Here is a 143,449-nt window from a genome sequence, read left to right on the forward strand (position 1 = left end):
TATATAAAATACAAGCAGTACGGTCTGACACAACCAGGATGGGCAGCTTATGTATTGCGTGGCCATTGAACAAGGCAAGACTTTATATGTTCAGTCTCTTGTGTCTGTCTGCTGTATATTCTATGTGCAGACAGGGTGGGGTCCTTTTGCCATGTAGCATACGGCTACTTAAAATGTAATAGAATTATATGACGGAAATTGTTAGTGTTACCTTTTAAAAGAGCAGTGTACAAAGAGCGGGGTTATAAAACACACCCAGAACAGCATATGGTATTCGGATGCATAAGCACGGCCCCATAAAATGAAACAATATAGCAAAGCATGATGGGAATATTTTTCAGTTTGCACATGAAGACACTAACATTTGTTAAAAGGCAAAGCTTTCTTTTTGCATATAATGATTGTTTCCCTTTCCCATTCTGAACTGGGAGAGAAATAACAACTAAAATGATTTCCCATCCCCATGGCCTTTGTTTCTCCATCAGTCTCTCTGCTTTTTCATCTAATTATAGCTACAGGTGAGCGGACCTGTGTAACAATGAAGGCTGCCGAGGCAATCTGTACAAATCAGCCAGCGCTGCCTTGGCATTCTCACATCTGTTTTACAGTCTCCTGCTTTCACACAAATGTCACCCGGAGATTGATGCGTACCTCGCTCTTGGAAACACACGCTGGAGTAGTTCATTGTTAAGCTGCGCATGCACCTTGGAGAGTGGAGAGGGATATAGGGCGACTGCAGCAGGTAGGGCAGAGTGGCAGGTCATTAACTGAACCAGTGAAACATGCGTCCAGGCTCTGCCGCGCTGACCTGTCTTGGCAGAGGAGCAGACCGTAGTGTTATCACATACTCTATCGCCCAACCTCACGAGGGCCATCTGGGGACCATCAGCAAGTGTGTTTCTGTCTGCTGGTGTGAGTGCCAGAAAGCCGGCCTTGACGTAGGCACACACATGCACACGCACTTGGAATAACTCTCTATTGGACCTTCCTGCTGATATGCAATACATGCCCTCTTTTCTCTAACCTTAACCTCATTTACGAAGATAAAGCGTGCTAAATTGCACCTTCAAGCTAATATATTGTGCTTTCACTTTGGATGCATTTTAAAGGTGATTTACTAAGGTTAATACCAAGTGCATCATGGTTAATCTGCTTTTTTTTTTTTTACCGTGGAGTGATTTAATGTAGCACAGAGTACCCACAAGTAAAATACTGTGGAGTTGGACATGTTGGGGGACAAGCAAATTAATTTGAATTTAAAAAGGAATGGGGGGGGGGGGGGGTCAAAAAGGTCCAATTTGTGGTCCATCACAACATCTAATAAAGTCGAGGTGAGCCAGCTGTGGGAAAGCCTCTCACCACAATAACAGCAGCATGTCTGCTGAAAGTTGAGCTCCAAACCATCAGATCCATTAGCATATACTCATTCCAGTATCTTGGACAATAGCAAACACATGCCTAATACTCCATTTAATTTTTATTTGTTTCACTACTTTGTTTTACATTTTTTAATTATTTTTTATTTCTGAGCATTCCACCGAATTCATTTATATATTTTACAACTAAATGATTATTTTTCCATGGAGGATGTGAAAGAAAAATGCTATTCTAATTATACGTATGCCACGTGTACATTAAAAGGGTTATATTATCCAGCTTTTCAACACCTCCACATGGGTTTTGTTGGTCCATCACTGTGCTATTCAAAGTTTATTGCCCCAAATGCAGCTTTTGCTTGATTTTAAGCCATTTGAATATTGGATGTTATGAGCTGCATTCAGAATCTGCTGTGTCTCGGTGAGCTGGGCTGTCTCCGCCCACGCATGCCATCTTGGGAAGAGAAGGAAGTAATTCCACTCATGGTGCCCTGTGCCAGAGCAAAGCTGCCTAATTGTGGGAGGGCCTCTAAACCTTGTCCTAACTTTCAAATAAATGGAAAAAAAAAAAAGATGTTTGGCTTCTTACTTTGGTACTTGAGGTAATTGCGGCACACACAGACTACAAAGAGGAAATAGCCGAGTGTTCTTTAGACCTCTGTGGTCCTGGTTTGAGATTCATTATTAACAGAATCTTGGCGTTCATACAGTGTTGATGTCTCTCTTCCTCCACACTGTCACCTTAAAGTCAAACATGTTGCACATGAAAAACATCACCATGGAGAATCGGTTCATGTGATCACATTTGCGTTAACACACTGGTCATACAGATGTGGCATGGGAAGCTATGCTATTAGTTTTGAGAATGATGGCTTGTATTTGTCCTTTGAAGACCAGTGATGTTTGTGTGCTTCACTCTGTTGCTTCCTACAATGTGTTTCAGCAAAATGGGACACAAATCATTGGATGCCGGACTTGAAAGCAAAGCATTAAGTCGTGTCACCCTCCAAAGGGAGACTCCTTTAAATGCACATTTCAGTATTTTTTCCCCATGTCTCATGTTCTATATGCCTGCCTTTCCGTCCTTCTGCTTTAAATACATTCCCAGCTCCATATATCTATATAGCCAGCATCATAAAGAACTATCTCTGCAACAGATGGTGTAGCCCCAGCAGAGCCCGGTCCTAATGTTGTTCTGTCAGTCTGGGATTACATGAAAAGACGGAAGACAAGTTTTTTAAAAAAGATTTGTATGGATGCAAGTGCTGCTGGTTTGGAGGCACAGAGCTGTCACACCAAATGCTGGTATGATTTATTGTTTGCAGTTGTTGATTTCTTTCAGTTACTGCCCTTTAAAAAATGTTAACTGGTAAATAATTACTACAAATCATTTAATGACTCCATTCTTTTTCCCAGTCAAGCATTACCCAAGGACTCTTTTTGTGCACAATGAGACCATCCAACATTATTGTGGTTTATGGCACTGAACTAGCCCCGACATAACCCAGACAAATGAGTATCCTGTTCTATAATTTTTTTGCATAATCACATAATTCATTCATGAGCGCTTTTATAAATTCAGGTGAATAATCTCTCCAGGTCTTTCCAGATCACCGTTTCATACATGCGAGTCATCATGTGTGCAACAAATAGTGTAAATGTGTTGGAGTAGCCCACTCATAGTCTTCTAAAATGACTGTATCCGAATCTCTTTAGAGGCTTCATTACAATTTATCAAAGAATGAGTGAATGATAGAGGACAGAGGAGAAAATAAAAAAGGAAATTGTGAAGAGATGATTCATGTGAGAGGATAAAAGCTGTTAAACTCATATTTTACTTCTGTTTAGTTTTGCTCGGCTTTGAAGATGAGAGAGCCGGCCTCATGCACAGAATGAAATAGTCTCTGTACTGCTCAAGAGGACTTTGAAATAAACATGATTTTGGTTATTGCTGGGAAAATAAAACAGTGGAATTTGGGACTTTGTAGTTACAAGAATGGGTCAGAAGAAGTATGGCTGGGTGTTTATCTTAGGATATATTAAAAAAATAATGAGCGATACCGTTTATTCTTCAAAAGGTCAAACGTTCAATTTCTAAGAATAAAATTAATAAACTAGCAATTTTAGAAGGGTTTACTTAAACATCTCGAGAACTTCTGCCAGAGACTTGATTCATATATATTTTCGTAACTTAATCCATATATAGTTTTATAGCTTTCCAATTGCATTATTTTGTATATATTATTGCCTGAAATCCTTTCCATTTTCATTTCCTGTGACTTCAAACCTTTATTTTTTTCGATGCCCCAAACTAAAACCTAAATCTCATCTTCTCTTTAAAATTAACTATTAATGGGGGTTTTTTCTCTATAACTCAATAATAAAAATATTCAGGGTATGTAACTGAAGAATACAAAATAATTTGCAAAGAGGATTCTTACAGAATATTGTATCATTTATAGTATTTATATTCTAACCCTGAGGTGAAAGTACTTCGCCTGTGAAGCAATTTTCTTTGCAGGTTCGCTCCTGCATCTGATAGGGTGGAATGGAACAAATAGAGCTTGCTGTATAAAAATGGTTTCAGATGCGAAACTAAATCATCAATTACAATATAATTGCATTTTCAGGCCGTTCCGATCAAAATGGAATAATGCGTATCGCGGTGTGCATACATTAAGGCTGGATCACCACGAGAGCTGCGGTGGCTCATCACCAGGTAAAGTGTTAATTACAGAGGGATGAAAGAAATGCTCTCAGGGGCACTGGCTGAATGAAGTTTCATGGAGAGAATTAGTGGGATAGCTGGGTAATTCATTTTCTCCTCCAAACACTCTCATACAGATTCGCTTAGACACACATGGTCGGTGTCCTTGTGCCTTGTGTGCACGTGTGTCTCCGTGAGTGTGTTTGTGCCGTCACAAAGCTTCGGTTTCACCCCGGTTGACCCTCTGCTTTTGGGCCATTGTCCGCTTCCTTTCAATTTCAGTCTAACCCCACGGTGGATAACAGCCATTTTGGAAATTGCAGAGTGACGTTTTCTGCATGGCTACTGGGGAAGAAAGATCAGCTCATCAAAAAGAAAAAGAGAGAAATCTTTTAGACAGGCTGAGACAAAGATTGTTCACTTTACACCTTCAAAAGGTGCTGCACATATTTGTATAGGAATTTATTTATTTATTTTTTTTTGTTTTGCAGCATGACTTGACAGTTCACTGGTGCTACATTATCTTTAGTGGCAAAAGAAAACAAATGCTTTATGCAGACACCAGAGACACATTTCCACCATCTGAAAGCGTTTATCCTGTCTGATTTGGTCACATTGTCCCAACGACAACGGCTTAAACACTAATACCAATATGCTGCTGCACATTATTTCGCAAATTTACTTTCAACATCAGCATGTGCAACCGGAATAGAATTTTTGTGTGAACTGTGAATCCATGCTCTGCATGCCAACATAACAAATGAATCAATAAGATGGCGCCCTATTGCCCTTGATGCCCCTTATGAAGTTGCTAGTGCCTAAGGTCATAAAGTGTGTGAGCCGACTTTGATGAGGGGGCGTAATGTAGCAGAAGAACTCATTTCAGACTTCAGAAGTCTTTGTGCTTGTTTATTTAGTCCTCGTGATGTCAGTCATTGCATCAGTCAAAAACAGTATTGGACACTGTAAGCTTTCCTCATATCTTTCCAACTCTAATGCTGAAATGTCAGGACTTGTTGAGTTCAGTAATTACTCAAATGACATATATGTATAAACCCAAGTACCTTCTGTTGGACCAACTCTTCAGCTAACTATGAGTAATTTGACTGCTGGAGAAAAAAAAAACATCCAGAGGGAAACCTTCAGATTTCTTCTTTCCTCCTCTTGGCATAACCTGAAACCTTTAATATATAATAAACTGATGTACACATCTTGGCTATATTTGCTCTTTTCCTTTATAAGCAGCAATTCTGAGCGATGATCAAAGCCCCCAGAGGGTAACCCTGTCAACTTTGGAGATTTACAAATGTTCACGATGAGATGAGCAGGTTTAATGGTGTGCTTGTTGATGTAATGGTATTGTCATTTTGGAAGACGCTTGTGGTGCTTTTGAGTTGTATCACATTATCCCTCCAGCTGCTCATATCATTATGCTCTTTTTGTTCATATAAGCGATGGCCCAACAATAGATGCCAGTCCCTGTGCAATGCAGCACAATTCAACATCAGCACATCCTCCAAAAATGATTCTGCAGTGAAATCAATACATTTTTAAACAACCTGAATGGATTGAACCTCATAACCTCTGTGGATGTTGGATACATTACAGGGCTTTTAGCAAGATGTCTCTGGAAGCTGAAAAGCCTGAGAGAGGATTTTTAATATTTATACTTACATGCACCGCATAAAATGTTCCAGTTGTTTTTAAATGATTTCTTTGTTAATCCAACACGCCCTGTAATAAAGTTCTCTGAGCAGTGGGTGTTTGCAAAGCAAAGACTAGTCTGATTCATTTTTTTCCCCCATTTTAATCAGTTCGGCTGCTGAAACTATTACCACATATTTACTCTTTCTTCAGTGTTTGCTCGAGTCTCTTCCTCATACCACTATTCCCTGTCTGATTCTATCTGCCTCTGTAGATCATCAATTTCTACCCGGGCTGCTTCGTGATTATATTTTCCCTCCTGACCTTCCCACATCCCCTCACCCCGGCCACATACGCACACATGTATATATCTCCCTTTCTGTATCCTGTCTTAGATTTTGATTTCAGTTTGGCCGGGGCTTGTTTGCCTTCCCTCATATAGTCAGTACAAAAAGGGGGCAGGATGGCTGATTATTGTTTGCAAGATGTTGCAGGAAGAGTAAGTAAAGAGAGAAATGAGACCAGGGATGCAGAGATTTATTTCGTAGAAAGAACCTCCTGGTGGGAGATGTGGCGTTCAGCTTTTCTGTGTCTGGCAGGAGGGTTCATGAGCCCACTGTGCTGCTGAAGACTGAAGAGAGGTACATCACTCATCCATTCATCAACCTTTCACTTGCATCACATCTCACTAGTACACCTACTGCGGCATCAGACAGAACACATATGCTGTTTTTCTCTCTCTGGGGTGTGTGTGTGTGTGTGTGTGTACAATGAGATGTAGGTATCATCCCACAGCAAGGTCTCAAAGCATTTTGGAATAACAATGTAAAATCCCCCTGGTTCGAAACGAGAGCTCAGTGTGCTATAAACAGCCAGTATCGCCACCAAAAAACAACAGAAGGTACCTGAGGCAGGTCAGTGAATTTTGTTTTAGTATTTCCAAAGAGTGAAGGAAGAAAGATAAAGTTTGGTGTTGGGTTTTGCAAGCTGTTCATACAAGTTCTGTCCCCTTACGTCCTCAATTACTAATATGTAAACATGCGACCGTGTCCTGGAAGAATTACATTCCTACACAAGTGAACTGCGTTCCCAGCAGTACAGGTTACCGAATCGAGAAAATAAGTTGTATGTTGGTTCGATGAGCATCAGAGCCACTAAAGCTATGTGATGTCTGTTTGTGGTAATGTTTTATGTTGTTCCAAGGCAAGTTGAGATGACCCCTGCAGCAATGTTGCCATACCGACCTTTAAAAAAAAAGTAATTTTGATCTCGACAATCTTTTTTATGTCATGAAACTTCATTACTGCCATCAAGGGTAAGGATGTAGCTGGGCCAGTGAAGAGAGGGTTGCCTCATGGCGCAGCTCCTTGATAGTCTGGTACAAACAGTGACTGCATTACTCTGACTGCTTGTCATTTACTGGATCACAGCTTTGTTGGAGTGGAAGGGCTTACATGGTCTACAGAGCCCCAGAGGTATTGTGTTAAGAGCAGTACGATCCCAGTTAAGCCAAGTGAAGCTCAAAGATCTGAAGTGAAAACCAAGTCGCCCCCCCCTTGAAAAAAAAAAGAAATAAAAAATCAGGACAGCAAAATAAAGAAAAACACCCATGGTATAAACTTGCTAGGAGCAAAGCTCATCCTGCACGGAGTGCTATATGCCCACCACCTGCAGAGTGCATCATGAGGGAGTTGTGCAATGCAGCTCAGGGTCGAGAGAGAAGAGAACCCAGTGGCATTTTTGGCCCTGCTCAGAAACTGGCAGGCATGTCAGTAAATACCAACCGAACTCTCATACTGACACAAAAACAAAAGATGCTTTAATACAACTTGGTGGGTCACAGAAAATGTCTGGCTTTTTTTTTATTTATTTTTTTGGACATTTAATTCGGTATTTAAAGAAAATCTAAATCGTGGAAGCCAGTTGTTGGTGGGCTTCAACTTTGAAATCATTCGAGTTTAGAGCACTCTTTAGAAATATTGATACAAGAGTTCAGCAGATAATCTTGCTCATGTTTGTCTCTTTAGCAACAAGGTAACATTGGCTAATTATCCCTAAATGTAAAGCCGAGGCTGATGGAAATGCAAATCATCAATCATAGATTAGTCTTGGAATTTTGCATCGACTGCTACACGATGAATCAATGCCAGAACAATGTTATTGCAGGTCAACCTAAAAGGGGAACCAGGAATGCACCAACCTGTAGGTCAGTTCATCAGATGAATATTGAGTAGTTTTACTGAAAATCAAAGCTGTCAGCCGTGTAGGAGAAACATTGGTGGATTGCCATCACAGGGATTAATTGTCTAGGCGCCATAAATCCTTGAACAAATTACACTGCAATCCCAAAAGCTGTTGCAGCAGCATACTTTCAACCCTGCTGCTAAAGTGTTTTGGAAACATGACATTAGTGTATTAGTGTACAAGACTATTGTTTATCATTACATTATAAATTATATACTTTATAACTCTGCTGTCTCAAATTGACATTGTCATTTTAGGATTCGGATTTTTAAGATATCATTCATCAGAGATGTATGAAGAAATCTTTATGCTGAAACTTTATTGCACTATCTTCTGTAATTGATATAATTCCTCACTCCTCAGACAGCTTTGTGTCCACCCTGCCCAATCTGGCACCGATCAGGCAGAGGGGCTTCCAGTTTCTGTGTGTCTGCTGGCATGCCGTTGCCCTTTTCGCCTACAAATTGCACTTCCATTTGAAGCGACCGGTTGTTGTGGCCCTGCCCAGAGGTCCTGTGCAACAGAAATTTAAAGCTGCGTCCCTCTGCTTATTTTACGGCCCACAGACCATGGCACCATTGGGTAGACTCCGGCGCCAAATGCAGTTGGATGCCACAGCGCCACAAATCAAACACCACCTCGTTTGGACTCCAAAAGGAGAAGGAAGCACGGGCTCCACTTTTTTCCTTTGTTTCGAATTGCAGAACAAGTGATAGGGATTTAGAAACATCACCTGGCTGAACTTCTTGTGTGCTCATCATGCTAATTTTGTGGAATATTGGAAAGCAACTGTGAAAATATACACTGTAACGTGTATCAAACATGATGCTTGTTTCTATTTAACTTAAACACCAGGATCCACTGAAAGTGACCCAGAGTTTTTGTGGTTTGAAGGCACGACGATGGGAAAACAGACATTAAAAAAAAGAACGAACAAACTAAAAGATTCAACAACTGCTCCACTGTGGGAACTCTGTGGACTTTATATTTCTCTGAGCAATCTTTGTGACTTCAGAAGTCTTTGGGACATGCTAGATTTGAAAGTGATCTGGTGCTTCTTCGTACTCCCTTGTGGTAAAGGACTTGATGTCCTAAAACACGCCGCAGCAAGACAGAAAGGCTTGAAACAGAGGAAGATAAAACAAGGAGGAACATGCTAAAGATTAGAGGACCACGGAGAAAATCTGCGAGGAGGAGGAAACATGACTGAAAGAAAAAGTTGAAAGAGACAGATAACAACTCAATAGAATATTCATGAGCATCACTTCATATTCATTCATGCTCCGCTACTGGTGATGATGGGACCTTGACACCAGAGCCTCGGCTTTCTGATAAGCATGGATCATGCGCTCTCGGCCCTCCACCGCCCCACCATAGCACACCCCTAGCCCCACTTCACCGCTCTAATCCTTAACCTCCGTTTGGATTCCCAGCAAGGGACCAAACCGACTTTTCCACCGAAGCCTTGGAGGCTCCTGAGCTCTCGTGCTTACTGTGTGTAATATGATCAGGCTGGAGCAGAGTCTTCCACCGCTGTGGACAGCTTGCTGTGGAGATAATTTTGACTGAAGGAAAGTCCCATTTCTTGCCGTAACATAGCCAGTTGGATCAGAGGACGCATGCAAAGAGAATTAAAAGAAAACACACTGAAACCAGCTGAAGCCCTCACCAGAGGAAATGTTTGAAACACAGGAATGCTTACTACACTGATGGAGGATGTTTTCGATCATGCATATTGCATGTGTTGTATTTCTCTAGCAGTAAAAAAAAATAAATAAAAGAAATGTGTGTTTTAATGTGTGAAATTGTGAACGCGCTTTGGTCCTCTTACATCATGCGATATTTGTAACCTTTTGCAATTCCAAGTTCTCACGTTGGCATCACATGAAACCAGAAGCCATGAAAATATCTCCTGCAAATTGCCGGTCCACTTCTCTCGCACCAAGACTCCAGTGTGGACGGGAGCAGAAAATACGCTTATATGCAGGAAGCTAAAGGTCACAAGTGTCTCAACAGCCTCACCCACCGCATCTTGCAACTCGGTAGAATCAGGGCTGTGGGGTCATTGATCATGTAATCTATATCATAGCATCACGACAATAAAGACACAATGACTGTGTAATCAAAAATGGTATACAAGTGCATGTGAAACATTCTAAAAGAGTTGGGGAAAAAAAGGGTGAAATACCTGATAACATAAAATATTTCAATACTTTTAGATGCTGTACATAAAAAAAATGTTATTTAAAAATATTTTTGTTATTGTATATGTGGAAGTTTCAGTGTTGAAATTTCACTGGGAAAAAATGAACGTTTTCAATATATCCAAATGTTTTGACCCAAACCACTTGTATTAATGTTATCAGGGTATAGCGTAGCTATTTATCCGTCTTTCATGCCTGTTTGATTTGGTTACAAGTTGCAGGGGGCTGTAAAGGATCCCAGCAGACAATGGACGAAAAGGTAGAGCGCGCTGAACAGGTTTGACAGTCTATTACAGTACTAAAACAATCGTCCGTACGCACTTCACCATCACATCTTTTGAGTCACCAAATAACCTATCCTGACTGCAGGTTTGTGGGAATTTAGTTTATTAGAACTGACCAAGACGCTTCTCCCTGTGAGGTGAGACAGCCAACCGCCACATTACTTCAATAAACACTTAGATCCTGGCATCTTTGTTTGTAAGTAGGAGCAATGAAATATACACTGACAAAGGCAAACATCTACTATGTGTTTTTACAACTACAGATAGATGAAGAGACCTTGTTCAGCACGTGGCCACAATGCAAGAAACGCTTGAAGACATTCCTCCCATTGCTGTAACTGCAGTTGAATACCAGTACAAGAAGGACAGGAACTGCCCCCAGCATCAACATTGTATTCATGGAATGTATAATATTATTGGAAGAGTAAAACACATCCTATAGGTGTAGCATGTCAAGTGCAATTCATGTAATTTTATCACAAATGTGAAAAGTATTCTGTAATACTTTCACTACTTGATTGACTGAACTTATTTGGTGTCTCTGCCCCTTCTTCCAAGATAACATCAACTCTTAAATATCTGGCATCACTAGCAAATGTGTGACAGTCAAACTGAGGAAGTCCCAGTGTGAACTGTAATGAGGTTTTTGTGGTAGTGTTTGACTTCCCCATACACCATAAACTGTCTAGAAGTATGGTTACAAGAAAAGCACATGCCAAATCCTGTCAGCAGTGGTAGGACAGAAGTTGAAGGATTAAATTCTTCAGATCAGACTCCCTGCAGGATTTTTCTCTCCCGACTGCAGTTTTCCCATCATTTTCTTTCTCCACTTCGACTTTAGACAAGTTCAGAAATGTTTGATGCACTCTGACAATGCGAGGCCCGAGTTCTCTTTTGACGAGATTTCGGGTTACATTTGAGATGTAGGTCTTCACGCGGAGCTACAGTCCTGCTGTCGTTTTGCCCTCTGGGGCTTTTTAGTCTTTCTGTAATGTCTGAATGGAAAATGATGAAAGAAAAGTTAAATGAAGGGGAACCTTGTGTACAACCAGCTTTACCTTCGTAACTAAGCCCTGAATTGAAGTGTTGCAGGTGCAGTGTGTCAACGGCCCCTCGGTGAACGCCGCTCCCATCAATGGCACCCGCCTCATGTTTGCTCCTGATTGTAACACACTATCTTTTCACCTTCGCTCTTGTGTTCATTTCCATTTTATGGGTTTTCTGACGTCTGCATTCACAGTCGACTCGGTTATCTCGTGTCTCTCCGCTTCCAGCACCATTCCCGCTGCTTCATGTACACGCGTAACCATGGTGACAGGCAAATAAAGCCACGCAGCGTCATTCAACTCTTGTGGTAAATATGTTATTTTCAAAATGTGACTGTGAACAGGCGCCATGCACTTTCAACAAAAACAAAAAAAGCCACACCTGCGAAAATGTCATCTTCACAAAACCTGTTCTTATCTACCTGATCTGTTTTAGCCAAGTGCTCCAAAATGTCACCTTAAAATTCAATCAAATGTTCTCAGTCCTTTAGTTTACAGTTAGAGTCATACAACATATTTAATCTTCAGAGTTAAATAACACATAACAAAAGAAGGAATTTAACTCACTAGTTTCTTTCTTTTCTTGCATTATCCTTGATTGATTTAGGCAGGGCTGAGACTAAAAACTGAACAATTAGTACCTATAGTGAAAGGTGTTGAGCAGGTGACATAGTAGGACGTGATGCAGAGGTAAGTTAATACAGAAACATGATTTTATTAAAAAGCCACTTCAAACTGCAAGAAAATAATCTATCTGAAAGGTTATCTGCTGTGCAAAACATAAAAGAACAGTGTATTTACATATATCGTAACTTTGTGCCCCAGAACTTCAGGTTGTAGACTGCAGCATTAAACCAAATGTCAGCATTTAAACAAATACACCAAATACAGCTATAACGCCGTGACCACTGGCGAAGTGAGAAATGGCGATCATCTCTTTTTTTTTTTTTAATGTGGAAACTGAACATTTTGCCCCTCAGTGTTGATGTGTTTGAAGCAGAAAAAATGGGCAAGTGTGATGATTTGGATGAGTTGATGAGGGCCAATTTCATTTGATTCAATGACTGGTTCACACAGCGGCTCTGAACCTGCAGTTTCTCTGGATGTTCCTGGTCTGCAGTGGTCAGTATGTATCAGAAGTCATCCCAGGAAGGAAAAGCAATGAACTGGTACATGGGGCCTATGAAGCCCTGCTTCATAACTTGTAATAAGTGGATTCGCTGCAAACATCTTGGTGCCACATAACACAGTCCATAAAACAGTACCGGAGTCCAAAATGCAAAAAAAACACGGAAAAGTATCAAATATTAGGGAGATATTTAACTGTTTGCTGACGAGCCACTCGCAGTATCTCGGTTCTGTGCAGATAATCGTCCCATGATTTCATTCAGAATTTCAGATCTGAAACTGGATGAGCATGGCTCAGCCAGATAATTTCAAAGTCTTATTCACAAAGTTTTATATCTTATGCCTTTATTAAAGGGCACTGCTTGTGTATGATAAATATCACTTAACTGAGCATGCAGAAGCACTTTTGGATAAGTTATATTATGGAAACCAGCGACGTTTCCAAACTCTTTCATGGCCCAAGCCAAGAGATGCCAATGGAGCCCATCCTTAGTAATGATTTATTAACATGTTAATTTCTCACCATATTATTAAAGACAAATACAAACATAAGCTGTATAATAAAAATATCAAAACCTAACTTTCCCTCTATATCTTCTGATATATTGTTGTCATTGCAGATAGTGTTCAAGTATTTGAACACTGTCATTGAAATTGCCCAACGCCCCTGCTCTCCGGGGGGCTCCAGGCAATTTCCTACTTTGGCTACCCCGTTTCAACACCTCTGATGGAAATAAATCACCAGCCTTCACAATATGCAGTAAACGTGGAGCTTGTTTCGATTTTCTTTTAAATCGAACACAAATTTCACTGAATAATTTCCCAACTAGAAGAACAATTTGAAGTGTGAAATGACCCACTGCACCTGAATATACACTTTTGCTGGGTTTTTCCGTTTCAGCACATTTTGCACTAAATATGTAGGCTCACAGTAAATCTGTGAGGTCACAGTCAGCTCAGTACTGACATGACATCTCTGATTTGAAAACAATACAACCGAAACATGCAACCATTAAAAAAAATAAATAAATAAAAAATGATGACAACTGCCATATTTGTATGATCATTTCGATCATCTGTATGCCCACGACTCTGGAGTGGCTGGAGCTCAGTTAGGAAAGGAGGTGGTTCTCCAATCACACGGTTGCTGGTTGCGTTTCCCCATCTTGCCCAGTTAGTATGTTGAAGTGTCCTTGTACAAGACGCGGCGCTCTGAGTTGCTCCCTATGGACGCCGAGTGCCTCGCATGGCAGCTGCCGTCATTTACGAACGTGACGAAAAGCATGAAGAGCTCTGAGACTGCCGCAGCAGAAAAGAAATACACAACTCTCTCTCTCTCTTTTTTTTTTTTAAATCTAAAGAAAGGTCGAATGTGATAATTTGACCATTGTGGTTGTAATCAGCTTGCTGCAGTCGGCCGGACAGTTCTTTTGTGAATACCGAAGGCATCTGTACCCATGTGACGTGTTTGTTTCCAGCCGATTGCGTTTTGTTTAGCATGAGATATGAGTGAGTGTGATTGGCTGAACGGTCAGCTGCGCCTGCCCCGCGGGACGCTCCGTCAGGACAGATGGGAGACACATTAAAGTAACGCAACAGTGAGTTGATGCTGCTGATGATGTGCAGTGAATGCACCCAGCAACAAAGCTGTGTGTGGCTGTAGGACCCGATTAAACACACAGTGACGAGCAACAGTGGGCTTGTTATTTGGTTATGCCGGGCGGGCAACAATTTCCCCAAAATACGTTAATATCGAGTCTCTGCTATGATCGTCCCACATTCCCTTTGTTTGGGTTAAATATAGCATCATTTCAGTCAGCTCGGTAACTCCCCTCAGTGTGTGAAACACTGTTTAACCTCACACCGAAGCCTCTCGGTCAGAAAATGTGTCTGTAGCAATAACAATTCATTTACTTTAAATGGAATCAGTACGTGCCATATATGTCCACCCACCATTTGGTTTCCCTGTGCAAAGTGAACCTTTCATTTGCTCCCTGTGTGTGATAAAGGCATGACTGCTGCTAAAGCCAGCCACCGCTCAAACACGATAAACACGAAATGAAACATACCAACAATGGCTTTCGCAATCTATGGACGTATAGGTTCATGATATTTTACAGTAAAACTCATCTGGCCTGGATAACGGCAGAATCAATATCCTATTAACTGTGTTCATTACAAATTTTATTTTTTTCCCATTAACATATGCACACATTCATTTCACTATAAAGAACATTATACATAGAGCTACTATTTGTGTAATACAAACCTTAATTAAAGGCACAATATTGAAGCAGACAAACATAAAATGCACACCATCTCCAGCCACTCAATACATTTTGTAGTCTCTGTATTGAACAATTTAATCCTCAATTCAGTCATAAAGCATCAACAGCAGCGAGGGATCCCATAGGAAAAAAATATATAATTGCAGGTTTTATACCCTGTTGACATATTGCTGATGGCAAATGGCTCAACTGAGATTACAGTTTGTGGCACAACAAATTGATTTGCAAGGCACCCATGGACATCATCAACCAGGAAGTTCCAGCTTGGTCATCGATATATCAACTTGTCAAATTTAGACGACGTCACCGTTTAGAAATTCTTCATGTGGCTCATCTATGTGTCCATATGCCTGAAACGTAGGGCGTGCGCCTTCATTTAAAGCTGCAGGACGGGTAGGAGGTCTCCGCTGTCTCCCTCAGTGAAACTCAGTGAAACTCGTGCAAGCCATGGAAAAGTGCTCCGTCGCTGCGGATGCTGATTAAAGTAGCATCAAAGTCTCAGCCCCTGGTCTGCAACGCTTCACATGTCAGTTCATGTGAAAGTTGCACTCAATATTAACTCCATGTTAAGCATTCCTCCTCGATCTAAGATATAAAGTGCATCATTACCACCAACATTAGGTCGTTTTTTTGTTTTTTTTGGGGGTAGGGGGTTTAAATCTTCCATCTCAGTTAATTCCTCCTTTAAAACTTTGCAGAAAGTTTTTCGCTGGTTTGTATTCCAAATTCATTCATTAAATGGGATCGAGTGGTTTAAAAAGGCTTCGCTTTTAATTGTTTCTCTTTGATTCCTTCCCAATCAGGGGCTGTAATTAAACGAGAAAAAGACAGAGGGGAGATAAATTGAGAGCTAAATGGCCAAAGTGATCTTCAAAGTGCCCAAATAAATAGAGGAAGTAAAAGGTCAGAAGTGACTTCTAGGCCCCTCTGCTGATACTAATTTTGTTCAAAAGTGCACAGTTATGATTTGCATCCCAACAGTGGAGATAAAATGATGTATTTAAATTCCTATTTATTCTTAGATGGGGTTTTATGAGGTGGGAGTTTGGCACAGACTGAGTCAACAGGGCAACAAAACAACTTCAGAAATGTTTCTCTCTCTTCCCTTCAGCCTGAAATAATCCATCATCAAAACCTCTCCACGGGGAAAGCCAAATTGTGAAGCTTCCTGTGATCCTCAACTGCTGACAACACACTGGTGTTGTACATGAACAGTTGCAGCCGCACTCGGAAATGCAAATAAGTTCTAACAGGGGGATTTTAGGCCTCCCTTTTATCTCCACATGTTGCTGCCGCAACTTCACATAAACCTGACATTGCTGTCGTTGGGCAAGCGTGTCTCCAACAAGAGCTCCATTTCCCGTGTTACATAGATAACCGCGTTTAAATACTGACAATATCCGGTTACACGTATATTTTGCATACCGCCATCAAAGCAGCATTATCTCTGGGGTGACCCGCAGACTGACCTGCTCTGTTAACGGGTTATGTTGAAAAGTGCTGAGTGGGCCGTTTCCTACAAATGGGATTTCCTTATCTCCACTCGGAGAGTATTCTGTCACGGCAATAGATGACTCTCTCCATTTTCCTCTGTAATTCATTTCCTGGCTCTCTCTTTGCCTTGTGTTCTTGCTCTCTGACAGGTGAGATAGATAAAACAGCACAGGTCGGTTATTTGCTGAGGGCTGCCGAGGATGTAAATTCAAAAAGCTTTGTTTGGTAGCCTAAAAACGCAGCGAGAAACAGAACAGAGATAATGGACGTCATCCAAATTTGATTTTATAATTAAAAATTAATCTACACATTGAATTATTTAACATTCAAATGAGTAAGAGAAATTCTAATTTCTGAATTCAAAACGAGACTCTGTGGCGTTATCAGCTCGGCTGATTTATGCTCGTATGCTAATGTGCCACATTTATTAGCCGACATTTGCATTGTGAAAAATACTCCAATGAAGCGTCACACACGTATACACACACACTGTTGTTGTCGAGGCCTGCGGGCGCCGTGCCAGCTGAGCACTATCGTCTAATTATCTGCAGCAACAGAAATACTCTGGAACTGGTGGGTAATTTGTAATTCATTGCAACAGTTGTAAACGACGGGTGAAGTCAGGGCGGAAACACGAAGCAGCCATAAAGCGGGTGGATGACGAGGCGAGATGCCTCGAAGGTCCATTTTTCGAAAGTTTGCATATTCTGACAACTTCGGCGTGTTTCTGTTAAAAAAAAAAAGAAAAAATTTGATCTGCTTCGGGAAAAATATCCATCTGCAAATGAGCGAGGCGAAGGCTGCTGATTTCAGATGTAAACAGCGAGGCTGGAAACCTTCAGAATGAATGGCAGATATGAAAAAAAAAAAAAACCCCAAACAAAACAAGTCAACATGACGATTTCTGACTTCTGAGTTTCGCGTCGACAAGAAGGAGTTCCGGATGAACACGGGGTGTTTTGATACTCGGTATACTTCATTCTTTTTGTTGTACTCGCCCGTGTTTCTGGCAGTATGGAAGTCAATTGTGTTGACAGTGTTCCCGCTGCACAGGTAGCTCGACAAGGACCCTTGTTTCTAAAGCCGGCGGTCAAGGTCATTAGCGAGTCATTACAACCTCCTCCCACATTTTTCAATTCTTTAATGACGCGTGCATACACCTGCCAACAGGCAGAGGGAGACGGATGAAAAATCATCCGTCTCTTATCCTGACCTCCTCCCAAGTTCTCCTGCTTTTAACTGCACGTCTCCACCCATCCATTATCGTCACCCCCGCCTCTCTGCACTTTGTAATGTCGACGAGGTGCAATACCTTCACTCCTCTCCTTGACATTGATTCCAGTGATTTAAATCTTCCAGCGTTTGACACAAATTACCTGTAATTTACAGCCAACCCTCCATTTCACTCATAATATGCTCTGGTGAGAATTCAATGTTCCTTCATTCTCTTCCTTTTTGTCCCCTCCACTCTCTTCCTCGCTCTTTGTTCTCTTCAAAACCTCCTTTTTTCTCCATCCCGCTCTCCTTGTACTCACATCTTTTACTGCATCACAATTTATGGCCCTCACTATTCCTTGTAGCATAAGGAAAGCCGAGGCAAGCACTGGGTGAACTCTGATAAAGACTAAAGATCCTCCTTTTAAACGAGTGCCGGGGTGTAAAAGCTGGAGATGCAGTGTCAGACATGCCACTTTAAATAGACAAAGGCCGTATCCATCAATACTCTGTGAAAGAAGTGGTCAGGATGCAACAAAAAGCCGGTTTTACTGTAACGCTCAGTGGAATGTTTTCAGGGCTGGACAAAAGGTCAACATTTTCCTATAATGTTTTTTTTCTTCCTAATCAATGTTGTCAAGTTTCAGTTATTTACTGATGAAGTGATAATTACTGAATACCACTGATGATATCACACGTTATGATAGGAATAGATATAGTATGGAAATGTATATTTTTATGATAATAGAACCACAGTTACAATTAACACATTGCCGGAAAGTTTGGTAATCATTACCAAAGGTCATACATTAAGGTTCCATTTACACAACAGTGTTTTCAAGTGAAAAACCTTTGTTACGCTTTGTGCGTCTGTTTACACGGCAACAGTATTCTGAGCTTTATAAAAAAACTTTTTTTTTTTTTTAAATTCCTCCCACTCGGTCTCCATGGAAACAGGGGTGAATAGTTTTTCTGCACATGTGCAAGTAGATGGACAATAACAACAACAATGGCGGCCTCTGGATTGGCACGACTCCCGGTCCATATTCTCCTGGGAGTTGGTAGTTTTATAGTTGAGAGTCACCAATAATAGCATGTGTGTGGTTTTATTACCAAAACATATAATATGAAAACTACATAATTTCAGCGTTTCTGCCATTTCTGAGGAAACGGACATTGTTTAAAACGCTGGATAAAATGCTCATTCATCCATCAAGCAGCAAAAAAAAGATGTCCGACATTAACATTGGCTCTTATCCGCAGTACCGGTGATGTAGTATTTACTTCATTGTATGAACACAAGCTCACCTTTATCCATCCGTTAGCATTGTGGTGAAGAAGGGACAATAAATACATGTAAAATCCCATCTATTATCTGGTTACAGACAGGGGGTAACAAAAGACAACAGTAACACAGTACTCAACTTTTCTGAAAAACTTGCTTTTTTGTTTCGAAACTAGAAAAGTAACCCCAACTATATCAACACCTTTGACTACGCACACACTCCCACCTTAAAAGCAAAAATGAAACCCCTTCATTTTGTTCTCCTCCCAGGAGAAACTTGAAAAGTACACCCAAAAGCATTATATCAGTGGCATTTTTCTCAAACTTGAGGCTCACTCAGAAAAGGGAAAAAAAAAAAAAGAAGGGGGGGTTGGACTGTGTCACAAACCAGTGAGTGGAAAATGTCCTTTGTCACTTTAGTGGCTGCAGGTAGAAGCCTTGCAGATATGGCACTTCAAGAATAGAAGTTCCAATCACCTCTGAAATGGAATTATGGAGCTCTTCACAGTTCAGTGGCATTTACTTTCAGCAATATGCTGTGAAGAGGAGGAGGCTTAGACAGCGAGAAAATGATACAGACACTCCAACAATAAACACAGTGGGACAGAAAAATGCACATTAAGCGTCTGTCTTCCTTTTGTTTGTATCCATCCAACTTTTCATTGTTGTTCTTTCTCCAGTTGCTTTTTCACTTCCCCCCCCCCCCCCCCCCCCGCCCCCTCACTTTTCTCCCCCCAAATTTGAGCATCTACACCAGGATTGTGATCGAGACCTCATGAACTTCAAAGTTGTGAATCTGATAGTGTGAGGACGGAGGTGAATACCGATATCAGGGTAAGAACTGCAGAGAACACCTTCTACTATTTTTCCACAGGAGAGTACGGGCTTATCTGTCTTAGCTGTTCTTGGAGAAGACACTTTTCTTGTCAGAAAATATTTTGGCAACGAAATCTTCAAAATCCCTTCAGTGGTTTCTTTGACGGATGCGAGCAGAACCATAAATATTCTCAAGGCAGCGGTCGTCTGTTGACCTTCAATTGCTGATTCAAAGGAAATTTGTCTGCGTGTAGAGCAAAAACAAACCTGGAGACAGCAAAGACAGTGGGATTTGAGCAGAAAAATCCAGCAGAGGATGAGAGGAAATGACGCAGGTAACTTATTTATATGATAATGTGGTCACAATAACAATCACAAGAGAACGTGAGACACATTTTTTAATGTTGCTCAGAGCAAACAGAATGTTTGACATTTCTGTTTTCAGTCTGTGTTGACCTGTAATTTCCTGTCAAACAATATAATGAAGACAAAAAGACCAAACAGGTTGCATTATGTCTGTACTCCGTCAATGCTGACCTTAATAAAGTCGTTAAACTGCAAAAAAAAAACAACACATTTATCTCATTAACATTTCATTATTTGATATGATTTGATTATTCCCCTCAAAAGTTTTCAGCATACTGAGCCTTATTTTGATATATTTTTCTGTATCAAACACCCTGGAGTGATGAAACTTGTTTGGTCAGTGGCCGCCAGAGCTGCACTTTCATAGCACTCAAAATAAGAGTGGGACGGGACGGATCATCTCGGTGCAGAGCGTGATTGAAATGTGGACGCGTTTTTGTGCGCGTGTGCTCACACAAGTGGAAAGGAGCAAGGAGAGGACATTCTTTATTATCATCGGGAGACTTCACACAAACACAAGCACACACAACTTTAATCTCCTCCAGCAGTTTGCCCTGCTTGATATTGTTATTCTTTTACGGCTAACAATCAATCTGTGGAGTGCCAGAGCCACTTTTAGGGCCGAAGGGATTACAGTGACCGTCCAATTTAAGTTTTAGTATACTGGTCGCACGACAAAAGGTAACAGTTCAATACTAATGTAATTTTTATTTGACATTTAAACTATATATGTTTCCTTCACACTTTCTGTTTAACCCATTGGTCAGAGCATTCCCTGGTAAATCAGCTCGCATTTGTTGTGGATCTAGAAGTTTCCACTGAACCTATTTATTCGGTCCGTCGTGCTTTTCGCTCCCAGACATCTTCTACAGGCCACCTGCCCTTTTGAAAACCATGTTTATCCCCCTCCAGTGCAGCATAGGTGTGACGGAGGAGGCGCCGAGTCTCCTCCGAGGTGACTCATTCAAACTTCATCTCAGCCATGTGCTCCTATCGGTCTTCATTTTGCCCCTGACTGAGTTCACCGGAGGATCTTAATTGCTTAGTGTCATTGATTTGCTCCGGAAAGACATTTGGTGTTCCAAAAGAACGACTTAATGAGTGATGAGTGGGGTGCAAGGGGGTTTGGGATTAAGCTGCTCTAAAAGTGCAGTCGGAGGGGGAAATGTGGCTGGGTGAAACTTCACTGTGGATGCAGATAAATGTGCTGAAGCTTCGCAAGGAAGCCTCGCAAATGCATCTTGCAGAGGTGACATGAGTTGGGAGTGGCGGTCTTTAGATTTTTGTGCAAGGCAGTGGTAGATTCCTCAAACGTGACTGTTTATTGATGGTGTGTTTTATGATTATTTATTAAACCTGTCAAGCTGTTTTAGGCAACTATGCACTGCTTTTTGCACAACAATCTGCTCTGTTCATAGAAAAAAGGACATAAGAGAATGTCACTCTATAGGTTTAATCATGGAGATGCTTGACTGAGATACTGCAGTATAAATAAAACCCTTAACCAGCACCGTTTTCTCATCATTAATTAAAAAAATGAACTGAAATCTTGTGCGAAGGTATTCATAAATACCGTGATTTCTGGACAAGTGGCTGCACCTGAATATAAACGCCACCCATCACATTTAAAAAGGAAAAAAAGAAAGGTCAGAGTTACACGATGCACCTGAACACATCACCTGTGTATTGACGGCATGAAGCTCTTTAACACGTAATAATCCATCAATTAGCTGGGTCATTGTTGAACCTGCAGGGTTCAAAGAATGTGGAAAAGTATCGGCTTATAGTCTGGAAATTACGGTAAACTTATAAAGTAAGAAATAGTCACTCAGTTCAAAATCATTTACCCGATGAGATACAATATAATACAATAGATTTAAACTTTAAAATTGTGGAGCAGGGTATACGTGTTGAAAATGTTTATATTTCACAAAACCAAACCATTACTTTTGAAAATTATGTCAATCTCAACATAAAGCCATTTATAATTAAACCGTCTGCTGTAAAATACAGTGAAATGGTCAAAAAAGTATAATCACTGTATGAGGCATATTTTTACAAACTCACTATGGCAGCATTGCTTTGAGGCTCGTTTTCAAGTAATGAGGTAGTTATCTTTCATGGCAGCATCGCCAATGTCTCAGCTCAGGATGAAGTGAATAAAAAATTTAAAAAAAAAAAAGTATTTGCTTTGCAGGCCAGATTAGAGTCATTGGACCTTATGTTTGATACCCCTGGCCTAGAACTACATTTTGACTGAAGAAGTTGTACCTATTGAAATAAGAAATAAATTGATTTGGGGGTTGTTGGGTTTCTCTAAGTTCTAGCAAAAGGTCAACATATCTGAAGCTTTGCCACCTTACAGCAAAACTTAATACTGCTCAGAATGTGGAAAAAACAAACCTCTAACAGGAGAGCCTCCATCCTCACGGCCAACTCAATAGCATGTAGCATTAGATAATGCAGTAATTTAGTCCTTTCGGGCAATTAAGTCGACAAAGATAAAATCTCTGTATGAGTCATTGTGCGTCGTCAAGAACCAAGGTATTCTTCTTTGCATTGCTGCAGAGAGGTTGAGTGATATATTCTGTTAAAATGTTGGACAAAGTAATCTTTGCAAATGGATTGTGCGTGGTTTGATTTAACTGAGGCAAAGGCCAACAATGAGTACAAGTACCAGTGATGATATACGTCTTCAGAAAGGCTTTGGTAAAAAGTGTGCTGATTCAAAAGGAGCAGCTGAATGCCCGTGTTATAACTTTATGCAAAGCTGCCAGACATATCTATTTTTGAGAAAGTGTAAAATGTCGAGCCAGGCTTTCACTTGTCAGAATGGTGAATGCCTCTGCCAGGCAATAGAATTCCATTATCATTGTAATATCGAGTCATGATGTCAAACTCAGAAAGGTAAGGAGCCCCTGGCATTACCCAAGATGCATCTCACTTCATTTCCTCCTCGGAAACACCAAAGGGGGCATTTTTCTCCACACAGGAACAAAAAGGAATGCACAGCGGGGCAGAAACGACTTCAACTTGTGATGACATTTAACTCAAAACCCGTCTGGAGTCTGGGAACAGTAGATGTCAGAACAAAAGTATTGCTTCTTTCAGGTTTTCTGGGGGTTTTCGTTCAGTTTTCATAATAGCCGTGATGAAATTTTTTTTAAATAGGGAAAATGTATGTTAAATTTTTAATCACTTGTAGCTTCTTAGGATTCTCAATCTTTGAGAAAAAATACTTGTAGTGTTCTATCTCTATGAGTCTTTTCAGCCGAAGCCATGTTGATGGTTTGGTGCGACAGTGTTGGTCATGTCCGACAGTCCATCTATTGCTTTCGTCCAGAGTATAATACCTTCACAAACATTCAATAGTCTGCCGTGAAACTTGTGCAGACAGCCGTGGCCCACAGGAGATAAACCATATTGACTTATTGATTGCTCTTCTCTCACTTTCCTGTTTGCGCCTCCAGGTGTCAGTTGTCACTTTTTTTTGTGAAATGTTCTTGATAATGAATGTTTTTCATAATAACCAAGCTTCTCACTGCGGTGATCTACCACAATGATCCTCCATCTTCACCACGAGGTGGAGATTTGTTGGTTTTAAATTGTGTGTTGAAAATCCCAGCTTGGATTGAGGTTTAATAAACTAGCCGACAGGTGGAATTGTACCCAGCGCCGCCTTTTGAATTAGGTTGCATGCCTTCATGTTACACTATGGGTACAATGCAACAGGGACACGCTGTAACAAAAAGCTTACAATTAGCTTGTTGCCTTAGAAAAATGTCCAAATTCATGCTTGTAATTCACAGGCCTCAGGAGGCCCACTCCCTGTTATGTCTGGCTTGTAGAACAATGTACTTCCCGGTACAGAATGAAGCTTTTAGCCTATTTGCGTTTGTAGGAATGCTATGTACATGACGCAATTATCCATGCATAATTACCTCCTGCAATATGATGGATTTCACAGCTTGCATCTTGCAGCATGTGGGTTAATGCAAGTCGACAGGAACAATTCCTCTTCATTAGACCATTCCAGCAAATTCCCTGACAGAAATTTCCCATGTGCAGACGAACGGAGCGACTATAAACAACATCTATTCACTTTCCTTCCGTCTGTGGTCTTAATTAAGGGAAAGATATTTAGGTGTAGAAACCCCTTTTTGTCCAAACCAGCCTCCTCTAAAACGCAGTAGCCGAGACTTTCATCAGAGGGACAAACATTGGCAGGTGGCTTCTTTAATCCAATCACAGTGAAGCATATTTGCCAAAGGGTTTCATCTGTGTTACACGTTGGCAACAGTCACAACAAACCTCACGGTCACAGGAGATACATCTGTGAAGCAGCATATGCACAGCTCTCTGGCGATAAGGGATAGTCGCAGTCCGCTTAGAGACAGAAACCCAGCCTTTTGGAGGTGCTGTGTACACGATGGGGAAAAACAACACTAAACAGACACCCAAACGATAATTTGCAATGTTTTTGGGAGACTGAAAAATTTTAAGACATCGCTGGTTGGTAATAGTAGAGCATCGGCATGGTGTCAAATCCTTTTTTCCCGTAGATCATCTTTGCACTGTGAATTCCATCAAACAGCATGTTGGTGGGTCGGTAATTGAGGATATGGGGTTTAGAGGCAAACCCCCTTTGGAATTTCTCCTGCAGATCGGCCATTATCCAGCGCTGAGGATTGGGTAGCTGCTCCACTGCTGACATTTCCATTTATATCTGTCACATTTAGAGTCGCAAGGAAACAGAGAGCGATGAAGAGGGGGAGGAGGCAGAGGAGGAGAAGGGATTTGCCGTGAGGGTTTGTTTATGGTTGTGGACAAAAGTTTGAACTATCTCTGCCTTTGCTCCAACAATATATTAGAGCTGTAGTATAACTGACCACCGCTGAAGTGAGCTGGAGGCTCACCAATAACCTCAAGTGAAGCAAGGTGGTTGGAAGGAGTTTGAAGCAGCCAACTGAGTCAAGATGTTTGCATTAAAAGTAATGTGCTGGAAGTGTAGAGATTTAAAATGAAGCCAATAAAAATACCCTATAGTGTTTATCATGAACTCATAGCAACCTCCATGATTAAAGATTACTTGTCTCGGAGTCAAGGCCATCGTGTGCTCGGAAATTAAAACGCTGGCCTTAGTCTGGCTCTTTTGAGGATATAGAGAGATAATATAAAAAATGGATGTCGTGTTGCATTGGTCAAGATATGGATTTTTCTTATTTATCTGAAAAGGTGCAGGTAGAAAGCACAGCTATTTTAGCTATTTAACATCAGGTTTTTAATATAGTATGATCTATGCTAGCTACAAAAAACCTTTCCTGTTCCAAATTGAAATAAACTAAATGTATGTACATTACCCAAATTGTGTACAAATGCTGTGCATACCAGTGATGTTGCAGTATTTGCTTCAGTGATCCCCTTGAGGTGAACATTCCCCTGCATTTGAACCCATCCTATTCATATTTAACATCAACTACAAATACAAGTGGAAAGCTTTCACTTTTCCCATCTGGATCTTTTCAGCTCCAGGAATTGCTAAATTTTATTGATATTATCGCACACAAATCAATTCGTGATCATCAGTTTAAATAAAAAAAATCTTGCCTGTTTTCTCTTCTATTGACATTGTTGTTGAAATGATGTCAAAAGGGAGACTAAAAGGATAGAACATGCCTTTATTCCTGGAACATGAAAAAAAGAAACAATTCATTTAAATTGCAGGACTCGCTCCAACAATAATAAAAGGTCTGCAGTATCAATGTATATCTGCACACGTGCTGCATTGATTGAGCCGTCATCCATATGTGAAACTAAAATAATTACATGTCATTTTAACACATCTCTATTTGCTGTCGATACCAGCTCTTTTCCCTCTAATAATGGTTGCCAGACTGGATGCACTTTGCCTCCCTAAGGGAGCAAATAGGTTGAGTGTTTTCACAGGGGTGGAAAAAAATAAATAAATAAAAAATCCACGCCAAAACACTTGCAATTTATATGTGCCAGACACCCACAGGTCCTGAACGAGAGGATCTATCCACTTGTCTTGGAGTAAAAGGCCCATGAGATCAGCACAGTGGTAGGATGAATGAGGTGTTGTGCCTGACACCAGGAGATTCGAGTTAATAAATGGTGTGCTTGATCTGAGGCCGGCTGTGCAATTGTATTTGGACAGTCTGATGAATTGGGGACCAGGAGCTGTCCTCACTTTTTCCCTGAATACGGGTGATAATTCTCATGGGAGAGGTTTAAGTTGTGTTTAAACTGTAATTTCTTTTTCTCTCTCTTGGAAAAGTAACCGGCTGCAGTTGCTTTACCGATGAGTACTGAATTGACGGATTGTAAAACTTAAGTGAAAGATGCATATTTCCTAACCTTTGGGATTAAAAGGCAATAATTTATGAGCCTGCTGAGGACAATGAGAAAAGTACCGTTTTGCGTGTAGTCATCTCAAATTATATGGTTCCTCGTCCAAAATAGCTTCACTACGTTTTTGCTTTTACTAACTGCACACATTACATTTTACATTCCATTACAATACATTACATTCCTTTATCTATTTCCACTGTTAAGAGAGTTTGTGTGAAATAAAAATGGGACCGTTAGAGAGAGATGATCGTCTGCCTCTGCCCTTTATCCAGAGTCAGCTGGGATCAGCAGTCGTTCAAAATGGTCACAATCCCATAAGTCTGCTCTCCAAATCTCCTGACTCCACAGCAGGCTTCTGTTATATCTAGGACTGAGATTTTAGGTTTGGATTTGTGTATTTCTGAGGCCTCCTTATCAGGCAGCTTCATTGATTTTTATTTTTCTTATATCAATGATATTAAAATATAAATGAAGTAGGGTAATCCTCTAGATTCCCATATGCAGCAGGGTAATGACACTTTTTATTGAGTAAGGTATCCATCGGTTGTATTGTTGCTCAGACCTGCTTGAGGAAATTTGCAATCACTCGTTACTTGAAATTGAAAATTATATATTTAAAAAAAAAGGAAAATACAGACATTGATACATAAAGTGATACACTGTAATTATTTGTCAGTATGTGGCAGTTCTGTGGATACAGTAAATGGTATTGACAGACTGCTCTTAATAGTCAGCCCAAGCTAATCAATGTAAAATGTAAAACACGCAAATCTATGGGCGGAAGATGCATTTTCTGCTCCTAAATGGCAAAAACATCATTAAATGTACTGAATTTGTTATTTTAATTACATGAAAATTTCTTCTTGACAAGCTCTGTCATTTTTATTTTCATGTTCAGAACCAGTCAAGTCTAAATCGTGGACTATTTCCTGAAGCAGAGTCTGCAGGATTGTGAGGGTAGATACAGTGTGCGAAAAGGGCTCCGAATATCGACAAGCCAGCCCCCGTGCACTTTACACAGCGTGACCGCCCTGAGCTCTCACAGCTTCACTTTATTGGGAATGTGTGTCAATGCCTCAAAGTCAAGTAGTGTTGGCGCTGAGATTGGGTAATTGACTTAATCCCACTTTGCCATGCTGCTGAACTGTATGGGATGGCTTCAGATGCATGAAACTGTGTGAGGTTATTGCTTCAAGGCCCATAGCTAAGGCTACCAGATTGTTCTCTGTCGCTATATCGCCTGAAACAACGCACCACATATCCACATTTCATTTCTCTCCAGCAGGGACACAAAGTATGTGAAGGACACATTTCACAGGCCTGGTTTCCTACAAGGTGCACTTCCTGTGTGTGCATTTGTGTGGTCTGTGCAAGGTTATGACAGGAAAAGGACAAAATTGAGGTTGCGTGTGAAATTTTGAACTTCTCTTGGCTTCACATTTGGGATATTGTCCAACTTGTTTGTTCGCTTGATTGTCATTACCGTATTTTAAATGTTACAGTATAAGCAACATTACGCCGCCAAATGACCTTCTGTGGTGCCAATCAATAATTTCACCATTGCCACACATGAGAGGAATCACAGCTTCATCTCTGTGTTCAGAGGTAAGCCTCAGTCAGGCGCAGAGCCCAGAATAGCTGAATGGGTGCTAGACTGGACTCGCTGTGACTATGGCGCTGCCAAATTACTACCTGCTTACATGAAGACAAAACATGAGACAGTGCTGCTTGATTTGCGTGTGTCTGATACCTGATGCATAATGCATCAAGACCATGAATAATTTACACAAACAAGTGGAGGGGATCTGTTTGGTGCTCTGCCAACACTTTCCCTCCTCTGCTTCCACCTCAGAGGCAGGGAAAAAAACTAAACAAAAACAAAAACAAAACAAACCTCCATATTGGAGAGACAGATGGCAGACAGGGTGAAAGTTAGTCTCCCGTCCAAAATCACACAGTGATGAATCAGAGGTTGCCATGGAAATCGGGAAGTGGAGCAGTTTGTTGCCCCCCCCATCTACCCGTGAGGACATCGTGGTCATTTGGCAGACTGACACAAAACCATGCACATGTGCAAATACTCACGTGGTTTTGCACTACGTTTTGAGAGAAAAGGGAGAAGTGTTGGAATGCATCTGATTTGTTTTAAGTACAAAAATGAAAAAAATTTAAGTATTAAGAAGTAATGAATAATAGCTACCAGCTGTTAAATGTGTGTAATAAGTTGTTTTTTTTCATTACAATTTGATATTTATATGGTCACATAAAACAAAACAATGAAAAGGCTAAATGTATCCGGCCACCAAACCACTAAGTAAATAAAAAAATAAAAACCCCACGATTTTCTTAGGAAATGTTTTTAAAGAATAGCAAACGCAACACAAAACTAAAACCTGACTTGCGATATCGGTAATGCTGCCATGAAAACTAGAAAACTAGCAGTAGCCTCAAAGCCCTGCTGTCAGTGTGAGTTTGTAAAATACATGCATAAATCTGAATTACACACAATAGAAAGGTAACATGATCCGTCACATAGTCAAACAGCAACAGAAGAGATTCAGAAAATACTAGAAGAGAAAATATCTTCTAGTAAAAGTCAATGCAATAAAGTCATGGTGAGCCCGCTGAGAAAAAGCCTCCCGCCACCATAACAAAATGCTGAAACACCTCGTTTTTAAAATGATTTCAAAACAGACGCACCTTGTAAAGAAATGTTTTCACTTGCTGTAAATCCCATCCCCTGATGGACATTAATCTGTTTGAAATGTGTTTTTCAATTTGCCCCGCAAGGTTTTGTAGCATTATCAATATCTTTTCATAGCAACTGTGCATCAAGATTTAAAGAATCATTATTAAAAGTAGCAGAAAAAAATCTCTCCTCATTTGCAGGTGTTGCTGTCTATAGTAAAATTAGGGAACCCCACAAAATGCTTCAGTTGTTTGTATTTAATCACACATTAATCCAGACAAACTGAGTGTTGAGATCACATTTATGGTATGGTTTCACCACATTAACAAACATTATCAAACCACTCATGTTTGTGGAGTGTTAAATTCTGATTGAGCTGGCTTAACTGCTCATCTGCAAATCATAAACCCCTAACTTGATGCTACACAGATCTTTAAAAAATAAACAAGATCCAACACAAGAGGAGTAGTGGGATCGGCAGCAGCCTCAGGGTTTCATCTGTCTTCACAAATAATATGTATGCATACCATCAAGTGGGATTTACATATTGTCCGAGCACATAACATATAATCAGTGTGGTTATATGCATGATAACGAGAGAGAAAGATAGACTCTAAAGGGAAAAATATATTCCATGTCATAGTTATTTATTCCATATTGACGTCATACAAAATCCTTATCAGGGGTAAATAGGCAGCTGTATGGTAAACATTTGAAAAAAAACAAAAAAAAACGGTTCTCTTTATTTTTACACCACTTGAAGAAAAATATGTAGATATCATAGGGACAAGCATTTATGGGATGAGCAGTAAGGCTGATTATTTTGGAACAAACTTTTCCTTATTTATTTGTTGTTGACACTTGTCTGGGGTTGTATGGTGGATTGGATGATCCAACAAACACACACAAGGAAATAAGAAACATTGGTATTGTAATTTAATCATTTAACAAAAGGGAGCCTCAGTGATTTATAGACAAACCAAACCCATCCGAAACAGACTGGCACTTCCTCCTCATGGTCAGCAGCCTGCTGTGGGATGACATTTCATTCTTTATCCAGTATTTGCAGTAAAACAGAAAGCCCCAAGTGTTCAATGGGATTGAGATCCGGCCTGCTATCGGTCCATCTCCTCCGCTCTGTGGGGAGGAGCATTGTCATCTTGGAAGATAGAGTTTTTGGTGCCAAGCTATGGATATACGAGCTTGTGACCGGTTGCAGATATCTCTCTGTATTAGGAGCCAATCACACAACTGCTTCTCAGCACCTTGGGGAACCATGTGCTCATAACCCAAGCCAACTGAAAAGGTAAGCCACATGATCTCCTCTATCGCTCATCTCACAAATGCATGATCCTTGTGAATGTGGTGGTATTCAAAAGAGAATATTTTTTCCCCAGTTGTATAAGTTATATAAAACTGTAAGATTCAGTAAGATTAGTTTTGAAATAACAAAAATAAGTATTCAGTGGGCCACACTGGGACCAGCAGTTCAGACAATACTTGCTAAACTCCATTGCAATAACTCCCATGTTATTTCCCCCCTTTTTTTCCCCCCACTCATAACCCAAGAAACACACTTTCAGTTGCTGCAGCGGATCATCAGATGTGGTGATACACTGTCAGGAGAGTAGTAGTAAAAAAAAAAAAACATATCCCACGGCCGGTGTATTTTTAGCTTTAAAACACATGTGTTGTTGTCCCCTCCCTCATCTGAAGTGTTGTGTAGCGTCTGATTTTAATCACACTGCTTCGCTGCCGGTCCTGCAGTCATCAGCTCCCATTAAGAAAAAAAAAAAAGCAAAGACAGAGTAAGAGTGCTGAATATGGTCGGTTGCTAGGAAACTGAAACATCATTATGACAACACAGTTTCTCAACATGTTATAGAGGATGTGAAGATGTATCCTAATTTATGTTCCAACTATTCCTATTTTTACAATTATACCTAAGTAAATAAAAGTGTCTACAGTTTAATGTTTCAAATCGGAAACATTTTTATTCTCTGATTATATGGCGATTAGTTCCATTACTCTGCTGCAGCATGCGGATTTAACTCTTAATCTCAACCTCCACACGGGTTTAATGCTCAACAAAATGAAAGCAATGCCTTTTGAACCAACCCGACACTAATCATACATACCAGCCCGGTTTTCAAAATGATGTATTAATGCATTAGCGTGTGGGAAAAGTTTAGCCGCTATTGCTCCACTCAGCCTACGCTTCATTCCACTTATATCAATATCGGCTTTAATGTTATAGTCTATACACCCCCTGTCTATTTCTCTTATTCTTCTCTTGTTTTTTTTTTAGTAAGGATCAGAATTAGAATTCCTCCGCCCACATCAACACAGCTGAAATATGCTCAGTTCGAGTTAAAACAAACTCGTAGTGAAAGCTTTTCTGCTGCTACAGTGCAGCCATATTTGAGACAGCTGTATATGTATGCATGTATAAACACAGACAACCGTTAAATAAATGAAAGTTAAAGGGAAACTACTATGAAGTGAAAAGAAGTTTCTGTGCAAAGACATGATGGTGTGTGTGTTGCCCGAGACCCACTACTCATTTATAGGAACATCCTGACGCAATCCATTTACTGCCAGAGTGATAACGCTTGTTTGATTTCACTGTGGCTGTGCTGAGAATAATGTTTTAAGATTGAACCCAGATTACAAACATGTGGAATAAAGAAAAAACACCAAAAACAAACAAAAAACAGGGCAGGCTGCATTTCTCAAAAAAGAACTTTGAACAGCTTTCCATCAAATTCACAGAAGCCTGTGTGTGTGTTTCCAAGGCGTCTCAGGCTGCTGTGCGCCTGCTTTCATGCTCTGGCGTTGGTTCTCCTCCTCAGAAGCTTGACTGATGTTGAAGTGTGAGATTCACCAAGTCTGTCAGGAAGCAGAGTACTTGCCTGTCTGTCTCAATCACTTCCCTTTAACGATTCAATTTGCGGTCGACTGACGGCATCCAGATGCCGTGGGAATGATGAATGGTCTGCTTCCAGCTCACCTTGCTATTTCAGAATGGAAACGGCTCTTTATATATGGTTCTTTCATCAGCTCATGGAGAAGAATGGTATTATTAGTATGAAATCTTGCATGATGGCCCATGTATATGCTTGGCAATCAGCTTCATAAGCTCAGCCCGGAGCCATATAACTTCAGAGTGCCACGCTATCACAGCAGGCATTATTCTAAAGTCCTCACTCAGACTGTGGCCAACAGCTTTATTGTACTTTGTGCGTTCATCTAATTAGAAATGCAAAGCGTGTGATCTTCCGCATTTGGCTCCAGTGGGTACCCCGCGGCGATTCTCGGAGGCTGGACTCGTCAAAGTGGACCTCTTGCAGATGATTGGAGCTCCGGGTCACATTTTCCATTTACTAATGTCCATCTGGTGTCTACTGATGTGAGCGCCGTGGTTGTAGAGGCACACCACAGGTGTATGTGAGAGTGCCAGTTTGGACAGATCCCGGCAGGTAGCCATTACAACCACTTGTCTGCTTGTTAAACCGTGGCATGACGGTATAGCCCACATGTCCACTTCACCGTCGCTTCCAAAATGTCACTTATTCCAGGCAGTCATGTTGGAAGGGATAAAGTGGGCACAAATGGTCAGCGGACACAATGCTGACACATGGATTCATGTTCGATTTACAAGGGGACACACACAGGCATGCAATCTCACACACTCCTGGGAGGAAGTCACTTCTGGCTTCACACTATAGACAGACATTTCTTTTTGTACGATCATCGTTTTTCTCCACAGTCGACTGCATTTGTTGTTTCTGCAGCCTAGCGTTGATAATGTCCATACTGTTGGATTCATAATTTACAATAAACGTAAAGTGTCACTGCAAGAGGCAGTGCATTTGTCACATAGAACCGATTGTAGGCATCCTTCATGCAGTATTTTAGAAAGCTATTGTTAGCCATAGCCTTCCTCCAGTGTTCCTTTCTTGTGATATGATTGAGTTTTCAGTTTTTCATCAAGTGTTGCCTTTACATATTGTGTCAAGACATCAGAATTGCATTTCATTATTCTTCATCTGATAAGCACAAGTACATTAGACACATGTTCAATCGGAGCATGTAGAAGAACTCAGCCACAGCTTAGAATGAGAATTAGAACTAGAATTACAATCTCGTGCCACAGAATTAGAAATGTAAACGTTTGCTTGGAATTTTATCATGACAATAAAGAGTATTTCCCTTTGAAGACAACAGAAAAGTAACTTACAAGTGGTAAACAGACCTTACCACTATGTCTGTATATTGCATTGAGAAAATAAAAACTATAATTACACACAATATATAAAGGCAACACTTAAAGAAAAACTGAAAACACAATCCTTTTTAATGCACTATTTAAATTGAATTTGTGCCCTAATGAGGTTTTAGAAAAAGTGTGTGAGTGTGGGTGTACCAATAACTAAAAATGGAGTTTTCTTTATTATTGAATTTAGATAAGCATCACTCCACTATGTTTCTTTGTTGTTTGAATATAGGCTACAAACCACCAAATCATATTATATTCATGTGTAAGCCAGATCCAATTTGCTATAAGACAATAAAATCGCGTTAGAGAGAGGAGCATTACAATGACAGGTTAAAAAAGGGGGGAAATGAGAGACGACATACAGTGAATGAGGAAAAACAGTGACAGCCTTTTTCCAAGAAAAATAAAAAAGGTAGCTGGTAGGCTTCATATAGACAAAGCAGAGAAACTGAAATAAACATATATTCCATTGCTTGGGAGACCGTCATTACTGATGTGGGAGTTTGAATCTTAATCAAAGGCTCTAAACACATTGGGAAGTAGAGATTGCTGGTAAAGGGTCCTGACCGCACGACTGAATACGCTATTTTAAACTCCTAGGGCACGTTAGTGGCTCATTTACATCTCGCACATTGTCAATCAAACTGCCATTGTTCGCTCTCGCTGTGCGAGGAGGGCTCGTGTCTTTCGTGAACTCAACATTGGTGCTACAGCAAAAGCTTCAATTTCCCGTCACTCTGGCCCCGTTCACATGACAGTGTTGCTCGTTTTTGCGTTTTGGTTTCAGAAAAGTTTCACTTTTCCACTGCGACACCGTGAAAACGATGTGGCTTTCATGTCGGGCCACTAGTGGGTGCTGTTTGTTTTTAGAATGAAACCACACACACACACACACATGCATGTGGAGAACGATGCGTTGTAAACATTAACAATGGCGAGAACACGAACATTCGTACAGACAGACGACAGCGTTGGACTGCGCGCACAGTGACTCAACTGTAAAACTCTAACTGTAAAACCACCAAGTCCCGGGGGAATATGGACTGGGATATCCAAAATACAACGAATGCTTTGTGTTTCCACATTAAACTGTCTTGTCAACGAAGCCTCAGTGAAGTGTTTAGTGAAGCACGGATGGCCATTTTAGAGACCCTCACCAGCTGTGACAAGTATGAGCTTGTTACCTTTGGTTGCCATAAATCTCACCAATGTCACTTTCATTCCCAATGTTTAGGAAAACAATTGGGGGCCTCTTGCCAGCCATGCAGGCAGCTTTGGCAAATTCAAAGACAAAGGTGAAGAGGGCGAGATTTTCCAACCTGGAGATTATATTGATGGATTTTCATTAGTTAAATCAGAATATGATAAATTACTGTCTGAAAGAGTTGGAGAGGAGATGCCGTGCTTGAGGAAACAGAAAGGAAAAAAAAATGACAACTACATATAGGAATGAAGAAATAAAAGGAGATGATTGTCATGTTGTCGGGGGGAAAATGTTTTTAAATGAAAAGTATGGGCTTCAACAGAATGAACTTGCGCTTGGAAAAAAAAAAAAAAGGTAAGATGTGACTCAAAAGGGAAATATGACAAAAGGTTTTCAAGATAGTGGGCAGCAGACAGCTTCAAAAGAAGAAAAGTATAAAAAGCACAAAAACATGGTACTTGGCATATCTTTTCAAAAGAGAAACCTGTTCAGAATCATTACATCAAAGGGGACTGAAAGATGTTTTTAAGGAATTGAATTTCCTCCATATGCACCAGAGATGAGTCTGAAGCAGACCTGAACAAAATGTGCACCCAGAGGCTTTCATTTGCCTGAATTCAATTCTCTAAATCAGCTTTGTATTTTGAAGCGTAAAGAGCAAAATAGAATGAAACATGCCCGTGTTGTCGGATTAGTCCTTTGAAAGCAGCAGACAATTCTCTTCATATCTTTTCAAATAAGTCAGAGCTCAGACAGCCCAATCAATTCCTTTTTGGGTTTTTTTTATTTATTTTTTATTCCACATGTCTATGTGTAAAACTGACTTTTAGTCTCTATGAACTCAGTTTATCACTGATGGCCCAGTCAGAATTACCTTAATAAAACCAAGACAAGCCAACAACTAAAGCCGTTGAGAATTAAGACACATCCAGCTCCTGGAAAAGCTATTTCAATTAAAATAAATGAATAAATAAATAATTTTAGGCACGGTTGTTTTGAGTAAAATATCATTGCTTGCTAAAAAAACGCAATTATTCAATGAAAAACACTGCACAGAGAATACAACATTTGAAATCCAGCAAAAGCATGAAACATCCATTTAACCTCCCGTCCTTTAATTGGTCATCCTGTGCCTTGGAAAATGCTTCCCGAATGAAACCCCAGAATCGGCTAATGACGGCTCTACTTTAAGGTTGCACTTTTAAAGAATCTCCGCTGGAATCCCCCGAGGATTGAAATGTCAGCTGGTTTTGTGTGAACTTCATATTCTCGTCTTAAAGGAGAAGTTCACACCTCCTGCCAGTCCCCAAGGCGTCGGTTTAAATGTGCGCAGTGAGAGGGAGTGCTGAGGACGCGTCACCTAATCTGAGATAGAATGACAGCAAGATGGAGCCGGGGAGCCGAGTGAATTTATTTATTTTTTTTAAGTTTCTGTAGAGTTAAACGGCAACATAAAATCTGTGGCGTGAGTACCACAAGAAGTCGTCATGTTTTATTTCTGTTCAACCGGTCTTCTCCATTGATGCCATTTAGGGTGACGCACTGATATGTCATGAATAACAGTCTTGACAATTTTTCTTTACAGAATTACCTGACCTATATTATTTGCATGTAAGGTGTGCTTCACTGTATCTTTACTGAATTCTGACTGGGTAACCTTAGATCATAGCTTTTTCTTTCTTGCCAATCTGTGTTATAGATGATGTGGAAATCCTCACCGTTAGCAGCAAGTGAGAGGTCCTCACTTCACTCATCATCCTCGTTGGATTTGTAAAGGGTGAAGAGAATTAATGTGTTTAGCTAGAGGTGAGTCTGGAGGACAGATCTTGGTAATCAGACTGCCTGATGTTCACATTGTAATAATGAAATGTCACATAATAATGGCTGTCATGACCCAAAGGGAGAAAGAACATCCTCTTCTTGTGGAAGTTAGATTTGTTTACTTTTTAAAAGACTCAGTAGTTTCATATAGTTTCAACTGGATTTTCTTCCAATAATTAAAAGGTAAAATTAAAAAAAAGTATCCTTTTGCTGAAGCTCCCTGGCACCCTGGGGGAAATTCATTCCTCACTTTGAAAACCAAAGTTTTGGATCATCGGATCACTGTTCGGGTGCATCATCCAAAATCCTACTGCGTCTCAGCTTGAAGCCAGCCACTATAATATTTTCTTGTAGGAGACCTTGATGAATTTAGGAATTTATATTTCCTTCCACTCTGTCAAGCAGTCCATGTCCTGAGGCAGAAAAAACAACCCCTAATCCTGATGTTCAGTCCACGTTGTACACAGTGTTCTTCTGAGCAGTCTTGAGGCTGGTCAAGGTCAACATGCAATAGTGTATTTTTTTTTTTTTTATCAAACAGCAGCTTTCATAGTGATGCCCTTCAATGGACGTCACTCTGGTCTTATGTATGTAAATCAGCCAATCATGTTGAAGGTTTTCAGAGAATGCTTCATTCCAAAGCATCGATGGAGTTTGAAGAGCAAAATTCAATTTGAGTTTTTTTTTCTCAACTTTAAGAGTCGCTCTACATTTAGAGTTTTGTTGTTCATATTTTGTAACTCCAGGAAGCTCTTTTAATGGTGAGTTACACCAGGATTCACTTGCTTACAAACATTCATTCATCCATCTTCTATTGAGCTTTTTCCAACATCACGTTGTAAGGTGCTGAAGCCGTGACAAGACAGCTTTTTTTGAAGAGCGCATTTCAACAAAAAGGCAATTCAACCTTCTTTAAAAAAAAATAAAAAAAAAAATATATATATATATATATATCTGTCAAGAACAAAAGTAGTGAGCGAGGTGAATAAAAAAAGAAAGGTATAAACATAAAAAAACTGAACTCTGACTTCTCCTAAAAAGACCTGAAGACCTTTCTTGCTGCAGAGTTTGAACCACCCCACAGTTTTCAGTGAGTTTGTTCCAAATATTCGGTGCACATCAACTAGTATTTGGTTCAGATTCTCTGAACATATTCAGGTTTGATCCAGATACCTGAAATGTGAGCCAGCATATTTGATGTTGAACATTATAGGGCCCAGGATGGAGCCTTGAAGAACTCCACTTGTCGTTTTGCTCAGCACAGAAATTATTTTGACAAAAACCCACGGTCTGTGTTCAGCTGTAGGTCACACTTTACAGGAGTGATGTGGATGAAAACCTCACTGAAAGACATTGAATGAGGAAAATAAATAAAACGTCCTCCAGCCTGGGTTATTCTTGCTGTACGTGGATGCACGTCTGTGATTATTCAAACATGCTTAAAAGCCTTTATACAGTTAATTGAGATAGTGCTGTACAGTATTTACATTTTTTTTTATAAAGTTCAAGGTACATCAGATGAAATACTCAACAGAAATAACAAAAAGCAACCTTTCTGCAAATAAGTGTTGGTGTCGCTCAATAAACATTGTACAAGTAAAACAATCATATGGTCAGCATGCTGTGAACTTCCATGTAAAACGAAGGTCACGATAGAGCCGAGTGGCCATGATGAAAAGCTGAATATAAATGCGTGTCTTTCAACACAACCATTGGGCTATGAAAGGCTTTAGAATCCAAACGGCGTGCTATATCACTAATGATGCTCAGCAAACGCCGAAATAAAGCCACAAGGTTTTCAGGAAGAAGACAAAAGGCAGGAGACTGAAAGAGATCAGCTTCCTTTCTTCTTTTACAGTGGCTCTGCCTCTTTGCCCATGGGAGCAGGTGATTTTCTGGGCAGTCGGGCCTTGGGGAGTGTCCCCAGGTGCTTGACTACACATCGTCTTCAAGGAGTGAAAGGAGACTTCAGAGGCGATGATGAACCTCGGCGTCACTGCACTGCTTCCTCTCAAAAAATGGGACATTCGAAAACGGAAGAGGGACTTTGAATCACAATTTAATACAAAAACACACACACACACACAAAAAGGGATGGTCTATTGCTGATGGTAAACAAGTGAAATGAGTGTCCATGTTGTGTGATTTTTAGCTTGATTTTATGCTTGGCTTAATTTCAGCTTGTTAGTGTTGACTAAGTTTTATGTTTAATTTAACCTTGATTAAGGCAGACTGGTGACAGCATACAATTTTAATGTTGTTCATGCATCCCTTTTGAGCACAGGTGGGTATTAAAGCACGTACTTCATTGATGTTTCCTTTTGATGTCTCTCATTAAAAAAACATATTTGAGTCATTATTCCTAAAGTAGTCATACTGATTAATATCTCTTGATCGAAAAAATGCCTTTTAAATATATCACCAGATCATATTCGCGGTTTCAAAGATGGGCATATGTGCTTAATCTGTTTGCCTTTCAAGGTTAATGACATAGGTTTATAAGTAATATGAACAAAATGTCATTTTTTCTGCTGAATACACCGTTCACCAGATAAAAAGCAAAGAGCCCCGGTAGCTCAATTTTCAGTCGCCCATGAAAAAAAAATGAAAAAAAGTCCATGTCAAAGGGGAAGAATAACTTGTGATTTGCTGAGTGTTACAGTGTGTATCTTTATACAAAATGTCACAGTGCCTCTGGCTGCCGACATCCCATTTCTCCACCTGCGCCGCATGTGGTCAGAGAGGCTTTAGGACGAGCTAAAATAGTCTGGGCACTTTTCAGGGCAGTCAAAGAACTATAAAAAATGTGTTTTACATGCATCAGTACTGGTGGAGGTGCTTTTAAGCCCTCCGATGCGATATTCCAAGGTTACACAAAGTCGGGAGGAAATCCAGCACTGAATTGTGGAGATGGGTTTCCTCGAGCTTTTCAGAGGTGACAACGGATATTAGAGGGAGCCGTTAAGTTAAAAGGACACCTCCACTGACTTTCAGCATGCATTCACGCAATGATAAATGTTGACAGGGTCCAGGGCCCAGCGATTATCTGCTATGAGTCTATGTAAAAAATCTGAAGTTTCTTTCTCATGCATATAATTTTACCAATGGTAAAGCCCACAGATACGCACAGCGCAGCACAAGAGGTCGGAGTAATTTCTCGGCCAAGAAGGAGATGCTGTCAGATCGGATTGCTCGCCTGGTTTATGTCTAGCAGGATGTCTGAGGGCAGATTGGCGTTGCAGTTGGGGAAAGCTAAACCTAAGATTCCTGCAACGAATGAATGTTTGCATTGCAATATTTCCCATACGTACTCCGTGTAATGGAACTCTGCAAGCTGCACAGCCATCGACTCAGAAAAGCGTATAATCATGACCTATCAATGCTTGACAAACGACAGATCATTCCCAATAGATGATTCTCAAAGTGTTCTTCAGCCTCGGTTTTCAAATACATATCCAACAAACAATATTCACATAAGGGGGATGTGTTTGTGCCAGTTTTCATGATTCTCCTCCTTTGAGCTCCTGCTGACAAGAGTGACTTCAGGCCTGAGGTCAGATCTCTCAAAACACAGGAAAATCTTGACACCACTAACTGCTCACTGTGAGGTTCGTAATTGAGATCTCAGTGAGAATGAACAACAGGGACCCGCGGATCATAGCCCGCTTCAGACTTTCATGCTTGCGATGCTCTCGTTTTGATTTTGCTTGCCTTCATCTTCCACATTCGAGCCCATTTTCACGTCTGCTCCTCTCTGCCTCGCTCTGACAGAGATGTAATAGCAGCATCGTTCCCCTGTGCTGTTTCACCGCTGTCTTCAACGCCACAGAAAGACAACTGATGCTGAACTCTGTTACTTGTACTTTACTTGAACAATTAAAGTCTATGATGTTTTTTCTCTTTTGACTTTGTAGTTGGGTTTTTTTTCCCACTGAATTATTAAACTGTTTGTGTAATCTTGTTAGATCAATAGATCTCTTTGTTTGCACTCACATTTAATATTTGAATGATTCTTTCAATAATAAAACATTCCTGACTTTTATTACATTCATGAATACAGTTGTGTAAAAGATATATGAATTATTAAAATGACTGTGTTTTGGTTGCCTCATGGCAGTTTGGGTTTTCGCCATTGGGTTCCTCGAACAGTCCAAAACACACAATTGAAGTTAGTTGTTGACTCTTTATGGCCTGAGAGTATGAAGCCCTGTTTACGCAATGTTTTCAAGTGAAAACGGAAAACTTTTGTTGCATTTTGGGTGTCCGTTTACACGGCGGCGGTGCTCAGAGCCACTGAAACCACAACGTTTTCAAAGGTGGAACTTTGAAAGACTGCTACTGTGCATGTGCAGCACGGCCGTAGTAAACTGTTATTTTGCACATGCGCGAGAACAAGAGGAAAATGACGCCGTTTACAGTGTTTCTGCCGGTTGCATGTAAACAGAAATCATTTTCAAAATGTTGCCATGAAAACCCCAAACTTTTCTGAAACAAAATAAAAAAATTATGCATTCTCACTTGAAATGTTGTGTAAATGGGGCCTGAATTTGATGTATTCTGCCTTTACACATACTCAGCTGGAATGGACTCAATTCTTTCTTCACCAAAACTTACATAAAGCAGTTTAAAAGATATATGGTTGTGCTGAAGAAAGATTTTTTATTTTTTAAATAATGATGTTTTAATTCCTTCTGAGTATAGTAAGCAGCCACTGTGTATTGATCACAAGTTGCATCATTAAGGTATGGGAATTCTTTAACAGCATAAAAACATGTAGCCCATACACAAACTAAAAAGGGCATAACCAAGCATGGCTTTGAAATACTTATTCCCCTTAACATAATGAAGTAGGGGGTAAAGGAAGAGAATTTCCCCATGGCTGCCAATGTCCTCTGACGCCATGCTTGTTGGAGGAAGCTCTGCATGCAAATAAGCTCAGAGTTGCATGCCATACATTTGTAAAGCAATCAAACAATCATTACCACATCCCTACCAATTAAAAAAGATGAACTGATCAATAGGTTCACAAAGCATGCACACTCGATAACCGATTAGCTCTTGTTTGAGAGTCATTGTTGAGCTTTCTTCAAATCTCGGAAAAACAGTAAAAGAAAAAAAATCAATTTAATGTAACATTTAATGAAAAGGGATTCAGGTTCATTGACCACATTTGTAATGTGACGGATTTTCCAGCCTGCAAACGCATTCCGGTTAAGTCAGAAACTATTAAAGTCATTTAGTATCAGTGATACAGTGCAGCTCAAGCGGCATTTATAAGCACTAAAACTGCTGTCATTTGTGAATGTTGAGATAGTGTTTTCAATACAGCTGGTGTAAACTTATTTCCCGTGGCTGCATCCATTTTTAAAAAATATATTTATTGAATATCTTATAAATAGCAAAAATAAATACCTGTCCTTTCATCAACATAGTCAAAGGACAACAAGTCAGGCTTTTTGAGCCCAATCTCTTGACTCTCATACTGGCTTTACTTCTCCCAGGCTTCCCACTCTGATATCAGGGGAAATGGTGGTTGTATGAAAATGGCTTCTCGATCCCCTAAGTGCACTGGACTGAGAAAAGCAGCCCGGGAGACACAAAGTAATCCTTTCAATAGAGGCCTCATATCTTTTAATATGTGAAAATATAAAATGTCAATCTAGAATAACCGTATTTATAGCCCTAAGTGTGCTGATAATATTTCATACATAATATTACTTGCCAAAGGGAACGTCTGTCCCAACCTGTTATTGGTGCAGCACAAACAGATGCGGCAAAGAGTTCAATCCTCTCACCTGGGAAGCTCTAATGACCTTAGACGTGAATGGCGAGTCTTTCTGAAGCTATAAAAAGCTTGCAGCAAGGCTACCCTTGTTTGACTGAGATAGTAGTAAGAGGGGCGTCACAGCCGCGAGGCCTGACTCTCCGTGCTCTACCATGGGGGTCAGGCAGCAGCCACAGAGTCCATTAGCACATTACATGGTCCTCTCAGCCAGGAAACGAGAAAAAGCCATTGAACACCCCATTCCACCCCGCCACACAGATTAGAGTGGTCCTAATGCAGCAGCAGCAAGGTATGTTACCCATGAGAGGGACAGCAGGAAGAGGAAATGGAGTCCAGGGACCCGGAGGGTGAGGGCAACAGATGATGAGCAAGTGAGGGGGAGAACAAGGCAAAGAGAATTTAAGAAAGAGAAATGAGGAAGCAAATGAAGCGTGCACCACTGATGATCCCTGCCTTTGATGGTGTACAGAGTCCAATAGACTGCAGGCTCATTAGTGGCAGCGAAGAAAATACAATTTCCCTCCATATGTCTGTTCATAACAGGCCAAAAGTTAGGGAGGAAAAAGTCCATCACGTGCCCTTGTGGATCCTGCTTTTATTCTGGACGGCAGTGCCATTCTGAAAATATCAACTTATTTATTTATAGCTGCTTTGAAAGCAAATCTGTGGAAGAAAACATATGATATGTTACATGGGGCTCCATCTCCCCTTGGGGAGTTGTGTGTTGAACATGTCCTCTGAATGCTTGAGTTGAACAAGAGTGTGTGTCTGTGTGTGTGTGTTTTTCCTTCCTTTAATGCTTTTTGTTGCGGTTTAGGGGTTTCTGGGCCATTGGAAGTGCACGAAGTATGTGTCAATGCATTTATTGTGTATGATGAATTGTTCAACTCCCCTGGTTGTAGGAGTTTGAAGTGAGGATTAGGGGGGGGAGAAAGAATCTCATCCATGAACAGCTGGGGGATTGTAAATGACTCTGAAGTGCTTTATGCACTTATGCAGAATCGCATATCACCACTACCATCACCAAGTTTTGCCCCCCCTCCCACAATTCTTTTATTTGTTTTCCTTTCACAAATTGTAATAAACATATGCGAGGATACATAAAAGGGTAGTTTGATAGATTTATCTACAAAGCAGACTTGGTATCATTGTTCCGATGATAATGCAAACTGCCTCAGAGGCAAATAAAACCAATCCATTTTAATAAAGTCTTTTTTCTTTTAGCTATCTGTGTGTGTGTATGCCTGCCTGCCAGTGTTTCATTGTTGTATAGGATTGCAAAAGCGCTCAGGGTGCAGGCAGCCCTATAACACTTTGCTTAAAATCATTAAAGGAATATCACTTGTTCGTGTTGCTGAAGATGGTCTTGACGGTCGGTACATCGCAGTAGAGGGGGACTTGAGAACAACTGCAGAAGCATGTAAACAACTCTTCTTTCCTGAATGTTAAACGTGAGGAGGAGGAGGGAATACGGATTCATTAGAAATGATTTGTAAGCTATCCCTGCTATCTGCCCCTGCAGACAGGAAAAGCCTCCGGGTATATTACAGACACAGTAGGAGGAGAATATGATGTATTAGATGTCCTGTCCAATGGATCTTAAGATGGACAAACAGATGGACAGGGACCCACCAACCCCTGGTGATATATATATATATATATATATATATATTTTTTTTACCTGCCTGTAATACAAGAAACGTGACACGCATACAAAAGCAAGAGAATGTCCACTGTGGGGAGCCGTACAAGCATAACCAACAGGGGCATGATATGATCTGAATATTTATTTATGTCTCTAAATGTTTTGAGAAATTGAGAATTTTTTTTTGCCATAATCTGTGTGCAGGAACAGGATAAAAATTGTGTCTCATAATTTGGCACCCAAGCCTGGAGATCACCAGTCTTTACACCTTTATCCAGCTCAGCGCTGTGTGATACCCACGCTGAGATGATCCCAGCTGACAATCGAGAAAAGACAAGGTACAGCCCGGACAGGTCACCAGTCCATCACAGAGCAACACAGAAGGACAGACAGTCAAACACACTAACAGATTTACCGTCCCCGATTAACCTCAAATGCATATTTTTGGACTGTGGGAGGAAACCCAGACAATCTCCCACACACATAGAAGATGCTAACTCACCATAGAAAAGCGCCCAAGCCAACATTTGAACCATGATGGACTCGTGAGCCCGTAGTAGAATAGACTGCCTCTCTATACGTTTGTGCAACGGAAATAAAATGTTGATTTGAGTACTTGAGTAACTCTAATCAAAAAGCATTAGCAGGTGTGGTGGACAGGTCAGTCCAAGGTGTATCCTTCAGTTCGCTCAATGTTGGCTGAGATGGGCTCCAGTCCTTTTGGAGTTATTATTGGTAGAGAAGACGAATGTCTTTCTCATTGCTGAAATTAAATACATTTCATTTGACAATCTTTACAAGGAAATTCTTCTGACTTCACAACACAGAGACTCTCTTATTCTGATGTATTGACAGAATCTGAACAATTTCCTTAGAATTTCATGATTTTTCTAAAAAGAATGTACCCACATTTTTTGGAGAGATCACATGGATGTTTGGTTAAAAAAAAAGGAGGAGAGAATTAGCCTGAACATTTTCCCCAACAATGCCGGAGCATTTGAACACTGCCAAAGCCTTGTGAAAGGTTGTTCCCGTCTTGTGCATGCCTAACCATGAGACTCTGCTCCAGCCTCACCTTCCCATCATCTCTGGTGCATTTCAAATCCGGCACACAACAGAAGTTGACATTTTCTCTCCTAAAATTATCTCCCTGCACAGAGACTCCTGCCTCTTGTTCCAGACAGAAAACACGAGAGGCTCATTCATTCCTGCAGAAGTCTGTCAGTTCGCACAATGTGCCCCTCTGCGCCTTTGCTGAAATGCCAGGCAATGGTGAAAGTACAGCAGAAAGACCTCTTTTGTTTTAATTGTGGCCTTGTCAGATGGAGAAAAATTTACTTTTAGGTCCTTTCAAGAATGCTATGGCCAGCCGATTTGCAGGGGACATTAATTAAATAGTATCCCTGCATCCCAACTCAGTGAGGTGTTTTGGATTTTAAGCTTAAAAGGCTCACATAAATAAATTGATCATCTGAAAGACTGAAATTCTTTTAAGGGAAAGTTAGAAGGAAAGTAATACACATGATGGAATTGCTATGGAATATTACAGTGACAGTTTTTCTTTCCTGTAGTTATCGTTGGGTTTTTCTCATTTCTCTGTTACAAGCACCTAGAAATGACTGTGTCGTATTTGGTGCTATATAAATAAAGTTGAATTGAATTGAATTATCTTTTGATCTATTGCTAAAATTAGTTCACTAAGCACGCCATTGATTACTTAGCATTCAACTGTGAGCATTTGAAGCCTGTAATATTCAATCATCTATTAATGCTGTAACATTAATCGTTTTGCGGCTCAATGGTTCCATTAATCATTTACTAGCCCTGCTTCATAAAAACTTGCTGCATTGAGTGATGAAACAATATTGTCAGGAACAAGGCGAAGATAAAGAAGACATGTGACTTCACTGTCATGTGAAAGGCAGGAAAAGCTTACATCACGACAATTTCCTCTGAGAACTAAAAAACATAAAAATAAAGGGGGGGGGGGGGGACATCAGTTTGAAAAAATACCAGCCACAGCAAAGACAGCAAAGAGACCCAGACGCGAGGAACAGATGACAAAACAAAACATATCAAACCCCAGTGCCAAAAAAAACGTTGCCTCTCTAAACATTTCTTTCTACCAAGATTCTAACAGACACTGTCAATCTGCGTCTGTCACTCAGGAAAGCCCGTCAATGTGCCTCTTTCTGGCTGCTCTGATTATTTTGATGGGCCAGAAAGACTGAGTGAGGGGAAGCGTTATTCGAGGTGAAGTTGTGGCATTTTCCCATCCTAATTAGCATTTGCAGCCTTTACACACTGGTGTAAATGCAAACCACAAAGACAACGAGATGATTTGAGCAGCCAGTGGTGCACAGTGTTCTGCTATTATAAAAATAGCCTGACATGCAAAGACATTTAAATGGCTTGGCTTGTTCTGGGCTGTGTTCATTTAGCCTGTTCTGCTTCCCACAACATAATGGAGCGAAAATTGTCTCTGCCTGCTCAGGGATGAGGATTTTGGAGGGCAGGAGCAGAGTGGGACAGTGTTGACGTAAATGAACATCCGACAGGCTATTTAGGGCTTTACATCCTGGGATCAATATTGTGCCGATTTTCAAAAATAAAAAACGCAACCGGTATGAAATATTTAAAAAATTTGAACTACAGAAAATGCCTGACCCTAATTTTGTTTTTAATAGACATTGCATAAAAACCGCACAGTATAGTAGCACTAGAGACAGGTGGACAAAATAATGTGGCGTACACTGGGGGGGGGGGGGGGGGGGTGTGGCAGTGACATTAAGAGTACTTTATGTATAGGTTTTCCTCCAGTGGCGCTTTGCGTGAAGTCTTGGATTTGAGATTTGCACATTCCTCCTCTCTGCTTTACACCTTCACCAGGGTGAGTCAGAGAATTACGAACCAATCGGAGGCCGCCTTTCAAAAAGGTATAGACCACATGGTATCAATTGACCAATCACGCTGCTCGTTAATGGGCATAATACAAAGCGTGAAGTCAGTTGCGAGTTGTGTACACGAGCCCGTAATTCGCTATATTACGGGGGAATAAGATGAATTTAGGCAAATTTAGATGGTGACAAGTACTGTCTGTTTTTTCCGTTGACCGTCCAAATGACGGCTGGACGGCTCGCTGCCTAAAACCATGCTTTTGATACATCCAACCAAAGTTGACTGAGAAATTTACAGTGATAACTGTTAGCCACACAGTGAAACAATGTTTAGTCCACTCACCTCATAGCGAGAAGGAGGTGGGTGTTTGCATGTTCCATCAGTAAATGCGTGGGTTTTCTCCAGAAATTCCGGTGTCCTACCACAAGCCAAAAAACATGCACGTGAGGTTAATTGGTGACCCTAAATTGCTCCTCGGTGAGAATGTGAGCGTGTGTGCCTCATGATGGGCTGGTGACCTGCCCATGGTGTACCCTGTCTTTTCTAATATTCCCCGGGTGTCGGTACTTGAACCCTTTGACCCCATATTGGATAAAGCAATAAAGCAGTACATGAGATGAAGGGATGGGCCTGACACAGTCCTTATTATGTCAATAAAAACCCAACCACTGGATGGCTCTCATTATATTCTCCTCACTCCTGTTCCAAGGTATTCTTGTGTATCATTTGGGTCGAACCCCGGGGACCCTCCCAGGAGACCTCGCCCTCACCGGAATCGAAGGATGAACTTTCTCCCACTACGCGGCACAAAAGTTTCAGTCTCAACACAGTCAATATCTGTAGCGGATAACACATATTTGTTCAACAGTTTCATAAAGAACACCGCCGCTCTCAGGAGCCACAGGAGTGCTTTGGACTGCCCTGTTCTCTCGCGCAGAAAATTAGTCAGAGTGTGAGTCATCCTGTGTACATACTGTCAGAAATAGTGCTGGAGCTCTCAGCATCATTTCAGCGACTTTCAGCAACACACCTCGAGCGGTGCGGCGCTGGAATACTGATGACCTCCGATTGTTATCAAATAAGAACGACACAACACGGATGAATAAATCTCCCTGGTGGCACGTCTAATGGTTCAGCTGAATTAATCAATCTTCATCTTGAAAAAAATGGCATATTTATAATATTTGCGGGGAGCTATGCTTCGTCTCCATCTGTCTGCTAAACTGAAGATGTGTACAAAGAAATCTGAAAATGATTAGTTACCTCGGTTAAACTTTTTTTACTTATATAATTTCGATATTGACCTACAAACAGCCGATGTGAACAAAACAAAGCAGTATGTTGTAGAGAAGTAATTAGGAGCCTGTCTGTCTGCCGAGATATGCCATTTTCTTATGTTTGGAAAATAATGCATCCACCGAAATGTCAGAATCTTAATAACAGCACGCACACACATACAAACAAAACACACACAGCAATACAGAGTTGGTGGTGCTGGTTTGGGCAGACGGCGCATCAGCATCCGCTTTTTGAATCCTTTTCTTTTTTTTTTTTTATAACAGCAGATAGAATATACCTTCTCTTTTGGATTTTAGAAATCATCGAACTTCACCGGCTTCCCTCTAAATCTGGATTCGGTCTCACTCCAATAACCACTGACTTTGTACTCTGCTTTCTAAAGCACTGCAGAGTATCACAAGCAGTCAGCACAAAGTATTTTATGCAGCTGCGTCCAATTACCTGTGTTTTAATTGTCCACTTTTGATTTTCTCTCTCTCTCTCTCTCTCCACCGTCCAGCATATTCATGACTGCCACATTTTTCTTGTGCATTTTGATTGTGGGCTTTGTTGGCTCTGAACACAAAAACAAAGACAAAGTCAAAAACACACACACACACACACACACACACACACACACACACACACACACACACACACACACACACACACACACACACACACACACACACACACACACACACACACAGAGTTTAAATATCTCTGAAATATTACTAAATGACCCACCCCCACTTCCTCCTAGTGGTTCATTCCATCCTTTTGTTTGTGATTAGTATGAATCATAAGAAGGGTCGCAGTGAAATTCAGAAATGAGTGAACTATCCGATGCATCTGTTCTTTTCTACAATTCCCACATTGTTAGTATCCTTAGTCCAGTAGAACTGATCAAATCACAGAATCGGCTTTCTTTCTCAAACATGAAAGCAAGTTTTACACACTATTATGGCAGATGTGGGGAAAAGGAAACTCTGCAGCAATGCATTCTAATTAAAACTACTACATTTTCTATGGCAAAAATACCATTCTCACTAATTGTATTTATATTATTCAAATAATCCTCTCATGCTTTTTTCTTTCCCCCCCAAAAGTGTTAATCCAAAGACAGTCCCACTATGTTCACTGTCCACCATTCATTCACAGTCCTGGCTGCCATTCTCTTTTCTACAGAACCTTGTCGCAAGCTGTTTTATAGCCAAAGTAATTTGCAGACAGATCTACTGGTTGACTCTCCAACCTTCTCACCCAATTGCACAACTCTTTCTTTCTCAGAAAATATATAATTCACCTCTGTGTTCTGCATGGACCAACAGAAAGTCTGACATTTTAATTGAATTCACAGAGAAAGAGACCTTGACAGCCAGATTCGTTGAGCATGGTATTCTAACCTCAAGAGAGTTTTATTTCCAATATCCACCCGAGTCATTCAGTCATAATCTCAGTAGTTGGATGGTGTCACGACTTTCTGCAAAGTAAGAGGAAATTTATTGCTCCATACATAACCCACTTGAGTAATTCATATCTTTTTTACAAAGAGATTAGGCTGTGCGAGACGTGCTAAATGAGCTTTAAATTGAATTGTGGGCAATAACATGAAACGTATGTCCACAAGGCTTCTTATTCAAGATCAGTCCCACATTTCATTTTAATCACTCATGAAAATATGTGGTCAAAACTGTCCTGTGCAGTGATGGACATGTTTTCTATATTAAAAAAAAACGAGTAGGTCTACATATTTTGAATACACACCAGGGTAATAATTCTGCATTACTTACAGAATTTGGTCTAATTAGAGCAGTTAACAAGCGAGCAAATATAAAAAAAAATAGCCCCCTCTGGTAAAGAACAAGTCATTTCGTGAAGCAAACTGTAAATGCACTTGTTGAGAAAACTCTAAATTTACTTTTAATTAAATTCAGATTAGTGTTCAAGTAAGAAACCAGTGAAGCATGATTCTGTTTCTCTGCCCTTTTTTTTTTTTTTTTTAAATGTACGTATTTTTATTTTTTTTTGCAGTTCCTGATGGCTCCGGGTGTGTAATTGTGTGTGTGTTTTGTGTAGTTCCTCACACCGATTAGAATCACTTCTGTCCTTCAGTGCTCAGCTGTAAATATTCCTTCATTGTGTATTCGGACCCATTCCAAGATTTCCTCAGCTATCCGCCCACAAAGAAAGTGACTGTTTAACGACCACCTTTTTTTATGAGTAACACAGGCTTAGAATTGTGCACTGGCAGTGAACAACAGAGTACGCCTTAAAATATGCATGTATCGTGATTCACTTGAAATTTTCTCAATGTTGACTCACTTGTCTTGTTCGTTCTTCTCTCATACTTGTTTTCAGTCTTTCCTCATGTTCCGTGCAAAATACTTGGACCTTCTTTGAAATAAATAAATAAATAAATACTTTAAAGTCAAAGTCATCATAGGTCAGAGGTCTCAATAATAGGCCAGATGAATAAAATCATGATGTGAAAAACCATCAAATATTGACATTTCTAAATCTTTTCATTTGAATTAGTTCAAAAAATTATGCGCCATAGCATTGAATGTCACCCTCTAAATAGATTACTTACATAAAACCAGAGCCTGCTCATTTAAAAAAGAAAAAATATAGATAAATGAAATGAAATTAAACAGTTTGGGGAATATAATCAATTCGATGATTATATATCTTCTTTTAATTTTGTTACAGCCAAAATGCAAAAAAAAAAAAAAAAAAAAAGTCCAATTGTGTGTCTCCAAATCTGCACAAATATCTCAAATCCAGTCTACCACAGTTTTTCTCTTCAGACTATTATTGGCAAACACATAAAACTCCTTAAGACAATCTCTACAGCCTTCAGCGTGCATGTATTCACCTCCTCACAATGACTCTAATGTTGCTTTCATTGTAGTAAAACAACCACAAGACTTACTTTTAAAAGTTTCAGTAGTTTATTTATTTATTTATTTTTTTACACTTGGAAATGTCACCCTGTTGACCCTGCTGGCTGGCTTGTTTTTCCCTGCAGGCTGTATGTTTCACATACCTGCTTTCAGTCTTTTTCACAGTTTAAAAAGGTTTTGTTTCTCTCTGCAGGAGGACACTTAGCGCCACAGCGTCACCATAATCTTAATATTGTTATGCTGACAACCAAAATAATATTTAGCTCAAACAGTACAAACAGGAAAACAAAATAAATAAAAGAAGAAAGAAAATGTGAACGTGTTAGCCCTTAGCCACCGGACAAAGTGAATAATTATAGCTTAGACTATAAACAAACACTCACATTCATATAAAGGTAATGTCCTTTTCAATCACAGCCTGTCTACGCTGAAAATGCTCGAGAGCATTTTTTTATTTTTTTTTACCAGCTCTGTCGAGCAGCCCAAGACACAGAAGCAGCAGTTGTAGAGACACAGACGTACAGCCCCTGTGAGTGGGTAGTGTCATCTGCATACGAGTGGAAATTTATGCCATAAATTGCAAATGTGATTACCAAGTATTAGTTGGAGCAAAGTACTCAAAAAGGAGCAGAGCCCAAAGAGCAGAACTCCTAATTTAATCCCAATCAAATTTCATGTTTTAAATATTGGATTCCTGAGTTGGCTGGATTCTGGTGATTAAATTTTATTGCCCTGTCCAGCCTCATTTGGATTTTCCTGCCGATCATATCTGCTTTTCATGACAGGATTAGCGGCCTCATTTTAAAGCAACTTGAGCGAACAGCGAGCCAGCTAGATTTAGTCGATACATAAATAGATGTGTGCTTTTCTGAAGGGGGAAAAACAGCATAACATAGTGAGCAGTGTTCCCAAAGCAGAGCATTAATATTGGGAGGGCATCACTGAGCACAAGCATGTGATCATAGCATGTGTTGTGATGTGTTCCAGACACATAGAAAAAAGTAAAAAAAATAACCCAAATTTTGAATTGATTATTCAAATGTTCCACCGGGAGATGCGGGAAATATCAAGTGTGCCCTTTGACTGGCATTTGGACATGCTGCTCTACTGATTACCCCGGGTAGCCAGGACTGTATCCATTAATAGGGCAAAACTGACGTGCTGTTCATTAGTGAACCCTGGTAATCAAAGGTACGCAGGCCCTCATTAAACACTTGCCAATCATGTATCCGGGATCTTCACATGTCAGACACAAGCCACAGCAGGCTTGGCTGAGCATTAACAGACAGTGAAATTAAGCCCTGCAATTGGACAGGCAACCATGCTTGATTGTGCCAACGAAAAAAATTAAATAAAACAACAAACAAATATATATGGTTGAATTTCTTTGCAGAGCTTATTCTTAATCCTGAAAACAAACTGAAAGCTGAGTTGTATATAGCCGCTATGTTCAAAATGAAAGAGCACATATGAAGAAATTCAACACTATTAACTATAATTAAAAAGAAAAAAGAAAAAGGTCTTTCAAATGATGTGGTTGTTTACACAATATATTTCCATTAAAGGTAATTAAATTAGCAGTTTAATTAATTGCCAAGGAAGCCGAGCTGCCTCAGTCATTATAAGGCACTCTGGAGCATTCGCTGATGAGATTCCATTTCAAACATCAATGGCTCACTTGTAGTTCAGTCCTCGCTGGTGGGTGGGTAGTGTGATTGTGCGACAGTCTTTAGGGGTTCACACAAAATGGAGCGGCTCACTGGTTAGTGGTTGAAACAGTCACGGCCAGGCAAAGCACAACAAGCACAGGCAGGTGGCGGAATCAAAGAAGCCGAGAGACACTCTTAATAGGACCCCAAAGGCGAGCAGTGATGCAGCAGAGATGGAGCGGGTCCTGATCAAAAGGGGGAGGATGAACTGAAAGTCATCAGTGGGACACAGTCCCAAAGAACTGACGCAGTATTTTAAAGTGTATTTTCTGTCTTCTTGTAACCAGTGCGTATACTGCATTGTCTGTTTTGACAACAATAAATAGTTAAATGGCTTTCTGTGCCAGACTCCACGTGAGTAGGCGCCAGTATTAAACACATACATTGTGAAGCTCGCATTCAAGCAAGCCTCAAGCTATGCCAGGGGCCTCACAGCTTCACCTACAGCTCAGTTTTGACCGTATTATTTTATTTTTTCAATAATGAATGAGTTGTCCATCATGCCAAACCTTGACTGAATGCTCAACTGCCAGACAGGACAATGGTTCTAGTTTCGAGTGACGAGCTACTTTAACCTTATCAGTCATAACACCACCAACCTGTCTAGTAAGCCAAAGACCGGAAAAGCTTTTTCCCCACTAGTGACTGAACAAATCTGTGATTTCTTAATTCTCTTATCTTGAAAACTGTTCAGTAAAGCAACTGACAGCCCAAAATTACACTGTACAGCTGAACCAAGCAAAGCATGCACACACACACTGACAAGTGACTTTACACTGAAGAATTAGTGTCAGTCTGTCTGCCTGAATTAATCCCCTTTTTTACTCCTACTAGTGCTTTTATGCACCAAAATCCATTCAGGGTAACAATTTGGGAAAAATTCATGAGTGAAAAGCAGAGTAATAATTGTCATCACAGAGTTTTGTCCATCTTTATAAAAAATGACATGTATTAAACGGCACTATTTCACACGAGTCGTCTGAACTTCTGAGGATACTCCGGTTTCCTCCCAGAATCTGAGGTTAGGTAGGTTAATTGGTAGATATAAAGAGTGAATGTTAATGTGTTGATCTTGTGACGAACAATGACTTTCCCATGGTGTACTCTGCCCTTTCCCTATTGTTAGCTGGGATTAAATAGAGATCCTTTGACTCCAACTTCCAAAAGTCTGGTTGAGAAGATTACGAGTTGTTATCGACAGAGGTCTTTAATAGAGTATTTGTAAGGGTTTGCTGGAAGGTGGACACAAGTTCCCAGACACCACTGTAGGTAGAACAGAAGCTCATTTTAGAGTAGCACAAAAACAAAAATCCAAAAACCCCAGGAACTAACAGTGAGATACTGGAAAGAAACCCACACAGACAAAGCAACAACCAGGGACCACAGGAGACGAGCATTATATACCCCAGCCAACAGGTGAACACAATCACACACTCAGGCACAGGTGAAAGACATCAGGGCGAGGAGCAGCAATCAGACATGAGGAGGGGAAGTCATGGAGCCTAAAACCAGAGACAGAGGAGGCATTTTAATAGTCGCTCCTATCTCCTTTCCTATCTCCTTTCCCTTAACCCCTGGAAGGGGTTTAAGTGGCGGCGGCGATAAGGAACGTTCGAATTCTCAACAAGCTAAGGAAAGGAGGCTCAATGCTTCCTTTAAAACCTCCTTTACCCAGGAAACACTGATGCATCCTTTACCAAAGAAGACGAGATAATGCAGCACCGCAATTCCTTGCGGCGACAACTTTTAAAGGGACCCGCTCCTCCGAGCGTGCAGGGAAACACGCGATGACTTGAACAACTTTAAATCATCTAAAACCCACATCCCCACGATGTTGTAAAACGAACACAGTAAAGTAAACTTTTTGTGCAGCCTATTCTCAGTTTGATTGGCTATTTATTCACCTGGTAGCCGTTTCACATTAGTTCCTCTTGGCCTGTCAGCCTCTTTACCTTTCATTTCAATTCAAACCTTTTGATATTTGAGATTATATCGACGGTTGGCGGCGCAGGGGAAAGTGGTAGAAATGCGCTTTTTGTAGTCCATTTTTGGAAATTTGTAGTTTTTTCACCACCAGTTTTTATTTTAATTTTTTTTCAATTTTTCCTGTCATTCTCTTCGCTAATTTAAATATTTATTAACATAAATCTTACAGATTGTAGTGTGTTGGGCCTCAAACTGTTTCTGCCAAGTTCCCCTTTTTAGAAATGTGAACACCAATATTTCAAATTTTAAGTTTAAAGTAAACATTTCAATTCAGATAATGTTTGTGCTTGATTATTATGTAGTTGACAGACCTTGTTGATTTTGGTATAAGTTAATAAGGAATGTATAGAAATAGTAATACCAAGGCCACCCTGCGCCCTCTACCATGCATATGTTCAACATATAACATGAATATATGAACCTGTATATTTTATGAATATCTCTGTGTTGAATGCACAGTAACAAGTTACGTTTATACACGGTATTAAGCCAAATTCAATGCATAACACAAATGTATACAATAATATACAGTGTATACAGTACAAGGCCCATACTCCATTTCCCCAGTTTGGGGATTCTTGCCCTGAAAAACATTGAAGACTATTGTTCTAGACTTTAAGTGACAATAACTTAAACCTTTCAAAGGTGCCAAGAAACAATTCCACTTGAGTATCTTGTTGAATCTCTGATTAGGATAAATCAACAGTGTGCCTACAGGCAAAACTAAATATTTGTTTGAGATAAGCAAGGTCTCATTAAAGGAGCTTCATCAAAGATTCCTCCGACTGTGTCCAAAAATGTCCATTAAAAACATATCTAAAGCTAAAAGATATGCTCAGACACAGTTTGTTTCACAAAAAACAATACTTCAATAATCTTTAATGGCTCCTCTCTTCTCATTCAAACAAGACTAAAATTCATGAAAGCTCTTCAAAGTCTTTTCAGATGATTGCGCATCCCACCAAAAAAGGACCAGTTCACCTCTAGCTTGATTATTTCCAGACCTTTTTTTATACTTTATTTGTTTGCTGGAGAGAACACAAAGCTCTGTTCGGCAAGCTGCTGTGATCTGCTTTCATTATCATTGCTGAATCCCATGAATCTGTAAACAACGTAAGAGTAACCTCTAAAAGTGTGTAGAATTCCATTTGAATTTCTGAGGCAAGTGGCCTGGATTTGTCAAAGGATGAAACAGCAATTTAAAGAGATGCTCAACACTTTCTTCGTGTGCCGAGTTCAGAGGGACGACAGTGGCGTGCTGATATGCGTGCTGCTCCTCTGCATCTTCACAGTGTGACATTGTCCTAAGGCTCCTCGACGCTGTGTGATTTGGTTCTTGTCAGTGATGTGCATTTGCAAATATAAGAGAAATATGGTAAACAAAAAAAATCAGCAGTTATGACTTCAACACGGTCGTGCTAGATTGCAGAGGGACATATTCGATCGAAGACATCGAGGATGGAGCTGTAACTGTGCTGAAACGCTCCTCTACAAACCGACCTAATACAATACAACAACAACACGCAGTAAACAAAAAGACATTGTTCCTTTTCAGAAATACCAATTAAAGTTCAGGAACAGGGGGTTTCGTAATGGCACTGTCACCTGATGGAAGGGAGCACATGTTTCCATTGTGTAAAGCTGCGCAGATTGACAACAACAGAAAATGTGATTCATCTTTTCACATTGTTGTTTGACAGGTCACCACAGTCATCTCACACTTTGGCGTGCGTTGAATTGTATCTGTACAGTCTCACACGGTTTTCTGACCTGTAAACTTCTTTGCTGTTGGTGCACAGTCCAAAGGTGCCGTTCTATTGTAGAAAAATGCCCCGTCAGGCTTGTGCTATAGTGGGATATATATATATCTATCTATATATGTGACTGATCTTACCTTCAGAGGGGGGTTTAAAGAGATAAAGGCTCACATAAACAACTTTTTTTGTGTACTTTGAACTGGTTGTGTTTAGTACGCCGCAAGTGACCCACACCACTATTAAAAACACAAAGAAAGGTTAGACCTCACCCACCTGGCAGCTATTGCCTTGAGTCAACATTTTAGCCAGAGAGTCATGAATTCATTAAAGTGGAAGGAAAGATAAGTCATCAAAGATTCTGGAAAAATTCTGTACTTTATCATATTTCACACAATCTATGAAGCTACGCTCACTAATAATGAGCCTTGTCAGGATGTACTTACAGCAAGCTCGATAACACTTCAGAGAGTTATTACAAGTTTTGAATGGCCGATGTTACTGCTGCCAGTTGCTTTTAGTTGCATTAATGCTCCCAATGTTTGTCTTAATACCAAATTGCTCAATCAGTGGGGCTAACTATGATTTTTCCAGGTTTGTAGACTATCCAACAGGGACATGATATCTGAATGTTGGAGACTCTGACTTTTTGTTGCATAAAGTTTATTGTTCATGAAGCAGTTAAAACAAACTTTTTGAAGACAATATACTTTTTGCTGTTTGACTCAAGGAAGAAGTTCAATGTTTACCTTTTTTCAAGCACAGGTCTATTTCTAGGTACATACTGTACTACAAGTACAATTATCCAACATCACATCTCTCTGGCATAACATTGTACATCTTTAAACTTCATTTCCAATATTCATGCAGTCATATTTAGACATTTTACTACTAATCCATTCCAGTTGAGCAACACCACAGTCATGTTTGTGGATGGAACCACCATAGTAGAGCTGAACAGCCTACAAAGAGCAAGATCGAGGCAAACTGCCCACTGCTTTCACGATGAGCAGACAGAGTTGGTGTTGAGCCTTGAATTTCCTTTTCTCCATACTTTTTTGAGAGGGTAGAGCTGTGGATCTGAGATCGACCATGTTGAAATCCCACAGCTGACAGGTTAGCACACTAAGGCAGCTCACTGCTCGGAGTTTGTGCAGTTAAGGTTAAGGAAGAACAGGATGGGTCAATTTCCCCAAGGGAATTGATAAAGTAGGCTTTATCACCTGGAAGAAATGTGAAGAAGGCCCGGCAGAGACTTTAATTGCTGAGAAAGTGAAACAAGCTGGCCTCCCTCTTCTCCTGCTGATTAATTTCTATCAAGCAGCCACAGAGAGCCTGATGACCGGAGGCTGCTCTGTGTGGTTCTCCAGCTGTACAGTGGAGAACAAAAAGGACCTGCAGCAGATGGACCACTACCCTCTCTCAGACATTTGCACTGACCAGCTCCAAAAACAGGCTGGGTGTATTTCAAAGGACCCTCCTCACCCTCATCATCTGTTCTCCCTGCTGCCCCCTAGAAGCAGATACAGACTCTTTAATACCTCAACAAATACACTTAAAAAAAACCTGCTTCACTCCTCTTCTCCAGTGGTGCAGTGGGGATCGTCTGTTTAACAGCTCCAAAAAGCAACCCAGTCCATTCTACATTCCAATTTCAATACATAGGATCCTATACCTCAGGAATACGCTGTTGAAAGGGATTAGGAAAACCCTGTGGTCAGTGCTTTCATCAGAATATACCAGGAATAGCACTCCACATTCAGAGTACATAAGGGTAAAAGACGTATCAGCAGGGAAACAAACGTCAGTTCTTCTGGTATCGACATCTGAGTGTTGAATCTGATGCCATCCCAGGAAAAAAATTGCTTTGTAAGCTCACTAATTACCATGCCACACTCAATTTATTTAATCCAGTCGAAAAAGAACAACAACAACAACAACAAAAAAGCATCTGAAACAGCTCAGAGTTTTGTGAGGTATTTCTCGGAGTACGGGTGAATTGATTTTAGTCTATGTGCAAGTAAAGATTCTCGTAAAGCTGCAGCTGTGACATGTACAGCAAAATGTAACAATGTCTCCATATTACAGCAAAGAGTATGCAGCCATAGAATCGTCATTTAAATATATGCAAGCTTCTAATATAAGACGTACTGACAGTGTTAACTTAAACCAGATGGTAGGACTCACAAATACGCCCAGCACAATTTTCTTGATTTAACAAAATTATGACATAAGTTAAACTGGGATGACTCCATTTATTTTATGTCCATGTGGATGAATGTTTAGAATTTTGTAAATGGATTAAAAAAACACAACATTAAGACTGAACCCTCTATATTGTGTGTGTGAGCTTGGTAGAAAGCGCAGTGGTACAAACAAAGCAATGAGCACCGAGCATTTTTAAAACATTCAGCATCCTTGTATACAGGTTTCTTGTGGCTCATTTGTATTCCCTTCTGTTTCCTCCCTGTGAGTGTGTGCAGAGAGTGACAGAAACTGTAGACGTTAAAACTCTGAGCACGGCAGTGGGAATGAGCCCTTTACCTTCGACACTCATTTGGGAGGAGGTCTCCAAAGGTGAAAAATGAACCCATAAGAAGCAGGGAGCACGAAAAAAGGAAAGGAGGGGAGAACACGTGCTTCATAAAGACAGGGTACCTCGGCTCTTAAGGAATTCTCTCCATGCGTCTGCCATTATCCCGGTATGCCTGTCTCCTGTCTGGAGGCAGCCTCATGACCCGCTGAGCCTAGGGATATTAATTTGCAGCCCTAATGTTCTGTGGCAAAGGAATTGGAGACAGTCCCAACACAAACAAATTGGATGTTACAGCTCATCAGCAATGCAAGACATCCCTGCAGGTGTGGGGAGAATGACCACCATCACCACATGTTGCAAAGGAAGACACAGCAGAATTTCCTGGTGTGACCGTTTTTTTTCCGTTGTCAAGCTGGGCTCTGAATAGAAGAGTGAAAGCAGGAAGAGGAGCTGTGTATGGCATCTATGATTGATAGTTTTCTGACGGGCTCCTGACTGCAGCTGGCCAGTGGATCTGAATCTATTTGTCAGATATGATTGCAGTGATATTGAGTTAGGGTTGGGAAAAACAAAAACAAAAAAAAAAACAGAAAACAAAAAGCAGACGGCGGTTGACAATGTGAAAGAACAGATGTAACTGGAAGCAGCACAGAGTAAGAACAGAACGTCATTTAAATGTTCGAGTGGCGGTGCCATGAATTTTTAACCACACTCAGGTTCTTTCATAGCCTGTCAGTGCCATCGTAGATGTACCTCTTTTTTTCTCTCCCTTGTTGTCCGTTCCTCTGCTATTGAGGTGAATATCTGGACTTCTTGCCGATCCTGTCTCTTCCTGACAAATTGTTGTCTTGTAATGCTCAGGTTCAAATGTCAAATGTGCTATATACTGTACATGAAAGGAAGGGAGTGTCAATGCTGGAAATCCCTGGCTGTCACTGCAGGATTTTCTCCTTTAAAGATCAAAATGACAAGATTGTGGTCAGGGCTCCACTTATGTGCTGTTAAAGGAGATTCAGATCCAAGATAATGATACAAATTTCCTTTGATGTTCATTCGCTTAAATTAGCGACTTGAAGTTCACCATTAGCCATCAGAAGGACGCTTTCAGTCTTAAATAAAGGCAGCTATTAAACAAGAGGAACGCAGCAATTGAAAGAGTCCCAGCATGTATATATATATATATCTATATATATATAGATATAGATATATATATCTATCTATATAGATATATATATATATATATATATATATATATATATAAGTGGTGAAAAATCACATCAACGAATGATCTAATGCCGCTTTGTGAAGTAGTACTTCATTCGTTGATGTGATTTTTCACCACTTGAACAGCACCGAGCGTGACGTCTTCGATTGATCAGATTTGCACCATTTTGTTTCTTCACAGGGCTTTAGAGGAAGAGGGGAGAGGGAGCTATCTGTCACAATCGATGACGAAGAGCGGGAAGATATCTGTAGAAATGCTAAATCAATTTCAGTCTATTCATGCCAGAGGATTCCAGGTTCAGAGCGTACGGAGAATTCATATATGCCCCAAATTGCAGACGTCATTTTTGAGCCCACTGTTTCACCCCATGTGCCTGGAATACAAGACAGACACTGGCCTTGGTCTTAGTGTGAAATGTAAAGTTACTGGTCTGTCTCAACCAGACAAAAACATTGGGTGTGGAACTGCAAGTACACACATACAGTGCAATCCTCAGCCATCTAAGCTAAAATGCAACATCAAAAATGATAACATCTCTTAAAGCCCTGGTGTATGTCGCATGATGTGTTCTTGAATATTATCATCATGGTACTGTAAAAGAACGTTCCAGTTTACATGTTCTCGCCTGGGCCTACATTGGTTTGCTTTAACTATTCCTTCCACTTTATTTCCAGGTCGAGGCAACCTTTTGGTGGAAGTTGGCTGAGAATATATCGATATTTTGCCTTTGTTTTCCTTTGAAAGTGAAAACTATGAGATATGTGGCCAAACACGTGATTCGTAAGAAATATATCCTCTCCTGTGCTGACAAGGGAAGTTTACATGGCAATAAATAAAGTCCTTGTTTGTTTCCAGCTGCACATTAAACTGTCCCTACTTTGCAGTAGAAAATAACATTAAGCGAGACACCAGGCCAAGTGGACAAAAACTAATTCAATCATATACTGATTTTGTTTACCTGCCCTCATGATGACACCCAGAGGAATATGAGCCCACTTGTTAAAGATCTTTAAGACGACCTTCAGCTGCACAGTTTGAAATTTCCAACATTTAAAAAGATCCCTCGTTACCACCATGGACTCAGTATTATTATTAAACTGCGTTTGGGAGTGCGCATTTGACCTGCAAGACCTGGAAGGTTCCCCAGTTTAAGAGGTTCTTTTTTCTTATTCTTTCACTAGACAGTTGATACCAGAAACATATTTAAAAGAAATCAGCTATTGATAAATAATATCAAGATGAGTTAGTTTCTTATCATGTCAATAATTTCTTAGATTGTAGCTTATTTGTTTCCAGTCAGCCGTTTGGGAGCTAAAACATGTAACTGTTGGAATAAACGGTGGTTAAACGTCCATAAAAACACACATCATTGCATGTGTGCTGAATGGATGGCTGTGTTTCATTAGTATTCTAATGTCCAACTTAAAGGTTAATTCATTTGTAGGAGCCTCCTGCATAATGAACCTTCACACTACGGCTGTTGACTATTAAATAATTACTAACAATTATGTCTCATCATCACTATTTTATTATTAATGTGACCAGGCGTCACTGGCACTCACCCCACAAATGAATCTAAATCTGATTCATCAAAATAATATTCTGACAAATAATAAAACAATAGAAATACTTTATTAATCCCTGTAGAGGAATCAAACATCATTCTTCTGCATTTATACTGCCCAGTATATTAACAAGAAGCTAAAGTTTAGTGGGCCTCGTAAGCTTCCACTGCACCACGTTTATCTGACTGGTTTCCAGCTGTTTCAAACAAGATCACAGCAAACTGTAACAGATGGAACCTTCGTGTTAATTTTACTTGCACTTGCATTTGCAGCACATGACAGCAACGCGGTACAACTTAATCCGCATGTTTTACTGTTGAAGCTGCTGGTTGGACTCTCAGACTCCCTTTCAGCTGTAGGCCAATGGAGAGATCGAGAAGCTCTATTGGCTGACAGCTGGGATTGTGGTCAGGCTCATCATAAAATGATCAGGTGACTCGACCCTGAACACTTCCTTTGTTGAAATCCTGAGCGTCTTTAGCATTTGATCTGAGGATCTCCAGTCTCCTCAGCCACTGGTATGTTCATGTTTGCATTCCCTAGGTTGGCTGTTTCAAAATGCATTCAAATACAATCTTTTGAGATAAGGTTGAATTTTCTTTTTTTTTTTTTTTTACCGCAAAATACTTTCAAATAAAATCTTTCCACTGACTAGCTCCATCCACCGTGTACAGACCTGTGTGTGTAGTCTGTTGTTTCAATGTGATCTCAGTGGCGCGAAAGTCGAATGAAATGCAACATGACCACTCAAACCGGGGTCATTCGAATATGTGTCCACATTAAAACTACAGCGAAAGGTTTGTCAGATTTGTACTGTTCAGACTGTAATGAAAATACCTGATATGGGTCACATATGGGCAAAAAGGTTAGATGTACAGTGTGAATGTATCCTTTGACAGTGTCAACATATATTGCACTGAGGCAGGATGCAATTTGCGAGGAAGTGAAGGGTTCGATGAATGTGCCCTGAATCATGTACAACTCTCATGTATCCATAGTGAACCTTAATCTAAACTGTAATATTTTGGCTAAATGCTGGACTTCCTGTATTTCGACAAATAATAGTCAGATACATTTTTATATAAAGCCTTGCACCTAGAAAAATAAATATCTGATGAGGACAGAAGAGCCACTACACTCCCAGGGCACAATCTCTTTTTTGCCTGCTCCCCTCTGGAAAGTAATAGGACCAGTCTCCCAAATACAGGACCACCAGATTCACCAAGAGTTACATGGATGCACCAAAACCGCCAATTCACCTCAGATAGATTCCCCTATATCAAACAAATCACTCACTATATGCAGAAAATGGAGGGACTTCATGCTCATCCTCTACCTCAGAACTGTTTTGTCCTCCAGTGGCCACTCTGTTTATTGGAATTAGTATTATTTTTGTATATGATATTTATTCCATTCATATTGGAGAGCAACAATAATCTTGTTGGACTGTGTTCCAATGAAATGACAAAAAAATGCATTTTCAGTTTTCAAACCGAATTTAATCTATTTCAATAATGTTTTCTGTTTCTGATACATTAAACAGAATGAAGCATGCTGAGAACACAAATGGACCCAGGTTATCCTGTTAAAATGTTCTCTCTTTGACTGGATTTAGTTGTCCATGTCTATTTTCGAGATTGGAAAAAAAGTAATTAAAACGCTGGAGTGCCTTCACTATTCGAGTATTATATGCCCATTTAACCTAATCATATAAACAGGGAGTGTGCTGGCTGGCTGAGGTGTGTGTGTGTGTGTGTGTGTGTGTGTGTGTGTGTGTGTGTGTGTGTGTGTGTGTGTGTGTGTGTGTGTGTGTGTGTGTGTGTGTCGGTAGTGAAGCAGCTGTCTACCCTGCGCCACTGTCACAAAAACATGACAGCCCTCCTCAATCACGTCCTCTCACCTTTCAGTTTAATGACACGCGGTGCTGTATGCTTTGGGCTTTACTGTCTCCAATAACATTTTTATAGTGCGCAGGTTTACCATAAGGCATTATGCGCTGCCTCGCAAGGGTCGAAACGGGCTAATTGATTTAAATCAGGGAGTGTCGAAATGAGCTGTAATTCCTTGGTTTTAAAAACATTTCATAGCCCGCAGCTGCGTGGGGATGATTTACAGATATAAAAACGGGAAGGGGTGGAGAGAGAGAGAGAGAGAGAGAGAGAGAGAGAGAGAGAGAGAGAGAGAGAGAGAGAGAGAGAGAGAGAGAGAGAGACGAAAACATCCGCTTAAGATAAGATTAACCTCCTTTGCATGATGTTTTCAACACTCAGAAAGTAAATATACGCAGGCGGTCCGTCAGGGTGGACGCTCTTCTGACTCGCGCTTTGCGCGCGCCGCAACGCGCACTCACCATCTCTCCCATCCGCGCCTTTGAACCTGCCCGCACCAGGACTCCTCTCTTCCTCCCTCTCTCTCTCTCTCTCTCTCTCTCTCTCTCTCTCTCTCTCTCTCTCTCTCTCTCTCTCTGTTTCAACTTTACTAAGGCGACCAAATTCCAGTCGCTAAACGTCTCTCTCTCTCTCTTACTCTCTCTCTCTCTCTCTCTCTCTCTCTCTCTCTGAGGAGAGGGAGTTTCATATTTATGAAGAGGGGAGGGAGATTACGCGGCTGTGGCGGCGGCGGGGTTTTACCGATCGGAGACCTGTTCGCACCACAAATGATTGGCTATTTCTTCCAGCGATAAAGTCCTGAGAAATGTCTCTTTCTGCGGACCAGACCGTCAGCATCACGGACATCATGCACAGGCGAAAACAAGCGAGTGTTTTCACCCTCCAAACAATATATGGACTGAAAAGAAGTCAAAGGTAAAAAAAAAAAATAATGTATTTTATTTAATTTTTTTAAATCATATTTCAAAGCGAATCTTTCCAGATGTTTGCTTTCAGTCGCGTCTCCTTTTTAAAAAGCTGCGCAAAAAAAAAAATAAAAAAAAATCACCGTACTTATCTATACTAGATTAACATCTGTCTTTACGCACCATATGCTGTTGGCGTGAGCGCACATGTCCATATTTCACAGCTAAACAGAAATAAGAGGTGTCGCATTGCTTTGTGTCCTCAGTAATGGGGGAGGTGGAGGATGTTGATAAAATAACTCCGCTCACAGTTTTCACCTGCGACTGCTGTAGAGGGAGAAAAGAAGAAGAAGAAGAAAAAAACATCCCTTCATTCTCTTCTTTGTGTGTTGAAGTCCTCAAGCCACTCTGAGCTGTAACAGTGCTTTCCCTCTGTGTGGAGATTAGTCAGAACTCTTGTCCAAAGAGCGCATTCAGTGATATTTATATCTCCCAAACAAAGAAAGCAGAAAGCAGGATAAGGGTGTTTCACTGTGTTTTCAGGAAAAGTTAGTGTTAGAATCCGGATTGTTATCATTTGCATTCAATAAGTTATTCTTGGAAATGCTTTTGCCTTAAATGAAGTAACCATACTGAGATACTTTCAAAAAATGTATGACATTGCTTGTTTTATCTCCTTAAAGGTACTGGGTGGGTCCCCTCAGTGCGACTGTAAACACACTAATGTAGCCACGGCCATGAGTAATACCAGTGCACACTCACACACACACACACACACACACACCCACACACAGGCTCTTTCCGTCTCCCCACGTCCTCCCTCTGATCTTCTCAGGATGCCTGCAACCATTCAGGATGACACTAGTGATGCCAGCCTGGATCACTATTTAAACTGCAGCATTCAGGGATGAAAAAGGGTAATCAACGTCTGAAAAGTTGTTTTGTTTTTCCAACAAGGACGACTTACGAAGAACCTCACACTACGCCCCTACGAGACTTGCTGACACTGACAACACGGTTGAATTATTTAAACACATGTGACAGAGGTGGTTGATTTACACATCAAGGAACACTGAATCATATGACAGGGGTGTGGGGAACGTCGGGAACACCAAGTGATAAGAGCGTCGCAGTACAAGGGAAGAGTTGAGGCTCCAGGGAGTCGAGACTCCTTGCTCGGGGTTTAATGTTCCATCAGCCGCACAGATAGATCTGCAGACAGAGAGGACGGACTATCAGTGGTGGCTGCTGACACAGGAATAAACGTCAGATTAATTCTAAGTGGATTACGACATTTTACACACTCTCCTTTGATGATAATAGTTCATAAAAGGATCAGTCAACACGGTGTTAAGCCCATTACTCACTTCATAGTTTTCATAATCTGTCAGTGGACTTTCATGTGCCGAGGCCAGGACTAAGGTTCAGAGACAAATGTGGTCTGGGAGCTATTTGCATCTCAAGCAGTGAGCTCTCATGCATTATCCCGATTTGCGATCATCAATAACTATCTGGCGTTACCTCGTTATGCATATTATATGCCAGCCGCTGCTTCCCCAATTAAATTACAGAAAGATGAAGTTGTTGTTGTTGAGCGGAGCGAGCAGATCTCAACATGTGGTATCCAGGAAAAGCTCCCAGAGACACAGCCCGGGTGAAAGAGGTTGGTAAACATGGCCGGCAGATAGGATACATTGCTATTCTGCGGCATGTCGCTACACCGGCCTCGAGGCCGGCCTGGTAATACTCGCTCTCAGCTTCAGGGTCAGAGGTCTGAGGTTGATTGGCAACAGGCTGACACAGGGAAATAGACTGTGCTGACTGGAGTCTAAAGGGGTTGAAGCCCACAGATGTCTCAGCGTGGCTGGCATGATAGCAGTGCCACGCTCTCATTTTTATCCTCTCGTACCTTGAATGCTCACAGGTTGCTAATCTATTAACCCCTTGTCAGACACCACGGGGCTCTATTATACCGCCGCACCGCAGCACATGGGCGTACGCTAGTGCCATCTCTGTCATGCCGAATTGTTTTCCTTGCAACAATGATTGCTCTGCCTCATTCGCTTTCAGTCGCACCTCCCAGCTCCTTTTACCTCACGGCCTTGGCTCGCTGCCAACGTGCCCAAAGGCACTCAACCTGAGGATCACATGTAAGTGATTCTCTCTCTCTCTCTCTCTCTCTCTCTCTCTCGCTCTCTCTCTCGCTCTCTCTCTCGCTCTCTCTCTCTCCTGATCTACCACAGCTCAACAGAAACACCAAACACATGCCTACAGACAAAAGTGCACACGCACGCACACACACACACTCGAATGTGCACAACGATGGCCACATCCATGACACTCAACTTCGCTGATTTTAAGTTGTCCTACGTTGTACAGTTTGAAATTGAATTCACACTTTCTACAATGTAGCCATGACCTGTTTGGAAGTATGACAAAGATTTCTGCCAGCATTCCTAAGTAATGACACAAAAAGTAATCTTCTGTCAGCTTGCAGTATTTGTGCAGGGTTTTTTTTTTTACAGTGGAAATGGCAGAGTTGTACTTACAGGAATAGTCATTCCGACAGCTATTGTGTCTGCTTTCTCAGACCATGTCAGAGTGACTGAGCCTGTTAGCAGTTTCCCTTTTGCACATTCCGATAGCCAGACAATATTATTAAAAGACTCAAAGGGCCTGATCTACTAAATATGTAAAAACTGGTGCAAGCATACATTTATGGAAGTTGATATACTTCTGCAATTTCCCACGTGCGGGACCAATAAAGGTTTATCTTATTTCATCTTATCTTAAATGATCTTCTCTTGACACTGCACACTGAGGGTTGCCTCTGACAGATGTGCAAAATAACACAAAATACAGTTAGTGTGTTAGAGTGCTTTCATCAATACGGATTATCGTGTGCGTTTTGCAGACTGTGCAAAAACCTTGGGCGGGTATAGGAAAACAGATTTATTTACAATGTGCAATGTAAAAACATTTGAATTGTTTATGATTGCGCATTAAAGTGCTTCAAATGTATATTCATCTCCAGCTAAGCCTTCAGTCTGTTATTCTGGTGAGAGTCATTTCCTCAGCTGGCTTCCCAGGACTCTTTCTTTGGTGGAATATATCAGAAGAAATTCTGTGACTGATAAGCTAACATGTTGTCTTTTACTTTTTGATTCATGAGCTGTGTTTAATTTGCTCTGATCTGCTTGATAACTTCCTCCACCTACACATCCAACCCCATGGAATCATATTTCCTTCCGAGCTTAAGGGGGAATCAGCATGTCATTCAATCACCAGTGACTCAAGCAAACAGACAAGAAAACAATGCAGTTTCCAGCAGATCCTTTTCATGTAAAGAGGCTCTGATGCATGCAAAACCCTCTTTTGAAGACACGTATTTGTGATATCGCTCATATTGTACTTGCTTGATCACCAACAAAATGGGAGCATTATAATGTCATGTAGCATGATTTAAACAAGATCAAGCCTTAAATGTTAATCTACTGCTGTTAGAAAGACTGTAAAATCTTTTGGACTGTTTGGAAAACCAGATTCTCATTTGGTGTTCTTGCAAAGAAAAAGAAAAAAAAGAAAGAAAAAGAAAAGAAATGTCAGATAAAAAATGTTTATCTCCTACTTAAATCTAAACTGTTGTGTAGAAGCCACTAAAGACTCCTTGTCCTCCAGACTTGAAGGTTGTTTTGTGTAATTATGGTAATCACTGCAACACTTGGGTATTAACACAATGTGAATTTACTGCAGTTAAAATTGCATTCTCTTTCTTTTAAGTGTCGTTTGATTCGTTTGATTTCCTCTGATATTTTGAAATCACTGGGACACTGGGTGTGTTTCACAACAGTAGTCTTTGACACCCTGTTGGAGCCAATATAATAGAAGGCTACTAAAAAATGAATCAGCTTCACATCCAGAAAATGTCTGTGGATTATTACATCTCTCACCACCAGGGAGGTCACAGATCATTTCCAACAACAAATAGCCGCCCTTGTAGTTGCCATGCATGCTCTGCTTTTTGACACAAAGTCACTTCAGGGTCTAAACCTGGGTCATCCTTCCCTTGTAACACATGCCAGCAGCTACCAAGATACACCTAATCTCATCCTTAAAGCAACGGACTCACTCTACTAGTCAACAACCTGAAAAACTACACAAGTGTGCAGTCTCCACACCAAACGAAGCAATGGTGTGGAACAACCAGGTCAGCAAATTCAGACACAAGAGGTTCAACAGGGAGGAACCGTGGAAACTTTTTGTTGGCTGTCCAGTACCTGCATAGCTCAGGGCAACCTCCGAGCACGGGGCTTGTATTTTATTCATGGGGCAGACAACTCGAAGAGTATAGCAAACAGAAAGTCCACATCGGGGAAAAATGAGGAGGCAAAATAAAGAAAAACTGCAACATAAAAGTGAAAAGGAGGAGGAAGCTTGAGGATCGAAGAAAGAAGTGGGGATTAAAGTGAGAGACTGGAGAGGAATGCAGGATATACCGATTGACACGATACAACCTAACCAGATGTGCTTGGTCGAGTGCATGGATAGCATTTTATTTACCCAAATAAGATATTCTAACTAATATGTCTAATTAGTGAGGAATAAAATAATACAAAAAAATACAAAATATTCCTATTACAACCGAGCAACCCTGGTAAATCACGTATCACCTGATTCTTATGTGGTTTAATGGACAACTAGTGGCCCACATGTTGCCACATTAACTATAGTGACACTGATTGCATTTCAAGCTGAACATGATGAAATGCAGGTTTACTTTTTTATCGAATAAGCTTAATTTCCAGCAACGCATTTTGCCTTGGATTGAATTCGTATCTCATCCAACATTAAATGATGCATCACAATCTGTGCCTCTTGTAGACTGGTTGACAATTTTATGGCTGCATATTGGTTTGACCGATACGTGACATAATGCAAAAATCATTCTTTAATATGATTCAACCAGCAGATGCAAAAACTTTCTAAATATACCATAAAACAGAGTGTAAGTTATTATCTCTGAACCATCAATGTGTTTTCATCATCCTGCACCATTTGTGCATTCTGTGTAATCTTGTTGTCTTCAGTTGAAAATCTATTTCCTTCAAGCATTTGGAAAATGCCAGAGTAAGCCAGAAATATACGATTGGGGTCAAGACCTCAAAAAATAATCTGCTTTTGGCATTTCTATTTTAAACGCAGATTAATCAGGAAACAAAGGGTTGGGGGTGATGAGAAGAAACAGGGAAATCTGGGTTATTTTTGCAGTGTGAAAATAGCTGCAAGAAAAATAAGTTTATGATTTTGTTTGAGTGCTTTTGAGCTTTGAAAAGGAATCACAACTGAACATGGCCTATAGATTAGGAAGCACATATTTATCCTCAGCTGTATTAACTGTCCTCTGAGACGTAAACTCTCAAAGACAATATTAACATTACACTGTATGACTGGTATCAGAATTGTGGATATTCACAATGCTGATGATAAATATCGGTTTTCTTATGCTGGTCAGTATCAATTTAAGGATATGATTCACGTGTGGAGCATATATTCATTTGAAATAATTTAATCCCAGCAGCTTGATGGCAACAAAGCTCATTTATTGTACGGTGTTTGGTTTTGAAGGCAAATGATTTCCTCAACAATGTGATTCGTCAAAAGATTTTATAAGTTAAATACAATGTGACATTTACTCCCCGCTGACTCGTAACGCGGATGAAATGAGATTAACGTGCATCAACAATGGCTGAACAGCTCAACAACTCAAAGTCTCCATACAATGTATAGCCAGGGTAATGCTTGGTTTTATTAAGAAAATTATGCATTTTTTGAAATTCTATTAGAAGTTGAATCCCAACTGACGTGTCTTTTGAATGTGTGTATGCACATATATATACCGACTGATTCTGTGCTACATGCCTCTTTGGCTGAAGTTTGCGCGTTTAACTTTTGATTCGACTCTTTGCAACTGTTGCCTGCTGGTTGATGTCAGAGAATCCTCCTTTCCCAGGTTTTCTACTGACTCTAAAAACTATTTTTGTCTTTCTCTGCTGCTGTTTGTTTCTCTATAGATCTCAGAGTGCTTAATGCTACTGACTCCTTAACTTGCAAAGGCGCTCGCTGCTGAGGAGCCTCTTTTATCTGTCACTTTGCCATCTCCTCGTTATCCCTGAGAAGCATCTCTCTGCTCACCTCTTGACCCCCGTTGCTATGGAGAACCTCAGTGAACTTCAAAACCCCTTGCTGGACAAAAACAGTAAGCACATGGTCAATGGTTATGGGGGAGAACTGCCTAATAACCAGTACCAGGAGAACATTATAAACTACTTTACTGGAGGAGGTGGAGGTGGAGGTGGAGGTGGAGGTGAGGGCGGCGGAGGAGGAGGAGGAAAAGTCAACAACGGCAACGTCGTGAGTGGAGGAGGCTACAGTACCAACGGGAAGGTGAAATCTCAGCAGCTTTTGGACGCGACCTCGCTGCATCTGGCGGTGGAGGCTTTCTACCGGCCCAACTTCATCCTGTACAAGGAGGACAGCGGCAGCATCAAGGCTAAGGAATACAAAAGTGAGTGCTGTGAGACCACCTTCACAGAGAAGAAGGCGAAGGAGGTGTCGAACACGGCGGGGGCCGAGACCCCCGGGACAGAGGATCCCCAGGCGAAGCTGCTGGAAGATGGCGAGCACATCAAGATTCAAACGGTTTCCTACGAGGTGGAAGAGGAGGAGTATGTGGAGTATGAGGTAGGAGCTCTCCGTCATTCAGAATGAATGAAATAAAGCGTGAATAACTCATCTCCATGACGTTTATCATTACAGTCCATTTGATGAAAAAAAGAAAAGCCTCAACTAAAGTTTAGTGCACATATAATTTAAAACTGAGTTCATCAAGGACAATAAATTCATGCAGACGGTGTTATAAACAAGTGAGCTGGGTTTAATTCAGCAATTGAATTTAGAGCAGGTACTTGAAGGATGTTATTTCAGTCAGAAGCTCCTGGGGGTTATAGTCCACTTAATAAATGCTCGCCTACCTGTGGTGTGTTTGTGGTGTGTGTTTGTGGTGTGTGTTTGTGGTGTGTGCCCCCCTCCACCCCTCCACCCTCCACCCCCCACCCCCCCATATCATCGCACCAGAGGATTGGGCCCAGCTCCTGGATCAGACTGACATTCTCCCAAGCACAAATCCCGTTTGATCCATTGACCTTGGCCTCAATTCCCAACTCCAGTCAAATTCATGGTTAGATAATAATAAATCACCCATGTCTGCCTCACACAGAGATATTAGGTGCGACCGTACCACAGCATTAGCCACCAGCTCTTTCTTTTTTTTTCCTCCCAACTGGCACGGCCAATAGCACAAAGCACTCCAAAGGATTTAGGGGATTGGACAGGCGGAATAGGCTGCTGAGAGTCGAACAGTGTCCTGCAACACCTAATGGACTCGCTGCCACACATCCGAGTGAGTCCTCCAGAATTAACCTGGATTTCTGTGATAAACATGAAGCTGCTGAAATGCAACGTGACGTGGGCACATAAAGCGAGTAGGCTCACTTTGAAGTAGGAGAGTGCATTTGACAATTTGAATCAAGAAAAGAGTCTCTGAGGGGGAAAACACAGTTTTCGGACCAAGTTCTTTGGTTTGCCGATCATGGAATGAGATGATGAGAGACGATCTGACATTTTTTTATTTCTTTTTTGTGGTGAGAGTTTTTTCCTGTACTTCCTGAATTGTGCACGCAAACTCTGACCACGTGAGATCTATTCAATCCCTCTACTCTGACCACTGGAGGTTGATTTTATCTGTTCAAAGGAGAATGGAATATTATCATCATATACAGTATATATCTCACATTGTCTTCATACTTACACTTCAAGAATGAACAAGTGCTTTAAAAAAAAAAAAAAGCACGAGGCCCTATACTCAGCTTTGACATGTACAGAGGAAACTACACAGTGGGACTCATTATAAAGCCTCCTAGGCAAGAAACCATTGACACCACAAAGTGCGTGGTGTCTCCACCACCCTGCCCTCAATCTGACACCGCGCAACAACCTCACTACGTTCGGCTAACATCCTCATATGTATTTACCATGTTGCCACAGTCCAATAAGTAGGATTTTAAACATAACCCAGTTATTACTCATCCAAATGTATCGGTCAGTAGGAAATAATTCCTCATTTTGTTGTCTTTTGTTTGGCTATTTTTTGAATATCTTATTGACGAGCGTGGGCTGAACAAATTGAGGGCAAAGTCTTGTGTAGTGATCTATGCTGGCGACAGAACCTTGTGCAGTTTTCTTGTTAGGAAATGATAAAAAATAATAAGCCTGTATCCAGAGTCTCATTAAAACACACTCTGCTGGATCATTTAGGTTGTAAGGCCTGTTGTCTGTGCACTTTAACAGAGTAGATAGCCACAGCATTTTCCCTCCTTCATGAGACAAACCATAAAAGACGTAACGTCAAACTCTTTTTCATCCAATCAAATAAGTCAAATATGAAAGAGATTCCCTTTCTCACCAAACAACAAGGATCCTTGCACTGTGGCTAGATCATTCATGATAACAAGGTGTAATATAATCAATATTAATACAATAATCTTAAAATCATAGTTATAATAATAAAAACAACCTTTAAATAATTGTAATTTTCAAATATCACTTTCAAACATATTTTAGATGTTCATGCCTTTTTTTGAAATGTTGCCGTGGCTATGAATGTATTCCAATAACACTCGATGTGTTCTGTTGTAGATAAATGAGGCAGCACAATGTATGTCTATATTGAAAACCTTCTCCTGAGAAACCTTGTGCTGCTGGTTGACTGGAATAAAATCAAGTCTCCTTTTCTCTTTCTGAAGCCTGGACAATGCAGGAGGAAGGTTTAGGTGGAAGAGGATTCCTCAAAGTTGATTTGGATTCGGAGTGTGACAAAGGGAGGAAAGATTATACCTTTATATCCAGGCAATTTTCTGCTACTATAATTCCAGCTGTCCAGTTCATCTTTGTTACGCGGTGCTTATGGATGTAGTGCAAGAACGTCTGAGAGTCTTTTCTATAAAGAAAACATTATATAAGGAGGACGTCTCACGCGTTTGAAGTGATTACGGCTTCAGTGTGACAGCCACAGTGGATTGTTGCAACCCACCGACCAACAGTCACTGACACTGTCAACACGAGATCAATGACACCTGAGAGGAGGGAGTATGTTAATCATCTTGAAGGGTTACAAACATGTGTCTGCAAGAAGTTCCCACCGTGGCAGAATGGGCCTCATGTAAATGCATGTTCTCATTGATATTTCAATATATTGCCTCTTAGTCAAGTCAATACAATAATATGGTAAAATTTGAAGAAAAAATTATTATATAAGATATTATATTATATATATATTGGATTACTATAATAATAATGATGATAATAATACATCAAATTATGTAAAAAAAAAAAGATGTTAAGAACCCCCCCAAAAAATAATCAGTACAATAAAATTTTGAAATGATAATAAAAGGAACAGCTGGAGGAGCACTTCACTGGTTTGTAATACAGAAAGATGTTCACCAGTTGTATAAATAATTTGTAAGAGTGAGGGGTATTTTATTAAAACTATTCCTCAAATTAAAATGTCTGATGTTTCCATCTATAAAATCATTGCATGGGTTCAACAGCACAGTTCAACCTTCAGCCCGATAATGTAACTTGATGCTACAACAGAGAAATGATCAACGCAATCCAAAGTCATTTAAACTGTACTCAGGTCAACTATAAAATGGTTACATATATTTGGATGTGAGGTTGCACATTGCAAATACCTAAAGGCTCTAAATATCTCCTTGCATATTATTAAAAAAAAACTATCACAATCCATCACATGTTCTGGCAGATATTTTGTTTTACTGTTTAGTAGCCAGCTAATATTGTTGGTGATTTCTAAAATGTACTTTTGATGGAACATTTTCTCAAGCGCTGCGAGTAACAAATGGTATTTGGTGGTTAGAGTACTCGAGAAAAGCAGGAAAAATGACAAGTAAATCCTTCAAAAGAAGCTGCAGGAGCAATGTGGTGGGTTAGGGGCTAAATTGTAATGAATTCATTAAAAAGATGTAGTGTATGTTTATTATTTAAAATGTCATTGATACACACATTTTGAATGGAATGAACTGATAAGATAAGTTATAACAGTGTAACAGGGATGGTAGTTGCAGACTCTATATAAAGCAGTCATTTTAAGATAATACCTTATTAGGCAGCAAGGCCGGTATGGATGAGCTGCAGCTGTCTGACAGAAGTTTTACTGAAACCTGTAAACACACTGTTACAATAATCCAGCCTACTTCAAATAGATGCATCATTTCTTTGAAAGTCAGAAGTTCTTTAATTATTGCAATACTGTTCAGATGGTTGTAAGCTGATTTTGTCATTGTCTCAATGTGGTTGAATTTCAGTCCATAACTTCACCTCCAGTTCTGTCTTAATTGATTTGTTGTCTTGAATGACGTGGAGTCAAAATGAGCGTTGACCTTGCACCTTTCTTCTTTTTGGGGCCATAAACAATGACCTCCTTTTTTTTATTGTGGGTTAAGTTATAAAAAAATCTGACACGTACTCATTAATTTAATTTATGCACATACTCGGCAATTATAAGGGACCGTGGTCATTCACTGATTGAGACATAGAGGTTTGAAAGGCAGAACAATGGTTTTTACATTAAGGTTCAAAACCCAGGAAGTAAATATGGACTGGCTCTGGAAGAAAGAGATGAAGTGATTTTAGATGAAATAACATCAATATCAGATTTGAACAGCAGGGAAAGAGGAAAACGTAGATCATGAAACTGTGCCTGTTTACTTACATTATTACTGAACAGATCTTCCTTCATTCCCTCTAAATCATATGACCCTGTCAATAGGGACATATTTCATAGATTAAACTGGTTTTAATGTTGCTCACACCTTTATTAAACCTTAAAGTTTGTTGTCCTTCTCTTTTCGCATTAATCTTTCTATGCTGTAAACTTTATTGAATGAACAAAGAAATCAGTAAGGTATTATGACTTTTGCAGGATCCTGATATTTATCGTGGGCATTGAGACGAGATCCTCTGCCTCTTCATTTTAAAATTCTTTTTTTTTTTTTTAACTGATCATATTGTTGACTTGAATGCTCTTCTTGTCCAATTTGTAATCCATAATTCCTATCATCTTAGGACGCGGCTACAGCTGTAATAGATTGGACATTATATATTGTGGCTGAAAGTAGTTTTTTTATCAGCATTAAGTGAAAGAAAAAGAGGAGCTAGAAAGCAAATCAGCTGTGTTGTATTTCTTTATATATTTTACTTATGGATTCATCAACAATCACTGGATATTAGTCAGGCTTACAAAGCAGCAGACAGACCAGCGCAATGTCTCGACAGGGAGCAATGACCTGCACCTCCCTAACGTCTAAATGTTTTCTCTACGTGAAATCCATAAAATCTGAGCCTTCTTGTCTGTGTTTGGTAAACCCTAATCGTCGAGCATTGGGAACTCGTTCCACCGTCTCCTCTCCCACAGTCAGCTATCAATGGATATTGAAATACTCTTAAACATTCAATCAAGATTCGTGCCCACTCCACCTTCCATTAGATCCGTCAGCCAGCAGCGCAGAGCAGAGAAGGAGTGCAGTTTAATCGATTGTGTCACAACGGTGACGTTCAGCAGCTGCGTTTATACCGTTACAAGGAGCGATGGCTATTTCTAGAGCCGGGAGTGCAATTCGCCTCTTCTATCTGGTTATCGTTGTATCACAATAATCAATAGTGAAAATAAGACATGAAATGATCAGGAACTTATTTATAGAATTTTAACGCACTCGATAAAATAGACTACAGTGAGGAATCTTTTTTTTTTTTCTTCTTGCAATATCTTTATAGATGAAGAAATTCATTTCTGTTACTGTAATTTCTGGATGTTTTCAAGTGAAAACTGAAAACTTTCATTGTATTTCAGGGGTCCGTTTACCAGACAACTAACTTTCTGAGAAGGGTTCCAAAGGTGGAACGGAAACGCTCCATCTCTATGGGAAAACGCAACTTTTCTGAAACACTGCTACTGTGCATTACGCAGCCGTAGTAAAGAGTTCTTCTGCTGCGAGTAGATGGACAATAACAACAATGGCGGCCTGCAGAGTGTCCATGTTCTCCTGGGACTTGGTAGTTTTATAGCTGGGAGTCACCCGGAATAGCAGACAAACGTCGGCGTACTCGCCATTGTTAATGTTTAAAGCCTTTTTTATTCTCGGAGGACGTGTGTGTGTGTGTGTGTGGTTTGCAAAAACAATACATTTTCACTTGAAACGTCATGTAAGAAGAAGATTCAGGCCCCGTCCACACAACAACGTCTTTTCATGGTGACCGCATCGTTTTTGGCCGATCAGCCAGGAATTCACTCTCCAGATGGTGCTGCAGAAGTTACTGATGCTATTTGCTTTAATAAGGCGATGATGAGCAACAAATGATTCTCTGTTTTTGCGTGCTATGTGTCTTATTCTCCATATTTGGTGTATTTCTGTGGCAGAGTCACAGCGCCATCCATATACCTTGCATATGTACTACATCGTTTTGAGTCATTTTCGTGGAGTCGCGCGGACGCAGATATTCTCTGCACCGATGCCGTGTGGACGGGAAAGCTTTTAAGAATAACGGGGAGAAAAATTACTGAACATACAAACGACATATTGTTATGAAACAACATTTCGTGTGCAAATCGGCAAAAGTGTGAAGGAAGTGCCAGAGTTGCTCGTCTATAACAGCAACATCGTCCAACCAACACATCTATAAAGCAAATAACTGAATAGCGATTGTTACTTTTGAATGCTTTTTACACTTCGTATTATGTTCAAATCATATTCAACTCCTAGAATTTGTTGGAAAAGACCTGTTGCAAACCCAGTTTTGACAGTTTCAGAGCCGAACTGGATGTAAGATTTGCTTCCACTGGTTCAGATGCTGGATATGTGTGTACACCATATATGTCTGTACTTGCATATGAAGGATAGTTTAGATGCCAAAATATTGTTTATGCTTGGATCCTAAGTTAATACATCATTCATGCATCTGGCGCTGGCTTTGTTGTGCACAATGATAAAGAGTGTAAAGTTATGAACCTGCGTGAAATAACTCAAAAGCTTCGACACTTCATGAAAGGACATTAACTTGAGGCACTGCTGAGTAACTCTGCTTTTCCTTTAACTTCCTGGCTTTTGCCTACTTACTAAATCACCGAATACGAAATAAAAGAAGGCACTGCAGGGAAAGGAAGTACTTCTTCACTAAAGCAGAGTGTTGGAGGAGTTATTAAATAAAGCGCAGACTCTCCAATTATCAAAGTGCATGATTAAACTACTTCTCAGGAGCGTCAACAAAGCCAAATAACATTTTCTTCAAGGAGTTTTTCTGCTCCATTCTTACTTTCCCAGGTAAGAAAATTAGGACAAAGGATTTGCATTTTAAGAAATAGCTCTTAATGGTATTATTTGAAAAGGTAACCTTATCCCAGGGCTCAGTATTAAGTGCAGAGGAGGAACCTTTTTAATGAAAGCACCAAAACATCCACCTATTTACTCACTCAAAATGTGGCGTCTGTGTCAAGAGGCTTTTCAAACCCAAATTGAAATTACTGTTTATTTGTTTTATATCAAATGACTGTTCCTTTTCAGAGGAATAGTGTCTATGTCCTCACATAGCATTACTTCGAGTCATTCACTTAATCCACTTTACTAAGTTAGGATGTTTTCTTTTCATTTTAGAGTCATATTTGTATTAAAGTCTGTTTAATGGAAAGTCGATGACGGCAGGTATAATCATTATTGATCTTCCCTTGAATGAGGCATTAGATTTGTAACTAATCTGCATTTTGATTTGATTTACCTTCAAAAGTCAACATTGCAAGGCAACTTCGCCTGCATGGCACATTTCAGCAGCAGGGTAATTCAAGGAGCTGCACATCAACAAACATGGGACTGTGATGAAGTGAGGAGCAAAGAAAAGCATCATTTCTTATGAAGTCGATTCAAAAATGAATTGAATGGAATGCGGCAGCATGCAAAAATGACTTTGTTTTAAAAGGACTCAGATTTAAAACAGCAATGTCGTTGTCTGAGAGTTTATATGAAATATTTAGTGCGTTGAAGAATAACATTGGTGGTTTGAGACATAACAGAAGATCAGAAATGTATTTTGTGCCTGGACCATTAGACCATTATTAATCAATGTAAAGACATTAAAACTGAACTGATGTGTTTTGTTTGTTATTGTCGATGAGGCCCGGTTCACACGATAACGTTTCAAGTCAAAACGCAACGTTTTCACGTTTTCATTTCAGAAAGGCTTCGCATTTACACGCCAACGTTTTAGTTGATGTTGTCGGTTTTTGTAATGAAAGCACGAGCTCCACGCTCACAACGCAGGAGAGTCGTCGCAATCGTTTAATGGCCACAGCAACATAACAATCCGAGCAATAAACAGCATCAGGCAGCTTTGAACTGATGACAATTTCAAGGGATATAACTTTACAGTGCCACTCTCAGCTACTGACCTTTGGTGCGTTTGACTCGGCAGTCATGCGTTCAGCCACTTAAAATGGTCTTGCGTTTTCACCTCCATAATATATAACGCTCGGCAGAGAGAGAAGACCCACACCATTTCTATTTGTCTGCCATCTGGCGCACCATCTTCGGTGCATGAAATTAGCATTTATCAGTACATTTTATATTCAGATAATAATTTCTTCACGCAGAAGTGCTGCCCCGGTGCTACATTTCAATAAAACTACCATTTCTCTGCTGTTCTGCTTGTGCAGAGCGTTCACCACACATATTGGATTGGTAAAATCACAGACGGGGCGTGGAATCAATCCATTTTTTGAAAGCAGACATTAACAAATGACCTCTGCCCTCCTCCTGCAGCATTTAGGATGGGCTTGGAATCGTTGTCCTTTCTCACTAAATCTGCAGGAAAATGGGTGGCTCTGCCCTCATTAAATCTAAAATGTAGTCATTCGACAGTTCACTGCTCACATATTGTTCCTTTTCTGAAAGGTCCAACACCCAATATGGACCCGTGTCATAAATTCCAGCAGAATCTTTCAGAGTTTCACACATTCCCTATTTAGCAGTAGATGACAAACCAATCTCCTGAATCAGTTCAGCTCAGCAATACATGGCTTTCAAAGTCGTCTTACGTCTAACGGAGGATAGTTTGGCAGGTCTTTTAGAGTTAAAGGCTTCATAAGTGGTGGAAATGTGTGATTTGTCCGAAAATATACTTCTATGGACTATATAGATATTACTAAGTTGTAGTTCCTTTAGTATGGTCATGACTGTCCTATGATTTGCAGGGTTTCTTTTTTCACAATTTCAGTGAGAAAAAAAGCTTTCCATGTCATTCTACCGAAGAATGAAGAATGTACACAATTGAAAATCCCCCAAATTATTTTCTTCCCAAATATTATATTTATTTACTTACTCATTCAATCATTTGTTCAAAACCTGCATGGTGTAATGATAACATATTACTTTTGTTATGGATTTTGGCAACTAGTTTCCTTTGTGTTTGAGGAACACAAAAACCATGTAAAGAGAGTCGTAAATTGAAACTAACCAACCAAACAAACGCACATATTCTTTTTAAAAGCCGTATAAGCCTGTCCAAGTGGATTTCGCTGCTAAAATGAACAGTAATAGCAATAATAGAGTGTAGATTACGTCTGAACTTGGTTGTAAGATGGCATATCTGGATTTATGGCTAAATGCATTCAGGTTGTTTCAGAGAGTCATGTAAACCGTTTTAAGCAAAGAGAATTCGTCCTTCGATCTTCCGTATCAGCAACTCAAATATCATGTGCCAATCGATCTGATCCCAGCTGACGAGTGAAGGCAGGATGAACCCTGGACGGGCCGCCAGAGAGACAACCACACACCCTCACATTCACACTAACATATTTACATCACCTGCATGTTTTGGGACCTGGGAAGGAAACCAGAGGAATCCCATCCAGGTAGACGGAGAAACTGCTGTGACGCTCAAAAGAAAGAAAGCAACGTTACACATAGAATAACTTTATTTAACATCTTATTTTTACTTTGGTTTTCCTTTTTTAAAACTATCTCTGTTTCAATCTGCCAGTGCCACGTTAAGATTAATCGTAGACATAAACTATCATGAGCATTTCTTTCAGGAAAAAGCTTGATGTAATCAGCAATTATTCGGGGAAACAATTGTTGCTATCCAGCAGACTGCAAAATGATCAGCAATCCGTTAGAAACTGTATCGCCTTACTTTTCCTGGAGGGCAATTTAAACCGTGTGTGATCACTGTGACTCCAAACAACCTACTGTGGCTATTAAATAGCAGGCCATCTGAACAGCATGTGTGTGATGTGCTGCCCAGTGCCAAAAACAAAGTCCCGTCCAGTGAGAGGATGCCAGCCAAACTCAGCTGGCAGCCTGGTAGCTTTTTCTTGCTGGTACAGTGCGGTGTGGTAGTAAAAAGGCCAGTGTGATTCACTGAATTCCAATAATGGTTTTTATATACTCTCCTTCACTTATCGTGATCTATATCATGCAAAATGGCATTTTAAAGAGCGTCAGGGCTAATTCAAAGCCGTCGAGTCCCTGACAAGGCTGATAATTGACCATGTCTGGTGATTAAAGCAGAAGTTGGAATAATTCACAGTTTTATCAATAACCCCTTCGGTGTTTATGTTGTTTGCTTAAATGCTGTTAACCCAAATTTAATGCTCCACTAATACTTTATTGACAAATATTTCACTCCTTCCTTTATACTCGAATGATCAATAATACAAAGTTGGATTCTTTTTAAGTTTATACTTCTGCAAATGAAATTCTAAACACACCACCACTGCTAAGATTTGGGTTTAAATACAGACTGCTTATATTAAACTCCGAGCACAGTTGGTGATACTCTCCTTTCAGACGGGAATGGGATTTTTGACAGTTGCTCTTTTTAATAATGAAATCTCATAGACATGTGGTTTGAGCCGTTTATTCGAAAGAATACAACAAAGACGGTTTCATTTTATCTTTCGATAAAAGTTCATAAAAGAAAACTAAGTAGAATATTATCTCTCTCTTAAACCTCATTGGTGCTCCTTTAATCCCATGCTGAATGGCAGCTCAAAGTATTAAAGAGTGAATACTGAAAAAGACGTTGAAAAATGTGAGTGTTTGACTGGACATATAAAACCCAGCCTGTTGGATTAAGAGGGATTTAGAACTTTTTGTTTGTTTCACTGCAAAATAAACCGTTTTTGATGTCTTGGACAAGTGGACAGCCACAACACCTCGGGGATGTTATGCTTTATATCCACTCAGCCTTAATCTATTAGTCTTAATAACATGTTCTTTTTACATTTGAATATGTATTACAGTGTTGCAAATCGATAAAGCTGACTCAATGACCAAATCTTTGATGCAAGTTGCTTCACTTTTATATTTATTGCAACTTTCTAGAAGGTAGTGTGTACATATGTACTTATATGTACATCTTAAAATGTTCCAAAGATTTAATAAAGTCAGAATTTTGCTTGTGGTTTGGGTTTTTATTCATATGCATAAAGTTCCTCTACCTGAAGCCACAAGAGAAAAATGAAAAATTCAGGAGGCAGTTTTAGTTGCTGATGTACATCTCTAATACATTGTCAATACCTTTCTGAATGAAATTCACCATTACACTCAGGCAAACACGTATTTCCAGCATTCATATTCTCGGGTTTGTTGACATCTTTGCGTCACGGAAACGCCCGACGATCGCCCGAAGCGAGATCCCGTTTTTACAACTCAATCTCGCGAGCTCGTCATTCACACTGGAAAAATTATCGTTTAGTCTCACAGCATTTAAGACTAGTCTCGTGGCTTGAATGCTCTTTCTTAACAACACAATATGATGGCTACAAATTCTGGTTTGTCTGTAAACATATCGACTTCGGTGTGATCGATTTAGGCAACCGTGGTTTGGGAATTGGTGGAATTTATTCTCTGTGCAATTGATACATTTTATGGGAAGCATTTTTTATTTATTTTTTTTAATCTGGTAAAGTGACGTTAATGAAAGAACATGCCTTATGTTTGCTAAAATTAGAATGATGGTATTATAGCTTTTACAATGCTTTGTCAATAACCCTGGCGCCTTAACCTGCTCGGTGTTGGAGGGGCGGTGGTTGGTAGATTCACCCCCAAAAAATAAACACAGTGTGACTTAGAAAATAGAAAACATGCAAGAGGCTTTCAGGTCTCATAGTACAAGAATGTCTTGTTATATTTTCCCCTGATGATCACAGATTTCAAATTTTTGCTCGCATGTTGCCACTTGTTCACACAGCGAACCGTGAATACTAAGCATGAGGTGTCGCGTTTCTCTGTCGCAGCCTCATTACACAACCTTAAATTGTTCACCTGTCAACAAGAGGCCATGGGGCAGCGCAAAGAGAAATGGCAAATATTTTGTTCGTTAATTCGCTGCAGGTGGAACATCCCCCCAGTGACTGTAATACATGACGGAGAGGGCTGCGTGCCGCATCATGACAAGGCTCTTCTTATTGTGAGCACACACTCTGCGTCCCTCGGAGGTTCGGGAGAGCGGCGGACCCCACTGGACTGCTGAGCTCAGGCACTGTATAAATCACAGGGTCTTATTAACTGTGTGGAGACACTTGTATTTTCTTTTGACCAGCTGTCGCCTTTGTTAGCACTCTATCACGCTGCTTGACAAATTAGAAAACCCTCAACACAACACCTCAGTCGCAGCCGGGGCAAACAGGCTCCTGACCCGGCATAACTTAACAAAGACTCTCTTAAGTGCGGACGGTGGACAAGAATTTGTTGTTATGGTTTTTTTTTTTTTTTGTTATTTTTCTATTAGGATGCAAAGAGTGTGAATCAGTGTTGGGCCGGGAAGAGCTGCTATGCAACAAACAGGAAGGCCAGATGACCATCGGATAATTTTCATGCAAACTGAACAAGCGACATCCACTCTCCAAAAGTAATTAAATAAGACAGGCTATTAAGAGAGCACATCTCCTAATGACTCCTATCAGATCCTGTTTGGGTTTATTTACAACGGCCATGTTTTCTTTTGGACAATGCAGCAAGCTCCAGAGCTTAGCAGACTATGTCATGCATGGTCTTCGTCACGTCACATGAATTCTTCCTCCAAATCAGCATTTCAAATGTGCTGAAAATTTTAATTTAGTTTCATATAGCAATTCTAATGCCTTTCACTCATTAGCTTAACTTATGCATTCAGCCAAGTAATTGAATCCCCTTTGGTTCTGAAGTACTTTCTTTCAGCATCCAGGCCTCTCTGTGTGCTTCACCTTTTTGTGTAGCGCCACAGTGCAGTAATTAATTTGTGTAACGTCAACCTCTGCTGTGCTTTTGCTTCGTGAACTGGCTGAAAAGACAACATTCATTTCTTGGAGTGCTTTGATTTGGTTCTGTGTGGTTTTCATTTGGATTGTGTTTGCTGTGCATAGTTCCCTTCACTCATATATATATATATATATATGGCGGCAAACGACATCTAAAATCTTTTCGTTTTCATTTGTAGAATGTTTGATTAACTCTTAAATGGCTTACCAAATTTGCATTATGTATCCTATGGTCGAGTAACAGAATAATGTATGACTGTATTTGGCATTTTCCCTATGATGGCACATAGTTTCCAATTAAGAAATCAGGTTGAATATATGTAGCCTCCTTCAAAAGCTTCAAAGACACAGATATAGCCTGAAGAGTGCTACAACTTCCTGATTTTGATATATCCTGAAGGACAATAAGCTTTAGGCCCATATATTTAAAAGAAACAAAAAATTACAGGAGGTTATAGTCAAGTTTTCAACATAAAAATAACTTTTGTATAGTATATACTTTTTTTATTCTTTGGGTTATTGTGGCGTGCAAGGTCAAAGGCATGCCTTTGAATCCAAACTAAGTGTTAATGATGATAATAAGTGATAATTATACACTAAGGAAAGTAGTATCTATAGAAAAACCTTTAATGGGCTCATACGTTGTATAATTATGCTTTAATAATACATACAGGCTGTGTTTTATTATCACCCATGAGAGAAATTATAAACAGCAGTTTAATTCAAAGGTAAATTAAAATTCATGGTCACTCCCCCAACACACACACACACAGTTAAGAGCATTCGGAGAACAGGGAAAAAGAGAAATAAAAACTATAATAGTAAGGGGTTGTGCAGATTGCAGCAGCCGTGCTCCTGGTCTTTCTGTCATGGCAGATGGTGAAAACCATCAATTAGCTTTCTGTTACCTGTCTCACGTTGACAGGATTTACACTCCACAGGACGTATTAGTGCTCAGATAGCAGCACCTGCATGCATAGTCATTAGGACTTTCTACTACAGCGGCAGTAAGTGATGGACAGCTCACCCACGTACACATATGCTCATTAAAAGTCAGGTGGAAAATTGATAAACAAAACTAATGAATTGTGTCTTCACAGTAAATTGTAGTGGTGTGTGCGATCTGTACCCAGCTTCTAACTTTTCTGAAGTCATGTTTCATTGATTTAGAATAAAATACGATTACTACGTCAATGCTCTCAGATAATTGCAGATGAGACAGCTTTGCTGAGAGGTGGGTGGCCTTTCTCCAGAAAGGTTTATGATTAATGACCTTCTTGTACTTGCAGACCTGTCTGCTGCTCCATGCTGACTCCAGACAACCTCATTCTTCATTTACCTGACTGACTTCCCCCTGCTTCTTGAACTTCTCCCTCCCTTTGTAACCTGAGCCAGTCGGATCCCTGGATGATGTGTGTTTTCATTCTCCAAACAGCCAGAAGGCCGTGCAGATATTGTCAGTGAGCTTGAAGGCACAACACAGAGCGCGGCTGGCTCTGCAGAGATTGCAGCTACTGCTTAAGGCCGTAAAGGCAGAATGACATTATGCACAATGCAAGCTGCATTATGCTCATGTGGTATGACCTTTTTTCACTTTGGCATTTCATTATGAGAGGGAAGGAACATGTATTGATCAGCATGGAAGGCGTATGTTTTCGCATCTCTTTCCCGCACAGCTTGACAGCGCAGGGGGGTATCGTCTGAGTGCACAAAAGAGGGTTTTCTGGCTTGTCCCTTGTTTTATTAAAAAAATAAATAAATCAATCCAGTATTTCCCCAATCATTATTATACAATTTAAGATTAATTGAAAACTGCTTCACCCTCCTCAAAGCAAATCCACTTTCACTCATAGAACTTTTATTGCAAATCAAGTACTACTGTTTTGTGCTGTTGTTCATTGAAAAGTAATATAAGAAAAAATACCAATGTCGATGTAAAATGATTTGCAATGGCTGTTTATTGAATTAGCTGCTCAAAACCTTCAAGATTTGGTAGGTACAAAACATGTGTATGTTTAAGTAGTGTTTTTTTTTCTAAGATATAACTAAGAACGAATAATAGTATAATTTAAAGATTAAACATTACATTCCCTGGCTAATGGGCCTTTTGAACCACTATATCATCATAAACAGTATTTCATTCCCTCCTTACACTGTTCTCTATGTACTATATCTCTCTGGGGATGTTGGTGCCAGAGATCAGAAGAGGGTGACCAGACTTTTTCGTAATGATATAAATACAACCATAACTCAAATAAACACTCATTACATCCAAGATATACAGAAGACCAAAACCAAAAATTAAATGATGGCCAATAATTTCAAACCTGCCAATTATATAAAAAAAATTGTAATTTTGAATTAAATAAAGCCAATAATGTAATAACTTGGCAATCTTGTAATTGGATATATGAGCCACTGTTGTAGGAACATTTTGCCAATAATCTATATATTGCATCAATGAGTAACATTTACAATGTAATAACTGCAGTCAATGTTGTAATAATACATAAATAAGACTACATTTCTTGGAAATAAAAGGTTTTTATTACACGTAAAGCAGATGGGATTGTCAAAGTAATAATTCATTGAGGATACATTCTCAATACTCTTTAAATGTATGTTGTAAAAAGTATTTTACTTTTGCATTCAGAATGACCTTAATTATGTCATTACTGGTAGTTACTGGCCATTATTACAGTATTGGTTGCACCAACCTTGAAGCTGATGATCTGACTACCACCAGGTTACACTCCTGTAAGCGAAGAACAAGAAACGGTGGCTGCGGTTGGCACAGGCTCATTAAAATTATACAATAGAAGATTTAAAAACGTTGCCTGGTCTGACGAGACTTGAAAGCCAGTGAGGGTGTAGATTGTGTAGTTTGTAGGGCCAGTCTGAGTTTGTCTGTTCTCCCTGTGTGCTCATGAGTTTTCTCCAGGAAGGACAGTTTCCTCCCTCAGTACAGAAACATACAACCTCCCCCCGCTAGTACAGGTTGAATAACGTGGACTTAGGCTATATTAAGGTCAAAGCAAGAACTCTACTATGGATTGCATGGTAACTGATTTTCACTGACCGACTTCTTAAGAAAATTAAGAAAGATGTCCGCTTTTTTTGTCACGCTATTGTCAGATTACGGTCTTGAATAAAGTCTTTTGATACGTGTGTACATTGTGCGCTCATCTCAACCTCTCACCAACCCCCCCCATCTCTGTGACAGTGATTGAAATATTCAACATAATACTGAATTCCAATTTCTTTGAGACAATATAATGTTAGCCTTGATATCTTTTTTTTTTTTTTTTTTTTTTCTTCATTCATTTTTCCATGTTCCATTCTCATGCTGGATCATCCTTCAAACAGGATAATGTGCGAATGATGCAGCTTAATGGCTCATATAGAAAGCATGGCCTCAATCTGTGACTCCTTTTCATTACTGGATCCGGGAAAAAGATAAAACCTTTGTTCTCGGTCCCTTTGTTGTTGGGGAAAAGATCAACTGTGTTTGTGTGTTTGAAGATCAAGTGGTCAGAATGAAGCACCTTTAAAATGGTGCCGCGCGCCGTGGATCAGGACCGAGAATCTGCAACCTCCTAGACAATATGCAGATGTATGGGCGTCTATTCCCTGTCGCTGAAGGCAATGGAGTTCCATGTGAGAAAGGCTGCATGGAGCGTGAAATAGTTTCATAAAGCTTTAGGGAGGAGGTGTGTTTGATTCATAAGTATTTCACCTCTGAAATGGAGTGTACTTTCAACCGTGGCTTTTTTTGATTCCATCTGTTGTTTAGATGCCAAAATGTAGGGATTTGCATATCTGAAAACTAATGAGAAACTAATGACCCGTCGCAAAAAGTCCCTGAATATGAGCTGTGACATTATGCGGAAGCAAACGATCCCGCATGTGGTGACATGTTTTGTTTCCCATTACACCAAATGCCTTTTCCTTTTGCGATGAGTGCAGATTTTTTTTCCCCGCCCAGCCAACTTGAAAATCACTTCGACCTGCGTAGACTGACAAACTCAACAAAAGGAAAACTTTCCTCCAATTTTTCAGGATATAATCTGCCTGAGTTACTGTTTCTATTTTCAGATCCACCAAATCAATGATCAGATTTTTGTTCAGCGCTTCGAATGAATGCACTCTCCGTCGATGGGCTGCTCCACAAACTTGAATATATCATGAGTAAAAGCACAACAGTGTGTCTGAAATAACGCTGTACATCACCGCTATTGGTTTGAAATGTACCATTTTACAGGTGGGAATATAGAAATAGATAGAAGGAACTTCTTGTTTACCTGAGCACAAAGGCCAACAGCAGTGCGAAACATCCAGTCTTTTTCAGTTCAGTAATAAATGTGTTATTTTATTGATTTGATTTAGTTTACATTTCTTTAACCAGGTAGTCCAATTAAGATTTGAGAGTCCTTGTGTACGTATGAGTTTTGCGAATGACAGTAATTTTAAACACCAACAGCAACTCATGTCGGAAGAACAGGCGGATGAACACTGGGGGAGAACAAACAGTGACTGTCAGAGAAAATTCAGTCGGTTTGATCGACATTTAGTTAAACTACCCAGTGTTGTGATCACTATAGAGGCAGGTGTCGCTGGTATATTTCCCTCTCTCCTTCAGTGTGGCTGCTTTCACAAAATCATCCCACTTCTTGATGTTATGCATCTGATTACATTAAAAAAATAGAGCCTCTGCCACTGATTGTGACATCAGAGGATGATCCGCTCGTGACATTAAAACACAGTAGGTGCAGTAGGTTTAGCAGGTAGTGCAGCAGTTTCTTCCACTGAGTAGCCCTTTTTTAACCAGACATTTCCAAGTATTGTTTCAGACCCACGTGCAATAGACAGTTTATGATGCTGATTGATCCCCAAAAAATTACCAAGCAAACATGAAGACTTGCATCAGACTGCTTAACCAGATGGGTTTCCCAAAGCTTTAACTACCTAAGTGAATGATAATCAACATCTTTTTATCACTTCTACCAGCAGGTTGAATTATAGTTCTAACAGACCTGTGAAATTTGTGTGAAATGGGAGTTTTGTTTTTTTTTTTGACCTCATTCGCTGTTCTCTCTGCAGACGGACTGTTCCAGCGACAGCGAGAGCGAGGACAACTTCATAGTTGTCCCCCCGCGAGACCACCTGGGCCTGGCCATCTTCTCCATGCTCTGTTGTTTCTGGCCCTTGGGGATTGCAGCTTTTTACTTCTCACAGGGGGTGAGGCTGCACGCACACACACACACACGACCACAGACAGGCAACACGCCTTCAGATTTGTGGTTCCGTCACACATGAGCGATGCAGCATCTGTTTGTCAAGGTCTGACATTGCCTTCTCGTGCCAGACTCACGTAGGCACACGCCCACATTCTCCTAAATTTGGGTGCGCACACAAACACACGTGCACATTCCCAGCTTCAAGTAGGACTCATTACCGACAAATTACGGGCTGGTGAAGGGGGGGGGACTGACAGCTTATTTTCCTCCTGCAAGGCCAATTTTTACTCAGCTGCCCATCAATAACTCAAGGCCGATCAGTAATGGCTGCTTGATGCTGTGTAAACAGGCAGAGAAAGGCTCTTTTCAAGCGACTATATAAATCACTTCCAAGGTTCTGTCTGTAAATACCAAGAAAGGAGGTTTCTGATACTAAGATGAGAAAGGGCCTTTGAACTAGTGGCATTTCCAAAACAGAAGAGGATGAAATCAATTGAAGGTGCGTGAACGTACTAAAAAGACCGCAAACGCTAAGATACATTGAACATCCTTATTTAACCTGTAGTTAGAAGCATTTTAAATTAAACAATTTTCTTTTTCACTTCCTAAATTCAGAGATTTAGTACTAGGTCACTGAGTGTGTTTCTGGAGTTCAGGTCCTTCACGTGTGAAAGTGGTATTTCACATTGTGTTTATGTGCTTGCATGTTTACGGCCTCTGGTCACCTTTAATCTCTCGGAAAGCGCTCACCGGGGTGGGCAGTAACCCTATGCAATCAATTTCTAATCTGAGTTGAACTGCAGTTATTTCCAGCGGGACCAGGCCTATGTGATTTCAGAGGGCAATCTATCGAGGTGTGACAAGGTAGCTGAAGCCTTCACCAACGTGTTTTAGCCGGCACGTAATAGATGTATAATGGATTCCACCTTGGCTTCCTCCATTTTTCTCAGTTCTGTAAGAAACAGCTCCGAAGACGGTTTGTCAAAAAAGCAGCTCGAGGATCAACACTTCTCTCGCCGCAAATCAATTCTGTCTCTTCCATCATCGGTACAACAAAAGCAAAACGCATAAAAGGACCATCAGGAGTAAACATACCCATTGTATGTTTAAGTACACATGTAAACACTTGCACTGTAGACACACAAACAGACTCGCTTTTCAGCAAATTGCTCTGCCTTTGACTATAAATTCTTATCAAAAGCTCAAGCATTTAGCTGTCTTATCAGCGGGCGCAAGTAGTCCAAGCCAGTCAGTGAATTATCTTGTCAGGAGCTAATTTGATTCTTCCGGGGTAATTATGGGGAAGTGATGGCTGTGTTTAGGGATGGATGGTTTTTCTGCCAATCTCCCTCCTTTAGAAGGTGCCGACCAAAGTGCTGTCAGGGAAAGATATGGAGGGAGTCTGGAGTCGCTTGATTTTATAGCTCAATAACCTACTTCACTGGTCCTCGATTCATTCAGCTGTTCAGGAAGCACCTCCCCAGCTCAATGATGTAATTCTATAGGATTTAGTTTGAGCATGTTGGATCATTTTAGTAGGGCACGTGGAGGGAATAAATATCTTTGCCTCTGCACCATCTGAACTCAGTACGGAGTGCTGGCTTCGTCACAGGACAGAAGGTAAACCAGAGTCAAACGGTGGAAATTATTTTGCTTTTTGGCGATATTTTGCATGCAAAATGTGTAAATGACTCACAGTAGATAAGCTATATTTACCTACTCGTATTCTTTCTGATACTGATAGTCTTGGATATATTTTCTACCCCTAAGGTCAAATCCAGGTTTGTTAGAGGTATTGTTTTGAGGTAGGATTATGACTAAGCAACATTTTACAACATCTAATCATGCAGTGGACCAGTCCATTTGAGAATACCTCGCCATGGTGTAAAACCCACATGCTCTGGTATTTGATTCGGCTGCTGCAGATGATTTACTCATAGCGTTCACTGTAATAATGATTGACGCTTGCTTAGCTGCATTTTTTTTTTACCATATTATGAGCATGATATCCTTTCCAATATGTAACGATCACGAGTAATGTTGTGTTTTCTATAAGGTTCCACCTTTTTAATTGATTAACAGGGCACAATGATGATTGTTTTCTAATAGAAATGCGAAATAAATTAAGCAGAAAAAATCGGAAGTGACTGTCAGATCGGACAAAATACAGGGAAGGGTTTATGCCGATAGATTAGCATACAACACACGATGTAATTCACCGGCCTTGTGTTGTTTATTACTGCATCTGTTTTTACAATGAAATTGAGTTACAAATCAGTTCAGCCTTCGACAGGGAGGTTGCTGTTATTGTATTTCCTCAGCGAGCTCAGCTGTTTGAGGAGTTTATCATAAGATATTTTCAGTGTTGCACCTCAAATTTTGACTTTTTGACCTGTTTAATGAATGATCACTTCTTGCCTGTTCATAATTACACGCACTTTTGTGACATTAGGGTCTTGGGGATTTACTTGCGAATCACAGACTTTAACCCTTGATAGTGCAAAACACAAAGAAAATGCAGTTTTTTGTTTGGCAAAGCTTAATTGGAAGCCTTAAAGTTATTTTCACAGCTTCCTCGTTGTCATGGCAACTACAGCATGGCCACATGCGTCATAACACGAGTCGAGGGCAGCAGAAATGGAGGGTAATGATGGCACATCAGCGTCACCGTTTACTCTGCAGACATTTGCAAACAAACAGGTTAGTGACTGTAATACAGCGTGTGGGTGGCTGATCAATAGTGTTTTGGTTCCACTGGAAGATCAGACCTGTTCGCAAGCAGAGCCGCTGGACTCCCACAGAGGAGAGTTGAGTCACCGCAACAGCAAACACTCAAGCAAAACAGACGTGCATTCATGTGCCGATTGGAATGACTTGTTTTCCTGAGACAGCATCTTTCATTTTGTGTAATGTCTTTAGCAAACCGTGATGCGCAGTTCCAGGATTTGTTGTCAACGGCCCACATACACACACACACCGATAATGACTCGAAAACCATGAATATCTGATGAAAATTAGCTGTGAGCATTTCATTGGGAAGCAGAATAGAGTTTCAATTATTGCCTCTAATAGGGTGAGTGCTTTGTTTGGAGATGCTGATCATTTTTATTCTCCAACTCAGCTCTGAGACATCTGGCCGGGAAAGTGCAGAGTTGGGAAGCAGCACGATTATGCAAATAAGACTTCCCTGAAGTTATCTTATGGCATTCAAGTTATCATAATGAATGAAAATTAATGAACTAATTATTGCGGAACAGTTTGTGTGATTTTGTGCGTCAGTATGATGGAGGTTGAGGGGCAAACAGAGAGAGGGAGAGAGAGAGATTTTGAGCTTAATGTGTTGTTTATTTGAAAGGGAAACCTGTTAAGAGTGCTAAATTGGCTTCCGAGAGTGCCTCTCAGCATGAGGCTCCGTGAAGCGAAGTCTGAGATGGTATCTTGTTTTTCTATGACAACACATTTCAATCATTTTGTCAAGGTTGTGAAGATAAAGCTTTAAATGCTTTCCACCATTTTCATCTCAAGGGTATTCAAGGAAAAGTCTCCACACTGACATCTATCCTATGTTATGCAATGTTCAGCCTCCGTCCACATCGGATTCCCGTTCCTTAAGGGGCGCCACCGTGAACTTTGATTTAATTTTCAAGTGACAAATCATTTACGGTGCATCTAACAAAAGCTTTCACTGGAGAAATTGAATAATAAGGCTTTGCCCTTCATCCTCCACCTCCAGTGGAGGAAACTGCCCGCTTGTAATTTCCTTGCCTATTTTTTTATTCAGGCCCCCTGAAGATCTGGCTTGCGCGGGGTAATCCATCTTCAGAAGGAGAAGTTGCTTTGTCCTGTTTTGAAAGCAAATTCAAACCTAATTTCCCATAAAGCATCAGTAACAATGCCTTTGTCTCAATAATTACTGTATTGACAAAGAAACCAAAAGGCTCCACCTTGAATGTGAATCCTTTCTCTAGATTTGCTTCCTGACCTTCTCTTACATAAAGAATCTCTTTCTGGCTGTCATTTACGATGTTGTTTTTTCCACGGTATTTCACATTGTTTGCAAAGACCTTTATGGAACTAATGACACATCTGGAATACAGCGCAAATATCCCATTTTCATTTTTCTCTAGTGGTAACTACCAACAGGGAAATTTGGTGAATTGAAATAGATTTTTGTCTTTTTGTTTTCGAATGCACACGGGTCAAAAGCGTTGGTCTTATTGATGCTCATATATTCCACGTATATGCGGACAGTCGCACTGGGTCTGTGCTCATTAAAAGGCAATTGCTTGTGTATTCAGTCAGTTTCGTAATACAAGCAATGATGCCGTTGTCCACGGTAAAATTTGGTTTAAATGATTTTGTCCAACATAAGTCTCTATATACTAATTCATTCATTCCTTCAGCTTTTGCATCTAAATGGATGAGCCCTCACAGTGTTGATTTTTTAATATTACTGACTAACACATTGCATTACAAATGCATCTGCCTGAGTGCAGTGTTTTTAAAATGAGCCCGTAAACAAAAGAGATCCAGCCCCTTGAGCCAAAGAGGAAAAGGTACCGCTAACTAGCAGTCATTGCCTGGCGCAGCTGCTCTGTGGCTCTTTTTATAACTGTAGTGCAAATGGGCAGAAACAATGAATAATACAATATTTCAGTCAGGGGAGACTGCAAAAGAAAGAAGCTCAAGAAGTAATTCAATTATCAGACTTAGTGTGCAGCAAAGGCAAAGTTGGAGAAATGCACGAGCAGTCTTTGGCTGTTCGGTGATGTTGTTCCCTACACTGCACAGCGTAATCCTCCCAATCAGGTCTAGACAGATGGTGGAGTAGAGCGATTACTAAAGGTCTAGATGCATGCGACGGCCCACGAGTAAGATCGGGGAGGATTACACATGGTCACAATATAAATTAAAGACTGAGAGCGGCAGAGAAATCTTTATCTGATGATGGCTGGTTTTGCCCCGAAGTTCCAGGTTCTCTCACAATCACAGTGTACAACTCAGTGTGAGAATTTTAGTTTGCTGTTGGCAGCACCAAATCTGCAAGGATGCTTTAAAAATGTCTCTTGTAGTTTTCTTCACATAATGCAAATTTCAAAGGGAATTAGCAGGAGATTAATCGCCGCTCTGTGCCGTCAGTATTTCTCAGCTCGGCTGAAGGAACTGACACAGAGGTTGTTTAAAAGCATACCGGAGAACTAATTATAAATCTTCTGTGGATGCTGTCTGGTTCAGATCCTTATGCCCCTTCATGGGAACTCAGACAGACTCGACCGTGTTAAGATCATAGTTCCACCGTCACTTTCAGGACCTCCCATTTTTCTTTACACTGAAGGTAGTTCTTTAATATACACTGTATGTTTGGGGTTGTAGAATAAATTTGTAGCAAATCAGCTGAATTCTTACTGCTATTACATTAATATATGATGGCTCAGTAACATTTTATTACAAGAGTTGAGAGCCTCTGTACAGTGTATATCCATATCTAGATATAGGGTGTGCATGATTTACAAATACAAGAAACAGAAAACTGAAAGAGCGAAAAGGTCATCATGCATGGATTCATAGCTACTCCACTGAAGTTAGAATGAAATAACATTATGAGTGAGATTAAGAGAAAGAAGTTGTTTAAACAATTTCAGGGTCAGCCAACATTAGATAGAGCTTACATACACTATATTGCCAAAAGTATTGGCTCATCTGCCTTCACCTGCATATGAACTATAGAGCAACATCCTTAAACCATCGGATTTAATATGATGTTGGTCCACCCTTTGTAGCTGTGACTGCTTCAAATCTTCTGGGAAGGCCTTCCACAAGGTTTACAAATGTGTTTATGGGAATTTTTCACCATTTGGGACCAGAAGGCCAGGCTTTCCGTTGCCGTTCTAATTTATCCCTGTTCTATCGGATTGAGGTCCTGACCCTGTGCAGGCCAGTCAGACTGGCTCCTCCATGTCTTGATGGACCTTGCTTTGTGCAGTGGGTCAGCTCGAAACTCTCCCACGAAGTTGGGAACATGAAATTGTCCACAATGTCTTGGTATGCTGAAGTTTTCAGAGTTCCATTCACTGGACCTAAGGGGCCAAACCCAACTCCAGATAAACATCCCACACCATAATCCCACCCTCTACCAAAATTTACACTTGGTACAAACCCAGACTCGTCCATCAGATTGCCAGATGGAGAAGCTTGATTGGTCCCCTCAGAGATCACGCCTCCACTGGCAGTGTGCTTTGCACCATTGCACCCGACACATCGCACTTGGTGATGCTTGGAAGCAACTGCACCGAGGATTTCATAGAAACCCTCCATGAAGCTCTCTCCACACGTTTGGCAGTCTGAAGCGATTGACTCCGCAGAAGGTTGGCCACCTCTGTGCACTATGCGCCTCAACATCCGCTGACCTCACCCTGTGACTTTTCGTGGCCTACCACTTCTTGGCTGAGGTGCCGTCGTTCCCAGTCACTTCCCCTTTGTTCTCGCACTACTAACAGTTGATCGTGGCATGTTTAGCTGTGAGGAAATTTACCGGTTGAACTTATTGCACAAAGGCGACGTCCAGATCACTGCACCACGCTGGACTTCACTGAGCATCACATTCTTTCAACAATGTTTGTAGGAATAATCTGCATGCCTGGGTGATTGATTTTCTTTACACCTGTGGCCATGGAAGTGACTGGAACGCTTGGATTCAATGATTAGGATAGCTGAGCAAATACGTTTTTGTAATATAGTGTAGTTCTACACAATAAAATGAAAGGAGATAAAAGCAATATACTCATTTACTTAAACCTTTAAGTGAAAACAGTTACTTAAGTAATTGATTGAGTTTGAGGTTTATAGGTTATTTAAAGGTCTAAATATTGAGGCAAATTTACTTTAAAGCTCCTATCTCACACCCTTTTCTTTTAATATCAGGCCATACGCAAACACACACATGCTGTATAGTAAATAGCGACCGTGTAAAATAGTTTCCTTTGTGCCAGATTTTGAGTTTCATTATTGTCAGCAATCCAGTCTACTTTCTATCAGACCTTACCCTCAGCCATGTAGGGCACAACAACAAGGAGCCACAGAGACAGGCACTTGAACCAACTGGCTTCTCTCAATGACAAGAGGCTGTGGCTCGAATCCGAAATCCTCCCGGATTTCCGTTACGACGAGCCAAGGAAGGCATCCGGCTGAGAAACTTTATTTGATCCACTTGTGTCTCAGATATTGGGAGCACAGCAGGTTGAAGGTCAAAAACAGGTACTTAACGTGTCTCGGGACTTCATTTTGGTGTTTAGTTTTCTGCTCAGTGCCACTGTTAAGACACAAACTCGACATCGCCGCAACACACTGCAGCTAACTAGCGGGCAGAGTCCCACTTCACCTCCGATGCGTGCGGGAGAAGCAACCGCAGCGACCTGGAGCTGTGGCTCAGCTCCCCAATGAACAGAGACAAGCCTTTTCTATGAGAGGGATGCGCTGACCCTGAAGCCAACACACACACACACACACACACACACACACACACACACACACACACACACACACACACACACACACACACACACACACACACACACACACACACACACACACACACACACACACACACACACACACCTATCAGCTCCATCATTATTCAAATGGATTATTCAAAGATAATAAAGGTCATTTGACACCATCACATAATGCATTTTAAAACCACCTTGGAATGCTTTAGAACATTACTCTTACCAATATATTTTACATCACTGCTATATTGTGTTATGGCCACAATGAATTATGGTTGTGATTTAGCAATGCGCTGAATTTCATCAACTATAACATAAGCAAATGGATACATACAGTATATGGCAGGATAGTAATAACACAGAGGAGAATTTAGTCTAGGGCGAGACAATACAAATGGAAAATGGAAAAAACTAATACAGTCCAAACAATACCAGCGTAACATTTCATACTGTGTAATTTCTGCTTCAGTGCTGACCTCCATTCAGTGATGTGAAATGAAACAGAAAAATCAAAATAGTCTGTTTTTCCTCTATCTCTCTCCTGGCGAAGGAGTCCATTCAAAGAGTCAAATGAATAGATAAATATCCAGCGCAAAAGCCCGATAAACAGATCAACAGTGGGCAGGATAGCCGAGCATTTAACCTCCATTCATTGTTGTATTTTTAGCATTGATATCAGTTGTTCAGGTAGAATAGAATAAAATACAATGCGAGAACTCTTTCTGCCTCAATGAGATCGCTTAATCTACCTTTTTGTGACGGCAGGCTGCTCTACTTACAGTCTAAGTGACATTATAAACATTGTTCTATGCAGACACTGAAAATGAAAAAATACCCTGAAAATGAGCCAGAGTGCTTTTTAGAAGTAGCAGAAAAAAAGGGAAGTTGCTGTAATCACGGCATGTAATATGAAAAGGCGTCGTTGATTCATGCTGCTTGAAGTAATTACAGTCCTGCCCACCATGGGTCTGTGTTGAAATAATAATCACAGGTCAGACTTGAGATTTCCTAATACGTTGTTTTTGCAGCAATTTTCTCAGCCAATTCGTCGACTCCTACATATGCCTTTGCTACATGTGAGGGAATTATTAGAATAAGATGATGAGGATAGTTTATTGTTCCATCAGGAATATCCAGCGTTGGAAGTATCATCATCCAACTCTGTCATTTCCAGCCTCATCACAGTTTTGTTTTTTTTCCAGCTTGCTGCTTAGCAACTCCAAACTTTACTGATTCAGTTTGCTCTCAATGCCACGTGTGTTGTTTCCCCCCACAGCAGGCAGCTGTTTCCAGGGAAAACAAACAAACAAAAACAAGCACGAAACATCCACCGCACACTACCCGCCTGGCAACAAACAGCAGACAGACACAGTTTGCAATTAGATGATGAAGACTTCAGGACTTGGTGGTGAGATCAAACCAGACCTGAAAGAAGAGTAAATATATTGGCCAGGAAACATGATTTCAAAGGAATCGTGACGCTCCACAGTGTCCGCTGCTCGTGTTAACATGCAGTAGTTTAGTATCAGGTTCAATGTACAGACAGAGTCTCGAACATCAAGCCTGTCCTGTTGGTGATCCCGGTGTTCCACACTCTCACTGCAAAACACTGCAAACAACAACAATACAGCTTTAAACTCGGTAAATTGTCACGATATTACTTTTGCTTTCGCCTTATTTTTCTTCAAACTGAAACGTGTGTGTGTGTGTGTGTGTTCTTAAAACATTGCATGTGAACACTGATTTACTTTACATCGCTATCAGGCAAGATACAATAAAATCTTTCATCTTTTCCAGTGGTGAATAATATGATATATTTGCCTTCCTCGGGTCATTGATCACCCTGTTATTTATGGCTGTTATTTTCCTGAACCTTCAGTTCCTGACATTTTCACGCTAATTGTCATCTGTTAATCCTGCCGTGCATGATGAGCTCCCCTCAGGTTTGTCGAGCAGCTCGGTCCATCCTTCAATTCGATTAGTTTTTCTTCACTCAATATTGTTGTTGTTTTTTTGGTTTTTCCAATAGGCTTTTTTTAATAACTTGCTCTTTTCTAAAAATTAAATGGAAATACTACTTTGTGCCTGACTTCCTTCCCCTGCGTTTTCTCTTTTACAGACCACCAAGGCGGTGAACAAAGGGGACTTCCCACTGGCCAACATTGCCTCCCGGAGGGCTTTGTTTCTTGCAGCCCTTTCCATCACTATAGGCACTGGTGTGTATGTGGGGGTGGTGGTAGCGCTCATTGCTTACCTCTCTAAACCAGGACACATATAGCAGTGGCACCTTTCTTCCACACACCTCCGGGGAGCCCCGGGAAGAGAACAGCCCCCCTCTGGGGAACGTCACCGCTCCTGCAGACTATGAAGAAAGTTTTTTTGGAGGGGATGTACAGTTCTTTTTCTTTTTTTTTTTTTTTTTCTTGTCCTTCCACCTTTCTTTCTACCCAGCCTTCTCTCCCCACAGGCCCTCTGTCAGCTAAGATTAGCCACAGTGACTGGAGAGAGGTTAAGCTGGAGGGCGAGAAGAGGAGGATTGGGGGAGACAAACTAAACTGTTTTGTTGATGATGGGTTTGAGGACTGGAAGTATTCTACGTTGGAGCCCACTTTACAACCAGTTGACTTCAGCCTGTGTCCTTTGGTTGTTTCCGAGCCTTCAAGACTGCTGTGACAACGCTGGAGAAAAGAAAAACAAAAACTCGATTGTGATGCTCTGAGGTTGACGATGGTTTAAAAAAAAAAACCATTAACATAAGTCATTCAGCCATTAGAAACAACACTTTTGCTGTCATTATTTGAGCTGCTGTTAAAAGTGACGCCTCTCTATGGAGTTTTCTCGCCCACCATCATCGGTTTGTCACCCCGGACTGTTTTATATCGACCCGCCTTCATAAAGTCAAAGTACCAGGACTGCGTATTTTTCTGAGCTGACAGCCTGAAAGGAGAACAATACAAAACTACATGACCGGCTTCATAAATCACAACGACCAATTCAAGTTTTAATTAGCAGAGATGTGAGAAAGACTATCTACAAGTATCATCAATAAAGTTACTTAAAGACAAAAAAAAAAAAAAAAAGGTTGAAAAAAATAATGATACAAAAAATATGATCAGGAGCTGAGGTTGTTTCTTTTCTTGATAAAATATATGCACTGGCATGAGTAAAATGATTCTTAATGGAGCCTCAGGCCTGTAGTTCTCCAGAAAGGTGTCTGTCCTTGGAAAATAAGCACCGCGAGTGCCCAAGAACTCGGAAAAAAAGTCTGCTTGTGCAGAAATGGATTGCCTATACACAGGCTTTGTTTTTATGTTTGTGTTCCCTGCTGCCTGGAGACATCTTCATCAATCTTGCTTCAAGGAATGTCCATGTATAGCCTTTGAAGAGAAGCACAGATACAGGATGGTAAGGCGGTCCACAATCCAGGGCAAAATGAGACCAGCGTCCCCCAAAAACAATGCAACGTCTGTTAACAGGATGGGAAGTGACACATCAGTCACTCACAGCGGCTGAGAAAGTTATAAATCAGGGCGATTATGTCATTAAAAGGCGAGCCTTACGTATCCTCGAGGGCTGCACACATAAACAAAATGTCACGCGCTGACAGCTTTGAATGCAGCCCTCTTCAATTATCCTTTGCATGAATGCCGGCAGTATACTACTGCTGCTCCGCATGATTGATCGGATTCAGAACCAGTTTTTGTCAGATCATAAAACAGCCCAAATTAAAATTGATCAGGCTGTGAATGGCCCCTTGGAGTTTGCACAATAGTTTATCCCCCAGTCTTCACTCCAGCTATAGAAAGAATAGCAGGCCATACCGTAGTGATGGAGTGCTTTAGTCCTTTACGTTTTTCTTTGCAGACAAACTGAATGCAGTCTGATATGAAGGGCTTAATAACTGTTGGTATTTCTGCCTGTGTTCTTACAATGTAGATCATGAGACAAGCAGTGATGCTTGAAGAAGTAGCGCCATACGCTTTCCTGCACAGGTCCTGCATTAGTCATACCTGACAGTTATGGTGCACAATTAGCTCCCCGTAATGACTTTTTTCCGAAGGAACGCATATTCTCTCGAGCATAGCCCTAAAATAGCACAACCACATTCATTTCACTAACAAGCCACTTGCAGGGTCGCTGGTAGCTATCAAAACCCACACGGGAACAAACTATTCATAGATCCCCCAAATTTTTAAGTGAAAATGAAACCGTGGTTAATATAATTTTAAGAGGAAATGTCTTTCTTGCCTTGCTTAAATAAAGCATCCTGTCATCTTCTGATTGCACACAAAGGCTGCAGTGATTGAGGTGTTTGTTTGGAGCCCAAAGTTTCACCTCCCTGAGTTTGAGCTGGCTATGACACTGTAAATGTTTGATCTTCTAACCTCTGCCCCCCCCGTCCCCTCAGCAGTGAGCCATTTACTCCTTAATCCACTGTATGCACACTTCCTGACCATCACTTTAACTGTAGTGAAAGACTCTTCAGTCTGTTTCGCAGATGAACATGCTTTGTGTTTTGTAGCGTGTCACTCAAACGCTGTTCTTATCCAGCTTCTTTGGCAACCTGGTATTGTGCAATGTGTTACAACAGTACGTGCGTTTTAATGCTGCTGTGTTGTTGTTTTTTTCTCTTCTCATCGTGATGAGACACATCCATGTGACACAGTTTGCTGGATGCATTTCTCAATGCCAGGGTGATTGTGATCTCTTGTGTCGTGCTTTTAAGCCGAGTTACAGAGGATTAGGTTTTTTCCCCACTCTTTCTTTCTTTCTCTCTTTCTTTTTGAGTTACATTGATGTTTGGGATTCTTTTTTTCTACTGTGTATGGAGGCAACGTGTATATAATGCAAATAAAAACATGTTCAAATGTAATGACAAATAAACCAGAAAGGAATTGTGACCTTTCTTAAAAGCAAAAGATTCCCTTTGTGGTTTTATATCAGGTTACAGATACATTTATCTTTGAAAACAAAAGTCTGACAGAAATGCTTCACTGATTGAGGAGTAAGAGTTGTTCTTAAAGCTAAAATGAACAATGGCTGAGTCATGCAGTGGAGGTGGTTTTGCCTGAAACAGATGAAGCTCTGCATGCATTGAGGTGGGCTGCGCCTCCCGGTTACAAAACCACTCTGTACAACACAGAAGATGGAACAAATTCAGGTTTCTCCACTGATTGAGATTATAGGGATTATCTCTTAACAGTGCATCGCAATATGTCTTGTCCCACCCACCTCATGGTTATCAAACAAACTCTTGATTGGATCAGCTTTTTTGCTGCAGTTTGATGCTGCTCATCCCCGAAACTGTTATTAAATGTAATTTTAAAGAGTTTGTAAAGAAAATATGCATAATGCAACAGTTGTTTTGACATTTCATTGTATTTTGAACCAGAAGGTTTCATTAAAATTGGCTTCATGTTGAGATTGTGGTAATTTTCAGTAGTAATTGTTTGGTTTTTGTGAAAATGTAGACATTTTCCTCATGTATACTCAGCACCACAACAACAAAAAAACCATTAAAGTTTAATTTGAAAGGTTATTAGGCAATAGCCCTATTTTGCTGGTCCAGCCCGCTCGAGGTGAAATTGAGCTGTATGTAGTCTGTGAACAAAAATGTGTTTAACACCCCTAATCTAAAGTGACCACCACTGAAGAAAGCTATTTTCATATTATCTCTGACAATGCATTTGCATTTTGTATTTAGTCCAAACTTTGTAAACTGGAATCTATTCTGGAACTTTTAATCCCACAGTTTTAACTATGTAGCTGCCTGCTAATTAGCAATTGTGTGCAAGCAAACACATTAAGGTGCAAAAAAAACAAAAACAAAAACAAAGGTTTTGTACATTTCAGCTCTTGTATCGATCTTGGATTGGGTAACAGTTGACTGTTATAGAAATGCTGTGTAAAGGCTTTCAAATATGTAGTATTTTTGCAATTGATTTTATTTTTTTATTTTTTTTTTGCAAACTCAAAGTCACATATTCACGCAGTTTTACAAAAATAAAAAAATAAAACGTTTTCACACAATGAGAGCAATTTGTTTCCTCCAAGAACACTAAATGGACATCTTCAGCTATCCTGTGTTCATACTGATTTTTTTTATTTAATTTTTTTCCTGCGCAAAAGTTAGAATTTTATATTTCAGCTTTGGTTTGAGTTTAGTTTGAAATGTCCAAGTAGAGTACAGCATCCTTGTTATGAGTCACTGATTTACAACGGCGGCCATCTGCTCACAAAAATCATCCCCCCAAGAGAGTAACGCACACGTGGCTGGGTCCTTCGGGGAAGATTATACGTGGCTCCGGCGTGCCAGTTGTACATCCAACGATTGCAGCGCCGGCTGAGGAGGAGCTCTCATTACAGGAGGAGATGAAGGAGAGGGTCACAAGCTGAAGTCTTTGTCAACGAGCACGACGGGCAATGACGATACCTTCGCCAAGTCATCAGGGGTGAAAAAAATGCTCATATTAATCAAAACAAAGAGCATGCTCCACTATTTTTTTTTCCCACTGCGATATGCTAAAGAGGCAACGCTCGCCAGCACATAGGCAGATTGATTTAATGGGCTCTGCAGATCAAAAGAGGACTGTTGTGTCTCGCAGTGTGCAGCGAGTCCGCCTGAGAAAACAGACAGCGCGCGGGGAAATATGTTTGCCTGTCCTCTGGTGCTCCGTCTGATTTGTGCATGAGGATGTTGTGTTTGATTTGTGCAAGAGGGATTCTGTAATCATAGCGCCGCCTTTAAAAAAAAAAAAAAAGAAAGAAATTTGTAAACTTAAAAGTACCCCAGGAGTAAGATCTGCTGTTATCAAATTACAAGCAGGAACCTCCTCACGAAAACGCGACCATGATTGAACCCTTGTGATGAGTGTCCATTTCGCTCTCTCACTTTTCATCATTTCACCATTTCACCAAACCATTTCATGCTTTCTTTGTGTAACCATGCCAGAGATTATCAAGGGGAGGAAATGCGCCTGGTTTTATTTGCCCTCCTCATGTTTCCAACTCAAAACTTACATCTCTCAATTTTAGTTTTTTGTTTTTTTTCTCTGGAAGTGTGTTTTCTAGTATTGGTTATATGTTTCGTTCAACACGGTGCAATACCTTGGAAACGGAGCTCTCACACTTGCCCACGCATGACAAAAACTGCAAGTAAACAGGAGTTGTACGTCTTCCAGTTATCTTTTTTTTTGGGGGGGGGGGAGATGTGAGGAACAGCTTTCAAACCGCAGTAGGATTTTTGCTTTAATTACAGTTTGCGTGCCACATATCTCAGACAGATTGTTTCCGGAGTCAGATTCTTTTTTTAGCAACCATGCATTCAATGAATTTATGATGTTTTGTTTTTTTCTGTTTGTCTTGCCTGCAGAGGCTCCACTGCGCCCCTTTCAAAACCACATAACAGAAAGAAGTAGGGAGGGGGTTGAATTTGATTATTAGTAGTTTTTCAGGAACTTATTGTTTTTCGAACTTGCCAAACAAAGACTCGGGGGGTAGTACATTGTAAAGAACTGTATAAGGTCTCAGCAGTTTTTCTGGCCTCTTGGAGTTGATATGTTGGGGGTTTTTTAACAGCGAGGCAGCAGATAAAATTGGACGTAAGCTTGTTCTTTTTTCCCACAGAGGTCATTCCTTGTGAAACATCTCTATAGCCATAGAACAGGAAACTATCACATTTATATTTAACATATTTGGTTTTAGGCGATTCAGGAGGTTGCTTATGCATTAAATCACTTTGGTTTCTAAACAGGTTTTAGCTCAGACTGCAATCAAAAAGTTGTTTTAGTTGACATGATTTAGGATGGTGAGCTAATGCTGATTTACAGGACGACTGGTGAATCTGCACTGTGACAGTATTGAAAGGAAATAGACCGTAGATGAGTGGACTTTTTTTTTTTTTTTTTGTGCTGAAAGAACGTCTTTAAATTTCTCAAGAGCTTCAAATAACTGAATGAAATTAGTTACAAATAAGGCGCTTTGGTAATGTTACCTTTCTTAAATGTGCTCATCTTTCATGGCAGGGCTGGCCCAAAAAAAAAAAAGGCTCTTTCAGCCTCAATTCCAAAGCGATCTCCCAAGGCTACAGCTGCAGATCACAAAAAGCATGTTGGCCATGAAAACTCAAGTCTGAGTATTTCCATTTTCAACTTGTATGTCGTGACAAAGCTTTACCTTTCCTCTATATTTAGAGTGAATATTCTGAGTTAGGCGTCACTCTCAATAAAGGAAACCTCAGTGGGAAAAAAACGAGGATGATGTCCCTGCTGAATAACTCTGATCAGAAGATTGTGCAGCGTCAGTTGTTCCTGGGAGATGATTGAAGATACGTAGAGATGGCAGATGCTCATCATAAATGGATCTGTTTTAATTGGCGGCAGATAGGTAAACACTGGAGCAGCTCCGCGTTTCTGCAGCTTTGTGGAGCTGCAAGTTTCATTCAAGGCATGAGAACAAAACATGAACAATGATGGACCTGAGGCCCTTTAAGTCAAGGGGAAACACAGTGTGCTTCAAGAAAAATGTGGCATTATTTGTGCATGTTTTCTGTCTGTTCTCTCAGTAAAGCACCAGGATGATTGTTTACCTTGCAGTAGAAGCTGCTCTGTTAAGTAGGTGGATATCTAGGTTGTGGTGAAAAGCCAGCGAACAACACGAGGCAGGCTAAGAGCCTCTCATACATAGAAAAATCTCTCTTCTTTGAAAAAAAAACAAACAAACAAACAAAATAAACGTGCAGCCTAAGCCCACTGCTGCGCTGCCGGGCTCCATCCATGACACTGCACACCTCTCCATCGGCGGCACATTTCCAGGAAAGTCCTTTCAAATTCATTGGAACCGCGGGATTTCATGTTTTCACACAAACTCCGGCTTTATCTCCACTCGGCACTCATCGGATTGTCTATAGGCAAGGGGAAGAGAGAGGGTGAGATGGAACTAATTTTATGGATTTTGAAGTCCTCGGGGGGGAGTCAGATACCTCTGGAAGGATTTATTTATCAAGTCATAAGCAAGAAAGAGAAACACGAGATTGTACAGAAGCATCTGTGTGCACACAGCTATTCAAAGTTAGTCAGAGGCAGCAGCTGGGCGGCTGGAGGGAAGCATATCTCTTTGGGAAGATAAGATAAAGTGAAAAGCCGGCAAAGCAGTTATCAGAGTGAATAACAAATTCATACTACAAGATATATTATGGGCCTGCAAACTGTCAGAATAGATGATTTGAGAAGTCTTTTCCTTACTTTAACATTTGAGGAGATGTGCTCTTTTTTATTTTAACAAGGCTCCAATTAGCAAGCAAGAAGCGCAACTTAAGAAAAATACTGGAAATGGGGAACTGCGAGCAGTTTATGAGCTGAAAGCTGAATAAAAGGACATTTCCTCATCAGTCACATGTACATAGTTACTCAATGATATTCATCCGCCAAACAAGCCATGTTCATCCAAGGTCTCCTGGGCCTTGAGGGTTTGGACAAACAGTTCTTTTCACTTTCACCACCAAAATCTGTCTCCTGTCCAGAGTTTCAAACTAGAACTCTTATAGTTATTAACTTACTGCACTAACCACTAGCGTGAGCACCGACTTTACAAACATCCATAGGGTGTCAATTAGCGAAGTTAAGAGGTGTATCAGGAAGATTATTATGCATTTATTTGAATCCTATAAAAGGAGGTTCTACATGACGGATGGCTCTAACGTCAGATTTATTCATTAAATTACAACACCTGCTTCAGAAAAGTCTCCTATACCATAGCAGGGTTTTGAGGAAATTGTCATACCACAGATGTTGCCATGCCTGGGCTGTAAACAACATTGAAATGTCAGTATTGTTGCATTACTTTACCTGTCATTTGTGAGACCGCGGCCACACAATACGTATTGGTTATCACTGGAACCGAGAAAGATATAATAATTTTTCTTTCCAGCTTCAGGGGATTTATTTAATTAAGTGTCCACTGGGAAGAAAAAGAAATAGCAACAAAGTTAAATCTCAATAATGTATGGAGCCCTTTTCATGCATGTATGGGTATCTTGTTCAGAAACCCCATAACCTCTGAGTGACAGGGTGTACAGCAACAAATTTATAGGCTGCACTTCTTCTCCTATTTTGCATTTGCCTTCCTTTGTTAAGGTAACAGTTACAACAGGTCTAAAGATGCCACCGGGGACGAATGCAGTTTAAACACTGTTAGATCATTTGTATCCCAAATACAACTCATTAACATTCTGACGCACACAATTGAGAAAAACACACACAGCCATTTAAATCTGTTGCCTGCAGGCAAAAAGCACATTTGTTCGCGTTTGAGTCGAAGTGAAAACTAATCTTCTTTTCCTTTTATATTGGCTTGTGTGTGTGTTCGGGGTTGTCTGCCTAATAAACAGTGATGCTCCGAGCAGCGGTATGGCTGTCAATGAAATTCAAAAGCTATCTTCCCCAGGACAGAGCGGGGCAGGGTGAGGATAAAATAAAATGGACGACTCAAAGCAGCTTGCTCGAAGGAGTGCTGTGGGGGCCTGGTGACAGATGCCAGTCCTGAGGAGCTGCTTTCAAAAACTTTTTTTTTTTTTTTCCCCCACAGTGATGATAATAAAAAACAGGATTTAGATTCACCGTCTTGTCAAAAAAAAAAATTAAAGCTCCTGATTGCATTGTAATGCATGATGCAGCCAGACTTGCATGTGGCTAAAGTTCAATAGAAATGTGATTTCATTAAATGAAACATTAAATCAGCAGTGTCGTGTCTTTGGTCTGGACCCGTCACATCAGCAGAGGTATGGCGGAGCGGCGGCCAATCAAACCCAGGAGTTCGCCTTCAGCAGGGATACACTGCAGGGGAAATATGGGCTTTCATTGCTTTTACGACTCTACAGTGCCAATTTGTGCATGTTAATTGAGAGGAATTGAATGTCTACAAGGCAAAACTGACTTTCCAATGTCAAGGTGACCAGAATAAGATTCCAGACTGAGTGAACATGAGTCAACTCAGTTGCTTTTCCTCTTCCTATGAGCCTTTTATCAATATGTCGAGGTATACAAACTACTTTGTTAAAGAACAGATCTTCCCAGCTTTTGATCATTTTGTACAAAATGTCACTAAATACAACCTTCAAGGTTGTCAAGGGATAAATCCATCCACTTCTGTTACCTTAATGATTCTGGATTGATTGAAGCTTTTCAGACAAAATGCACCTGATCCTCCTTGTCTTCAGTGAACACTTGTGCTTGCTTGACTTTTATTACAGTTTTTTTTTTCCTCTTCATTCTTGATAAGCCCTCCGTGCAGCACAGGCGACTTGAAATACAAAAAAATAACAACAGCCAAACTCTGAATAATGCACCAGCCACCTACACACACTCTTGCCACTGTCATTATCTTTAACAATACACCTGCCTCTGTAGGAACGTCTTGTTGCCGCCACTCTCGACTTCTCCTGTTTCTGTGCATTCAAGCCAGTTTCTTCCTCCAAACAAGAGTCCCATTGTTGTGTTGGCAGGTTTAAGATGCCCATCTCCATTATCTAAGCCTCAGCAGGTGAACCAGAGCACAGAGTTTCTCAAAAATAGTTTCGAGTTGTCAGTATTCTACGTCTTTTCTATACAAATACAGAGGCACTTTTGTTGTTTTCTCAGCATTAAACTGATTAAAACAACAGTTTGTTTGCAGGAAACTGCACTTAATACTCTCAATTTCTCCGGCTGGTTTCAACAATCTGATAAAGAGCTGGGATAACTGCTTCTATTTGATTATCTCCAGCTCTTAATGTCGAAACAAATTGGGACTCAAATTACACACGAAATTAAACAATTCGATGCATTGTTTGCCAAAGTAAATCCAATACCGAGTCGGACGACACCTCTGAGCGACACACTGTACAGTTGGATGGTGAGCGGCTTGTTACAGCTGAAGCACATAAACCGGTCTTTTCAATTAGCTCTTAAACCTATTGACTGCCTCACAGCTTTGTGTTTGTGCTTGTAAACACAGACAAAAGCCCGCAACTCAATAGGACTCTGACCCTGCCTCAGTTTTCACAATGACGAGATGAAATGGGGTTAGCTGCCTACACAAGGTGGTGTGTATAACCTGGGGAATGCCACGGAGGTGGCTTGGCCTTCAAGCAAAGCAAGACTTGAGTGGCAACAATCAGCAGGGGGGACCTTTGAATGGGAAACCATTCACTCAGTTGTGTTGCCCCTGTTGGTGGGATTGTTGTTCGGAAAGGTTGCACAGAGAGATAGAGCTGAGCTGTATATACTGAAAATGCGATCAGCGAGAGCGGCATGAGCACTATGTGAGAAAGAGGTAAAACAGGATACTTCAGAGCCTGCCAAATTTAAAAGAGAAATAAAATCAGAGAGTGAAGGGAATGAAGACGAGGCTGGGACAGGCAAGGCTGCCTGACAGACAGGTAGTGATTTACTGCCTTCCTGCTGACTCTCACGTTGTTGTCTCTGTCGCTAATTGACAGTCAATTATCTCCCGATGACAGCCACATCCAATGGCGAGCCAGTCTGCGTGAAGGCTTTGTCGACATCCCCGGGGCACAGCCAAGTTTACAAGGCTCGACTTCAGTGACAAAACAATCGCGCCCGTCGACAACCTTCCTTTCTCCCTTGAGAATCAGGAGAAGGGCCTATTGTGTGAGCGACAGAGCGAGGGGAAGACAGGCCTGCACTGCAGGAGGAGTGAAAAGGTGCTTTACAATGAGTAAAAGGGGCTGATTGTGGGGGTGAGGGCTTGTGCTTGATTGTAATGTTTTCATGAATGAATAATGTGAATGACAAGGACTATCAGAATAGATGTGATCTTTAAAAATGTCGGATCCTGCTGGGTTTAAAGGCCGACAATTCAAGCGAGGTTGGATGAGGAAGCAGGTGGCACATAATGGACTTCAACAAAACTATGCAGGTTCTAAATAAATCAGTGTTAAGATTCTATAGGTCCTGGAAAGGGCAAAAGACAGATGGAAAACTGCTGAAAGCTCCTAACCCTGCAGTTTTTGAGCAAGATGCATTAGCAGACCAGTCAACTGCTGATCAATTCTTAATTATGCTCTGGGCAAAGGACTCCAGCTGTTAGGGTTGTCGTAGAAAACCCCCCCATTTTAGGTCAAAAGGTGTGTGTGTGTGGAGCATGGTGGCAGCAGAATCGATGTATTGATGGTGTTGCAGCAGAAGGATCACAGCGGTATATAATATACTAATGCAACTATATAACAGAGCGATTCATAAAGGTTGGGTGAGAGTAAAAATGCTGTGCATGTAAGACGATGCGTGCATATGCATCTTCTGTGCAGTGGCTCTTATATGGCCCTTGAGGCACAGCTCCGGCCCCAAGGTTTCCTTCTATCCCAGCTGTTCTTGTAGATGGCCTTTTTTTTAATGCAAAGTCTCATGTCCCATCATCAATGGAAACAGCTTGATTTGGTTCAGTAATGAAATGAAGAGACATGTGCTGCCAGCTACCAAGCGCAGTCGCAAACACCCTCCGACACCTGTCCAATCTGCAAGACCGAGCCTTAAATGTTTTCCATCAGTGCTGCTGGTGTTGGGGAGCTCTGAGCTCAGAGGGAAATACTAGTAATTGACTTCTGTTTGTCCTGGCCTTATCAGTGTATTGCTTTCATGGATAACTTGGAACTAATTAATCGAGGTACGGGAGGGAGGGGGGGGTTGCCTTTCTCTCATGCTTTCATTTTCTTTTCATTTTCTTCTAAACATCAGCTCCTCTAACAACGTTTGGTCAACTCTTCTGGAACAGTTGGAATACAGATATGGACTCGGTGAAGTGGCAGAGATAAACGCTTTGAAAATACCCCAATTTAAGAGGCTTTGTTATTTCACAAGCCTAATCCTATGTTTTCGTCTCACTCCGTCGCCTTGGTTTTGTTTTAGTGTTTACAGCACGCCGGCTGCCCGGCAGCGGCGCACATTTCATTTCAATGCAAAACAGATGAATTTCATTGAGAGGAAATCATGCTGTTTTCAAATAATTGCTTTGATACAATCTGTGAATTTAATCTATTAATGCCCAGGGAAGTTCTTTAATAGAAAATGATGGAATGTTTTTGAATTGCGGTGCTGAATATGCTCTGTCAGATTCCCACAGCTACAAATATCTAATAAAGAGGAGCAAGGCAACATGAAGATACACAATGCAAATCCTCGGCTTATATGATCATCCCTAGTGCTTCATTATGGTTCCACATATCTCAACAAGCAGATGTAATTATTATTATTTTCTGGTTATTTCTTGTGGTGAATAACTGAATCAAAGACGTGTCTTTTTATGGTAATCTACAAAAATGTGATTGCTTTGTGTACAGTAGACCTCCATTCGTTTGATTATTGCTTGGATTATTGCACATGTGCACCCAGTAGACATGTGTGGTAATAAGGATTTTGAGACACAAAATATGACTTACAAAATAAAACTCTAGTTTCCTGGAAATGTTTGCATATCTCCATGTCTTCTCTATATTTTTAGATGGTGTCCCATCCCATATAACAAACTCATTGATTCAATTTTTAAATTGAGTAACATTAGAATGTGTCACTTTCTCCATCTAATAAATCCCATGAACCGCTTCCAAGCAATTAAGTTTGACCAAGTGTGCATCTTCCATTTTTCCAGAACATTCAAAGGTGTTTGGGAATTCAATTTGTTTAGTAATGATTCAATATTGTTAAAAAGATGGTTCACATTCACCCAGGATTGTGTTCTTCTTGTTCAGGTCCAGAACAATTGGTGTACATTGTGTTTCACACATTTTCACTATTCTTCCTGTTCTTATTAATCCTAAACTCATTTCCCATCTAAAGTGTTTTGCATCCCATCAAAGCACATATGATTGAAGACCACCTCTCTCTCAGCAATCCTATGTCTAATCTAAGCACCACACTTACCAACACATACCAGCAGTAAAATGGAGCCAACATCTTATTAACTTAATCTCTGGGGAACTGCCACTCAGAAAAATCTGTAAGGTTTCAAAAAGGCACAGGCCAAGATGCTGCCACGCAGATGTCTCGTATTGTATGCTTGAACTGAAGCCCGAGGGTGAAATAATCTTGGCACGATGCCCCTCCTCCTGGCTATATAAAGGTTTTACATAGCCAATATACGAGCTGTTGTTTGTATAGTCTCTTGCCTACCAGCTCTTCAATCATAAAAGATGAACAGCTGGTGCGAGCCTCTCGGGAGCCTATCGGTACTCCATACCATGTTAAAGTACACACCAGATATGACTGATGCATTTTCCAGCATGGGACGAAGGAAAAAGGCAATAAGCTGCAGTTTCTCTGAAGTAAGAGCTTGGGGGTGTAACAGTATGTGGATTCTTCCTGAACTGTTTTGTAAAACCGGCTCAGTTTGAGTTTCCCTCAGTGAGGATTTTTTTTTTTTTCAGTGGGTAGAGTGTGTAAAGGTTAACGTTTAAATCCGGCAGCGAGGAATATTTGTTTGACATATACAATGTGTACACACACCAGGTTTTTATTGTGTGGTATCCGGGGACGGTGCACTCAACAGGCGTTGCAAAGCTTTGTACTTAAACTGATAGCAGCGAGCGATGGAAAGCGGAAGAACACGGTGTGTTTTTGTTTGACTGGTGATCCTGACGCTGCCAGGCAGCAAAGTATACAGATACAGTTTGTTATCGCGACGGATGTAAATTTAGCTCCGGCGCCTTATTATGGGGACATCTAAAGAGCACTCTTGCTAATGTAACTGTTGAATCCATCTTAAATGTATCGTAAAACAATCCTAATCTGTCAGATAAAAACAAAACGAAGGGTTTGATTTTATATCAGGTCTTGAAAATAAGACAATTTCATATTTATACTTTTTTTTTACGTTTGCTCTTTTGGAATCTGATTGTAGGGTCATATCTCCAAAAGGTTGGGACAGGTCGTTCCCACTCTTCCTGTGACAAAATGCCAGAAATGCTTGGAAAGTGGAGCTCAAGCTCCTGAGGAAGTGTGTTATCCCATCTATCACTGATGCAGGTTTCCCGTCGGCTCAATTGTCCTGCATCTCATCCAGAGTTTTTGTGACGTGACAAATCGTTTTAAGGATTCGGCATCCGTGAAGCCATTTCCACTGTGAAGCCATGCTGTTGTGATAAATGGAGTTGGTGGTCCGGCATAATCTTGCTGAAATAAGAGAGTACTTTCACGAAGGTGACACCTTGACGGGAGCATATGTTGTTCCAAAGCGGCTGCATACCTTTCAGCGTTGACGGCGCTTTTTTAGGTGACGCTAACTGTGTGCTGATAACTGTGTGCTGACAACAGGCCGGGCGCTCCCTCTCCTCTTTTGTCCACACGACAAAGTGTCCAGGGTTAGTGATGAAAATCAAAATGTTCATTTATCTGATTAGAAATTTTTTTCACTTTGTTTTTCGCGATTCTAAATAAGAGCGTTTGGATTGTGTTCACACTTGGCAGCCTCTTTGCACGATACATCCTTAATTTGAAATGTGTTTCATCCGTCCCTCCGTCATCTGTACTGCACAGGCAGCTAAAGGCAAAGGCAGGAGATCCAGTAGTGGTCTCCAGTTCAAAATCATTCTTAATGTGGTGCCACCTGGGGGCTCAAATGTCCCCTCTGAGAGATTTCTACAAGACTCTCTATAACAGTGGTGTCAAACACATTTTAGTTCAGGGGTCATATACAGCCCGATTTCATCTTGAGTAGACGGTACCGGTAAAATAATGCAATAATAACCTTTCAATTTAAACTATATAGCTGATTTTTGTGTATTGAAAATGTCAATATTTTCACAAAACCAAATAATTTCTATCAAAAACTACTAGAATCTTAATCTTTCAGTGCCAAATACAGTGAGATGTCCCCGAAAACAAAGTTGGCCCACAGGCCTTTTTTGACATGCCTGCTCTAAATGATTTGATCATTTTTTTCGGTTCAGATGGGGAGATTCAAAAAGTCCTAACAATATCTTTCTAAAATAGTTTTCTACAGATTTATAAATACCTCCCTTCACTTAACTCTAACCCTCTCTTTTATCACACCCTGACAGGTAACTGCCGTTCTGACGATTAATCTAATTGGTTACAAAATGCCGCTCACATCTTGGCCGTGCGTCACCCCTGTCATAAAAGCATGTTGAGGTTCCGTGTGTTTTCAAGTAGATCAAAAATGCGTTGTTGCCTTGTACAATATATTTCTAACAACTTCCAACAATCTCCCACTGTTCTTGTATGAGGTTGTTAATCGTTGCGGGACACCGCTTAAAGAACTGACTGAGAATTTCCTGGATACTATTGTACTGGTAAGAAAGAAGAAGAAAAAAAGATGTGCTTTTTATTTTTAATTCTAGTTCTTGGAATACATTGCAATTGTCAAATAGTTGCATCTATCTTTCATTATCAAAGGAGAACTAAATCTTTATGGAGGTTTTTTATTATTCAAGAAACAGCAGGGGAACTTATTTGGGATATAAAACACTTTGACATATTTCTTTGGTGGTAAAATGTATCCTCATGCCTCTGCCTTGAATAAAGCCCTTTCACTATGAATCTATCTTTTGAGCAGTAGCCCATGGGAGATCCAACTTGTCCCCCCCCCCCCCCCCCCCCCCCTTCTCAGTCTCTTTGAGTAGGAGCTTTGCTGAAGAACGTCGCATTAATGCCTCGTCTCTTTCAAATGGAAGTCCATCGGCTGGGGACGTGTCTTCATTGCATTTGCCTGATATCTGACTCAGAAGGGATGGTAGGAGGTGTGCGGATTAGCAGACAGAGAGACAGACACACAGCGAGGACGTTTGTCTAGCGCTATTGACACTGAAATCCCAATAGACTCTCTGCACACAATATATATAGGGAGCCAGAGGGGGCGGCTGAAGTCGCTGTTGATATTTGAAAGCATGCACATGCCGATATGTGGACACAAGGGGCCTATATGCACTTTCACACAGATCGATATGAATATGTATTTGCACACAAGCGTTGTGTTCTCTCACACATTGCTGCTGTGTCAGGTTTCTATGCACCAACAAGTTATATTGGAAGCCTCAGACTGACTTCAACTTCCAAGCTCAGTTAATACAACCAACCAGCGATTTAAAAAAAACAAAAAAACACACACACTCAGGAAAGACTAAGCTAATGGGGAATCATCCCTCCATCCGTTCACCACGTAAAAACGGTAATATGATTACATTTTCATGTTTTTGAAATTTCTGAAAGTCTTATGTGTCCATATGAAAGGAAAGTTGAAGTAGGTTGATTTTCACATCCTTCTGTTCTTTACAGATGGTCAATGTGTTGACTTTGTAGATATATATATTTTTTGGACTTCATTGATCATAAAAAGGAGAGCCCCCAGACATCTAGCATGTTATTCTTCAATACATAACATAATCAGAAATAGAGAAACATGCACTGGACTACAAAGACACACACAGCTTGTTCCTCACCACTCACACTCGCTCCCATTCGCTGCTTTAAAAGAAATTGGCTTTATTAACCTGGAAGATAAATCGTTCCATCAATTACATGTCTTGAAGCTGTAAAAAAAGAGTTAATAGTGCTCTGAAAATGGAGCTTTGTGTTTGAGTGAAAGAGCTGGAACTGGGAAAAAGGCATATTGCATATGTGTGATGGGATAATAAGATCTAAATGGAACAACACAAAAGCTGTTTGAAAGAGAAAGAGCAAAAAGAAAATTACGGGGTCGTCTGAACCAAGTGAAATTACTCCGTAATCAGGCCGCCTCAAATTAGGCGATTCGTGTGAGAAACAATGAGCTCTAAGAACAAATCAAGCGAATCCGTCCATTCGTCTTCTACACCCACTTCATCCAACTTTGGGCCTGAAGGAGACTGGCGTCAACGCTAAAAGGCAGGACACCGTGGACAGGTTGTTCACAGAAAGATACACGATCTCTGATGCACAGACTCACAAATAATAAAAATAAATAAATAAAAAATGGCCTTGGCTGGAGTCAAACCAGTCAATTCTCACTGTGAGGCGTAAATGCTCACCACTGCGCCACTGTGCAACACAAACAGACTGAAATAACTGGTTGGGTATCTTCTCACATACAATTTTAACACAGAAGAAAAAAATGTCTATTTTTACAAGAAATGTTGAATTATTAAATGAGTTATAAAACAAATGAAAAATTATGAAATCAAAGTTTGGAGACAGAGATTCTTGAACCAGTCAGCTTTCTCAGGCGCTCCCACAAACGCTCGCTATATCAATGAGTGAGTCATAGCGCTGGACGTTTTACGGCAACTTCAACTCAGACTGTGAAGGACCCATGATCTGCGTTGCACGTGTGCATTTGTGTGAGAAGTGCAGCTGCAATGCGGTGGGATCCGCGTGGGTGCAGGTGGCACATATTGGCCAGATTTGCCAGTAAAGCCTATGATCCTTCTGAGCACAGCTGTGATATGGCAATACACTCTGTGTCGAGTTCAACTCGGGTCTTTCATACCTCACCCCCCCTCAGTCTGAAGATGCTGTCACTTGTGAAAGCTCATCCACACCGCCACTCGTCTCATGTGCGGGCGGCACAACACACAGATGAAGCCTTTCAAGCCTTCAGAAGTAAAAGTCTCGCTGATGTTCAAGCAAGATAATGCCGATAATTCTTTCCGGACACATTGATGTTTGTATGCGAGTGCGTTTTTGTGTGCCTCCGTTGGTTTATTTTGAAGTTTTCAAACGGTACGAGACAAGAGGAACAAGCCCCTTTATTATTTCCCTCGCAGAGATCTATGTGCAATCTTCCACTGTGGCTCAGCTGGACTCGAAAACGGAAGCCCGTAATCTCAGCTGTGGATTTAGTGGCAGAGTGTAAAGGTCAACAACCTCCTCACCACGCAGCGCTCCCCGTGTGATAACCTGCGTCGCGTAACTCCGTCTGTCTGCTTGAACAGCCGCCAAATAAATCCCTTCAATGTCGGCTTGTTATTTCTAACATGAACTTAGACATACGACAGCGTCACCAATGTTTTCTTCAGACTTCTAAATTGAGTTTTCAGCCCCCAAATTTAAACCCAGATCTCTTTACTTTGTCCTCCATATATTATCTTGATGTCTGATTAATCAGCTCTTAAATACTGTGAACAAATTAGAGCTTAAACTGTCAAACTGCAGTTTATGATATATCAGTGACGTCAATGAGCAGAGTTTCAAAACTGACATGGAAATCTAGAGAGATTGAAAATAAACCTTTATAATGGGCTTCAGAAAGAATTTGTATTTTTTTTTTTATGTATTGCTTACTAATACAAACTAATTAAATGAAGTAAAGGCCATGAATGGTACTCCAATGGAATTCAATGGACTTTTCTTTCACAGAAGCTCTGATTTGTTGACCGTATTTAAGAGCGGATTAATCAGATCTCTGCAAAAGCCAACTTAAGAAAAAACAAAACAAAAAAAACTGTTAAAATAATTAAGTTCGCTCCTAACATCAATGCATTACAACTTAGGCTCCGTTTACATTTACAAGTGAAAACTAAAAAATGTACCTTGTGTTTTGGGTGTTACTCGACAACGGTGCCCAGAGCCATTGAAAACGCAACTTTTTTCCCCAAGGTGGAACTTTTCGAAAATGATGCAACCCAGTCTCTATGGTAACGGTGGAAAATGCATCTTTTTGAAAACACCCCAAACTTATTAGTTTTATAGTAATAACAATCCAACTTCGCTGTCTGTCCATACAAATGTCAGCTGTTAATTTTTATAAAGTATTATTCTCTGCATGCTGTGTGGTTTCATTGCAAAAACAAACAACTGCGCCGACTCATGGCCTGGCATGCTCACTACATCATTTTCAGTGTTCCCATGTGGAAATGGACACCATTTTCCAAATGTTGTCGCGTAAGCACACACAAACATTATGGCTTTTCACTTGAAACATTGTCGTGTGAATGGAGCCTTAAACACCTCAAGAATTGACAATAACACAAATAATAATCAATAAACTCCAAATGAATGCAGTTTTTATACCTTTCTCCAACTGGAGCTGAACACCTCTTAACTTTCACACATTTATTTAAACGCATTCTTCACTTTTATTCCTCCTTTCCACTTTCCCATGTCGTTTACATCTTTACATGAGTGATTTCACCATTCCCATATCTCAATTTACTTTCAAAAATAAGCTTTCTGCTTTTATGGGAAATGGCAATAAAAACATACCAAAAGTGACCTTCAAAATATATACTAAATAACAAGCAATATGTGTGTGTATCTACAAAGACAATACCGTTCCATAATGATGCACTCAGGAATAAACTTCATCACAGTTAAACTGTTGTATCCATGGTGATAGGTTAAATTTTTCTTTACAATTTATAAACATCTGCTTCTTTTTTAACTTTTGCCTAAAAGAGATAAATCTGTGTCTTTACGTCTAAAGAAGTGAGGAACTTGATTACTTTTGCCACCTCTGCAGACTTCACGGGAATTTTGATTGACCAAAATTTGGACTGACGGCAGCTAGAAATCTTTTCAGCGAGAACATAAGAAAAGCTCTCGGTACCTCCCTCCTCGCTGTTGTACATGAGTGTCTACACTCATCTGAATTTTGATTATTCAGCACGGCTCGCCCGTCTCACTGAGCGCTCTCCCAGCCATATACTCTGAAAGCCACCAGGACAATTACTGAGACACACTGACACGAAAATGTAATTATAATGTCATTAAATGATAATTAAAAACGTGGCCATCATAATCCCAGTGGGGCCACTAAATCCACATTTGTGAGCTCCTGCTCAGTGGTCTACGGGGGCCTTTAAGGCACACAAAGGCATTAAAAACTGCCGGTGGAGGAGCCATCATTCTTAAGAAAGTACATTGCTCTGCAGTATACAAACATAGCATCTGTGCACATAAATATACTTTTAACCTGACATTTAACCCTTTATACCTCAATCATAGATGGAAAGTTGATAAAAGCTAGAATACATCAGTTTTCTTTAGATTTGGCAGACATTTTTGTATAATATCAATTATTTATTCCATGGTCATTATAAAAAGATACAATGATGGTGAGACTATAAATGAAGTTAAAAACAAAAACAAAACTGTAACACTCACTCTTATAACACCTTTTTGGTTGATGGATCCAAACAGCTGCATACACAAAGTCAAATTTCTCAGAAAGAATGACATTGACCAAAATAACTATTTACTCTTAATGTGTTCATAAGAGAGAGTCGGCAGTTCTGCTTCAATGTGTTTTAGCTGATTCACGCAACTCCGATCACGATTAAGGTCAAAATATGCTTCATTAATGAATGTAATTTGCATTTCAAACATTATCCTGCGTTCCTCCTGTTGGTGTGGTGTGTTAATCCAAACATCCAGTAGAGGGCGGTGTGCATTGTTGGTTTTATGTGAGACAAAGTTTATCACCCAAACATCAACGAAACAGGTTAAAAACTGCTGAGATAACTATTTGTGTCCCTGGTAGTATTTAACGTATTTTGTAGGATAATTAGTTCTCTTGTTTTTTTTCTGCTTTCCTAGTAATAACATTTAAAAACTGTTCACAAAACTTCTTTTTCATGATGTTCAGGCGAGGTAATGTAGATTTGTTAGCATCCAAATTTCTGTTGTCTTTTTTGTTGTTCCTTTCGCTGGTCGCAAATGAGCTATAGTGCACAGCACTGCCCCCACAGGTTGTCAGTGGTATTACCCTGTTTGCAATACTATGCAAGCCATCTGGAAACGTATCAAATTACCACACACATCGCAGAAGACAAACCAAAAAGCTGCGTCTGCCTATTTATTTAGCATCAAGCATATTTTGACCCTTAGAGAGGCTGATTTCTTTCGAGATTGTTATTAACAGTAGTCAGTATTTGGGGAGATATGTAGACTAGCAAGTAGATCCCTCTTACCCCTCGTAGCAGATACCAGCACAGCAAAACTTTGTGTTTGGTTTTTTTTATGATTTTTCATAGTGTCGTTTGTTAATAAGTAAATCGATTCGTGACACGTGAAGATACTGTATTTAGCTTCGGTGGACACAGAGTGCCGAATAAATCATTCTTTCTCTGTTATTATAATATGTGCGATATTACCGCCAGGAGGCGATTACATTTGCTGAGTTTACAACAAGAGGTTAGTGCACCCGGCTGAGAAATTCCTCACGACGCTCCAGTTTTGCACAGCCCTCAGCTCTCACAGCCCCCCATTCTTGTGCGTTTTATTCCTTAAGGTCAGCCTCTGTGTGCAGTTAAAGAGGCTGCATACTGTGACGGTCTGAAATTCAAGGAAAGCTTTTCATCATTCTACTTTTCGCTTCCCCCTCAACTGTTCCTAAACTATATAGCCGTGTACACTTTTTTTTTTCCATTTCTTTCTCAATACATTCACTACATTCCGGTAATGCTTTATTACCTTCCATTTGTGGCTTGATAGTGTGTTAGAATTTTTTTTTAAAAAGCCACAATGATGATAATTACCTGTATTTTCAATTTGTTTATTGGACGACTGACATCATTCACATTTATGGTCAGAATATTAAAGTCATGCAATGTATTGTAGTGCTGTATTTATCTGAATGGAGCCAGAGTGATGGAGTGGTTAGAATTACCATCTCACGGTCAGAAAAAGAGGGTTTGACTCCAGAGTCAGGGCCTCTGATACTGTAGCTTTTCCCCACATTCCAATTCATGCTCCTACATGCTGAAGAGTTTTGAAGCTCACACACCAGCGATGCTACACAGACTTAACCTATGAGCTGCAGTGTGGGGCGGCACACAAAAAGCTCGACCCCTCGATCCACCATACGCACAGGGCGGCGCGGTGCATCCCTGATTCAAATATTAATGATTATTGCTTACAGCTAGTGAAAAGCCTGAATATTGTGGAAAAAGTCCAACATTGTAGACTCATGTCACACATTATTGAGGCAATTCACTCAAAACACCTGCAAAGCTGCATCATCCACAGTTTCGTGAGAAAGAACACAGTGACTATTTTTCCTGCTGTTGTTGTGGAAACGCTTGAAAGATATAAAACATTTCTGAACTACAACTAAGAATTCACTGTGAAATGCATGGCCAGGTAAACTCAACCTGAACAGCACATGTATGTGATTTTCTCTCTCTCTCTCTCTCTCTCTCTCTCTCTCTCTCTCTCTCTCTCTCTGAGAAATGAGACCACCCACTCCTCAGGAGAAAGAGCAAACACAGGGGTCAGCTTTGTATGAAGATAACATTTTAGCACAAAGATAATAACTGTCGCCTGATTCAAACTGCACACACTGAATCCGTCTGCTGGAAAATGATAATGAGACAGTTTATGCACCTGAAGCAGCGGCAGCGCCGAGGCCCTGATAAATGAACTGTCAGAGGCCTGCGGACCTGGCAGCTGGCAGGAGGAAGCTTCCTGAAGGCGTGAGTGGATACTGGAGGGAAAGGGACATGATCGATTAGGAGACCCAGCACATGTTGGAACACATGGTTTACATATTTCCTTTTTTATTCTAAAGGTTTAGGTACATGACGAGGGATGGTGGAGGCTATAATAAGCCATCATGGCTGAACTGTTGCATTCAAAACAGAAGGCGAACACATGACAGCAGGGAGATAATAGCAAGTTTTGCCGGGATGATTGTCCTGTATGCCTGTATGATGATAAAATGCATATTTTCTTATTGGAGTCACTTTATTTGCCGCATGGGTTGTTTCCTTTCTCTCTCTTTTTTAGTTTTTTTTTTTCTGGCAAGGCTGGTTCCTGATGATAAAAAGTCACGGTACTTCATCCGTGCCTGTTAGTATCACAATTCTCCTCCAGTATGTAAGAAAAGTACTGCACAGTATCGCCAGGAGGCCCTTTTTTTTCTCAAATGACAATTAAGTCAATGACAACTACAAAGACACTGAGATTGCTGGTAGACGTTCACGTTAATAGAATGTGGTGTACACCCCTTACGATAATATATAGCCATGTGTTTTCTAAAATGGAATTACATCAGAGCTGTCATTTCTACTGCAGTGAGTGAAAATCGCAATATTGACTCCAATTGAATCGAATTCAGGATTTGTCACACTTTTTTTTTTTTTTTATCGTTTTCTTTTCATTGACAAAACCAAACATTGATTGCAGTCTTCTTGTTTTACAGCTATGCATTTGCAGTGTCCATTATGGTGTTGTCTCTTAAGATGCGTCGATGGTCCTAATTTTCATTTTTCCCTTCATGCTTAGCATTTCTTGTCAAATATGAGTCAGTTTCTCCATACTTGCATTTTCCAACTGGTGTTGTAGTGTAACAGAGCTCTGTCTATGGTATATATATATATATATATATATATATATTTAATTCCCATATTTCCCTCTGTCATATTACCCAGATGCAACAAAATACATCTTTGGAGTAATATATACCCAAGTACCATCATGATAGTATCATGAATCTGTTAGGTTTGGGTCAGGAGAGGACTCAATACACCTAACACCACCAAAGGGGGAATGAAAGCTGCTTTTTTTTTTTTTTTTTCCAATAAGGAAAAACAAAAAAAAAAATCTAAATCACTTAAAATAACAAAGTCCATAATCACAGGGGAGACATGACGCTATGCTGGCAAGACCAAACACAGGAAACCAGAAACACAGACAGAGTCACTGGAGCATTATCCACAACAGAACACACAAAAGATACCCAATATATACCAGAGCCGCCAGGTGAAGACAATCACACACTCGATCACAGGTGAAACACATGAGGGCGGGGAGCAGCAATCAGACATGAGGAGGGAAAGTCAAGGAGCCTGAAACCAGAGACAGAATCAGAATCTCAAAATAACACAAGAAACCAAACATATCCATAACAGAATCATGTCACAAAACTAGCCCGATATTCAGACAGTTCCTAAACAATGTCTTTTTACAGCAAATTCAGCATTTTGTCAGCATGGTTGGATTTCATGCCCTGTTGATCTTTAGCCAATAAATGCCATTTATCGACAGGGTCTAGTTCAGGTCGGCACACACACCTGAAATATTTATTCTGATCTTGCATTTTGTTTAGTTTTTTTACATCATGACATTATTCTCATTAAACATGAGGTTGACAAGCTTTGTATTGAAATCTAATTAAACACAACTCAAGTTCTGCTTTCATCACAACTCACACTGTCTACATATAACATTAGAGCAGCAACTCAGCAGTGCGGTAATAGGATTTGACAACAGAAATTTTCTACAGAAATCCAGTGAGAAATTCATCACATTTGAAGAGAAGTTTTCGGCTATAGATGTCTTCTAAAATGACATATGTCGCTTCATTAATTTTTATCTATTCACCATCTTTGGCTGACTTACAAAAAGTCTAGAAGAATCAGTCAATAACACCCTGTGGTTGAAATGCTTGTTTTCATTGAGTGCCCTTTAAGATATGTGAGATAATATCTGCTCTCTCATGTCTGTGTGTTTTTGCTCGTTTTTTGCATTATTGATCAAGTTATTTTTGCCATCTTTAAAGCCTGTATTCATTTTTAGTCTCATAAGAAACTAAACAGTGAAAAATGTACAGTACCTGCACATTTTTCGAAGTGCATTATTTAATCTCAAAGTTATTTTTGCTCTAATTTTACAGCATGTTGGGCGACAGCTTGAAAGCCTATATGTGACTTTACATAATTTGTTAAAGAGCTATTTTGTGGGATCGCTGCAACTGAATTTTCTATCCAGACCGAAGAAGAAGATTATCGAGAATATTTGTTTAAACATGAATTCAGCGCAACCGCAATAATAAGCCTTCCTGTATTTCGTTATTAAGACACCATCTTTTAATTATATGATCTCCTGAGGTCTCTCCGGGCAGGGTCTGTTTACCAAACGGTTTATATATGTGAGCTCGCTGACAAAGACACACAAGCTTCGAACATCAATGTTGTGTTAGGTTTTGCAACAGAACTGTAAGAAACGACTGTATAGTCTCCTTTCGCACAACGGTGGACATTTATTGGACTCTGTGCCACGTCGTGTTGACGACCAAACCGCAAATTACTGCAGAGAATAATCCTTTCAACTCGGTTGCAAGTATTCTTTTTTTTTTTTTCTTAATCTGGATAATTGCCAAAAAGAGAGAGCAGCTCATATGGACAGAAGCCCAGAGCAAAGCCAAGTGTGTAGAGAGTGTCAGCTGTTGTGTGGCCCTGCTGGGATCATACACACAACATCAAGTCACTGCCACTTACCTGCTCTATTGACTGTTAAACAACAGGCTGCAATAACAGTGGACCTCGGACCAGGAAACCGCTCCTGGTCTGCTCATAAATAGTGCCTTGCCTCATTTCATGCTCTTCACAGCTGAAGGTGCTAAAAACCTAACACACAATCAAAGTATGCAGTATACCTATTTAATAGCATCAATTATTAACCAAAAAGTCAAGTTTCGAACTGTGAACCATGAAGAAAAAAACGTATCCCATGTGTAATCTAGAGCCAACAAATATGGCCGCAACTCAGCTTAAGCAATCAACAGAAACCAAAAACGTTTGCGAGGATGGGCCTGTTGTCATCCAGTAAAATAATAAAATAACACACTCAACCCATCAAACTATATCTTGTCAAGGGCAGAGAGTAAGAAGAAAGAATCCCCATAATTCCCTGCTGTCGACACTTGGTCAGTGTAATCTCGGTAAAAATGAATGTCACATTTTAGAAGTAAATATTTGAATCTGCGGGTATTAAAAAACATCCCGTCAGTGGAGTAGATCAATGCGCAACATTAAATCAAGCAGTGGTAGAAGCCCCACTCCTTAATGCGTACAGTACTCTGACTATTGCCTATACGTTAACGTTGAGATGTGATTTTAACTCCACAACGAACCAAAGGATCCCAATGAATTAGCATTAGAGATGCAACTCTACTGCAGCGATGTTATTAGTGTTGAATTAATATTAATATGACCCTGGCCTTGAAATTTGCAATTGCCCTCCTGTATAGCTGCATAGAAAACTTTCTGATTTGCCGTGTGTGTGTGTTTATTCAGAATGATTGTGGGGATTTAATATAACACACAGAAGAATACTGAACAAAGTTTAGTCTTTCAAATGCAAAAGTTTTGGATAAACAAAACACTGATGATTATTTTCTTCATAACTAAATCAGACAATATTCAAAACAATCTGCTATTGAGTGCAGGAACGTTAAAAGCAAAACTCGGAGGTTAACACCACTTAATGCTGCATTATTGCAGCCTCCCCGCAGCCAGAATACAAGAGTGGCTCAAGCAATTAAAGCCAAACTGAGACTGATAGTTTTAAAGTGCTCGTCGGGGGGGAAAACACTGATTCGATATGTAACATGATATGTTTGTTTTTTAAATGCAAAAACAAGGTTCACCATAGTAATCATTACAATCCATAAAACTTAAAGGCCCAAACCTAACCTCGACCATAAGCTAACCTTAAACTAAAGTTATCCCGACAGTCACATCGTAATTATCAAATACGTGTCAAGCGTTGTGTACTCAAGCATATTGGGAAAAATACTTGGTCAAACTGCACCTTTGAGTTTTTAACCGCACAAAGCGAGAAATAAAATATCACACGCACAATATGGAATCAGTGCCTCGCAACACAACTTCAGAATATGAACCAAACTACAAAACTATATTTTGGAGCAGAGATCCTCCCCTTCACGCTGCCTGCTCTCTGAATACATGTCTACATTTTCTGTGCAGAGTGCTAACCCAGAGGAAGGGAAAATTCAAAATAGGATCCCTTCTTTGTCCAAATGTTCTTTGAGAAAATGTCTCTTTGCTCTATTTAACACTTCAACAAAGGAATAAGTGGCAATCTTTACAAAAGTGAGAGAAAATAAGGATTAGGTTTGATCGCAGTAATGTCTAAAAAGACCCTTCAGAAAAAGTGTCTCAGACTGTGAAGTCGGATCACCGTGTACTTTGTCTATTCTCACGGTTATTATTGTTTTGATATGAGCAACATAAATAGGTAGAAATCACAGGAAGAACAGATCCCTTGTGACGGGCCGACCCGCCAGTTGTTCTGTAGTTTATTTTGTAGAGCAATGTGATTTTTCTCCTAAGATTTTGCCCTGATCAAACACAGGGCCCTCTCTGACCTGGTGTGAACATGCGTTTTGGGTGATCCCATCACATGTGGCGAGCCCTCACACACACATTTGTCCGCATGATGCGTGTTGGGCGAACCGCTTGAGATCAGATTGTGTTACTACCTCTACGTGGTTTCTGATAAATGGCTCAGCGTGCAGTTATGAGTCCTCCAGCTTGCGCCGGACGGAATCCTCTGCCCAGGCTGCTATAAGGCATGTAGCACCGCAAGTAATGGTGCAATATTTAATAATATAATCCATTTTCACCACATTATGGAATAATAATTCTTGAGCACATTTTCTAATAAACTTTGCCACATTTTGTAATAACTTGTTACATATTCCAACAAAACGTGGGTGTTCCACTTTTTTTTCTAAGAAAACATAATATTTTGGTGCATTATGTAATAAATTGTGCGTTTTATCCCTATACATGGTTCTCTGTTTGATAATGAGGAAACATTTTAATTCAGTTGGACGAGAATTATATGTCACTCTTTGCTTCTGCTCATGCCCAGCCAACGTAGCAGTGGTAGAATGTAAGGCTCTAAATCAGGTGTAACTTTTTAGATCGCCTGCCATTGTGGTAGATTTTTAAAGTTACGAGCCAATCAGTATTTCCGACGGCCATTTCTAGTTTCTTGAAGAAGTGAAACCAGATTGTAAGTTAAACCAGATTGTCCCTGGATGCTTTTGCGATACTTACCGTTCACACTACAAAGTCTATGTGATCAGATCCCTGACCGCCTCGGGAAGTGGTTTGATTGAAAGCGCTTTGCTGCCTGTTCACACTTGTTTTTACGGCTCGCCGCATGCAATTGGAACACCCTAAACGCATCTTAACGCCAGGTCTGAACGGGCCCAGAGCATGCACAGAGCTTACACAGAGTTTTATGCTCGGCGCCCTTCCTTACTCAACCCAGTTGGGAGTTCAGTGGCCCACAGTGGTGGGATTTGAACCAGCTCGCTTCCTGTTATAAGCCTATATCCTTAACCTCGATACCGCCGCCACCCCTCATGATCCCAATAATATATTCAGTCACTTCTCACAACCCCTTGATGTTACTGATGATCACCACAAAAGAGTTTTCCTTTCTCCTGTCTCTCTCATTTGTCTCATACGAGACAGGATTGTTTTGTCTTTAGATCGATTTGGTCTTTGGCCTCTTATTCCTCCGAAGGGGGAGTTTTGCAGAAACAGGTCAGTTCTCACTACTCTCTAAATAAGGAGCTGATTTGTTTCTAACGAGACAAGGAAAAGAGTCGCACACAGCAAATTTTCCTCCGGGCATCCTCAAGTTGAGTCTGTTTTTCCAAGCAAAAAATAGCCAAGCCTGTTTGTTTACTGATTAATATAATTCGAGTGCCATCTACCTGCACTGAATATTACCGACTGCATGGGGCACCTGAAAACTAATAAACACAACACATTCTCAGAAATGCATGTTGATTTAAAAATGTATACTGTCATGAAAAAAAAAAAAAAAAAAAAAAAACTTGTCCATGGTTTCTCTGCATGTGGCTGCAGAGAGGTATCTCTCTAACATGATGCATGTGTGGATGAATAACTCAGGCAAATAGAAAAATAAACAGCCGTGGGTGGTTAGGGTATTATAGGAGATTATACAGGTGGCGGGCTGCGAGGCTGCCCTGGCCCCATTAACATCAATACCGTCCTGGCTTTAGGGCGGAGGTAACGTGCTGCTCCTAAGCCCTGCTTCTGGGGCTCCTCACACCACTCCAGATGTGCGATTCCACTAAGCTCGCCAACATCCAACGCAGTGCGATGGGAGGTGGGTGTGGGTGTGGGTGTGTGTGTGAGGGGGGGGGCTTAGCATCCCACTTTGAATGCCATAAATGGAGACTTGTGTGTGCTGCAGCCAGATCATAACATTATGAAATATTCTTCATCCTGAAGGGAAATACACACTTGTTTCTTTCTCATAATGCTGGTTGAAAATTCAAGGTCAACACACTTTCTGGTGCTCCCTCGTGTTCCTGCTTCCCTTTATGCACATCTTATCAGAGCCTTAAAAACCTTTGTTACAGTGTTGTATCCGTGCCACCTTTTCTGTCGGTTGTAGGTGTATAGGTGGATGCAGGATGCTGCACTTATGATTTGTCTTTCACACCCTCTTTAATCCAGGCTCGCATGGGGGCTCTCACCGCCCACGTGAGGAAAAAGAGCGGCATTCACATATCGGCGACAGGACATCCTTGGTTTGTAGGAGGAGTCGTAGAGGCCAGACAACACAGCATACAGACGCCACGCGCGGCGGCCATCATAGTGAGACGGAAACATTCATGATTCATAGCCACCACATCTTTTTGTTGCTCTTTAACTAGTTTATGTTGAAATAGTTCAGCACTTAGGGCGTGAGCAAGCCGAGATTCGGATGAGACTATCCAACATGCTGGGAGGACTTCATGCCAAGAGATCAACGTTCAATGCAAAATGTGATGTATCATGTCTGAAGACATTTGTGTTGTTTATCATTGTGTCTATTTGTAGGAGGAGCAGCTCAGCCCTTTGCAGAGATGCTGATGTTATTGTGGTCAGATCCATTACTTCAGCTCACCATCCATGACTTTTTACTTATATTTCCAATCTTTCCTGAGTCTCTTTTGTACCATTTCTGTTTCTCGCCGGTTTTGACGGGTGACCATTAGTTGATATGAGACATTTGATATGTTTGATAGCCTCAAACTCAATGCCATAACATTTCATTTCGTGCTTGTCGGCGCTCAGTGCTAAATTCAATCACTACACGAGGAGCGCGCGCAACAAAACACGAGGATGATGCCGTTTTCGGCAGGTTGTTCTTGTGTGAAAAGAGCCTGCATGCATGCGAAACCCTCATTTGAATACGTCTGTTTGCGCCCGGTGTCTCCCGTGTACTCTTGGTTGATCGCCGGCAACACGCACGTAGAACTGAGTGAGTTTTAATACCATCCTCATTGAGCAAGATGGATCTAACAAACGCTGCCCTTTAAAGTAGAAGCACACCTACAAGAAAACAAAGAAAAGGGGGTCTTTGATTTTCAACTTTTCTCCTTGTGTAGATTGATTGCCAATTAGATAGGCAGACGGCGCTCTCTCAGTTCAGGTCTAGGGACAGGTATTGACGCCCCAGGCCTCCTCGCTTTGTCTTTGTCGGGATTTTTGATGGGGTGCTTTTCTGTTACCATGAGGGCAAAGAAATGAACTGTTCGTCCTATTTGCACTCCTCTGTTCGCTCCGAAAGAGTCACTTTTTGAATGCTAAACAGTGTTGCTGTATCTTCAAACGGCGACAGCGGATTGATACCCCTGAGCAACGCGAGACTTTTCCATCAAATCTGGGATCAATTTAGCTGTGTGCTCCACCAAGAATCCACCACCTGAACGTGAACAAGCAGACCTGGTTTCAGATCACGACTCAGACTCTGAAGCATTTAGTTTTGCACTGTTCTTTAGAGAGACTTGAAACTACCATAGCTAACATAACAAAGAAAAAGAAAAAAAGGAATATGCCTTTCTTGTGTTCATTTAAAAGTCGATTTACATGAAATCTGTGTGCACAGTACATTTTTATTATCATTTCGACATGAGTTGAATGATTTGTACCATGCTGGGAAGACCTCATGATGGTTCAGCCTGATTTTAAGAGTTGGCACATATCAAACTTTATTTATACTCTTTATTTATTGATTCATACCTCCATCTGACAACAGATGTAGCTTTACATTTTGAATTGATCCATCTTTCAAGTCTCATTCACACTAAATCAAGATCTCCAAGAACCCTCGGAGAATTCTTCTTCACATTGTGCATAAACATCCATCCTCACTCAAACATAAACTGACTATTATTTGGTGGTCGAAGGTTGATTTGGACTCACATGAGACTAATTTGTCTGCCTGTATAAAACCTTACATTTCATAGCATTTTGCTACTTGCAACTTTCTGTTTGTTAGCGCCATGACACAACAAGCTTTTCATAGCCTAAGTGAGCTGCAACACAAGCAGGACACACGTAACTACGGCTGTCTTCTCGACCAACTTTTCGGTTTCAGGCAAACAGGCTCCACATTTCTGGCTTCGTCATGTCAGCCAGGGTTCAAACATTTCAGGAAAAAAAGTGTTATCTAATTTCATCTGCCGGCACAAATTGAACAGAGTTAAAAATCAAGTGTCTCTTGAATTTAGAGCTGTTCTAGGAGGTTGACGAACTGTGTTTTCTAAACCTCCATTACAGGTGTGGGCTCTAGTGGGTTTTTCCAATGCAGGGGCCTTTGAGTCAAATAGTTTTCATGCAGCAGATTTAACTTCAGGAAACATTCAGCATTTGAATTCCACAGAAATAACTGCATTTCCTGGGAGTTTGGCTGTGGTGACGACAGCAGCGTCACGGGGAAAACGCTATTAAATAGTGAATGAAGTAGACGACTTGGATTTCTGAACGGGGTATGTGGTGGAGTTTAGTAGATGTTGACTGGAGGAAGAATTATAGAATCTTTGGCTGGTCAAGCAGAATGAAAATATATATTAAACTTCAAAATATAAGAGACTGAGTTAAGAGCCAGACACATCATTGGATGGGGAGGAGTGATTACAAAACTTTTGACAGTGTCATAACGTTCACATGGAGATCCTGCTGAATGAACTAAAATCTAAAATATGTTTCGGGATGTTTTGTATTGCTATTTTCTAATGACTGTCATCATGAAGTATCAGGTATGACACCGATTACCACAGCAGAATGCTGGGGGGTTTTTTTTTGCTTATTGTATCACAATACAAACCAACGTCACGACTAGAGCAGATTTATCATAAACTACTGTAGCCTCAACTAGTTTACATGATCATATTTATCCAAACGCACCGTTGACAGCCGTCATTGGGAGTAGCTACAAGCGAAGAGTCTTGGGATTAAATGACGACTGATCGTATCAAACAATCCCCAGTGTGAGGGCGGTTCTTTGCGGCGAGAGATTGAGTGGAGAGAGAGAGAGTGAGACTTGGAGAGCACCCTGGGAGACTTGTGTTGTTTCGGTGTGGTTACAGCACACGGGGACAACTTGCTTACTTTAATAAAGTACTACTTTGTGAGCCATTTCCTTGTCCTTGTTTTCATAAGTCCTTGTGGACGCGACAGTACCGATGCAGCAGACACATCACACAAGCAGCCCCCATGTGAAAAACGCCTCTGAATATTCACTGAAACAGATGAGAGCACATTGCTCAGCCCAGTTAGACGTTGTAAAACAATAAAAAAGTGTATTTGAGTCATCCATCTACCAAAATCAATTATTTTTTTATGTTTCTTTTTATATCAAACACTAATGGGTTTTATTTTTTTTCTTAATTTAACTCTCAACACTATGAGGAACTGATTGCAGAATAGAATAGCTGTAAACATCACACACGAACACTGTTCCTCTCAATCTTTCCCATTTTTCACCATGAGATGGATAAAGCATGGCTTCGTGAATCAGAGAGGCGTCTGTATTGGAGCTCATATTATAACAATAGAGTCCTTTACCATTCAGACACTCGTCTCTTCTTTTGATATGCAGCGCGACTTTGTATGTATCTCATCTCCCTCTCCTCGGTGACATTCGGAGGATGCTATTCATGGTGACTTTGCATTTAGTTCACACACTGGAATCTGATCGTTCCTTGAAGTTCAGACTTTGGAAAAATAAAAGAATATATATTTTAAGACTCATTTGACAGCCAAAGTAATGACTGTTTTTCCTCTCTTTTATTTGTATGTATCTCAAGCCATTGTTTATTTTCCTGTTGTTTGGGAGACGACGATGCCTTGGTGGATATGCAGTACAAATAAATCATACTTTCTCAGAGTAAACAAAAGCACTGGAAAGGCATAGTCAAGAGATGGAAAACAAACAGGATGAAAGGAAACTTTACCCCATTTTTATGTTTGAAATTCCTGAGAGTGCTTCATGGCACATCTCCCAGACTTTGACTGTTTATTCAGTTCAACAGGTAGAAGACAAGACCAGGCAGTTCAATGATTTCTGTGGGGAAATCAGGTTATAAATACAGGCAACAGATGTATTTTATTTGTCTTGTCTTCATTAAGCGCTGGGCAAATTGGGAAAGATTTTTGAAAGGCAGAGAAAAGTTTGCAACACAATGCGAGTGAGAGGCTTACAGAGACCCCGTTTACGTGAGAACATTTCAACATGGGTTTTTCTTTTTTGTTTGTTTTGCATTTACACGGCAACGTTTTGAAAAGGCAGAAATGCTGAAAATGATGTCGTTTACATGTGGGGGCCTCTAGTGGGTGCTGTTGGTTGTTTTTATAATGAAACCACACACACATGCACGCAGAGAACAATACGCTATTAACTAACAATGTGAGTTGACGGACATTCGTATGGACAGATGCGTTTTTTTCGTGTTTACCCGGAGATGGAGCGTTTTCGAAAGGTTTCATTGGGACTGATCACCATTGTCGTGTAAACAGACACCTAAACAACGTTTTATAATTGTCTATGTAGCGACAATAAAGCTTTTTGATTTACATATTTTTTTTCCAATTAACATTTTCTACTGGTTTTAATGGCTTTATTCATTTTGAGTATTTTAGCAGTGTTTTGTTTTGTTTTTTTGCAGTTTCCACAGTTTTAACTCTTTCTAGCTATTTTCCCTTTTTAGGACATTTATAGGATATGATAAAACTACTACTACTAAAAATACTCCTGATAATTAGTCTGGCGTTCAAATAAAATGAAAATCTAATAAAAATGTTCACTTACATCAAATTTTGTGAAAGTTACAGGCTAAATTTGCTACATGTGGCTCTTTAGCCACTAAAGTCTAGTGTTTATATTACAGACTTATAAAGGTCACTGCCAAATAAATTCTTGCATTAAGTATATATATATATATTGACTTCTGTAAATGTTATTTTTCTATCTTAGAGTAATTTTAAGTTGGTAGAAAATCATAAATGTCTTTCTATTGACTATGAAATCAATGTCCTTGTCTCGTGTTACTCTGACGAGCAGTTGTCTGTGACGGGAGGAGTTAATTAAATAAAACTACAAAACTACAGAATGAGGAAAAGACAGACAGATTATTAAAGACAATGAAAGAGAGACAGACGGGGGGATAATAACAATTGCAGTTCGAGTATTGCTTTTGATGATTGACTTCACTGAGTGTGAGTTTACAAGTGAGGATACTAGTGGCTGATAATGAGTAATACAGTCAATATCCTCCTGACAGATAAGACCCGTTTGAATCGGGTTTGCAGCGCCGCAGCCAATGAAGGATCTGGCCCAGGGGATTGGTTGGTCATCTTGCTCATGGCTCTCAGAGTTTGTTTCCAAAGCTAATAAATCAGGACAGATTGAAGTTCCAGCCCATGGGGGATATGCCATTTAATTTAGAGTTAATGAAAACAAAGTGACTCTCCTCTTCTCAATGTTCTCTCCCCTTAACTTGTAACTGTAGCGACAGTTATGCAGGTAAAAAGAAACTAAGCAATTTATTTTTAAACAGACGAATTTACAGCGTGTCAATAAGATATACTGTTTTTTTTGTTTGTTTGTTTTAAAGCAACAAATGAGGATGATTATATTAATAATAGTCTTTTAGGCTACTCATTACTATTTGTGATTCCAGGTCCCCCATGAGGACTAAAATGTAAATCAAATGAGAACAAAAACCTTGGTCGGTTCACTTTCGTCTGAAATTCATTTCAAACTCAATCCAGCAAGTCTTGTTTGTCCTTCTCACCCTCTGAACTTTCTGCTCTCTTTCTCCTACCTGCAGTGAATCAGCCTCACTGTGCATATTTGGACTTGGCCTGCAATCAGTGCAGACGTTGGACGTCTGGGAAAAAAAAAGTTTTCCTGTTTACTGTCAATAACAAGGCAAGGCCGATTCCCAGCAGGAGTACCACAGCAGCTCACTGTGTGTGTGTGTGTGTGTGTGTGTGTGTGTGTGTGTGTGTGTCTGTGTGTTTCAAATTTAATCTCTAAAAAGACACGGCGGCAGAAAATAATGCTTTTGTTAATTCTACCAGTCAGCGCAGTATTATCTAAGCACTGGCATCTTTTGTTGAATTACCTACATTAAATTCACATTTATCACAGACAACTCGACTGAGATTGGAGCATTGGTGGGTCAAGGAAACCTTTTTTCTTGAGGTCAACGTTAAAAATAATGTACGTTCCAATAAACTTGCGTTTATTTAGAGATTTATGTTATTGGGAAATATTGCCGTAGAGATAAAATAAGAGACACTTATTGTATGACTACACAATGAAAAGATCAATTGAAGGTAAAGCTATTTTCATTGCAATATACAGTCTGACCAAAGGAGAAAAAAAAGGGTGGCCATATTTGATTTGTCATTTATTCATTTGTGGTAATGAAGATTGAACATATTTAAAACCTGTATTGCAGTTACAGTATTGATAAAGGATAGTGTTCTAAAATACTACATGGAATTGGATTGAACTGAATTATTTCAAAAAGCCGATTGCAAGTGGTATTTGAGTAAGTTTAAGTGCAACTCTATTGTCCCCGTCAAGACATTTCTCTTGAGAAATGTTCACCAGTGATAAAAATCCAACTTGCTCGTCTGTCCAAAGGAATATCAATGTTTGATAGCATATTGATCTCTGCTCACGAGTGTGGTTTCACTATGAAAACAGACCACAGCACCCACTAGTGGCCCAACATGAAAAACTACAGCGTTTTTCAGCATTTCTGTTGATTCCATTTAAATGGACAATGTTTTCCAAAACATTGCCGTGTAAATAAAAAATGCTAAACTTATGCGTTTTCACTTGAAATTAAATTAAAATAAAACTAAATGAGATGTTCAGGATTAAAATTCAACAGATCAGACAAAGCACGAGAGGCCTGGTTGAGATGAGGACTGGATATACTGGACAGAAAGATGTAGAGATGTCGCTGCAAGGCAGCAGAGGAGGAAAACCGGATGTGGATGTTAGTGTAAGAGTAGAGGGGGCAGAGGGGTAGGACGACATCGAGGCACGTGACACGACAAATTATGAAAACAAGCGCATATATCCCTGAAGATAGAGAAACTATTTAAACAGACAGAAGAATCTGAAGAGGTAAGATTAAAAACGATTTCCGTTAAATACACACATCTCTTGAATAACACACCAACTGTGATAGCTAATGATAGCAGCACAGTATAAAACAACATCCTGAATCTATTGAAGGAAACAGTGTGGAAAGAAATAAGTGAAAGTTTTTTTCTCTGCGTCGATCGAGCGCGACAGTAAAACGGCACTGATGCTGATGCAGCAAACCTAAAGCAGCCGCAGGTATTTCCTCCTCATTTCTCATCTTTGCACCTCATTAAAACAACAACAAATTCACAATGTCTTGACGTTTACCAATGTGAACTTAATGTGCTCAGCAGGTGTCCACCTCTATACTGTAATCCGAACTTTAATCTTTTATTTATATTTCTGTGTTGTCAGCCCTCGCGTCTCCGCCACACGCCGGCATCCTCCGCACAAACCTCCGTTCAAAGCACATTTTCAATACATCAACAATATCAGAGACTCTCCTCGGGGTGATATTAGAACCATATCGTACCTGTACGACATAAAAAGGTATTTTTTCCTCCTTTGTGATTTTAAGAAACAACGTGGTCCAATTCTGGAGATAAAATCAAAGAGTTCTGCTTTAGAAAGCAAGCAGACGAACAAATGCACTCAGACAGAGGGATTTGGGACTCCTCTGCCTCTGTGTGAAAGATTACAGGCCTGATTGAAAGTGACACAGCTATAATTCAACATAGTGAGAGGGACCAGGCTTACTCCAGCTCTCTCGCTCAAACACACACACACACACACACACACACACACACACACACACACACACACACACACCTCATATATAGGCACTTCTAAGGTCCATACAACTTTTTCCCTATTTAACTCAGTTTTCTGTTTTTTTGCCTTTTCATAAAATCATTTATGACTTTGCAGCCTGATGTTTGTGTCAGCTGTCAAAAATAAATATCAATTTGGAGCTCATATATTCAAGGCAAACAAAATCCTGAGCAGATTTTTCTAAGATTATTTAGTGAGATTCCATGCTGAACTTTTTTGAAGAAAATAAAAAAAAAAAACATTTATCCATACTGGATAACTGGATATTGGAATGCTCAGTGACGTAGTGTGTGATATGCTCTCTCTGTTTCATCTAATACAGGGGTGTCAAACTGAAGACCTGTGGGCCAAAACCTGACCCACAAGAGGCTCCAATCCGGCCCGCCAAACCAAGAAAATTGCAAAAATGTCAAATCATTGATTTTTATATCAAATTTTTTTAAGAGTAGCAGACACAACACTGAGACCCGAGCTGCGATATTGATGATGCTGCCGTGAAAGATAACTTCCTCATTGCTACGAAACTCAAAGTCATCCGGTCAGCGTGGGTTTGTTAAAACATGCAAAATGCAACAATTTTCTACGTTTTCTTTGGGATATTTCACTGCTTTTGCACCAGAAGGTTTTATTAAAAGTTGCTTTATGTTGAGATTTTAGTCATTTTCTGTAATTATTTGGATTCGCAGAAATATAGACATTTTCATTGCTTCGCCACAAGAAAGAAAAACTTTAAAGTTTAAAATTAAAGGTGATCATTTTACGGGTCCGGTTCACTCGTGATGAAATTGGATTGTATGCGGTCCCTGAACTAAAATGTGTTTGACATCCCTGGGATGGACTTCTCTGTGTCGCTCTGTCTCTGTTGTTGTTTTAGCCGTCTACCTTCTGTATTGGTCAACTTCGGGTTCAAACGGCGCCGGAGTCGATCCCAGCTGACGATGTTCAGGTCACCAGTCCCTCACAGGAACAGAGAATCAAATACATTCTCCATCACAACAATGGAAATGCAATTTAAAGTCAACAGTCAGCCTCAAATATATGTTTTGTAGCTGTGGGAGGAAACTATAGTACCTTGAGAAAACTCACACATGAACAGGGAGAACATGCAAAACCAAACTCCTGGGGCTTTAAAACAATCTTATCATATATGGTGACGCCAAAGTCCCTCAAAATACAAGCATGTGCTGGACCTAGAGGTGAAATTGAAGATTTTTAAGTAAAATTTGCTTTTATAAGAAGCCAAACAGTAAGAAAATCCCTGGTTGGCAAGCATCCAGATTAAATGAGTCATTTTAAAAGTCTATATTATTTCCAGTAATGTATTTATTAGCAGTCATGTTAAAATAAATGTTAATTGAAATTAAACGATTGCTTTAAAAAAGTCCATGTCATTAACAATCGCATGCTCCAATTGTTTGCAGCCATGAAAAACAAATGTAGTAAAATTAATTTGTACTTCACTCATATGTTAATGAGAGCAGATTTTAGATTTAATGCAGCTCAATCTCCTCGCGTAAATTACGTACTGAAGATTGCATCATGAATTATTCTCCATTCAAGAGCAATATAAACCAACATTTCTAACTAGCACTATGCAACAAAAGTACACCACATATCTTCTGGCACATGTTCAAATATTTATTTTAACTTGCAGCAATGCAGCAGAAAAGTACAACTCTGTGTTCAAGCTTCCTTTAATTTCCATTGATTGGATTTATGGAAATGATTATAGATTATGTTGCAAGCAGTATTTAACAAAATCCTTTTGAGTGGGTATAAATATTTTATAACCTTGTATGTGTGAAAAACCACGGCAGGAAGCCTTGTGCATGCTCAGCCTAACATGCATCTCCTAAGGACTAATGCTTTTATAGGAGCAGCTCTGCAGAATGCTGAGTTTGTAGGTGAAATGTCTGAGATCTACGAGTTTCTTTAATTATTGCAACCCTGCAGCAATCTGACTGAGGCCTGTGAGCTTGTATAAACAAGCAGGAGTGTTAATTCAGCCTAATATAATCATGGAAGAAGCTCCAGTGACGCGACGGATGCTTGGATTCGGGCGGAATTTCAAAGAATTTCATTCTAATAAAATGTAGCTGTACAAATTCACGACTTTAGCTCAGATTTTTTTTTCTTACTGCGTAGTGGTGAAAGTGGCTGGTCTTGGAGCGGTATGCGTTGCCATCAAGCCCCTCAAAAACGCGCTTCCAGATTTTCTTCTCAGCTTTAAATGCCCTCCAAGAACAACTGAGCCGACTTTTGAAGATTTGAGCTTTGAAAGCAGACACAGAGAAGCTGGGTCACTTGTCAGCAGGCAGCGAGCATCATATAATAATGACCCAACCCTTTATCTAGGTCACCGGCATACAGGGCTGCGGAGACACATACCAGTGGCCGACCGGTCGGGATGTGGACATGGAGGGGGTCAGCTCAGGACGACCACGCTCTCACTCAACATGCAATTTTGAGACGTGATGATTTCAAATTCACTCACTTCCAATATTCTAACACGCGGAGCTCCAAGTTCGAAAAGGTATGAAGTTGGGTGTACACTTGAAATGAAACGCACAAATGTAAAAACTCTCATTTACAACATTTGCAAGTCACTAAAGCAGAAAGCCAGTTTTTACCCCCCACCCACTCCCTGTGCGTCATTCCTCCTTTTTTTGCTAAAACAAAAATCTGGCAATTAGCTGTTATCTCCTCATTCTTGCAGACAATAGCTCGCGCTGAAATGAGTTCACGGTTCATGGTCGCCGTGCTTTTAATCACAGCCCTGGACATTAGCCATTAGGGGAGCCAGCAGCTGTGCTCACGCCCATCCGGCTCACAATAGAGCCCACATGGTCATTATGGGGGGCTCATTTGACCATGCTGAGGTTACTAATAAGGCTTTCTTAATAACACCGGGAATCAAAGGACAGCATTAGCGCGGGATATAGAGGAGAGTATCCTCATTATTTTGATGAGCGGGGTTATCCAACCCACAGCGGGAGGCCGTGCACACACACACACACACACACACACACACACACACACACACACACACACACACACACACACACACACACACACACACACACACACACACACACACACACACACACACACACACACACACACACACACACACACAGATCAGGGAATGTACTTGTATTCTCACTACAACACAGATTACCACAGACACGTCATTAACCTTTCAACGTATGAGGTCATATTTCTCCGGTCACCCTATCAACTTGCCCATTCAATATGTAGATGAGAAGATATAATAAAACTGTTTTACCTGCAACCCTGTCAGAGAAAGAGCTTAGTGCAACTTGAACTTGTTTCCTGGTGCTGCCCGTTTGCTCATCATTGGCATTATAAATGAATCACTGTGTTCTGCCTTCCTGCTGCAGGTTAGTGGGACCGTGAGATTATTTGCAGATTTCACTCATGTGTGTACCATGGTGAAGTGAACAGGTGAAAACAAGGACCATCAGAAGTCTATCAATGCTTTGTGTCTTACGTTTAGTTCTGCACAGTCACGTTTGATATAACCTGTTATTTGTGTTTTCAATACCTTCTTGTTAGGAACTTCAACAATAACTGTGCTGCTCAATTCCTGCTTGTTTTGCCGAAACGACTGGAAAAAGTTGTTACAACTCTTAAATCCGTATGATGAATCTGAATGATAATCTGGATTAGTGTGAAGGGCAGAAGTAAAATCCTGTGTGAGTGTTTGGTACACTCCTAAAATGTATACGCCACATGTCATGTGTGAAGTTATGGCTCTTTGATAATTATAAGTGGTTGTGTACATTTCTTAACCAGCAATAGTGACTTCCTGAAGGCACAGCTGGTTGCCTAGCAACTCCATTGTTTTATTCCCAGGCGACTGTTTTCTGTTTCAGAGTCAAATAAATGGGACTAAACGTTTGAATGGAAAAGACAATTAACCGCATGTGCCTGAATCGCTGTTCCCCTTGTTTCTGTTCTGTATAATGAGGTAAAGTGAAGATGTAGTAGAAAAGTTAAGTACAAGTTAGGAATGGACAACAACAACAGCAACAACAACAACAGCCAACAATTTTTGTCATTTTCTTTTTACGTAAACAAGAGATTTTAGTAGTCACGTATAACTCCCAAATCTGAAATCAGAACTTTCCCACTTCCGAGTTACTTGTGAAAATCCCAGGGCTGTATCTTCATACTGGAATATAGAATGATGTTCTGATTGCTTACGAGTTGGAATTTTCCCACAAAATCAACATGTGACAAGCTGAAGTTTTGATAAGAACATATAAAGAGTAAAAAGAATGAAAAGAAGTTTTTTTTTTTTTTTTCTCTCTCTCTCTCTCTCAGTCCCTCACTCTCCAACCACACCCAAAATAAGAGTTCCCCAAGACTTGAGATCGATGCACTGGAGGATATTAAATGTTTCATTCCATCTTCTTATCTCAAGACCTGGCTTCACTGGGCAGTTCTGATCTCTCGCTCGCTGTTTGGATGTTGCAATGGGGGATCGAGCCTGTCGATCTCGTCAGCTTATGGTGAATCAAAAGTGAGCAGGTGGTATGACTCGCACGGCCGCAAAACAAACATCAAGACCGGATTATGTGACCGCAAACAAGGCTTACCCATCGGCTTCATCTGGCCTCTTGCCCCGATCATCGTGTGTCTGTACGTGGACGACGCCCAATCCTTCGTGCACATAGTCCCGGCATCCGTCAGCAAAAACAAAAAGAGATCATAGAATTAGCGATCAAAACAATAGGTGAAGGGAAAAAATCAGTCAGAGGTCATTGATTTATTTGAGCAAGTGTTTGGGGATACAACAATATATAAATAAATAAAAATAGCAACTAAATCACTGAAATAGAAAGATTCATCCGAGCCGTATGAGGCAGCAGCACATAAATAATAATCCTATTGTACTAAATAATGCTTTCCTCCTCAGGTTTGCTTTAACAAAATCCTCCTCGCTGTGCACTGCCAGATCTGAGCATTCTCAGGCACAATGTGCATAATTAAGCACGAAAACTGCACATTACTCATGGAAAATTCACAAATAGCTCCCTATCTCCCCAACTGACACCAACAATTCAGAACTTCATTTCACAGGCAGACACACACCTTGACAGGAATGAATTCACACCGGCCTCATTTTCAAGTCAAATGTGGAGTCGCACAGTCTCGCAGTGAGTGCCCTGGTTTAAACTGAGCAAAACTTTGCTTTCAATTCCACTATTAACACTTGTGAAAAAATATGCATATGCTTATTGTGTCTAAAAAAATAAAAATAAACCTTTGATGCAGTGCTTTTGTGTTGTTTGCCACCTAGTGTGACATGATGTGGAGTCACATTGTGCAGTGCCAGTTGGCAGCAACCAAAGTGTGATTTCTGATTATGGAAACGCTTCAGTCTGAAATGTAAAATAGAGGCATAAATGTAAATATGCTGCAACATGAAGAGGCACTAATGGTTTATCTATACTGCATTATTCCACTGAATCTTTATACGGCCCTGAAACAGAGAGTTTTCTGGATTATTTGTTGATGCTTTCAATGCCCCTGGCATTGCAGGTAAAGTTAGTTTAGGAAAGACGTTGTCATGTAAAGAACAAATACAAATAAGCAAGCGAGTGCTCAGGCAGAAAGTAATCCCCGGCTGAGGCTGATATCGGCGGGCTTGTTTCTTACTTTCCTGCCTCTCTCTCTTTCAGGACTGTTTAATCCGACATTAAACAAATTGTTTTGCGTCATTGTTTTGGTTGCATTACCTGGCTGCTCTGTGGGCTTATGTTTATTAATGGAGTTATTACAAGATTCATCGGCACTGAGCACCCTGGGCTGTGCAGTGGCGTATTGATTTCACGTCCACACAACAGAGTTGTTCCTCGACACTCGGTGGGGACGTCATCCAGATTTTACGCTGCTCAATTGACGACACGTGTCATTGTGGCGATGACTTTTGTGGTGTGGGATCATGGGTAACCATTGGCTCCCATCGCACTTTGCAAGCCTGTAAGCAAATTTCTAAAACTTTATAAAGTGTTATATTCACTGGAAATGGGAAGGAGGGTAACTTTAGACCAATTTGAACCAGTTATGAAGATAAATTACAAATTACTGTATTGAGCTGAAGTTAAAAAAAAAGAAAAAAAAAAAGCATGCATAAATAAAACAAAATGATTAAAATGAGTCCTTTTTATTAAATAGGCTGCTTTCATTTTCATAAGTCGATCACAACCTGGCCCTGAGGCAATGAGAATAAAATGTTTGCAGCCCTCTCTATGATCACAGTGGCTCATCCCTGCTTCAGAGGACTAGTTACATTTTTCAGCGATGACTTGTTCCCTAGTTAAGGTAAGAGCCAGAGAAGTTAAGTCAGACAAGACTGGTAACGATTAAGTCTGCAAATGATGGATGCAAGTCAACAATCTCACCATAAGGGACGGAAACGTGAGTGTTCCCTCTTCAAGCATGAGACTTTTTCACACAGACCACCGATCGTGCAAGCTTCTTTTGTGTGGCAAACCACTGCCACCTACTGGACAAAGTGTGCACATGCACGCTTCTCTTAATGGACATTGCAACCAGTGTTAAGTGCGTTCATGTATTGATATACACATTGATTTTATTCAACTTGAACATGTGATTAAAATCTCGAGGTTTTTTTTGGGAGATTTACTTTTTTTTATCTGCACTCCACCCACCACTGCTGTTAAATTCCAAAGTCCTCCTGAGTTCATATCAGTGCCCCTATCAGAGGCTAACCAGCGGTGAACTGTAAACACAAAGAGTCTCACAGGTCTGTTTTGTTTACCGAGAAAAATCGGCCTCCTTGCGATACCTCTGTCTGTCTTTCTGAAGCATCCGCCGTATGCTAATCCTTAAAGACTCCCGCTCCCACCTGCCAGGCCTCATTATTTTCATGCTATTTCTGAGATAAACAATGTAGAGGAGCTCGGTGCCGGTGAGACTTCCTTCCATCATACAGTAATGAAGATGGAGATCGCAAACAGGCCCACAGGCAAAGAAACTAAGTTTGTCAAACAATTGCATACGTCAGCGTCGGCTACCTCCGGGACCCTCAGACACAGACCACGACTTCTAGGAAAGAAAGCAAACTGTCCACATATGTAATGATGCATGAAACTTTTCTTCAATCAACCACATTAAATATTTTCTCCCCCCATATATATAAATATATGAGTTTAATATCTTTTCAAAGAACCTGAAACTATGCTGTGGGAGTTAAAAAATGACCTCACACTTCTTTTGTTTTTAATGAGCACCGTCAGCCTGATGAGGCGCACATGAATGTGATCACGGATTCCATTTAAAATGAACCAGTGAGGCAAAATATTCAGGGGGAAAAAAAAAACATGGAAGACATAGTTCAAAGAACTAACTTTGATTGTCCTTACCTGTTAAATAGCTAATATGACGACACAGGGTTGGAGGTAAATGACTCACTAAAAACACTTGACTTTTAGGTTCTTCAGAATACTAATCACTTGCCTTTTCTTAAGTCTGCACACTCGGCATTTATGAGCTCTTCCAGTTTTATGAATAAAATACTGACGGGCTTCTATCACATAAGAAGAAGAATTAAAAGAGCCTACGCTGTGAAATGCTACTTCAACTTATGTGTTGTTTAGTACCTTAATAAAGATAAATCAAACAATAACAATAATTGGGCAAAGGCTTTACATTAATGTCTTGTTTTATCACCTTTTCTTTCTATGGTCCATCCTAACTAAAATCTGTGA

The 143,449-nt window shown here is 40.4% G+C and overlaps 1 protein-coding gene across 1 annotated transcript; it reads left to right on the forward strand.

The window, feature by feature from the left end:
- Window positions 1–64,358: 64,358 nt before the first annotated feature.
- Window positions 64,359–99,768, forward strand: syndig1l (synapse differentiation inducing 1-like). The gene is made up of 4 exons (XM_080491416.1): window positions 64,359–64,553; window positions 70,615–71,284; window positions 89,070–89,207; window positions 98,831–99,768. The coding sequence occupies exons 2-4, from the start codon at window positions 70,754–70,756 to the stop codon at window positions 98,987–98,989; spliced, it is 828 nt and encodes a 275-aa protein (XP_080347542.1). The 5' UTR covers window positions 64,359–64,553; window positions 70,615–70,753; the 3' UTR covers window positions 98,990–99,768.
- The last annotated feature ends 43,681 nt before the right edge of the window (window positions 99,769–143,449 follow it).

The sequence above is a fragment of the Lipophrys pholis genome (assembly GCF_963383615.2).
Source record: "Lipophrys pholis genome assembly, chromosome: 21".
In the NCBI taxonomy this organism is placed as follows: domain Eukaryota; kingdom Metazoa; phylum Chordata; class Actinopteri; order Blenniiformes; family Blenniidae; genus Lipophrys; species Lipophrys pholis.

Bases quoted from the DNA above. Each gene is read 5' to 3' on its own strand.
- syndig1l (XM_080491416.1), top strand. From the start codon at position 70,754: ATGGAGAACCTCAGTGAACTTCAAAACCCCTTGCTGGACAAAAACAGT. The intron at 71,285-89,069 runs GTAGGAGCTCTC...TTCTCTCTGCAG, and splicing joins AGGAGTATGTGGAGTATGAG to ACGGACTGTTCCAGCGACAG. The intron at 89,208-98,830 runs GTGAGGCTGCAC...TCTCTTTTACAG, and splicing joins CTTTTTACTTCTCACAGGGG to ACCACCAAGGCGGTGAACAA.